The following is a 133,807-nucleotide window of genomic DNA, read 5'->3' as shown; positions in this document are numbered from 1 at the left end:
GAACTCGAACGACAGATTTGCTTATGTGAGAAACATCAGGAAAAGGTACAAGGAAAAATGGCTGTTTCAGTAGGAAAGGTACCAGTCTGTGTGGGCGTGAACGTGCTGCGAGGGGAAAACATGGTGCGAGTTCCTGTGCCGAGTGTGTGTGTGCACCGTGATGCACCGTATCGCCTACCCTGAGGAAGAGCCGGGCGCCGGCCTGGGCTTCCTGCTACCCTCGCAAAACCGGACGCAAAACCACTCCCGGCCGCGGCGCTGCCGGCGCCGCCCCACGGTTCAGCGCCAGCTGTACCACCCGCCCCAAGCCCGGGCCGGGCCGCGGACCCGCCGCCGCTGGGCGCGGCCCGGGGTGCTTTTACCTCCTGCCTGCGGCCCGGCGTGGGCTGCGAGCTGCCCTGGCCGCGGCCCGGCCCCGCTCGGCCCGGCCCCGCCCCAGCGGCTGCGCTGGCGCGGGGCGGGGGCGGCCTCGGCGCCGCCCGCTGCTGCGGCTCCATTAGGGACGTCGCACGCGTGAGGTGCGCGTCACTCGCTGCTGTTACTACACGTGGTAACTGCTACTAATACATACACACGTACTGGCCTTTCTGTGTAACGGGTGCTGCTCGGCTCGGAGTGCCGCCGGCGGGCAGCCGCGGCTGCTCATCGATAGGTGCCCCTCCGCCTCCTGGAAGCATTTGGTGAGTCCTCACCCCTCTGCTAGGGGCCGAGTACCATGGAAAATCCGAGGTGGAAATCAAGTGACTGGGCCCAAGGGCCCGGGAAATACACGGCCGAGCTACCCGTGTCCCCTTGCGGTGGGGGTGAGCGGAAAACCTCTGTGCAAACCCTGCACCGCCTGTATTCTTCACCCGCTGCCCTCTGTGCTTTCAGGGTCGGGGGGGACACGCACCCCTCGGCTGTCTGCCCCGGCTTCCCAGGGAGAAGGTGACACACGCGCTGCTGCCGGCACTGCGCACAGCCCTGCCTGGAAATGAGCAGCAACAGCTCCAGAGACCAAGGCGACAGCTGTCACTCACCGGCATCTGTTGAGTATAAAACATGAGGAGCCCAAATTCTGCTTGGCTGCACTCTCCTGGTTATACGGGAAGCAGCGTGATAGAGAACTGGGCAGGGACCCCAGAACCCCAAATTCGAGTTAAAAGTTTACTTCCCCTCTCGTAGGATGTCTTACTTTTATCCTTTCATCCTTTCTGGTAACAGAAATCATGAGACCTTCTGACAAAACACTCACTGTCTAAGGGCTGTTGGTATTAGTATATTGTTAGCAGGTTGAATTCACTCTTGTAAAAGACTAGGTGAAAACTAGGAAAGAAGCGGAGATGTGTGTAGCCCAAAGACTTTGAGTTTTACGTAGGTTGTTTTTTATAGCTCATAAAAATGGCCAAGCCAAAAGTATGTGTTTTCCTTCATTTTTCCTCCTATGCATAAGGTCTATTTATGGTAAGACAAGGGGAACTAAAGGAAAAATGCTAGTAGTTTATATACTGTACCTAGATAATACTATCTGACAGACTATTTAATATGATACATTAAAGAAAAAAATGTACACTGTTCCTGTGAACTTTTCTCCATTCAAAACTCGCTGAATATTAGAGTATTTCTAGGGGGTCTTTTTTTTAATTATTATTTTCCCTGTTCCTGCTTTCCTCCTCAGCATTCACCCTGCACTGGAAATTGTTTCTGCCTGGACATCACCTGGGCATTGGCTGGGTCCCTGCTGACATGCAACCTCCTCTGAGGTTTCCCTTTCTATCCTTTTTTCTCCTAGAGCACAAAGTATTTTTGTCTTCCCGGTATATATTGTTATCATAGATATTAATAATCTTAACAACGTTTGAAAAGGTCTACCTGAATATAAAAACAGCATTAAAAAGGGAGTGTATTTTGTGGAGGAAGGACTTCAGAGAACACATTAATGATGCATTAGATGGATAGACACCTATGTTAAAAAATTTCACAGGCATATAAGAGGAAAGATGGTTTATTTTACTACTGATAAATAACAGGCTTTTAAAACTGCAATGCTCTAGGTGTGCATTGTGATTTTAGAAAAATGAAAGCTGTAGTCTCAGCCTTGAGGAGTTTATGAATTTGAAGAGCATAAAAGCATTAAATATTACTCCACATAATATTGACAGCAGTGATCTCACTGTAAAAGTGACACTCCCCATCCACCCCCCTCATTTCTGAGTAAGATTGTAAAAGTTTACAGGGATTAGTTCCTGTGTTAATTTCTAATATAATCTAAAGTACCTTTCAAATATTGTCGGAATGATCTCTAATAATTTTACAAATTAAAAAAAAAAAATCCTTTAATGTTTGTCTTTGACCAAGGCCCACTATAAGGATTTCAGCAGCGATATTCATCAATTTCTTAGCAATTTTGTGAGCACCCATTAGTTTTTCAGAGCTCTTTAGACAGTTCTTTACGAAACTCAAATTTCATAGTTTTAGGAATCCATTTATTTTTGCTGTTTGAACAACTGTGTAGGACAGAGTGAAGTTTCTTCTGGTCTCCTTCTCCCTGTCCTGCTTCCCCTACCTCCTTTCAAGTTAATTAGCATTTAGGAAAGTGTTGCAGTAGCTCAAACACCCTCTGAGATTTTCATTTTGCACGTTGGGAATGTTTCTTATTATCTGCTTTGGTTTTCCCACCCGCCATTGCATTTGATATGCTTCTCACTAGTTCTCCTTTGCAATAAGAAAAGGTGGGGTTTTTTTCCCATTATTTTTTGTTCTGTCTAAGGATTCATTGCTAATTAGCAATGAAAAAAGTAGCTGTGGCTAAACCAGGAGAAAATGTTCCTGTTGCTGTCAGCCATTCATGAGCATTGACTGAGCAAGACATACTTCATACAAAATTTGGATATTTACAGTTTCTCTTGCTTTCGATTGACATGAACTGTTTATCTAACACAAGACAGAGAACATAAGAAAATAAACATTATGGTACTGATTCAGACCAAAGGTCCGTTCAACCCAGCACCCTGTCTCCAAGCCTGCTCACAAGTAGATGTCTAGGGAAGAGTGAGAGCAGGTAAGCATGCGTGATACTGACTCCGCTGCTCTCACCTCGCAGCTAACTCAGGCCTGGGCATGTTGTAGTTTGTTTGTATAGTAACCTTCAATTTACCTGTCTGTCAAGCACTTTTCCCAGTCTCCCTGTGAATCCATGCCAGTCCCTTAAATGTGCACTGTCCTTGGCAAGGACTTCTGCAGACTCAGTTCCTGCTGTGAGGATCAACCGCGTTTTGTTTTGTTTTGTTTTGCATCTGGTTCCTGTCAGCTTCATTTGATGCCCTATAGTTCTTGTACTGGGAACAACAGTGAAGAATCAGTCCCTGCTCATCCCCTCTGTCCATTGGTAATTTTGTGGACCTGCATCGTGTGCTTCCGGAATCACCTCTTTTCCAGATTGAAGAGCGTTCTTCAAGGAGTCTTTGTTTAGAAACTGCTCTGTATTTTCAGTTGTTCCTAGTGCTGTTCTCTGCCCTTTTCCAGTTCTGCTCTACCATTTCTTGAAGTGAGGGAACCAGATCTACATATAGTATTCCCAGTATGGATGCGCCTTGAATTTACCCAGTGGTATAATGATTTTCTGCTCTGTAGTCCTAATAATTCCTACTGTAAAATTTGCTTTTTTGACTGTTACTGAGTGTTAAGCTGATGTCTGTGTGGAATTATCCATCGTAATTAGAACATTTTACTCCTGTGTGGTGGTAGTCAGCTGAGAACCCTGTATTTTAAATGTGAATCCAGGTTGGTTTATTTGTTTCCCATAAGCATCTCTTAAGATTCAGAGAATGAAAATAACTTTTAATTGCCTGGCCTCCTGAGCAGCGTTCGAAACACTGTGCTAGTCTTAGTTCCCATATAGGTTAGCAACAGTCCTTGTGCTCTGTGAATGATTTGCCTATAGAAGGAAATTGGCACAAGTTGGTAGCTTAAATACTATTCTTTAGATATATTCTGGATACACTTCTCTACTGTTATCTAAAATGCTTTCACTTTTGATTTGCAGCCCAAAGGTCCGGTGAAGATAAATAACTATTTTTTTCTCTCTCAAAAACTAATCAAGGATCATGCTTTTCAGTTGATTTTGTTGGGGCAGGGGGTTGGACACATAGCTGAGGAGGGCAGAGATAACTTTTTATACAGTTGCAATGTTTGCTTATTGGACCACTTATTTAGGAAGTCCAAGAGCTGGATTTAATTCTGTCTTCAGCTTGAGGGAAACCAAACACCCATTCTTAAAGACTGACCCCCATATCAAACTGTGGCCTATTCTAGAGTGGGTACATCATCAGTTCCTGTTGAAGGCATTTCACTGCAGAAAAATAGCTTGGGTTCTGGTGAAGGGAAAGAGAATGCAGGCATGGTTTTGTCACTTGCTTAGGCACTGGGATGACCTTGGAACATGAAGGCTCTAGTCCTTGTGTCAAGCATTGCTGAAACCTTTAACATACAACAGCAGTTGGGTGCATACACAGCTCCCACTATGCTGTAAAAGAAAAGCCCGTGCTGTCTTTACCTAAGGTTAGGCATCAACTGGGTGAAAATTTTGAAGGTATCAGGAGTTCATTTTTGCCTAACTGTCATTTGTGTGATTTTAAGTCTTTCTTTTTCCCTTTTCCCTTTTCCCTTTTCCCTTTTCCCTTTTCCCTTTTCCCTTTTCCCTTTTCCCTTTTCCCTTTTCCCTCCCCTCTCTCCCCTCTCTCCCCTCTCTCCCCTCTCTCCCCTCTCTCCCCTCTCTCCCCTCTCTCCCCTCTCTCCCCTCTCTCCCCTCTCTCCCCTCTCTCCCCTCTCTCCCCTCTCTCCCCTCTCTCCCCTCTCTCCCCTCTCTCCCCTCTCTCCCCTCTCTCCCCTCTCTCCCCTCTCTCCCCTCTCTCCCCTCTCTCCCCTCTCTCCCCTCTCTCCCCTCTCTCCCCTCTCTCCCCTCTCTCCCCTCTCTCCCCTCTCTCCCCTTTCTCCCCTTTCACAGAATCACTAGGTTGGAAAGGACCTTTAAGATCATCAAGTCCAACCATTAATCCAGAACCACCATGTCCCCTAAACCATGTCCTGAAGCGCCACATCCACACGTTTTTTGAACACTTCCAGGGATGGCGACTCCACCACCTCCCTGGGCAGCCTGTTCCAATGCCTGACCACCCTCTCAGTGAAGAAATTTTTCCTAATATCCAATCTAAACCTCCCCTGGCGCAGCTTGAGGCCATTTCCTCTTGTCCTATCACTAGTTACTTGGGAGAAGAGACCAACACCCTCATCGCCACAACCCCCTTTCAGGTAGTTGTAGAGAGCGATAAGGTCTCCCCTCAGCCTCCTCTTCTCCAGACTAAACAACCCCAGTTCCCTCAGCCGCTCCTCATAAGACATGTGCTCCAGACCCCTCACCAGCTTCGTTGCCCTTCTCTGGACACGCTCCAGCACCTCAACATCCTTCTTGTAGTGAGGGGCCCAAAACTGAACACAGTATTCAAGGTGCGGCCTCACCAGTGCCGAGTACAGGGGCACAATCACTTCCCTACTCCTGCTGGCCACACTATTTCTGCTACAGGCCAGGACGCTGTTGGCCTTCTTGGCCACCTGGGCACACTGCCGGCTCATATTCAGCCGGCTGTCAACCAGCACCCCCAGGTCCCTTTCTCCCCTTTCTCCCCTTTTTCTCCCCTTTTTCTCCCCTTTTTCTCCCCTTTTTCTCCCCTTTTTCTCCCCTTTTTCTCCCCTTTTTCTCCCCTTTTTCTCCCCTTTTTCTCCCCTTTTTCTCCCCTTTTTCTCCCCTTTTTCTCCCCTTTTTCTCCCCTTTTTCTCCCCTTTTTCTCCCCTTTTTCTCCCCTTTTTCTCCCCTTTTTCTCCCCTTTTTCTCCCCTTTTTCTCCCCTTTTTCTCCCCTTTTTCTCCCCTTTCTCCCCTTTCTCCCATCTGGCCTAGAAAGAAAATTGATTTTTCTGTCACAGTTCCCTCTGAGGACTCATTCATTCCTACTACAAGGAAGCACAGTCAGCATTAACTGAAGGAAAAGAGAAAGTTCTTATAAGTAGGAAACTGTGGTTCATGTCAAGGTAAACATTTAAATATATATATTGGATGTCTTCCCTAGGCTTGGAGTTTGGTCAGATGAATAACCCTTACGTGACAAAGCAAAACTGAGATATGAAAAATAAGTGAAAACAAAGCACCCAAGAAAATGGAAAGTAGAAGGAAGGCAGCAAAGTAGCCCTAGTGGGATGATGAACAATTATAGAGAGATTTATAGCAAAATGGGAATCAAGAGTTTAATGTGGGCCGAGGTGGTTTTGTAAGGCAAAAACTTGCCAAGTACTGGTCAAGAAAATCTCTTCAGTAGTAACAAAGCATATTTGATGGCTTGCTTCTATCCCCTAGTGAAATTAAGTGTCTTGCAAAATTGGAAAGGACATGTAACTAAAAAGGGAGAGAATAATTCATATAAACCTGTCCTGGTTTCAGCCAGGATAGAGCTGGTTTTCTTCATAGATGCTAGTGTGAGGCTGTGTTTTGGATTTGGGATGAGAAACTGTTGATAATGTGCTGATGTTTTGAGCTGTTGCTAAGTAGTCAAGGACGGTCCAGCTTCTCGTGCTGGGCTGCCAGCGAGCAGGCTGGGGGTGCATGGGGAGCTGGGAGGGGACACAGCCAAGACAACTGACCCAGACTGGCCAAAGGGATATTCCCTACCGTACGACGTCATGCCCAGTACATAAACTGGAGTTGGCCGAGGGGCGGAAATCGCTGCTTGGGGACGGGCTATCGATCGCCAGGTGGTGAGCAATCGCTGTATTGGGCATCATTTGTTCTTGTACATTCCTTTGTCAGTAGTATTATTGTTGTTGTTATCATTGTTGTTTTCTTTCTCTCTTGCTGTCCTATTAAACTGTTTTTATTTCAACCCATGAGGTTTTTTTTTCCAATTCTCTCCCCCGTCCCACTGAGGGAGGGGGGAGTGAGCGAGCGGCTGCGTGGTGCTTAGTTGCCGGCTGGGGCTAAACCATGACAAAACCTTTTCATCAAAAGTTGGTTCCTGATTCTTTTTCCCAGGATGGAGGCAATTTTCACTGACTTCCTCCTTTCCTTTCCTATGCTGAGCTGTAGGGACATGATGTCTGCAAGCTCTTACCCTCCCCTTCCTTCACTAGTTGACAGGTAGGATGTCAGTTTGGATAGCCTTGGGCTGCCAAATGGTATTCTGGAAGCCAGACACATTTCTATCTGCAGTTTATTTTGTTACTAAGTATTTTATGCTCCTTTGAAACCAGCTGTCATCCTTAATGAGCCCATTAATACTTTCTTGAACTGTTACCTGTTAAGTCCCATGAGCAATCACTGATTTTAAGCCACTGAGTCATATTCTGCACACAAACAAAGCTCTATTTTGTTCAAAATACTTTTAAAATCCTCTCTGTTTTGCTAAAAAGTTTTTGTATTCTATTTTCAATAATAAATATCTACTCTTAATATTAAGTTATTGAGTTTAGTAATGAAAAATGTCCATGATCATAAGGTGTGTATAACTCAGCTAGGAACTGGAGAGAACCAGCTCAGTGACTTTAAATACTTGTCCAGTGGCTATGCTTTCAGACAAATAAACTTCCTGGTCGCATAACAGCCCTTTTGAACAGTGACAGGACATCAAACTATTGTCATTGCTTTAGAAAGCCCACTTTAAAGATGCTGCAGTGGTGCAAATGTTATGACACAGGGGATTACAGTCAAGAATAGAATAGACTAGACTATTTCATGGAAGTGACCTATAATGATCATCTAGTCCAACTGCTTGACCAATTCAGGGCTGGCCAAGTTAAAGCATGTTATCAAGGGCATTGTCCAAATGCCTCTTAAACACTGACAGGCTTGGTGCGTCAACCACCTCTCTAGGAGGACTGTTCCAGTGTTTGACCGCCCTCTTGGTGAAGAAATGCTTCCTAACATCTAGTCTAAACCTCCCTGGCGCAGCTTTGAACCGTTCCCATGCATCCTATCACTGGATATCAGGAAGAAGAGATCAGCACCTCCCTCTCCACTTCCCCTCCTTGGGAAGCTGTAGAGAGCAATGAGGTCACCCCTCAGCCTCCTTTTCTCCAAACTAGACAAGCCCAAAGTCCTTAGCCACTCCTCAGAGGACATTCCTTCCAGCCCTTTCACCAGCTTTGTCGCCCTCCTCTGGACTCGTTCAAGGACCTTAACGCCCTTCTTAAACTGTGGGGCCAGAACAGTTAACCTCTCTCTTCTTCCTCTACCCCAAACCCACGTAACTGCTCTCCACTTAGGTATGCAAGCAGGTGGGATTCTTCTCTTCTAATTTTAGCCATGTAAAAGTTAGGGCCTAGTCTAAACTCCCTCTAGAGCTGAGGGAGTTAGTCACTCTCAGGTGCAATCCTTTCACTTGCCTTTGATGCTAGTGGAAGGAGACCCACTACTTGGCTTACAGCAGGACACCTGGCAGTGTCTAGGTGGCTATGTGGAGATGAATGCTGTCCTCCCCTGTCAGAATACTTGGGCTCCCCACAGCCTTTTGAGACATAGCTATTGTCAGGCGTATGTAAAAGACCCAAGTTTTCCAAGTGTATAAACCCAGCTATATCATGTCCAAGGGTAAGGAAATAAGTGATATTTTCATATTTTACGGCTGTGTCTGGCACTGGGTGCTGTAGGAACAACATTATAAAATACCTGAGGTAGAATAGTTTAGCATGAGTCAGAAGCTATAAACCAGAAACCCCTCTGCTGGGAAGTATTTAGAGTGAGCCTAGTGCTTATTGCTGTGATGGTGCCAGCAGGATTTATACAGCAAACAAAGTACACTGGAAGCAGGGGGAAGACTAAAAAACTGCAGCTAACACAGTGGCTGCAGGGAGAAGGAAGTAGATAGAGCCACGAGCAGGCGTGGCACCAAAAGATTACACTTTGAAATGAAATGAGTTTTCCAGGTCCAAACTGTGATATACTGGCACAGTGACACAGGGACATCTGCAGTGCTACTTCATGCGTCATACTGCTTTGTGATCAGAGACCTCCATTCCCTGGACAGGTCTGAATAATACTTCCTACACTAGCATCCCGTAAGAAAAAAAAAGTTGTTTGTCAATTGGTGGTAAAAAAGAAAAGTAAAAAGGGTCAAAACAAGGGTATCTGAATAGCTGAAAATGACTAAGTGCTTTTATTTACATTCTCTTCTAATATCTCCCAAGCATTGAAATAAAAATTTTGAGTTGCTTATAGGAGAGATATAAGAAAATACATCTAAGAGAGAGGAAATAACTAACACATTTTATTGCCTCAAAGCTACATCCATTTATGGTCCAACTTTAATATCTGCATGCTAAGAATTTGTTATTGGATAAGACTCTCACAACTTCAAGAACTAAACCACTCTGAAATAATCAGGTTTGTTGCTTCAAGCTGACAATGAATTGAGTTATTAACACAATCAAAAGCATTATAGATGCCAAAGTAAAATACAAACACGTACAGCGCTTAAGTTGGTGGATTCCTTCAGCAACTGAACTAGATTAGCATTTTGTTTTCTTTTTCCCCCACTTTATCAGATGATACAGCACATATTTATGTGATCCTTAATATCTGTTGTATAAATTAATGTGGAAATGCTAATACCATATTTGCATGTGTGTGCATTTTTTACATTCAGATTACAAAACATGGGTTAGGGTGCAAAGGTATGGTCGTCTGTCTTAGAAAAGAAATTAATTAGAATATGACTGTGCAGGAACTATTTTAGCTTTCCTTATGCCTTTTCCTAGGTTTAATACAAAGTTTATTGTACTTATTTTTCGGTCCCTGGAGTAGTGGATTAAGGTTTTAAAATATCTTGGCTCCAAAGGATATCTGTTGTGCCCTCTAGTGCCCAGTGCAAGGGTTTGTCTTTATAGCAGACGTAATGCCTCCCCCAAGGACGAATTTTTAATCTTTAATGCAAGTTATGTCCTAGAATAAATGTTGTAAGAAGCTTTGTCACCAGTGATAATAAGCAGCAAGGAAAAATGATGCCAACAAATCATTAGTATAAGAGAAATCTTATTTGGTATTAGTTTTCTGCGACTATTGCAGAGAACACGGCCACTGGGAGAGCAGTTCTAACCAGTGAGTACTGCGGTTCTGCACTGAAAAAGGAAGACAAGACGAGAAACTGAGAAGTAATATCCTACAGAAAATATTTTTGCATCAGTTTGTGCCCCTACATGTGTCGCAACAACATTGTACTTATTACTAGGTTTCTTTTGTCAGGTAATAAAGGTACCAGTCACCCTCGTATCGATCTCTCTCCTTAGAGCAGAAGAGTTGACGGGCTTGTGCAACAGGAAGGAAGGAAGCAGGAGGACTGTGTGACTAACAGCCTCTCACTGTGACCTATTTTTCTTCTCAGGCTCTCTGTCTGGTAGTGAGTAACAGAAATTGAAAATGGTAACCTGTGGGGTTAACAAGTCTATAGTATTTCTGAATGAAAAGCAAACCGTCAACAGGGATAGTGTCCTGGGAGACAATTCTTATCAGTTGTTTAGCTTGTTTTTAAACCTTGTGATGTTAAATATTTAACACTACTAAAATAATAAATGAAATATGTATTTAAGGCTTTTATCTATTTGAAACTTAATTGCAGCTTCTGCTAGCAGATTTTTTCCAGGAAATAAAGGGAGTAGTTCCTTCAAGTACAAATTCTAGGATACATAAATTTGTTACTTGTAAATTAGTAATCTCGTCTGGACTTTTTGACTGGGAAGTCTGGCCTGAGATACTCTTTCGAACACAGGCTGGAATTTCAAATCTGATTATAGACTCAGTCTTCATGTGTAAAGCACAGCATATCTAGGATTTGCCTTTGCATCTGAATAATGAGAATCTCCACCAAGCCTGACTGTCTTTCTTCACCCCATTTGTGATAGCAAAGGGCAACAGGGTGTGTCTACACTCAACTTCTTGTGGAATTGTTCATGTAAATACAGAGTGGAATGAATATTAACTGGTAGCTAAAGAGGTAATAAATAGGTAGTTTGATTTCAGGGGAAGGCACTTTATGGAATAGTTGAACTGAGACTGGCAATGTGTTAGCTGTGATATCAAAAAACATTAATACATCTAAACATTAATACATCTGAGCATAGTTTGCTGAGGATGAACTTCAAAATCTGCAAATATTCTACAGCCCTACCTGTTTGATTTTGAACACTAGCTCCAAGCAGACTTTTAAAGATTTTTTTTTTCCAGGGGAGAGGCAGAAGAGGGAACAAGTAAATTTTGTATGCCAATTCATTCTTTAGATGAAACAAGAACTTGGGAGACCTGTTTTTATAGTCATTGCACTTCAGAGTTACTTTCTATCCCAGATGTAAGTTTTATATTTGTCTATTATGAAGAAAAGGTCATACATCAAGTTGACACTCTGTTTTCATATTCAAGTTGATGCTTCTTTAGATGTGAAAAGTGAGGCTGGAAAGAAGCTCAGCTGCTGGTTGAGGTCTGTTGTGGTGCGGGATGAACATAATCCCATAAAGTTGATAAACTCTAGTTAGGCGTCAGCAGGTACATAAGGTGCTGCCTCTGGTGAGTCCAGTGATGTGTGATATAATGTATTTCAGAAGCAACTAATTTTAGATGTTCTTTCCAGAGGGATTTTTGCAGGTTTCTCTTACATGACAGAGTACTTGTCTGAAACATCTGTTGGCAAGCCCCTCCATGCAGCTGCCAGCTACCCGGGGAGAAAGCCAGCAAAATGAGAGGGAGTCCCCACTTGCCCAGTGTGCCATGCGCAAACCCTGGCAAGGTTTTTTATGGGACATACCCATGACAGTAACTTGGTTATGGCTTCCTGGTTGCTGTCGAGCCTTTCATTGATTTGGAATCAAGCTATAATACAGGATCAAGTCCTGTACATGAACACATCATCCCGTGATCTGAATGTTAACCAGCAAGGTAAAAAAGTAATCAAAGTAAAATTGTTTTAACATGCAGTCTCCTACCCAGGCTCAAGATTAACCACCTGGCATTGGAAATGGTGAGCAAGTCAGTGATGACTGCCTTCAAAACAAATCCATCTACTCAGCTGATGTTCAAAAGAATAATTATGCAGAGGACATAATTCTGGGGAGAGGCTCCTCGGAATTTCTGCCACAGAAAGACTCTAAGGGCTTCAACAGGAGCAAAGCAACGTTTCATTGGCTTTAGCATCCTGACACTAAAGAATTCAGCTAGTGGTGAGCAGTAGAAGAGGGAGGATGGTGCTTGCCTGGCCGAAGCCCAGAGGAGGGTGCTGGAGAGCCGAGAACGGCGCTGTTAAATGCCTTCAGCTCCTTGAGACAGGCTGAGCAGTAGATCCACCACCGTATCAGTGTGCTTTCTGCTCTCTTGGTGAAGCTGCAAAGCAAATAGGGAATTCAGTCAAAGTATTCCTTGTGTTTGCCAGATACTTTATGTATGTGGATGCTCATCCTACACATGCCGTATTTCAGGTTTATTTCATGACTCCTTTTCCTCACTTCATTTCTGCGTGATTCTGCTGAGCAGCTATTTTGTTACCTCCACCATCCTTTCTTGGTCTATTTTATGTGTCAGACAAAGAACCTAGGTATGTTGAGTTTTACCTGTACATTTAACAGTTTACACATAGAACAGATATTGCTGTAATGTTTGATACAAATGAATGCTAATGAAGTTGATACAAATGAATACTATTTGATAGGTGGGCAAACTGGTGCTTAGAGACTTAAGGGAGAGACTCGGCAAAAGTCATAGCTACCTCCAGTCTTCCTATGTGTAATGTTTCAGCCCTTTAAACTGCTCTGCTGGCTAATCTGATATTCTTGAAATCCACCTGGAGCAAACTTTCTGACTTAGGATTTGCCCAGGAATGTTTTAGGTACCAACTGTGTAGTGTGAAACGCAGGGATGGTCCCTGGAGCCAGAGCTGGGATCCGAACGTCTCTCTGCACTAAGAGGGCCAGCCAGCAGGCTCCAGCCTTGCTGCGTGAGGGCTGCTGGTTCCTCGGCGCTGATCTGCAGGTTGAAGTCACTTCCCCCTGCCTCACCTCCTGCTCTTCTGCAATATCGTGGGGCTTGGTGGCTGAGGTGCACTGAGGTGTGAAGCCTGTGATAAAATCCTCTCTGGGGAGGCAGGGTTTGAATTCCAGTCTTAATCATTGGGCTATAACATAGATGGGGGGAAAATGAAAAAAACAGCACATGCACACTCAGGAAAAATATATGCTGACTTCTGGGTATGGGAGTGGGGGACTGTGGGTAGCTGTTCACTTGGGATGTGCCAAAATGGTTGGGGAAGCAGATGATTCAAGACGTATTCCTGATGTGAGTTGCTCCTGCGTGACTGTTGCCTGGCTGCAGGTAACCTGCCTCTCTGTGTCCCTGTGATTCCTGAGCCCTGCAGGACGCCTCTTTGCCTGGATGTCCGTGTTGGCTCTTCTCTGTTAGCTGCCCCAATGCAGGCTGCAGCCAGCCAAGGGGCAGTCCTGGGGGGCAGCTGGGGTTCTGTTAGCGACCCCCTGGAAAATGGCAGCTTGTACCCCAACCTCTCAGCCCCTGCCAGCTCAGGGCCCAAGCACTGCCTTGGACTACTCATGCCTGAAGCAGGCCTGGGCTGTGATGCTCGCTGTTTTGATGTGCTCGGGTAAATACAAGCTTTTATAATACTAAATATATAATTTAAGCCTTTGCAGGACTGGAGCGTTACCATATCTGATAGCTACTCCCCCCCACCTCAGGATTGCAGTTATCAGAGGTATGAAAGGGTAGCCTTAACAGAAATGTAACTGCTGCCCGTATAGTTCCTGCTGCCCATGCACAGAAAGGAGCAAGGCATTCCCACAGAAGGAGGTGATATTGCAGTACACATGCAGAACCGGCCTGGTAAGCTTGACTTGCAAGGTGGAGTATTACAGTCTTACAGACCAAGCAATAAGAATTTTTGGCAAATGGCAGAGGGGAGGTACCTCAGGGGGATGAAAAATTACATATTCATACAAATTGTTGTTAATTCAATGATTTGCATGTGCTTAGTGTTTATTCTTTGAGAGTTCTAGTTTGAGAAAGACGTAAGTTTGTTGCTATAATGTGAACTAAAATCACGTCAGTGTGCCCCATTACTTTAGATTGCTTCCACTCTTGATCTGTATGATGTAGTTGGTAAAGGCTTAGTGTATGGTTCAGAGAGATCTGTCCCATGCACTAAGTATCATTAATCATATTGCTATACGCATACTTTTATCTTTTTTTTACATTGCTGTGGGGTATTCCCGTTTGTGCCCAGACCTCCTACACAAAAGGCAGAAGCACAAACTTACTTCCCTGCAGCACCGTAACCAGTCGTGCAGATCCACCACTGCTGCAACAGGGCCGTCATATTTATTTTAGAATTACTTTCTTACTGTACATCTGCACTGCCAGCTCCTCCCCTCCCCCCTTTTCTCTTTGCTACCTGCAGCATTGCAAACCCCAAGAGCAATGAGCAGAGCTGAGAAATCCCCCAAACTCAGTTATCCGTGCAGCTACTCAGCGTAGCTCTCACAGCACTCAGCATGTGCGTTGCTTCCCCTTCTTGGTTTTTTTGACCTTTTCTGTGGCCTATTGTCATTTAGCATCCTGCATCACACCACCTCACAAGCCCAAAAATTTGTTCTGGGATTAATTGCTGTGGGTCAGGGGCTTAACCTGACGAGCAATATAGCAGCTGCTATACAGCAGTCAAAGCTGACAACAAAACCCTAAGTGGAAAATTAGAGAGATGAGGTCCTCTCCCTCCCTCTCCTCTCCCTTTCCACCTTCCTTCTCTCCCTATAAACTCAAACACTCCAACTCGGTACATTTTTGGATAAAGAGACATCATGGTCGTAGTCTTTTTTTCTTGTAATTACTCTGTCCCATAACAGAATCCCTCACTACTGCAGTTTTACCTTGTGGGAAGATAGCATAGCAAGATATGTTCTTTTTTTTTTTCCATTTCTACCTCTCTAACTACTGCTATGTGAGCAGCATTTTGCCCAGAAAATTGTGCATTGATGTTTGTGGTGGTGAATACAATTACAGAAAATTATTTTGGTTTAGAGGCAGAACAGTCAGGGAGATAACATGCAGGATTGGGAAGCAAGAACACTTCATCTCTGCCACTGACAATCTTTTTGGCCAGGGGAAAGTTGCACAGACTCTTATTTTGAGTGTTCATTCATTTAATATGGGTTTATTTATCTTGAATTTGTATGCCTATTTTGAAAAAGATAGGGGGGTGCCAAAGGCCACACAGCCCCTGTTCCAGTGGATTTATTAGAAACCCATTGGCAGTAGGCAGTTGGTGAGAGCAAGTTCAAGTTTTTGAAAAAAGGGCTTTAAAGCATTAGTGTTGTGAAAATGCTGACTGTCATGAATGCTTATTTAAAAAGGTAGGTTGGTGCCCAAGGTGAGTTGTTTAGGAGAGTGAGGGAAAGCAGGGCAGCCAAACATCCATGGCTGTTTCCCAGTCTCCTTTCACTCCTGCTTTCCCTCTACCCCAGCTGCCTGCACCTCCCCTGCTGCTGCTGTTGCTCTGGGGAATCACGGTCCACATGTGGTATGAAAGCTGACAGCATCATGCCCCGCTGCCTGAGAAGGGCCCAAGGGTGATGAAGCTTGGATACTCCCCACTCAAGGATAACTTTACTGTGACAGAGCAATTTTGTGTTGCTTCACAGGAAAGCTGTAAATTATGATGATTTTAAGTTGATCTTAGGAGGTCTTGCTGCCACATAATATAGTGATCTCTTGACCCAAGTTATTTTTTTAACTGTAAGAAAGGATTTTAAAAAATAAACATCAATGGAAAGATGAAAGAAATGGGAACAGGAGCATGCACTACATGTTCCTGGTCTGTGTAAATGCATCATAGAATTGAGCTTAAAAAAATTATAAGGTAACAGAAACCCCTGTGGATAACTAGCCATCTGCTTTACTAGTGATATGACAGGAGTCGAGCAGGAACATTTAGCCTGGAGCCAATTTCTTCCTTTTTTTGTTTGTCTACCAAAATCTTTGACGAAGATGCATCTAGGCTGCTTTACTTCAAACACCTACATTTCATGGCAAGACTTCTTACTTTATTTGTAGCAGTACAGGCAGACTTGCATAATATTCAGTACCTAATACGATGGGGTACGGATCACATTTGGTTTCCTCTGGAAGTTGCTCTAATAAAAATCATAGGACAAATACTGAACTGCTTGCATAACCTCCTAGGAGTCAGTGGTTACGCTGCAGAGACGTTTAGTCAAAGGATTCTCACCGGCAATACTTTCTGAAATACAGCATTGTTTTCAAGCCTGCTGGAAACACGCCAGGTTTTTGCTGAGCCTTACGTGTCCTGGGGCATGACTTGGGGTAAGGCCTGCAGTGTTCACTAATTGTAATGGTTTCATCCCTTGTCATGTAGTGACTCATTTCTTTCTGTGCATGCACATAGCAGGTAACACTCCTGAAGCTCTTCTTATGGTTTCTGATGTGGGTTGATACTTGACTTGCTAATGCCAGTGTCCTCTCTTCATGATATTGCTTTCGGAAAGTATTGTTCTTTAAGATGTATTTCAATTTCGGTTTGATTATCATATCCAACCTCCTTGCTTGACTTGCCACTCCGGAGCAGTATAAAACCTAAAATCATTATTACGCTATGTTGAAAGGTCTCTGAAGAAGAACTATGTCTTAATAGTTCTTGGTGTATCCCACAGCATTGATTATTTGCTTTCCCACTTCCACAATACAGTTGTATTTTAGAAAACTGCCCACTTACAATTATATGCTAGGTTTCATATAAAAGATTATGAAAATAACATTTCTATTGTTTCAAACAGATGTGGGAATGCATGCTTGCCTGTGCCTCCAAGATCTGTCTATGCAAGCACCTTGCTGACAATTTTTTTGTGTCCATATCATCATCGTCACTCAGCATCACCTACTGTTCGCCTTCCCCTAAACCCAGCTGAGAGGTCTTTTTGAGGTGGGGAATCTGTGCAATGAGAAGGAAATGGTAGTGGTCTAGTCAGATGTGAAACACGCATCACTTTTTCCTTGCCCACAGCAGAACTCACAGGCGATGGCTGTGTAGAAGAATAGTTTAGCTTGAAAGTGTATTACACAATATACCTAACCCCTCCGTGCTGGGGGACTACTAAGCGTGTTACGTAAAGGGGAAAATGGCTCAGAGCCAGCAGCATCTAGCAGAAATCATGACAGTTGTAGGCGGTGCTGCCATGTGTGAGAGACGCTACTCGGGAAGGTTTCGTCTGGCTTCCCCGAGGATTAGAGACATATGTAGAGCCAAGGGTTGAGCCACAGTGTGTGTGAGTTTGGGCTTTGGGCTTTGAAGACTAACTCAGTTTGTCCCCAGATCCCAAGATCATACAATATCATGTGCCAAATACTATTCATGATTTTGGTTCTTAAACTGTGAGTGTGTGGAGAGAAATGATTGTATGTAAGCATGAAAGAAGAAAGAAAGTGAGCCTTTATTTCCCTGTGTACATGATATTCCAAATAGGGCAACCTTTGCTGCCTTCAGAGATAGTGCAGGACTAACAGGAAAACAGATGTAGGCAAGAAAACCAAGAACAAGTCTCCAGTAAGACCCAGAATCAAAACCAAATAACTTGAATGAAACTAAGACTGTGAGTCTTAGGTGTAAACCTTCACTATTGATAATAAATGAAATAATTGTTTTGTCAACAGGAGAGCTAACCCTGACTTGGGCACAAAGCTTTACTTACCCTTAACATCGGCAGGGTACAACGTTTAAGCACTTGTCAGCTTTTACTGTTTAATAGCCTGTGTTTACTAAGCCAATGTACATAGTGCAGATACTGTTTCTGTCACAGACATAAAAAACTTCAATTTTACTGTCAGTTTATTCAATATCAGAAGTCATCATACAGCAGTAATTAAAATCGCTATGCAACAGTGTACATAATCACTGCAGACAGTCTAAGCACAGCTTCAATCTTAGGCACTTCCTCTATAAAAGAGAAGCCAGTTTTTAATGAAGTTATATTTCAGTGTCTGTATTCCAAAACTCTTCATTGGAAATATTCAGAAAAATCCTCAGATCTGTATCTCACCTTTCTAGTTTGGAAGGTGGAGGGATGAGCTGATCTTGTTGGGACTGACCGTAGGTCAGTAAATCTAACATGAACCTAAGTGACAGAACTTCAGCTAATATACCGTGCCAATATCTGGCGCTGCAGGATTTGATCCATGGGACATGCTAGTTTAATATTCCTAGTAAGCAATATTAAGACTCCTGGCAGTAGTCTGGATTACAAAACAAACAAACCCATGACGTTTTGCAACCTCTGTCAGTCATCGCTTTTATGGAGGAACTGTTGCAGAGGAGTTGAGCTCAGCTGTGTTGCATAGTGTCTCTTCCATGTAAATACTGGGGAAAAAAAACCACCTAGTGCAACAAGCTTTTTAAAGTACCAGACTTAATACCGAACCCCATGGGTTTGACAATCCTACCTAGTGAACTGATGGCACCAGACTTCAGTCTGATACTGTAGCTACTCACTTTACAGTGCTGGCCTGCAAAAGCCCTCACAGGAAGACCTTGTGAAAAAGGAGAAGTTGTTTAAAAGTCCTGTGCTTCCTTCCTTCCTCTGTTGGGCTGCTGTAGTAGTATCTAAGTCCTGGTGCATACTGTGGGGTTTCTTTGACTTTCTTTATATTTGCCTTGCTGAGGGTTATGCTGAAGGACTCAGAAGAGAAGAGACTTTGGGGTCACTTAGAAAGTGCAACAAAAATAGTGGAGGCTGCATGAAGGGGCTAGAAAGGGACAGATCCTGAGGAGTCTGGCAGCGATGTGGAGGCTGCTCCCAATGCAATAGCAGTGTGGTATCTTAGCATGTGTATTGTATAAGCCTTTGAAAAGGAAGTTGTGAGAGAAAGCAAAGGGACCACATACATAATGAAACTACATTATGAGTAATGAAAGTACCACCTAGCCTGTCGGCCTCCCTTTCTCCAAGAGTTGTTTGAGCCTTCATTTCTTTGTATCTGTATTCTGTGACTGGACATTGTTTCATTTCCGTACCTGTTCAGAAAACTCTTCCCTTTCTGGTGGCTCAGAACATCTCACCACGTTCACTGCGGTCACTTGCAGAGGCAGCACATTAGCCAGGAGCAGCCCAGTGCCTGTGCTTGCTCAAAGATGTCAAGGATGGGTAGAGGTAGATAAAGATGGAAGAACTGGGATGTGAGATATGGTGGAGCTTAGGAGAGACTTCAGATACTCTTGGTACAACAGAACAATGGTGGAAGCAATGGCTGCTCTTGCCCTGATGATTGCTGCCTCTCCGAGTACACCCATCCCTTCATCAGTAGCCAGCCTTGCTTTCCAGGGCTTTGACAAAGACAAAATTTGCTCATTTGAACATCCTTCCTATGTCTTCTGGACCTTATGCATACCGACTTTTCCTTTAATTCTTCAGAAATTGAGTGAAGCTGTACGGTTCTCCTTTTAATCCTCTTATATTTCCTATGGGTGCTTGCCAGGGTCAGCATGGTCCCAGCAATGGGATTCTGTGTCAGCTCTTCTAGCAGGTAGCCAATTGACCAGACTTGTATTGTGATTTTGTGGTTAATTTCTAAGAAAATACTGAGCGCCATAATTTTACCTCAGAAATGTGAACTGTTACATCATGCTGTCTGCACCAAATTCACCACCTTCTTCTTGTCCTTATTGCTTTAGAAGAGCTTTGCATGAAAACAAAGGTATTTCACGGTAAAGGAGCATGTCTTAAGTTTACCCATGAGTATAAAGTCTGGCCTTTTTGAAACGTGAGTGGCTCTTGGTTAGAATGGCTGAGTTCTGGGAAGAGAGGGGAAAAGCTAAAAAGCTCATCTGTTTAGAAATTAATTTGTGGTTTGGAGGAATTCTAGAAGTGTGTGTAGGGATAAAGCATGGGATGAAGCCTAAAATAAAATTCCAGTCATTTATTTTGAAACAAACAAAAAAAAATTGTACCAAAAAGCCTCCATGTCCATTTATTAAGGACTAGCCCTATCTTCTAGCAAATTTGCTAATTGTACTTTAAAAAAATTAAACCAGTATGATTTCCTCTCTTCTCGATCTTTCTTCAGTTCAGTTTACTTGCGACTGTTACTAAGACAAAGTCTGCTGGGGATGTTTTGCATGAAGTTATAACGTATCACTGATACTTTACAATCTATTCAAATTGGACTTCTGCCAATCACTTCTGTGCTAACCATAAGAAATTGAGTCTTGACGTCAAAGACACATCAGAAATTGAATAGCAGTGTATTGATGGGCTGCCATTTGTGTGGGTTTTTTTACATAGATGCAGTGTGCTAAGAAATCTTTTCTTTTCATTGAACTTTATGTAATTCATTCAACTTAATGACAAGGGTCTGATTCGTAGGGGCTACTCTAGTCCCTTTCAGACCTGGCTGGGAAGTTGCTATGACAGAGGAGCTAAGGATTTTCCCCATCAAGGGAAGTCCCCACTTGATGGTGAAGCAAAGCTAGACTCTTGAAGACACCTTTTGTTTAGAGGCATGTGAAAAAATGTCTCCTCTGGCATATCGGCTCCAGGAAAAGCATTATATGCTGTCGTTATCCCTCTCATTCCCCCCGTGTAATTAGGGGACTTGGGTACATTACAGATGTTACAGAAGGCACCTCTGCTTGCCTTGTTGCTTCAGTGGTGTGCCACACATAGCTTATTCAGATCCAAGTCTCCAATGAGCTAGCATGTGAGAGTAAAACCAGTACATCTCCAGTCACAAAAATTTGCCTTCATTTTCTGTGATCTTTTGCTTTTAGTCACTAAATATATGCACATATGCATGTACTTACATGAAAATCACATAAGTAATAAAAGTAAAGGACAGAATATAAGGAATATAAGGCCTGCACTAAAGCACAGAATCCTCATTTTTTGTTCCAAAGTAGAATTTGTTGCTAATTATGATGCATAACTAACTCAATGAAGATGAAGTAGCCATTTTCCTCTGGGTTTAAATAATATGTATTTCCTTTGTGAGAGGTCCAAATCCTTGATACATTGACTGTACTCGGCACTGGTGAGGCCGCACCTTGAATACTGTGTTCAGTTTTGGGCCCCTCACTACAAGAAGGATGTTGAGGTGCTGGAGCGTGTCCAGAGAAGGGCAACGAAGCTGGTGAGGGGTCTGGAGCACCAGTCTTACGAGGAGCGGCTGAGGGAACTGGGGTTGTTTAGTCTGGAGAAGAGGAGGCTGAGGGGAGACCTTATCGCTCTCTACAACTACCTGAAAGGGGGTTGTGGCGATGAGGGTGTTGGTCTCTTCTCCCAAGTAACTAGTGATAGGACAAGAGGAAATGGCCTCAAGCTGCGCCAGGGGAGGTTTAGATTGGATATTAGGAAAAATTTCTTCACTGAGAGGGTGGTCAGGCATTGGAACAGGCTGCCCAGGGAGGTGGTGGAGTCGCCATCCCTGGAAGTGTTCAAAAAACGTGTGGATGTGGCGCTTCAGGACATGGTTTAGGGGACATGGTGGTTCTGGATTAATGGTTGGACTTGATGATCTTAAAGGTCCTTTCCAACCAAAACTCCTTGAACTGAAATCAATGCATCTCTACTGGTTCTGTGACCTTGGATCTTTCCTGGCTACTTGGTGGAATCCCACATGCTTTTTACAGAGGGGTTTTTTCCTCCATCTAGAACTGTAGCTGTTCAGTTTTTATTTGTAGGGTGTATACCGTTCCCTTTCTAAACAATTCCTTTTCTTCCCTCCCATTATCAGAAAAGTTAATTTCATGGAGACCACTTGGGACACTCAATAACTCAGTTTCCACTGGTTTTGACATTATTATAAATATGCGGGAAGGTCAATTAGTTGGGTAAATTTAGGAGTTGCCTGGCAAATTTGAAAGTAAGCGTCTCACATTTATGTAGTTCCATTCATTACCATTGATCTAAAGGTTTGGCAAATATACAGGACGATGACAAATTATATTTACTGTGCTCAACAATAGTATCCAACCAGCTAGAGAATAAAGTTATGAATGACATCGAAATGCAATTTCAGTTTTAGTTCAAATTAATTTCAATTAGCTTTTGATCCAGTTATAATATGTACTACTGGGAATCCATAACTGATGGTTTGCATTTGACCACTACACTGACCTTTAGAGCCTACATTTGCCAAAACTGACAGAAGATCCCTGATGTGTTTTCTCTCCTTCACAGGGCAGTATATAAGTGTTTTCAGCTCATTGTCCCTCAGGGACGGTTGACTTAGAGGCAAGAGTGCTCCTGTGCAGGTCCCAACTTTGTGCTTGTGTTTTGGCTTGCTTGTGTTTTGGCTTGCTTGTGTTTTGGCTTGCTTGATATCTCCTATCCAGATATGAACAAGGTCCAAAGCTGTGGTATGGAATTATTCATGAACGGTTAGTTTCACTGTGAAATGTGCTCTCAAGCAAGAGGAACATATTCTACCAACATTTTCTGGTAGCCCACAGTACCCACATCCTCTGTAAGTGAGAGGCAATAGGTAACAAGGTTGATAAAGGCACCACATGCATTCTGTGAAACTCACAGGTCAAGATGAGGTTAGTAATTATAGAAAACTCCTAAATGTTACTGCTCAATCTCCAACCCAGGAGAATCCCTCTGCCCCCCACCCAGCCTTTCTTCATGAAGAGCATGTAAAAGGTTGTGAACAAAAACTTATGTTTGTTTTATGGTATCTGAATGATTCCACTAGCATTGTGTTTGATATAATTACCTTACTGTACTCTTGTAAAAAATAAATTGTTCTTGCATTAGACTGAGCACAGAGAGTATTCAAGTTGCCCAGCACTGTTCAGAGGGAGTCTGTGGCAAAAGAGAAACTGAATAGCTTTGGATATCTTCTAAGTGTGACAAATTTGGGATCATCTTCTTACCATTCTTTCCTCCAGGTTTCGAGTGGGAGGGAATGGGAAACTAGCAAAATGCAGTGTTGCAAAGAGAAGTTTCTCAGGGATCAGTCAAACGGCAACTATGATACTGACTAGGCAGCAAAGAAAATAGAAGTGGCCCTGCTGTGGAAGGTTTCCTTTTGCCTCTGTGCGCTATGAGGAATTAACTTGTGCTGGTTAGTGTGTGGAAATTGTGTGGTTTTCCTTTAAATAGCTGTCATTATCTGGTGCATTTCCCTGTCTGAAATGCTTTGAAAATCACTACAGCCCTGCTACAACAAGTAGACAGACTAATGCTTTATATCAATAGCAAATGTTCTGTGTGCACCCTAAAGTGCTAATAGAATTCCTTTAGAAAATATTTGGCATGAACAAGAAGGAAAGGCACATCATACAGATATCACACGTATTTTGGAAAATGGTAAGCTGCTCGGTTACCTTCATCTGTGTCTGGTACTTGGTCATTCCCTTCATATTTCAGGGGAACAAGAGAATGAATTTTCAAGGATACCTGAAGTAAGGCCAATTTTGATTGGAAAAGACTGTGACTCGTTTTTCCCACAGGCTTTTTTCCTGCTGGTAGTTTCTGGGACTTTCCCTTCCTGGAAGGTTGTTCTCTGTGGCCTGCAGCTTATGGCAAACTTTCTTTCCAGCGCCCATCTGGCACTTTCAGGAGCTAAGCCAGCTTTCTGCTTCACCTCACTACTCCCACTCAGAAAAGTTTTCAGAGCAGAGAAGAGTTGCAGATATAATTGCACGGGGGTCCCTTTTCTTAACCTAGCACAGCACTGTAGAGATTTTCCATGCTATGAGTGTGGGTACAAACACTTTGCACAGTCCAGTTGACAGGTCCAGTGTGGCCACTCAAGGAAGCAGAGAAGATGGCTGTTTCTTCTGTTGGCTCCATTTGCAGGGTGTCAGCCTTCCACATGGAGGTGCTTGTGTCCATTTTTGCACTTCTGTTCAAGCGGCAAAAGTACTGGCTGACTCTTTTCAGTTGCCACACAGCTCCTTCTTTCCCAGAGTAAGCAACACATTATGGCTGATCAAAGAAAGGTTCACCTGTCTGAAGTCTGAAAATAAATCCTTGTTTGTTGCTAACAACTGGCAGATGCCTTCTGGAGAAAATCATGAACGGGGAACGGAGGTCTCTGGGAATGTGCCCTTCGGACAGATTGAGTTGTAGAGGGGGAAGCAGAGCGGGGGATGGTGGAGAGGAAGAGTAATATCTGTCGAGGGGTTTTGGTGTAGCAACATTAGACTAGAAGCAGCTTCTCATTTCACCCATAAATGTGCTACACTGGGCAGAAGTTACTTGAAGTTATAATGTAAGCATATTTGATTAAAATCATGCAGCATTTACTCTTGCTATGGCCTTTGGTACCCAGACTTGCTGCCTAGCACTTTGAAATAAGTTATTACTAAAGATCAGCGTGGTGACAAAGCTGCAGGCTGTGTGTCACGCTAACCAAAAGGTGCATTCTGATGGCTGGCTCTCTTGAAGAGCTTGACTTGGGTCATTCACTGAGATCAAACAAAGTATGGCCATTTGGCAGTATTTCAACCTAGATCTGGGGTATTTTTCACTGAGATTTTGGATGCATTCAAATCCACAGCGGAGCAAGACTGTAGGACAGGGACTGCAAACAGATTACAGTTGAAAAGGCTTGGCATGAATACCTGTGCACTGATCTTGATGCACTACCTAGTGCAAATAAGAGTTGTGTTCCTTTGCCATGGATCTAAATATCTCATTATATTGTTTGTTCGCTGCTTATTTCATCAAATTGAAGAGGAGAGCATAATAATCTGTGAAAGATTAAATCTGGACCCACGTTTCTCCAGGCAACACTGGTGTGAGTAAAGTCATGTCCAGTCTCTAACTGAAATTAATTTTACTGCTTTATTGTCTTTTTTTAAAAAAAGGTTTCTTAGTGCAACATAACAAAATAACTCCATTTACTCTGAACAGCATTTTTTCCGTGTAGGATTTTTGGTTACAGGATTCATTAAAGTTCATTTTTCCTTTAGTAATGAAGCTACTATTAAACTATCTGTGCATGCAAAAAAAGAGAATATTAGAGTTGAGATTCATTATCTTCTTCATTTTTAGTTCTTCCATTTTCATATTCCTCACATAAAAGTCAGACCCTGATTTAGATTATGCCAAGATATATTGACAGACACCCACAGGGAACTATTAATACAGATTTTTTTCCCTATGGCTCTTTCTCATTCATGCCTTCTTAAAATAGGGAGAAAGTAATAACTTAGCATGAATTAGTATTGTGGCATAAGGATGTAGTAGAAGATTTTTATCTCAAGATGCAGTGTAGAGACAAGGAAGGAAGTGGGATGTGAAGTGAGAAGCTCCAGGATCTGATTCAGTTACAAGTCCAGATATGAATTTCAGTGTTTGTCTGAATCTTCATTTCATCACAAGAACAAGAGATGCACTAGATGCACTAGATGACTAGAACAAAAGGCAGAACTGGAATTGTGGGTGAAAGAAATCATACTGTGTAATGTGTATCCACTGAATTGCAGCTACAAAATTTACCTTTCAAAGCAATGATCCAAAGAAAAGCATATTGGTTGCACTACTTCAGTGTAAACAAAAGATGTCGCTATCAGACGCAAAAAGCATTGAGCTAATTAAAGATTGTTCTGAAACTGTTCAGATCATACCATTTGATATAATAATGATTATTTTTAGTTTCTTTCTTTCTACAAAGGGAAACCACTGAAGACACTCTGTGAAACTACTTCATCTGGAAAAAAAACCAAATTCTGATTTACAAAGCTCCTTTCTTGATAGGAATGTTTATAGAAATCCTTCCAAGTTCCTGTAAATGCCCCCATGTTTCACACATCATATCATGTGAAGCTGTTCTTGACCCTAAAGAAGATGTGGGTGAATCATTAGACCAAAATGAAAGAAGAAGAATGTGGAGAACAGAAAGTTTGTGAATTGTGATGACAGAACATAGTATAGAGTGGAATAAAAGGGGAAGTTTCAAAGCAGTAGATATTAGAGGAAAAAAATAACCCCAAAGTAAGAGGTCATCTCCTGCCCTCATCCGTGTTTTGGTAGGGTTAAACTAAATGCAGTAGAACAATGTCTGGTACAGTATGGATCTCAATTTTCATGATCCCATTGAGGTCAAACTCCTATTGCCTCTTCTGGAAGTAGGACTGGATTCATGTGTTGTAATCAGGCTAAGCAGTAGGGCAGCATTTTCATAAAAGGAGCATCTTTAACAACAAAGCTGTATCTGCAGACATAGCCAGACTCCTTCCAAGGTCAATTGGATTGGCGTATCCTGCCCTCTCATTCTGAGTTACCTCCTCCAGAGACATCCAGGGCTGGATCTGAAAATTGTTATTTGGGCCAACTTTCTCTCTTCCAACTTTTCTAAGAGCTTCAGCTCTTCTCTCTGCTTCTCAAGTGTGATAGAGCAGAATGTGGTCCTCAGGTTTTCCTCAATTTTCATTGACGTCAAGGTCCCAGAAGCCCAGGCTATTTTCTCAAAACCAGTATTTAGAAGAAATGTCCTATCTGCATGCATAATACTCTTTATTCTTGCTTCCAGTTCTGTTTAGGCATCCTCTGCTAGACTATGATTCTTGTGCATATTGTTCAGTGATTATTTTTTGGTTTTTTTTTTCTGAAGTGTGAGTACAAGATTCAGACAGGAGGTAGTTCAAGGGAAGAAATTCATCATCCCTCCTTTAGTCCCTTGGGGAATCTTTTCAATGTTCAGTACAGCTGGAGACTTGCATTCATTTCTCTGTGAGTCCTGTCTGCTTTGGGGAACTTCCCCATTTAGGGGGAAATCCACATTCAGCCACAGCTGGGGGAGTCCCAGGCAGCTGGACAAGAGGAGAGAGGGGTGTAAAGGACCTAGAAGTTCCTTCAGAGAAAAAAAGGCATCGTGTAGACAATCTTCAGTACATACCAGTAGACGTAACTGGACTTGGAAGACCTTAGCTTGAGAACTAAGCCTGCTAGCTGTTCCATGATGAAACAAACTGGCCACCTTGGTCCCACTCCCTGGAAATAGTGAGTCTGGAAAGTTGGTGAAAGCAAGTTGTGGAAAGTGATGGTAATTTTTGCCTGATAAACCACTCGGGAAAAGCTGAGTAAACATGTCAGGATTTCACCAGATGAAAGAAGAACATAGGAGGCCTCTGATGTTTGCAGAAATAAAAGATAAAGCTTAGGTTCACTAGTTGGGATGTAGAAATATTATCTACCATGTTGGGTCTCAAGCTGGTAAGACATTATGCTGGGAAGATATCTACATGTGAATACATGGGTAGGTACAGTACAACAGGAAGCAGGCTGTTTAGCTTAGCTGCTTGTGAATATATCTAGAAGTTGAACGTATTCTTTCAATATTTATTTTCAGGTCCAATTTTGATTACTGACATTATGCCATTGATCTAACATATCACTAGGTCAAGTTAACTGTGAACATCATCCTACACTGTGATTAGGATGAGAATTTATATATACATTTGCCTCCAGTTAAGTTGTTTGTTCTGTGAGAACAACTCAGAAAAAGAAGTCTTTTTGAACCTATCCCAACTAATGGAAGTTTTTGTATTTCTTTTGCAGGATCTTTAGACCAGACTATAATTTTCTAGCTGAATGATAATGCAAGTGTTAGTGGTTTGATCTTACTATAGATGAAAGACTAGAAAGAGTACAGTGGTGGGTTTTTTGCATCTTATGAAAACTATAAGATAGGTGACCCCAGAAGATGTATTAAGAAATATTCAAATGTTGATAAAAATGTTGATCAATTTTGGGTCCCATAAAAACTTGCTTGAAAGGTGAAAAGCACCAGTTTCTTTTATTTTCCTTACCTTGGCATCTCCTTAAACAAATCAGGTATGTCACTCAGCATAGTGTAGTGTTAGATTAATTATAGCATGCCATGCAGCATTTAATGAGAGCAAACTCATTCATTCAAATTCAGAAAATAATCCAAAAGTCAAATTACTTCTGCTTCTTAAGTAGTTTGTATAATATGTAGAATTTCTATTTCTTAAGCTATTTATATAATTGCCACCTTTTCCTAAAATTTTTACATGTGTCTCTGTATAGTAAGTGGTTACATGATATATTTATAGGTTGCCAATTCACGTTTTTATTTTCTAGCAATTTTAGGATGTTCCTCTGTAGCTGTTCTTTCCAATGATACTGTTGTAAAGTCTTATATATAGATAAAGAATCTGCGCTGGTTAAATAAATCTCTATATGCAGAAAGCCTTTTTCTTGGTCATGCAACAGCATAATCACCTCACCTGTTACTCATTTAGTATTCCAGGAGTGGCACATGATGTATCTCTGCAATGCACTGGATGCTGATTTATAAAAAAGTACTTTTTAAAAATCTGCTCAGATATAAGTGTTAGGGAGCTCATCAGAGCTTTTCATTTGTACTGTATTTATTTATTGCTTATTGATTTCCCAGGGTGTCCAGACTGAAAATATATGCTGCATGATGTTGTGCCTGGAAATTAAAGTAAAACTCACTTGCAGTAGCCTTTGTGCAACACTTTGCCATTGTAGTAGATTCTTTACAGTACGCTCCTTTTACTTGACTGTGGTAGAATAAGGGAGCTACTGATGCATCCACTCTAGTAAATAAGTATGATTAAACTGTATAATTTGGTACACAATCATTTGAATTATGCAAGCATTTACAAATCTCAGCCAGGATACTTTAGAAGCAAATTTTATTTGGAAAATGTGTAATTTACAGAAGTGTTAATATTGTTTAGGAATACTGAAGGGCAACATATTACTTATTTGTTTATTGATTTGCATATATTTCTATTAAAATTAGAATTTTTACTCTGGTACCGCAAAACCCATTGCTATCAAGCTGGCGCTCTCGGACTTTATAATCTAAGAACAACCCAAAAAGGTAACAGAGGAACACAATCTGGTAAGGAAGAGGGAACATGAATTGATCTCACTCTAGCATAATTTTTTAGGACTCACAACAAAGGAGCATTTTAGTGGGCAACATGAAGGTGCACATAAGTAGGGTAGAAGAAAATACAAAGGTGTAGATCTCAAAATTTGGCAGGTGTCGGTATCACAAGTCATTTGGAAGGACTCTCTCATACTCACTATTTCAATAGCGAACAATGCAGTAAGTAGATTAGGGCTAGGCTGTGACGAGTCCTACAAACAGAAGACTGGTAGAGTTATACTTAAAAAAGCAAGAATAAGAGATGTCTCAAGAAAGGAGATTAAATTGAAATATCAAGGTAGAAAGTTTGTCTATGCTGAAACATTTGCATGGCGCAAGACTGTGTTGCCAAAGCTAGGAAAAGAAATTACTGGGGGAGAAGGAATAACCATATTAAGCTTACATTGATGATTACACATCCACAGTGAGCTGTCAGAAACAGAGGCTGAGTTGTTAGCTTGGCTAAAATGATTCATGCCTAGAGTGGAAATGTGGATTTGTAAGTGATAAGCATGAAGTTAAGTGCACCGGGGGAATGATTATTCAGAGATAAGGGGCAGAAGAAGAGAAGGGAACCAAACCCACGGTTTGATAGAACGCCCTGTCCCCCTTGGAGTGCTGGAGTGGAATGAAGATGCCTCCAAAGAACTTTGTTAGCTGTTACAGAAGGCAGAGGAGAATTATTTTCTCAGTCAGATTTTCAGAAGTGACATTGTAGTTGTGTCAAGAACAACTGGCAGACCAAGCGCAGGAAGACTGCAGTGCTAGAATTGTAAGCTTTGGTTAACAAGAAGTCACTAGAGACTGGTGAAAACAGTTTAGTTGAATTTACTTGCAGGAATTGAACTGGAGGAGGCCTGAAATGTAATTAAAAAAACAACTCTAGACAGTGCGGTTATAGGTGCCATGTTCAGCATACTTGGAGTATCTGAAATCATTAGTTAAGTTTACTTGCTAAGTGAGACCACACTGCTAAATAATTGTAAAAGAGCAAGCTCTTTCATGTTCCAAGTATAAAACCTTCAGGAAACAGCTGTAGCTTGTTAAGGGAGAAGACTGGTAGTACAGGATGAACTAGTTGAAAGAAATTAAAATGCATGTCAAGAATAAAAACTGAGTAGCTGTAGTAAAAAAAAAAAACCCAACCCAAACCAAAAACCTCACCACTGCATTGCAAACTAGTCAAAACAAACCCAAACTAATAAAGGTATATGGTGAAAAGAAAGAAATGTAAAACAGATATTGGAAGTTAACAACTAGAAATAATTGATAGAGTTCAGAAAAATACATTGTAAAATCAAGAGGAAGAGCTATAGTAACATTGAACTGATTTTGAAGAGACAAATTTGCTGTTCATATTTGTATCAATTTCTTGTATGTAAATATTGGCCATAATTTTAGGTGTTTTGCCTTATTAATAAGACTAAATTATATTTAGTCTTACTCCAACAGGGATAAGAGAGGAAAAGTTGTAGAAGACTTAGGGATAGAATATAATCAAGGTTATTTGTGTTGGGAGGAGAAACAGACAAACAGGAAAAAATGTTAAGAAAGGAGTAGAAGTAGTGATGCAAGGAGGTGCAAAATAGACCAGGAGCTGGAATAGGGAAGGATCGTGATGGCAAGAGAAGATGTTAAATGAGGAGAGCAGTAAAAAACTTCTACTTGTTAGGTGAGAAGGAGGAGAAAGCTAAAGAAAAGGCATGATCAACTGAAAGCAAACTAAAGTGAGGAGGAAAATCACAGCATATTTAATCAGTTGTCACTTGAAAGAAATTGGTGGCTTCTGGTATGATTTAGCACGTATTCTGTAACATCCTTAAAGTTATCAACGAGAAAGAAGACCCATTCAGTTAGACACTAGATAGCTGTAAGGACTTATCTTAACACTTTTGCCCCACGGGGGTTTTTTTGAGTGAAATCAACCTTTTTCCACAACTATCTTCTTTCTGATCATAAATTCTAGCTGTAAGTTTACATTTTCCTTTTCTTTTTATGAAGATTAATTTTTTCACCTGAGAAATATGGTTAAAAGAGTTCACTTTGTTCTGGATTATTTGTTCACTCTCCAACTCTTGCTTTATGAACCCACCCTCTTGTATTAGAAAGTTCTTCTGCTGATCATTACTGGAATGAGTGAACTTTCTACACAGAAACATACTGAAGCTATCTTTCATTTTTTCTTTATAAAATGGTAAGCTGCTGTCAGTATGGCTTCAGTCTGCTTCAGTCCTGTAAATTTCCTCTCCATTACCTGTGGTAGAAGATAAATTTTTTCTTCCTTATTCAGACTAATAGTCTTTTGGAAATCACTGGAAGATTTGTTTGAATGTGGTCTGTATCTCAGATGCAGAGGTAACATTTTACAGCTAACTTCAAGATAGAAGACTAAAGGGATAGATCTGAATGATGCAACAAAACCTGGAAGTACTTGGAACACTGCAAGACAACAAACCAAAACCAAATTCTAATTGGAATGCACCCAAAACCAGCAAAATGTTTCAGTCAGGAGCAAAGGGTGAGAAAGGCTTTGGGAAGTTCCAGCAAAAGCTGAGATTTGATTAAGGCTAATCTTGAAGTTCCCCCACCCACATATGTCACCTGATATTCAAAAATATGCACAGAAAACAGAAACCGTATGGAAGATTTTAGTTTCAGCTGCATTTCCTAGCCTTACTTACAGGACCAAGAAGAAATGACAAAAGTTCATCTCATTGGTTCTCCTAGAAAGTAAGAATCTCTTTTGAAAGCCTGCAGCATAAGGAAAGATGCATTTCTTAAAAGGCTGCCCTTTAAAAGATGAAGCAGTGAAACCTGTTGATGTTTTTCTTAATTTCTGCTTAAATCCCCACATCCATTCAAAAGAGTGGATGTCCAGTTATGCTATGGAAACTATAACAAAATACATTCCTGGCTGCAAAGATGTTCAGATCAGCATAAGCAGATGAAGAAGAGTAAGAAGGAGGAGACAGTGTTATCCCCATTTTCCTGAGGTGCAGTTTTTAGCATAGCCTTTGGATATGTTTACCCTTTAGACTTCAACAGGTAACCAGATACCAAAGGTAGCTTTTAAAGCTAAGAATTCTACTTTCATAATGTAAATTAGACATTTCAAAGTCTTCGTGTATTCCAGCTGAACTGCTGTTGTCTCTGAACTAATTCATATAAAGCTCTGCAATGTAGACCTACTGAAATGCAGGAAATAACCCCAAGTTTTATGAATCTCAAATCCAGTATCTTCGCTACCACCCTTCCTGTCATCCAGTCATAAAGATGGGACACGAGAACTGGAAGGAGAACTAAGATAATGGAATTAATATTCATTTTTAGCTTGCAGAAATTATCTTTTTTAATTAACTGAGGAGATTAACTCTTTTAACAAAAGATAATGGAAAGCAAAAAAATCTGTGATACTGTGGAGTATCTTAAGTGAGTCATCAAAGACTGCAGACAAAAAAGCACACAAAATGATGTATGGAAGTAGATATAATACCAAATATAAAATTCAGATCTCTGGAGCCCTATCTTAGATCCCTGATGACTGAAAGGAGTGTAAGAGATCTGATATACAAAGAAACTGCAATGTTTAGCTAGAGCTTGAATATGTACATTTACAGGGCTGGTTAAGTAAAAGAAGGCATATAACAGTGAGGCTGAGCTGAAGATGTTTGTGTTGTCTTGATGACTGAGACTGTAGAGAAGGTTTTTGGGAGAAAGGCTTGAAGTTCTGTCTATGTTGTCTTTAAAGCTGATGACTAGACACCATGAGAAAATACCAAAACAGAGTATTCATTAGGATGGCAGAGGAAAGGTTCAGGGAAAAAAATATGTGTGAGAGACAAAGGCTAGCAGGGGAGAGCTACAATAGCTGCGTTTTTATGCGAGATCCCTTAGCGGTAAGTGACATAAGGAAAAAAGAAGCAGAATCATTGAGTCCGAGACTAACTGAGGTTGGAAGGGATCTCTGGAGGTCACTTAGTCCATGCTCCTGCTCAAAACAGGGAGCATGTCACAGTCAGATCAGGTTGCTCAGGCCTTGCCCAGCTGGGTTTTGGTTACACATAGTCTTTCTGGGCACCTGTTCGAGTGCTTAACCGCCCTCCCTGTGACCAGGGTGAAACTCTAGAGGACCGCGTTGGATGTTGGAGAATGGTACAATCATGTAATTTTAAAAGGATGATTTCAGCGTTAGGATAAAGTGCCAGAAGTTGTCAGTGAATGAGGTTTCAGGACCGGCAGTCCTGAAAAGCAGTTTTGTATAAGCCTTTGAAATATGGCACAGAAAGACTCAAGAGTTTTCTGAAGAACTCCTCTGAGCTCTGGGGATAAGAGAACTTAAGTTTTATTTATATTGGTAGATAGACAGTTAATTCTTATGTGATTTTGCAGATGATACCTCTTTCAGTGGCTGACCTGCCCGTATTTCTAACCCAGGTTTATGTCCCCATCTGTCTGGAATGTTCATGGTCAGATACCTTTCCTAATGTTTAAAGTATTCTGGGGAATGAGAGCCAGAATTAAAAAGACTGATTTAATTTAGCCTTATTAGGGCCTTCAACAGTGGGTCTTCTGTTTGGAGGCTCCTTTTGGCTTTCAAAATACAAGATGAAATGCCTCACAGTGTGCAACCATCACCCAAAACCAAAGCCAATAATATGATGTTGATTTTGGTGGAAGCAGAGTTAGGCTGACACTTTGCGGTTTTGAAAATTCTACCCATAAATGACAATTGAAACTACTCAGAATATTAACTGTGATGGAAAAAATGCATAAGTCATAATATTTGAGACTGGGAGTTACATCTCACAATCTAGTAATGCCGTGTACTTGTGTAGGTGCCGAACCAACTCAGTTTTCTCACCTCTGTGCCACACACACAGACTGACACCCTGCCCAAGGCAAGGCAGAACTACTTTATTATCAAAGAATGTCTCAGGGGGCCACAAAATAATGAAACGATAGCTTGAATGTCACAAGCACACAAGTATGCAAAGTATGTCGCAGCCTTTCAGCTAAACAGCAACCTGGATGTTTATTTGGCTAGTATGTAAAATTTATAGTAGAAGTAGTACATTTCCGGTCCTAGGAAGAGACTTGCACCTTGTGTAAGTTCTAGATTACCTGCTGGGGTGCACTTGTGTAGTTCCTCACGAGTTTGTGCATCTAGGCTTCACTGCCGAGGTGTCAGTGAAATAGGAGTAGTTGTGTTTTGAGGTCAAACTCTAGTCAAGGTGATGTTAGGATGCAGCTAAGGTAGGTGCCTGGTCTCAGGAACTGGATAGTTTTCTTCTGTTTCTTAATCTAGAAATAACTTCAAGGCCTGTCTTTCATTTCCAAGAAGTGTAGTGCTTCTGACTTTGCTGCTGCCCATATAAATGTCACTATTTCTCCAGCAGATTTTGCCGAAATAGCAACCTTCTCTCTGGTCAGCCACCAAACTAACATCACGAGGGGGTCACTGAAGGCTCACTAAGAGGAGATCTGTGTCTACAGCCAAGAAGAGCCAAAGGCCAGTTTAAATATGACTCTGTTCTGAAGTCACCATGGAAGAATTCCACCTTCTGTAGGAACGGCTGACATCATCACTTGCACTGGTGACCAGAGAAGGGGTTTTCCCCTGATTTTACATGTGCCAAGCTTTTAGTCGTGACCAACTAAAGGAGGTGATATTTGATTCAGTTCTGTGTTAAAAAATTCAGTCTTTTGTAGCAAGGATTTTGACTCAATGTATACAGGAGCACTTCCTTTGTTTCACATTGTGTTCCAGTCACTCTGAAAGCAGTGAATTTGCATAGAAAATATTAAGGGACATAATACGATCTTTTGGAGAAAAATTTCAAGAAGGAAAGAAGCCATCACAAGCTCTAGAGATCAGGCTGGATTTATGCTATCATGTTATACAAGAAAATAAGCACATTTATGATGGGAAATACTGAAGATGACAAACATGAAACCCCATTACTGGAAGCACTTTACAGTGTAGAACTGCCCTTGGGATGTTAAGCCTGGCTGAATTCATAAAGCTGAACAATACCTTTGGTGAGCTCAATGAGCAGTAGATACTGCTGTATATAAAAGATCCTTATTTTGAATCAAAATTGAAGAACAAAGGAACAGTTGTGCCTGGTCAGACTGGTCAGATGGAATGTCCTTTTAGCCCTTTTCCAGTGGTGGCTGAGAGCAGATGCCTAGGGGAGAATTAAAAGGTAAGGTAAGGATATAGTGAAACTTTTCCAGAATCGTCTTCTTCTGTCCTTCAGTAATGTGTAGCTCGTGAACTTCCATTGCCAAAGGCTTTCCTATTCAGTGATCCTTTGTGGACTTTTCCAGTTGCTTATGAAGCCCATACAGCACCTTTGTACACACACTCTTTTGCAGCAAGGATTTCCACAGTTTAGCTCAATGTACAAAGGACCACTTCCTTTGTTCCAGCCTGCTCTGTGCAAGCTTTATCTGATGCCCCTTGGCTCTTGTATTGGAGGAGAGAGCAGGGACAACCATTACCTATTCACTTTCCCTGTGGCACCTATTTTAATAGATCTCTAAAACACATTCTTCATCAGCCACCTCTTTTCCACGATGGAGTCTTCTGAGTCTGTGTCTTACATAGCAGCATGTTCCACACTCGTGTAGGTAATATATGTACCTGTGAAATATTCTCAAGCTCCAAAGCTTCCAGATGAACAGGTAGTTTGGAAGGAAGGCTTACCGAATTGAGATGTGTTTTCCCCATAGAAAATTTTCATTAATTTCAAATACTCTCTTATTTTAATGGAAAATTATTAATTTGGTGGTAAAGGCATTAAAGTTTTAACATACTCATTCTCATCTCTCTTCATCCCATTTCTTCTCATAAGCTGGTTTAGAAAGTAGATATTCTGGTTTACTGAAAGCCCAACTTTACTTTTATACTAGAAACCAGTTTAGCCAGAAAAATTCAGCCACTCCTCTGAAAAAAAGGTCCAAAATCAAACTCCTCTGCATGATTGCTTTCACTCTCAGTGGCTGAAGCCCAGATTCTTGGAGGGCAGAAATGAATTCCCTTCCATAAAAAGGGAAGCAAGCAGTCAGTTGTAACTAGTGTTTGACCCGTCTACTCTTTGTGTTTTCTTCTTCTGCACTTTGGTCTCTAGGTAATAAAAGATAGTAAGGCTTGGAGCTGTGATTTGGGAGCAAAAAGGGGACTGGAAAGAATGGTGAGGTGAGTGAGGGACAAAGATTAAGGGGAAGGATAAAAGGGGAGTTGGGTAAATATGTACTGCAGGAACAGAGTAGTCTTGCTTCCACGTATGCAGACAACCTGTGCTTTGGCTGTTGGATTGAGTAATGATTCATCACTGCAACAGAAAAAAGGAAACAAATTTTTATTTTATTCCTCATTCTGGCTTTGCCACATGGGCAGAGGAAAACAGCTTTTTGATTTTAAGATTTAGCATCAAAGTTTTGAGTAGAGAATCAAGTATTCATTGAAGGTGCCAGACTAATAGCACAGAGACCTAAATCCTCTGTGTAACCACAGAAACACTCACAGAGGCAAATAGACTTCCCAAACATTAACATACAGCAGTCTTACTCTGAGGGAATCACTTCTTCCTTCCTCCTACCCATCCATCCATCTACCCACAGTACTAGAAATGGTTGAGTGAGCTCTTCTATGTCACCAACTTGTCAGAAAACTTTCAGACTTAGGAGCAAGGGGCACAGCTCTATTGATTTCAGTGAATGTTGTACTTGATGGACCGGAGCTGGCTGACTGTCACCTTTCAGTTTCCAGTAGAACATAAACTACATTGGGAGTTTTTGAAGACAGAGACATACAGTAGTTTGATTTGACTCAGCAAAATCAACCCCTTTTATGAAAGGTCTATTCCAAATTTCTTTTAGGGGCAGAGAAGCACTGAATGTGCAGCATGACAGGATGTCATAGCTCCTGTTCCTCGAGAGTCGGTGCTTTGCCTTGTTCTGTTTCCTGACAAACTGCAGAAAACTTTACTTCCTGTCACTTGTGTTCTAAAATAATCCCCACTGTTGGAGTGAATAAACCAAGAGAGGCCTGCGTGTTTCAGGGAGATCCTGGTGCTACCTAGATTGTCCACCAAAACATCAACTGGAAATACTTTTCTTCTGTATGATCATTCCTGTGGGTATCAGTTATGTATAAGTGGAGGAGACTTCAGGAAGGAGAAGACAAAAAAGCCAGTGGAACAGCTGCTGTCTCTTTGTTTGCTGTGTGAACTTTTTTTCCCTTGAGCTTCTTGGAACTGCTATTTTAGCCAGCATAAGCTGTTGCCGCCTGGACTAGCACCAGCTCTGCTGCTCACCTGTGAGTTGTAGCAACACACATAGCAGAAATATGTCTTGGGAAAGCCACAGTAGCCTCTACCTACCCCAGGGGACATATATCCCAATACCTGCAATTTCCACTAGCCCTCCTCCTTCTTACATCCTTTCTACTGAAGACTCTTCTTTCAGAAAAGACAATACACAAAGCAAGGTGGAAATGTTAATTTGCTCATCTCTTTATGTTGTTTTTCTGTTTCCTGTATTGAAGAGGTCAACATATTTGATTAATATAGATGCTAGCCTTTTGCAAATACATCTGTCATAATCCTGCTGACCTGTGGAATGAAGGTGTTTAGATTCATGTACTGGGTTCATGAAGTTCTTCAGGTCTAGCAAATCTAGCCGTTGTTTTTTAGCTCTGACTTTTCAGGCATGTTTTCTGGGCACTGAATCTCTGGAACCACTTCCAGGAAAAGGGATCTTGTGGTCCAGCTGCCCCAGCTCATTTTTGAAAGCAGTTTTGTTCTAGTAGCTTTTGCCTTTGTTATTTCTTTCGTACTGTGATATTTTATGTTCAGCCCTGCAGTCAACCTGGTGCCATTCAGCCACAGCCATCCTATTGTTCTGTGGTGCTTCCAATTTGCATGGAAAATTATTCATGTTAATAACTCTCCATTGTTCATGTCTTATCTTCCTAAGTCATGTCAGAGAGCTACGCAATACAAGCCCTGCTGTCAAAAGGCTTCTGTACACTTCAAGGCATGAAGTGATTTGCCTTCAGTGAATTAAAATGAATTCAAAGGAATTTTAGGGACTTATGTAAAATCAGCCAGAATTCTTAAGATTTTCTTAATTTCCCCTCAGGTCATGTTGTCCACCTTTGCCTCTGATAGCAGTCTTTGACCCAAATACTTCTGCCTGTGCTACTGCTGAGCCTTGTTGTGGTGTTTCAGAGGGAGACTGCTTGTCATACTTGCACGGCGATGGAAGACGTTCAGCTCGCAGTGCAAGGGATGGGTACTTTCTCAGCTGAGGTCGAGTTAAGATATTGATTTACAAGTATCACTTGAATTCAGCAAACAATATTTAGCCTACCCTTGCGTTCACTGGAGAGGGGTTTGCCTGTTCCTACAAACGGACAGGATAATTGCTGGTCATGTGAAGATACTGAACCTTTTAGATTTTTCCCCATTTGCATACACAAGATAATGCTTTGGAAAAAAAACAATGTTTTTTAGCAGTTAGGTTCATGAACATGGTTTCCTAATCTCCAAAAACTGCTGACATGCTCATATGACAAGAAAAAAAGTTAATGCTTGATTACTGTAGTGTAACTACAGAGGCAACACTAATATAAGATGCAGTGTGCAATGTCTTGTATGTAACTGCAGAAAACTGTAACATGTTTTTAGAGTATAAGGGAGTGCTTTAAAAAACATCAAAGCATCTTTTCAGTTGCTGTTTAAAACCACTCTTGTTTCTCAGTTTTTAAGCACTATCACTCAGCACTGGTTTTGCTTCCTAATGTTGATTTGCTTTCAGCTGAGCTTTTGTTTCACAAACTTTGTGAAACACACCTGCTTAAACACTTTGGCAATATGGAGCAAATCTGAAAATGGCTCAGTATCTATTATTTCATAACTGAAACCCAGTCAGGTTTCTTTTGTATTTTAGTATAATACTGTAAGCCACACAGGAAACCTACCTTCATTTCTATAGTGACTTATTCTAGAATATTTGGTCAGATATTATCAACTATGTAATATATTAAAATTACTCAGCGTTGGCACCACTCCTAAATACAAGTCTATCCACATGCATTATAGCTCTATTTGGATATTAAAAGAGTATAAAATGAGTTTCATTTTCTGCCAGATGACAAATAAAGTAACCATTGAAGCAGGTGAAATAATAATCAAATGAAAAAAGACACTCTGAAATTTCCTGAAATGTGTTATTTCTTTATTTACAAAAAGATTGGGTCAAGTAAATCTTTTGTGACAAATGGTGTTCCTGCTCCTACTGAAATCAATGACAAAGCTTCACTGACTTCACTGGCAGCATAAACTGTTCCTGTTAGGCAGTAAAAATACAAACCCTGACTGTGCCTTCATGGACTTCAGTGTAAATTTGTATTAACCCTACCCAAGACTAACTAGAGTTTGATTATTGCATTCCCTCCAGGTGGGTTTGACTCTTTCTGAACGAAGTACAATTGTTCACAATGAAGAGACCCAAGTATTTTTGCTTACAGAACCAGGTTCAAAGACATGAGTTAATGAAACGAAACTTACCAGTCTACTGATAAGCAGAACATTCAGCCTGTGTCATCAGCATTGCCAGATGGATTTCAGTGGAAATATACTGCTTTTTCACAAGTAGTGCTCTGGCACTCTACACAATTTTCTCAGGTTAAGGGGAAGCTTAGACATAAGGAAGACTAAAAACTTTCTGGTCTCAGAGGCAAATACATCTCCTTGCTCCCCACCCTTCTCCCCATTCCAATTTCCCCCAGAATTTGTATAATGGTATTTTTCAGAAATCTTTTCCCAGGATTCCCCAAACCCCAAAAGTCTCATTAAACAGCCTTAGTTTGAAGGAAGGTCTGTTTGTGGATTAGTAACTGGTTAGAGGATGAAAAGCAAAGGTGGGAGCTACTGATCATTTTTCACAATTAAAGGAAGTTGCAAGCGGAAGGCAGGGGAAGGAGACCGTGCCAGGTCCTGCGTTGTCCCAACACATTCATAAATGGGCTGGAAGAGGTGGTGGATAGCCAAGGTGGCTGATGATACAAAGTTGTTTCCCATAGTCAAAGACAAAAAGCTACCTCAGAAAGTAGCACAGGGATCTCGCATTATCAACTGACTGGGCAGTAAAATGGCAGACCAAATGCAGTGCTGATAAATACAAAACAGTGCATATGGGGAAAATACAGACCCAATAAATGCAAACAGTTCTGAATGAGCAGTTGTCACTCAAGCAAGATAGCTTGGAGTAACTGTAAATGCTAACATAAAAACACCAGCTTAACATTCAGACCAGGGACTGGATGTGCCCTTGGCTCACTAACCTGACCTGCTGGTTGCCAGAAAATGGAAGATATAAAAGGGGAAGGAACCCTCTGTACTCACCCTGTTTCTCATAGGCGTCCACTACTTGCCACTGTTGAGAGAAGATGTGGAGCTATATGGATCTTTGCTAAGACCTAGAACAGCTGCTTTTATATCCTTACGTAAAATGAACTGTTTGAGAGAGTAGATCTAACCTGGAGTCACAAAGGAAAGTGAAACTATAGAGAATTATACAACCTGAGAACCAATGTCTCAAGTCCCACATGTAATCAAGTCCCAGATAAAGGACCAAAGGACCAGAACAAACAAACAAGCTCAGAAGAGACCACAAGGAGACACTGAATTAACCCTTGACAGGTTAGAAGCTTGCTGGGTGTTGCTGATGCTTTAGCACAGGGCATGACTGAGACTCCAAAATGCCACAATAGAACATCACAGAAACACTTGTAAAGCTCAGAGACAAATGTGAGCAATACGTCCTGCAGCTGCAAGGTGTCCAGTAGGTGCAGAAAGAGACAGACATCAGATTAGTGAACAGAGTGTATACAAGGAAGACAGTATCAGCAGTTTCAGTAGGTTTTTCCCTTGGAAAAAGACACTAGTTGAAAAGGTCAATGAGCTGTCAACTTGAGAGCAAATGGGACCCATCCCAGACTAGTAATTCTTATCTTCTGTGACATAACTACTGATGACTGTGCCTGTTGTGCTGGACAGGGCATATGGGATATTACAATGTCTGAAAATGTCTTTACACCATGTGCAGAGGAGAACAGGTTTACATATCAACATCAGCTGTTAATCTGTACTTAACTGGGCCACAACAGTGGAATAGTTGGTCAGTAGGTGAGACTTTGCTCAGTAGACAGAGTGCTCAGCAGGAGATGATGTTAGAAGAATGGAGTGATTTGCAGAAGTGTGGGGAGACAGACACCGAGGCAAACAGTACAATTTGAAGTCCTGACATTGTTACTGCTCCTGAGCTTGACATGATTCCCATCCCCAAAGTTACTAACAGTTGCTGAGAGTAATTGCAATCATACCGATCCAGGGTGTGTCAGGTGGCCATATACTTAGAGAGAAAACACATTTTTTATTATAACTTGCAGAAGACAGGCGGGTAAGGGGCACTGAGTCTGCTGCTTAACCTAAGAACATCTTAGTGGTCTACACCTATACACGCAGAGAGACATGTTTTTTTGTCTGTGAGCATGCTGTGTCATGCTGTGTCATGCTTCCCACTCATCTCCCATTCTCAGCTGCCCCACAGACCACTCACAGGCAGCCCACTGAAGTGTCCTGGACATGCAGAATCCCAGATGTGCTGAAGATGTACTGCCAGACTTACCAGGTAGCTTGGAGGCAACTTTGGAGGGACTCTGTTGCCATGGCCAGATAGGTAACTGCAATAGGCCAAAATAACCAAACCAAGTGAAAACTCTGCAAGGAAAATTGAGTAACTAACTCTGGATGGTAATAGCGTTGTATCAAGAGCAAGCCACCAGTACAAGCAACAATGCAAGGGCCTCAAGAGTAACGGAATGTTCTTGGAAAATGTAGTGAATATATTGAAAATTTAAGTATTTGGATTGTGTTTTTCGTAAGCGGTATTTAAGGGCTGCTACCTTAGATTTTGGCCAAGTGTCCTGGTTTCAGCCAGGATAGAGTTAATTTTCTTCATAGATGCTAGTGTGAGGCTGTGTTTTGGATTTGGGATGAGAAAATGTTGATAACGTGCTGATGTTTTGAGTTGTCGCTAAGCGCTCAAGGACAGTCCAGCTTCTCGTGCTGGCCTGCCAGAGAGCAGGCTGGGGGTGCCTGGGGAGCTGGGAGGGGACACAGCCAAGACAACTGACCCAGGCTGACCAAAGAGATATTCCATACCATATGACATCATGCACAGGGACAAAGAAAAAGGAAGGGGTAGAGGGACATTTGGAGTTATGGCGTCTATCTTCCCAAGAAACCATTACGCGTGATGCAGCCCTGCTTCCCTGGAGATGGCTGAACACCTGCCTGGCCATGGGCATTGGTGAACGAATTCCTTGCTTTGCTTTGCTTGCGTGTGTGGCTTTTGCTTTCCCTATTAAACTGTCTTTATCTCAAACCATGACTTTCCTCACTTCTACTCTTCTGATTCTCTCCCCCATCCCACCGTGGGGGAGTGAGCGAGTGGCTGTGTGGTGCTTAGTTGCCACCTGGGACTAAACCACGACACCAAGAAAACAAAATATGTAATAGAGAACTGTAGCTTTAACTGTTTTCAATTTTCCAAACACAGGAAATCTTAAGACATATCCCATTAAGCAGAAGCTATTGGGAAAACGTCATCAAAATAAAGATCTCTGCCCTGTGTTTTGGCTGGACGCAGGCCACGGTTACTGAATACCAGAGTCTACACAGAGTACCATGGGATGGTGGAGGGATGGGGAACTACCTCCTGGCACTGACCACAGCTGCTTCTGTAGCTCGTTCAAAGATTCCTGCTGACTTTGGTGGGTCACACCCTAACGGCTCTCAACTGATGGCTGAACATCTCAATGATGTTCACCAAATTTCAATGGGAACTTCAAAACTGACTTCTTTCTACTCTGAAGAGTTTTCATGGACTGTGTAAGAGACATCCAGTGGATATTATGGTGAATAGACCTGCAGAGAGGTGGTGTGAAGGCTGTATTCCCCTAGGATTACATGTATATGAACTGGAAGCAGAGGTTAGGTTATTATTTTTTTTCCATTTGAGGACACTTTGACGTGTGCCCAGGAAACAAATACATACCTAGCTTATCAAGGGTATGCATTTGGATATTTTCACTCACACTCAGCAATGGCCTATTCTTAGTAACTAATAATATACATGTGCCTTGCAGCATGCTTTTTGATAGCCTTGTTTCTATTCTTTAGGGATCTAGTATTTTACCATATTTCCAAAGAATCCTGGATTACAAGAAAACATCTTACTCTTTTTATAACATGGTAGTTTCTCTAACAGTAAAAAATAAATAGAGCTGCTGCATTGGAGGTAAAAGTTGACCAGGTTGACATGGTAAGTATGTGCAAGTCAAAGCAGTATAAATTAAGGGTTAGAACTGACTGCTACAAATGTTAAAGAAATAATGTTTTTTTTAACCACTTAGTGAAATCAGAATTTTCAAGGCCTATTGTTTTTTCTATCTCAATTTTCCAAATGTTTCAACCAAGCACCCCACAGCAATCTCAGCATCTGCACTTCATTTGCAGTCCATCATGAGTTTTAAAGTGGATTCATTCTTTTTTTAAAGCCTGAAGTACATACAAACAAAAGTAGCTGCTGGCAGGTTTAGAGACATGGAAGCGCAGTAATTTGGTACACGGTTGCCATGGCAGCTAACCTACATCGAAATTATCCTATGTACTTTTCTCAGCCATTCTCTAGCATTGTTCCTTCTGTCTGAATTGTCATTCCTTTTTTTTGAGACCTGCCTTCCACAAAGCCCTCCTTTGTGCCACTTTCGCTTCATCTGCTGGCTCAGCCCTTTCATCCTGGTGTACTCCATATTCTGTTGATATTATCTGTTAATGGAAGGGGAAGCGAAAGGAGTACGAGGCAGAAGGAGATGATGGTCTTCCAGCTACTCTGCCTGTTGAAAGCAGCTTCTTGAAAGTTGATTTTTGCTGAAGTAAACCACAGTGGTAACTCCCTTCACTTTCAGGGCTTAAAGCTTGCTGCAACACCACTGGTTTTGATGAAGTTGCTGCAGATGCAGAGTGACATAATAAAAGCCAAATTTGGCCTTAGACTGTGAATTTATCAAATGATGAATGAATTCTGCTCTGTGGATACATGCCAGTAAATCAGGGTGCTCTCTTTTCTATCCAGAAAACAGGCTTTGAAATGCTTTAGCAATGTTTATTACCAAGTAGAAATATTAAAGGAAAAGGCCATGAGTCCTCCAAGCTCTTTTCCTTCCATTGACCTGCCTCGCGGCACAGTTAGAAAACAAGCCCAGTGCTATTTATGAACTTTAAGGTTTCGTTACTCATTTCTGGTGAAACAGTTCCTTTCTGCCAAATCACTCTATTTCAGAGGAAAACCATTCCACTGGCTATTTCTGACCAATCATCCTTTTTATCTCGCTTCTTGCCACCTCTGAGAACTAAGTTGTGACGCCGCTTCAGGGGAACCCAGCTCAGGTCTTATCAGTTCCTGACAGATCATGGATAGCCGACATGCCTTCTGCCTATGGCTGAATGTGAGCTAAGTGTTTACAGAAAGTGAGATCAGAAGATAAGAAGTAGAGAGTATTTACTGACTTATTTTTAACATAGTAAACTCAATGTACTGTCAAAGCAGAAGTTTTGTCTAATTTTTTAAAGAAGGTTCAGTTTCGGTATCAATTTGGTTGGTTGTTAGTTTTTAGGCAATTGCCTAGAAGACAATGGCTGCTGCTGACGACGTGGTATTGCCAGCTACATTTGCGCAAAGTCAAGAAGTGGGGGTTATTCAGTTTATCATCCTCATATCACAAAGAAATAGAAAAATCCCCAGATTTGTAGGATTACAGGGCATGCTAAAGTGATCTCTCTTTTCAGGGGTACTGAAAACTATTAGAATTCAGCAAGAGGTTTTTGCTTATATTTTCTGTATTCATTTATTCAGTCCAGTCATCTCAGGATAGCTTGCTTTTCAAAATGGACTTTCAAAATATTAAAAATAGTGCAGATATTAAGCACAAGGAATAAGATCTTGAGAAGTGACAATGAATAAACACTTTATGATGATTTAGGCTTGCTGAAGACCTGCTCCCATAAATGCATTATGTGGCAGTTCACTAAACCACAGCTGAAGAACTAAAACAATCAGTTTTTTGAATAACTGTCAAGAGAGGCAGGTCTGGCAACAGTATCAGGATTCCCCCTCTAGACCTGTGGGGAAGAAAAGGAGATACTATACATCATAGTAAATGTTTAAGAGAGAAGTGAATTTCCTCCCACTGCTTTTTAATCTTGGTATGTTACACTTTCCCACTCTAATTTTTGCTCTGTCACTGTAAAAAGCTGCATGCATGCATGCAATAAAAGTCTAGTAAGGGAAAGCACTGCAGGCCGAAGTAGGCAGTGACTCCTGAAGAGAGTCACGAAACTTGAAAATAAAATAGAGAATAACACTTCCCATTCAGAAGAATGGGAATGCACGACAATTCCCATTCAAAAAAATGTCAGATGAGTAAGTTATATATATACTTGTATTCCATCTGTATTGTCTAATATAACATAACAATTTAACATGAATTTCCCATGCACAGTACTTTTCAGGGCTCTTTGCAAAGATCAGAAATGTTGTTATTTGCATTTTACAGATGGAGAAACCGAGTTGTGGGGAACTGAATTGACCAGCCCAGACTTGCATCATATTAGCTGCAAGGCCTTCCAGTTACCATGGACCTTTTAGCACAACACAGATCCCTGCAGTTATCAGGGATATTATTTATTGTTTATGCTTTTGTCTCACAAAAAGAAACTACTTGCCAGAGTTGCTGACAAGGAATTCTTTCATTTTGGGGGCAGAATATGTTTAGCAGTTATTATGGCAAGCTGTGATTCATACCTTTTGCACCTCAGACGTATTTTGCATGGCATGAGAATAATGTAAATTACATCCTGGAGAGCTTTGCCAATGCAATATTAAAGCCAGTATCTGTGATAAAGCTCACTGCTTTGCTTTTCAGCAGTATTGAGGGGGGGTGGGAAGTGCAGTACATTAAGTCAGATGGCTATCCTTCCTGGCCTTACAGAGAGACTGCTCTGATGTTTTTGTGGCCACCAATGACATGATAGACACCCCAAACTCTGTGGAGCCTCAGGGAGGAAGGAGGTTCAAAAGCAAAAGCAGGGTCTCCCTGGTGTTCCCCGGTTCTGCTGCAAGCTGAGGCAGGGCCAGGCATACTGCTAAGTCCAAGAGGCTGGTGGGGGGTGTCACGTGGTGAAGCCAAGGTCTTGATCCCAAACGAACAAGGTTGAAGCGTGTGTTGGCTTCCTACTGCCCTGCTGGCACGGTTCTATGGGGAAGACCCAAGTATGCAGTAAGCAGTGGGGGCTGGCTCACACCGAGCCCCCCCTAGCCTGGGTTGAGGAGTAGCTCAGCAGTGCTCCCAGGGCCACCCAACTCAGACAGAGCTGAAGTGGCCTAGCCTCAGCAGTCCGTGCTGCTTGCTTTCCTCTTACAACCCCAGGAAAAGATTACTCAGCAAACTTCTTGCTAGCACCCTGCCTCCTTGCTGGTCACACGACACACCACTGTGATGGAAGCCGGTGCTAACCTGCCTGCCAGCTGCAGACCGCTCAGGAGCCCATCCTGCCTCAGCTGCCCTGGGCTGTGCTCCTCCAGCAGTGCTGCTCTCGGGCGTCTTTCCTCCCCCTGAAATTTATGCATCTGTGGTGATGACATGGCTGTTTCACGGCAAGAGTCTTCCAGCTTTTTAGGCAGTTAAACCGATGGCTTAACTTCTGTTGGCTTTCAAGCCTGTCATTGGCTTCTGTGGGAACAGCACCGGTTTTTGAAGATGTGGCAATACAGTGACAAGCCACTGCAGAGGCAGGTGGTCTTGCTCCCTGTCTCCCTGTGCACTGGTCTGACCCCATGGGGAGCGGGCTTACCCTCCAGCTTTCTGCAGGGCTAGTTCTCTGAATGAGTTCAGTGTTGGGTCAGACGAGTGTCAGGGTTGCTTAAGGAAAGTGTCACAGCTGTACTGTTGAGGGTAGCATGGGGGACATGCAACTGCCTCTTTGGCAACAGCCGACATTTGATTGCAACTGAGGGTTGCAAAAATCATCCACTTAGAGCATGCTTGTACTGGCAACCACTGCCTCGACGTAACAGTCCCCTGTCACTCATCTATCCATCCTTGCAGAATTCATCCATCAATTACTTGATACTTGGCTTTGCTGCCTGTATACCTTAAGTCCTTGCCTACGCTCCCTGCTAATTAACTCTCTGGAGTAAATTTCCTTCACTAACCACCAAATCCCCAATCACCACACTTCCCAAAACACATCCCTGTGGCTAGCGGGATATGGCTGTATCATGTCACGTTTAACTGCGCATTAGGGAGCAAAAGCATGGGTTTGGAAAGACTTAGCATGACTGAAGCCACACCTGCCACGACTCTGCAATGAGCATCTTTCCCTGCCTGAGGAGGGGGGTTAGACCAGATGAGGTCCCTTCCCACCTCAGCCAGTCTGATGCTGTCGTGTTCACTTCAAACTATTTGCTTTCTCCTCTCTGTCTCATTAAGGGCATGAACGTCCTTCGTGTACTTGCCAGCCCACCGTGCCTGCAGCACGGCTGGGCTCCGAGGGCAAGGAGCCCCAAGGCAGCGCGGCAGGGCTCCGAGGGCAGCAGACCCAAGGCAGCAGGCCTCGGCCCGGCGCCTGGGGACCTGCATGCCGGAGAGGAACAGGCTGGCGAGCGGGAGGCTGCGGCGGCAGCTCCGGCGCCCAAGGCCTGCTGCCACCTGCCTGGCCGGCCACTGCGCCCGCCAGGGACCTTCTGACGTCAAGACAAAACCGGTTTCGGTACCGCAGGGGCAGGGAGGCGGCACCTGCCCGCTTCAGCACCGCGTGCCGTAGCCCTGCCCTCCCCGGGCGCACCGGCAGCGTGGCCCTGCAGGGCGCCGCCCGCGAAAGACAATCCCGATCCCGATGTCGCCGCCGCCGCCGCTTACTCATCCCCTCACCAGTGGGGCGAGGCCGGGCCGCGCCGAGCGCCCGCGGGGTGCCGCCGGCCGCTACAGGTGGGGCAGGTCGGCGGCGCGGGAGACGCTGGGAGGTGTAGTTCTGGCGGGCGGGCGGCGGCAGGGCGGCGCGACGGCGCAGACTACAAGCCCCAGGGCGTCCCGCGGCCGGCACGCCGGGGCTTTAACCGCACGTGGGGGCGGTGGCGGGAGGCAGTTCCTGGCGGCGCGGCCCCGCGGCTCGCCGCTCCCGGGAGCGGCCGAGCGGAAACCCGCCTCCAGCTGCCCGGCAGCCAGGAGAAAGCCCCGGGCAGGGCGGGGGGAGATGCGCCTCACCCTTCCCAGCAACGGCAAGCCGCGGCCATCCTTAATTAACAATTAGCTCGTCCCCAGTCACCCCCGGCAAGCACTGTCCCATGCACGCTGACCCGCCGCCGGCAGCTCGCTAGCCGGCAGCCGACGGCTCCTCCCGCGGTGCTGGCGTGCGGGTCGCTTAAGCCATGGGGAATGGGATGAACAAGGTAACGCCGCTCGTCGTTGTTCGTGTGCGCGGGCGAGGCGCAGCGGTGGCCGGGGCTGGCGGTCCCTCCCCGCGGGCTGCCGCGGCGCCCCCTCCTTTGTCTCGCCCCGGGGCGGCGGGCGCCCGCTTAAAAAACAAAGGACAGGGCAGGAGAGGTTTTTCCCGGCAACTTCGGGGGTCCCCGCCCGGGGCGAGAGGGGAGGGAAGGAGACCGTAGCTGCGCCGCTCCCTCGGGGCGCGCCTCCTTCCCGGCCGCAGCGCGGGCAGGGAGGGGGCGGGCGGGAGAGGGGCCTTGGTTTCGGTGATGCTCGCCCGGGCTTCCCCTCCCCGGGCGAAGCGGGGCTGGGGGCGGCCCCGCGCCCCCAACGGTCGCTAACGGCCGGCGTGGTCCCCCGCCTCCCGCCCCGGCGTTCGCCCCTCGGCCGCGTCCCCCGCGGGGGAGGCCTGGGGCCGAGCCAGCGCCCCGCGGCTTGCGGCAGGAGCTGAGCGCTGTGCGGTCAGCGCGGCGAAGCCGGCGAGCGCAGGATCGAAGCATTTAACTTCTCCATCGCTTGCTCCCCCCTCCCCTCCAGCCGGGCGGCGGGCACGAGCTCCGAGGGCGCAGGGCTGGCGGGCTGGCCCCGGTGCTGGTGGGGCAGGAAAGCGCCGGGCCCCAGTGGGGATGGCAGCGAGGAAGGAAGATGGATCTGTTTCGCTAAGGGTGTTGGCTTTTTGGCAGTGGGGGCTTATTGTAAGTGCCGATTCCCCTGGCATGTCGTGGTGATTATCAAGGGTCAACTGTGATTTTTCTCAGTATCTCCACCTCTGTTTTAAACCCAGGTTTGAAAGTGTGGTGGTAACTAGCCTCTTATATATAGCTTACTATGAGGAACAGAAGTTGAGTCATCTCTGTTAACATCCTGGTTTGAGTACTTTGGGAGTAGCTTTGCTGTGAGCCTGGCCTCTGACAAAGCGGAGGAGAAGAGCTAGAAATAGCTGCTCACAAGTTGTCCAAGTCTGACATCCTTGCCCCTGCAAGTCAGATTGGTGAACATCCAGAGTGCTTAGCATGCCACCCGGGAGGTGAAGCCTTTTCATCCTTTGGATAGAGACGTTGAACTAGAACCTTTAGGCAGAGGAAAGATCTAGCTGGTTAGTCCAACCGAGTTAGGGGGTAGGTCCTTCTCTTGGTCCTTCTCGCCATTTTTGGTTTCAAAGTCTGGGGATGATGTTGTGATATGTAGCCACTCCTTGGAGGTACCTTCTAGGAATAGCCAGTTAGGAAGAAACATAGCTGGAGAGACTTCTTTTAGGCTTCTGGTATGTTTGTAGTATTCTTTCTGGGAATGTTTGAAATTATCAAAACATTTAGAAGGACAGGATGTGGGATGCTGAAGTTGTAACTGGGCAGGGTGGGGGGGAAGGACAATTCTCAACCCTTTGAAGCTTAGCACTCTTTGTCTGCTATGGTACTGTGTGGGCAGGAATTGGCAATCTGTGACCCCGGGCAATTTCGTCATTTTTAATTCTGTTAAGTGTTGCCCTGACACATACCAGCCAGAGCTTTTGGGACAAGCATAGCACTACTTTGATTTTTCTCTTCCCTTCTTTATGGCTCTGTGCAAGAGGATGAAATGTCCAGCAGTTTGGGAGGAGCTGGCTCCTTTAAGGAGCCTACAACCATGTTGGGTACTGGCCATCAGGGTTTATTTTTGTAGGGGTCCCGCATGTAGGTCTGGTACTTGCCACCTTCAGAATGTGCCCCTGGATCATCTGTTCCTTTTGATCTCGTGAGTCAGCGAGCGCCCGGAGGGGCAAGGGAAGGCATGGAGTCATCAAACGCTGATGTTGGCGGGTATTTGCTTGAGTCAGTGTGGTCTATCGATACACATTGCCTTAGTTTCCAACTGAAGTGTGTTTTTTGTGGTAGAGCTATATGCGGACGGTAGGAGAAAATAAGCAGCTTATCCGATGGTGGATTATTTCATTTAGGGAATCTCTTTGTACTGACGCCAGGGGAAGAGGATTAGTGGTGACCTGTAATGCATATGGTAAGGAAAAGCTCCAGAGATTGCTACAGCTGCTCTGGCTGCTCTTGGATGCTGAGCCTTTCTCACTGGCATGGTCCCCTCCTATTTTGCTGTCACATGATATTGATGCATTTCATAGCAAATAGCAGTCGCACCTGACTTTATGCGGCCATTAGTGCTGATCAAGGGCTGGAGGCCTGGCATTCTTTTTAGGTGGGGTTTCTCTTTTGTTGCTAGTTTTCTTTGTAAAATTAGCTGTGCTTAGTTTTTTTTCCTTAAGCCAACCCGAGCCATCTGACTTTTCCCAAATTAAACTGAAAGCATTGGTTCATAAATACCCTGCTTATTCTGCTCAGGGAAGGAGAATTGGCTAGTGAGTGTGCATTGACTTAGCTACTACTAATTTTCAGTGCTTTACTTTTTTTTTTTTACTTCTTTTAAGTACAGGATGAGTAATGGGGTCTGACTTAAGAAATTGTCTGGGTGGCCTGATTTGTCTTCAGGCTTAATGTCTAACTTTGACTTGTATTCAAAGTTCAAGTTGAAGTCCATAGTTGAATATTACAAAGATGTTTTCCAGGAACTGAAGTCTAGTGGCTGAGATGCTGACAGGAGATTGTAGTACTTCGATTTGATTATCTGTGAACAGAATATGCTTAGTGAAGAGTTTTTCTTGGGTTTTAGTTCTTGTTCGTCCTATTACAGTTAACTGCCTGTTATTCATGCAGACTTTTCTGAAGGGGCAAATTGAGTGTTATCTCTACAAAAAGGGCAGATAAGCTGTGTTCGTTGTAGGAGTTGATTCATAAGAAATGTAAATCAGTGTCACAGCTGATGCAACCAGTTCTATGGAAGCCAGTGAAGCTGCACCAGTTTGTCAGTGGTGAATCCCTCCCCCTGACCTGTGCCACTCTTCTGTACCACTGGGCAAGGTGGGCTTGTCTGCTCCTTCTACAGTGCCTGGCTATCTCTGCAGAAAGCCGGATGAACTTCTCCAGAGCGCCCGTCAGTACCACCTAATCCAGAAGCAGTGTCAGGCAAGGAGTTAGATGTTTTATTATAAGCGTGTGCCTACATAGCAAAGAGCAGCAAGGCAGCCCTTTCAGCCGTTTTCCAGAGAGGCATATTTTCAGGGAGGACTGATGAGAAGCATTAGCTGTCCACTGCAGGGCCCTGCCCTTGTGCGAGGTGGAGAACATGAGCTGTTCTCATGTGAGATGGGAATGAAGACAGGTGTTCCTGACCTTGTCGCTTGGTTGTGCACTCCTCTACATGTGTTATTTAGTCCGTGGTCATTTTCTCAATGTTTCGGATGATATAAGGAGGCTACTGTTTTTATTCATAAAGCAGTGGTTGAAAAGTTCACAAAAACAACCACCTTATTTTTCTCCTCTTCTCACTCCCACCCCTTCTCTCTCACACGCCCCTAGCAGCCATCAGCCTTCATTTTGTGTGGCCTGGAGTTGCAGTTACTGAATGCAGTGTGAGATGACACAGCTGAAAGTTCCCAGCCGTAGTCTAGTGCTGAAGTATTAGTCAGCAAGGCATGAAGATTCACTTCTTTCCAGGTAGCTTTCACCCATAGTAATGTTTCTTGCTTCTAGAATGACTAGGACAACAGGGGTAACATCTGTCCTTGATTGCATGGTGTCCTAATTTCCTACCTAGCACACAATGTTGCTTCTTGATGCACAAATGCAAACTTCTGGACTTCACCTCCTTTGCCAACAACAGTCTAAGAAGCCTCATTTTTGCAATGTTTCTTAGTATCTTTAATTTATAATATCTAACCTTAATGACTGTGACTGGAATTTAAGCTTTTATCCTCTCTTGAGAGCACATATTTGATGCAGAAGTAATGTCTAAAATGCTATAATCTACAGTAGTGGTGGTGTGATTTGAGATTTGTGCTGCAGATAGGAAATACCAGACAGCTATTTACAAATATCAGAAAAGCTTTTTTGATTTTTTTTTTAAGCGTAAGTTGAGGGAGCTGTCTGGGGTGATCTGGTTGGTGAAATTTGTTCATAGCTTGACTCTCTTTTGCTTTAGAGAATGTTTTTTGTTTGCAGAATTTGGCCCTTAGCAATGGCCCTTGGGTACTCTGCTCTCTGGAGCAACTGCTGGCTTCTGATTCCTAGCCTGAGATGGTGGCCTTTGGGCTGCACTTCTAGCAGAGTCATCAAGTGTGCTTAAAATAATGAATCAATCCATGAAACCGTCAGTCTTGTGCATGCGGAAAGGGACAGCAGGACGTTGTAAGGGTTCTTTTTCCCTACTTGATACCCTGGCATTGGAAACTGCCCCGCTGTTTTTTTGCTGCCTTTGTATGAATGTTGAATTTGTACAAATGAAAAATGAAGAGGCAAGGAAAGGGAAGAAAGCTGTCTGAGCTTATCTGTGCAAAACTTACAGATGCCTTCTTGTACGAGACTAAAGAAACACTTTGTTGTCTAGCTGGTGGTGTCCCGCAGCCCTTAATTTGTAAGCAGTTCAGGGTACAGCAAGGGTCCCACAGAAACGGTCTTTCAATGCTGGTGGCAGAACTGAGCCCGGCGGTTAGAGCTGGTGTGACATCGCAGGGAGGGAGAGATCACCCAGCGAAGCTGAGGGGGGAATGTTTACACAAACCAAGGCTCCAGGGAGTGTGAGAAGTGCTGCAGCCTTTCTGTTTTCTGCAAGGCTAGATAAATAACAGTGAACGTGACGTTTTTAGCGGATGAAAGCCCTGGAGTTAAGGCAGATCAAAAGCTATTTTGCAGGCCCTTCTGCCGGCCTGCTAACCTTTGCGTGGTAAGCTGGGTCACCTTTCAGCAGGAAGGCTGCAGTGAAGCAAAGGCTGGGGCGATAATCCCTGATGAAAAGTCCTTCATGACTTTCGGAACTTCACGGCTGCTGGGCTGAGCAAAGTGGGTGGAGTTTTCCTTTTAAATAGCTGTGCCCGAGAGACACTTGCTGCTGTTGTGGTGACACTTGGGTGTTGCTAAGGCTTTAGGAAGTCAGCACTGACATATCTGTATTGGTGGCATACTCTGCATGCACCGAAGAAAAATGGATCGCACCACCACAGTTCTGGTCTCTTCAAAGGATGCAGGCGTGGGTCAGAGACTTCAGGTGGCAGAGAACAAAATTCTCGGCCAAAAAAGTGTGTTCAACGTGCCTGGGGGTTTTTCATGTCCTTACTGCTGTTCCCAAGTTAGGAGGATTATGAGAGGGTAGGAGCAGTAGCGCTGCAGTGTCACCTGCCTCTCTGTATCTGTGCTCGCCTGTGTCCTCAGACTGACCTTGAAACTCCCCAGTTAAAGAAAGTCCTGTAACTGAGACCTGTGCAGGCTTCTGGGCGTGTTGGGGTGAGGGGGTAGCTCTGGGAGAGAAATGTCCAACTAGCATTCAGTTCTCTTTCTGTGTGCATCCACAACTCGTCCTTTCCAATGATTTCCTCTGTCGGAGAGCCCCACAGTGCTGCAGCCCTGACTTCCATGGCTTTGCACTTCAGAAGACTTTGAAGACTGTTGCTTTGCAGTGCTTTTTCGAGCTTGCTTAGCAACTTTAGGCAAATCCCCTTTTCTGTATGAAGTTTCATCATTAGTTAAGTGAGGGTAACTCTCATCCTGCTGGGGGGGGCAGGGGGAAGGGTGTGTTGCAAGGCCGACTTTGTATTTGTAAACTGCTTTTGCTCTCCTTGGAGAGCCTTCATTATGTGAGAGTCTGCATGATTAACAACCCCTGGCTGTCAACGAATGCTCTCAAAGCGTGGCGTACCTAGAGCTGTGTAGTTTGAGAAGGTTGCAGAGAGGCATAAAATGTTGTCAGCACTTTTTAGATTGCATTTGACAATAGTCTGCTCAAGTAGTATGTTCCATCCTGTATGCAAATTGAACTTTGTCAAATTGTCTTACCACAAGATATCTGTATTTGATACTATATTTCTTTCTCACAGATTCTGCCTGGCTTGTTCATTGGCAACTTTAAAGGTAAGATTAGTTTTATCATTATCTCTAGGATTACTTAGCAGGGGTCTTAAGGTGGTGTTTCACAGGCCTACAGAATTCACTGACATCTCTGCAGCTTCTTTAACCCCATCTTGCTTCATTTCTGGATTCGGTTGCTAGCACTTAAAGAAGAACTCGTTTGCTCTCTCATCCCTGTGCTGTGCTGCAAGTACTTTAAGAAAAGAAAAATGAATGCCATCTCCTCGGAGCATGCTTCAGCTGGAATTCCTAAACATTGGCCTGCCTTAAACAATTCCTCTGCTTGGCAGGCAAGCCTGTGAGCCAGGCAGATTCTTTGTAAGGCTTATTTCAAGCCCTCCTTATAAGTAAAGGCTTAGTATGCCTCCCGCTCATTGCTTTCATTATTTTGGTTATTTATAACAACTGCTAAAGAGTTCTGTTATCACTGCTTGCAAGACTCATAGGTCTGTAGATTCCTGTCTGAACACTGATACTCGTGCTGTCCGTGTCACAGATGTAAGATTCTCTGGATTTTTTTTTTTTTTCCTTTTTGCATGAGGTTTATTTTTTTGTATACAGAAAGCTAGAACCACATTTAGAAAACACGGGAAACTTTATGTAGACATCCAAATAAATGACCTGTTCTCAAAGCACTCTGTTAGCAGCAGTTCCAGCTGAGTGTCCCTACTCAGAAATAAACTGGTTGTGCCTGTACAGTTGTTTTGATACATGTAGACCTTATATTTCCTATGCTTGGGTACAACAGCAAAGCAGGACTCATAGGGGCCTTCCTGTCTGTCCTGTCCTTCCTGATCTGTCTGATATCACAGCTGGTCTGTTAAGATTGGACAACGTCTGCATTGGATTTAGATGTGCTGCACCTCCTCTCTGCCTCCATGCCCCCCTCCTTCCCTGCCCCACCATCCCAAAACCTGTGAGCTCAGTAGGCTTTTTTTGCCCAATCTACCTGCCTCTGGACCTGCTGACCCGTGTTGCTGGTCCAGTGCTCGCTGCCCCTTGGGAAGCGGAGCTGACCACCTTGAGAGGCAGCCCAGAGGTACATGTGAAGTTAAAAGCTGCCTTTTGCCACACTGGGGTCCAAACAGAAATACAACAGCTAGTATGTGTGAGGGACTTAATCATGCCATGGTAAGGAAAATGAGAGGATGGAGGTGTGTTTATACTGGTGGAAGTAGGTAGTAAAAGGATAAAAAAGAAAGCAAGCAGGAAAGTAGGATAGTTTTTAAAACACTTTGGGCGGACCACTGTGTGGGCCGGTGACAAAACCAACTTCCTCTTTTTGTTTTTGGTTTTTTTTTTTTTTTCTTTTTCTTTCCTGTCAAGAAATTTAGGAGAGGGGCAGGATGGGAAGATGTTGGTAGCGGAGTCCTTTAGGTTTTGAGCTGCCTGGCAGGGTGGGCAGGATGGGCCCAGGGAACATGGCGCTCAGTCTGTCCCTCTCGCTGTGGCCGTCCTGCAAGTAGGCCCTTGACAATACGCCCAGGGGAGCGAAACTCAGCCAGAGCATCTGTTTCTTGATGCAGTTCTGTTTTCAGCTGATGAACAGTTTGACCAGCTGAGGGGAGTTGGCCAAGGTTGTGGAGTGAGTCAGCATCTCTGCCGACGCCAGGGCCTGCGACCCTCTCGCTCCTGCTGCTCTGGCTGCTCAGCCTTGCAAATGGTCCTTAAATGGCATGTCAGGTCACTTCTGTGCAGAGGCGTGCGGATGAAGGTGGTGCGAGTGGGCAGTGTTCCTGGGGGTCTAGCTGAAAAAAAGCAGAGGCTGAAATGCTTCAGCTACCTCCATAAAAGAGGGTAAGGATGGGTTGGCTTTAATCTTAGTGTCTGTGTTAATGGAGCCTAATTTTGTTTAAATTGATAAAAATCACAAACAAAATGTTTGTTTATTGCTATGACCTTTGCTCACATTGCATTTAATCATCATGTTCTACTATCTGTTGTTATAATCTCAAATTAGCTACCGTACCTGGAGAGGAAGAGAGAAGATTGGTGTTACAGTACCTCAGTAATACAAAAGCAAATGTTTATAATTCTATCTTATTCTGCATCCCCTGCTGTTAAACACCCCCCTGCCCTGCTACTTAAGAGCAATTGCATCAAGCTCTCTGTGCAGTGAAGTCATCCCATTTAGGAACAGGCTGTTGGTTGATCACCAGTGTATTTTTCTGGAGGAGCTTGATTACCATGTTCCTGGGGCATGTTCTGATTTGTGGCACTCTTTCAAAAAGTGACTAATGAATTTTGAGACTGCCATAAAGAGGATCGTTGACTGGAAAAATATTCAGCAGTGTGTACAGTTGGGATTGGTTAGAGTATCCTGATTTGGGCAGCTGAAATGTCTAGATACTTTTAAAGACATGGGTCTACAAAATTATTTCCTGTAATGCACTTTTGAGCAGTCTCCTATTTCTTCAGTTTGAGACTGATAGCTTGAATTGAATAAAGTTGCATCTTGTCGGTAAGAGGGGTAACACTGAATCCCCGGCGTTGTGCATCTCACCTGGGCAGAGGGCTCGAGGCATCGTGGCACCCACTGGGTCTCGGTGCAGGGGGTAGAGAGGAGGGAGCTTCTCCAGAAGGTCAGGGGAATCTCTCTGAATTGCTCTGACCTGCCCTCTGGAGGATAGCCTCCCCTCCTTTCTCCAGTGACTCTTCAGGGAGCCTGGGCAGGCAGGGTTTCCATAGCTAGGTCAAAATACTGTTCTACGCACACTCCTGTCTCCCTGCTGCATGGGAAACCTCTGGGGACATGGACAGACTGGGAAGAGACACAGTTGTTCCTGATGGGTGCCTTGCTACTGGGTGAAAGCAGGATGTTAAAGATGTTAAATACTGTAATCCTGGAGGGCCATTCTCTGGAGGAGGCATTCAGCAATTGTTCCGATTGGGGAATTATTATTAAATATTTAGCAATATTTCTACTTTATGTATAGGGTTTCTTACTGTCCTTTTAGGCCTAATCAACTTAAAAACAATCCATGACAGCTGAAGTGCAAAATCCTCTGCATTTGGCTGGGAGATAAACTGAGGCGCAAGAAAAACTTGTGAAATAAATCTGTGGCAGAAATGGAAGTTGAGCTTGCTGCTTCTGCTTCTGCAGCTGCTCTGCAAACCTTTAGGCATATAGAATGTGAGGGGCTTTTGTAACCACCTTAGGGTCTTTAGGGTAGAAAGTTATGTGTAGTCCTAATTACAGAAAGCACTGAACTACATGCTGAACCTCCCGCTGCTCTAAGTCCACAGGACTTGAGTATGTCTCTGGAAAACTTTCCTGAAAAAGCATACATCTCGGCATGTGCTTAAGTGCTTGTTATCTTATAAGTGTGATTCTGCTCATCAATAGCACATTAAAGTTGTGGTGTGTTCCTGAGAGAGTGTATTTGAGATTGCACAGCTAGAGGGCAGAAAAATTCAAGAAGAACCACAGATGTCCATACAAAATACTAAGACTGAGTTTGGTCTGAAAGCCCAGAAGGAAACAGAGCTCTTGGGCTTCTTCAGTGAAAGTTAAGGAGGAGTTACTTCTTTGCCAGTGGGAGGATGGGGGGCTAAGAGAAAAATGAGGGAAGAGAAAGAAGAAGTTAACTCTTCTTCCCGCCTCTAGTTTGGGGGAAATTTTGGTTTGTTCCAGTTGTACCTTACAGATGAAATTCAGTGCTCTCAAAAGACAAAGGATTTATTGTGGGATTGCATGCCTGCATGTCTTCTGCCCTGGAAACCTGATGTCCCTTGGAAGGCACCTGTGCTCACAATAAAAATAGGTGCTTTGTTGCTTAAGAGACTGGGCTTTTTAGCCTGTTTCTCAGCACAAATAGAAAAAATACCATTCCTTCTGATACGAGGTTCTAAATGAGTACTTGTTTGGTGCCAAACTGAAAGGTGTAGCAGTAGCGAGTACCAGAGACTCAAGAATGTTTCTACCTTGAATATTAAAGAGCTTGTGTCCTTCCTTGCTTGTAATCATATTTGGAAGATTCAGGTTTTTCCAATGGAATATTTGAGGGCTTTTTGATTTAGAGGGGAAAGCCACAATATGAGGTTTAATTCCCCCCAAAGAGTCCAGTGTTGCTGTGGATGAGCTGGAGAGTCTTGGGAAAGTTTCTGCCCTTCCTGTTACTAAGTGTATAAAAAGGCAGTGCCCACCAAGTGGTTCTGCTGTGTTTCTAGGTCCGGTTAATTCCTGTTATCAGCTGATTAATTTTTGGGGGGAAAAGTTACCTTTTTTAAGGCTTGCTTTCAGGTAATTAAAACTGGAGAGGGTGAAGATACCATTCCCTTTTTCAGGTTCATCTTTTGAAGGAAGACATTTTGTAGGTATTCTCACTAAACAGAGTACTGGACCCTTTTCCCCACCTTTCTCACTCCCCAAAAAGGTCCTCTGAGAGCCTGGGGCAAAATATGTATTAGAACATGGCGTGAAGTGGGGACAGGAGATGTGGAGTTTTTGTTCATGTGCTTAGTTTCTGTGTATGTCTCTCTAAGTGCAGATCACTGGACTCTGGAACAAAGCTCTGCTGATGAGAAACCATTCTCACTAATAGCTCGTAGCGCTCTGAACCACTGGAGAGGAGGTTCTCCTTTAGGTATCTATCTCTAGTTCTGTCCAAAGCAGAAAATAAAGTGTAGACAAAAAGTTGGTTTATTAAAAAAAAAAAAAAAAATCTGGTGATGATGAAACTGTAGTCTTTATACATCTGCAGGTTGAGACTTAATACTGTTGTACTTACTGGGCTGACTTGCCTTCTCTAAGCACTTACCTTGTTTTTGTATACATAACCTAAAATTTTATGCTGAAAACTTAATACTTACTAGCTTTTTGGACTAACAACAAAGTCAGAAATGTGGGCTTTGGAGAAGGAAGAAGAGAGGATGTCTTTAGTTTGGGATAGCTGGCTAATGGGAGGAAATGTGACAAAATGAAAATAAACTTAATCTCACTTATTTTGTGGAGGTGTTTAATCTTCAAAATTCACAGGTGAGTTGCAGTTAAATGTTGCAGATCCAGGCCCTTATCGCTGTAATGCCTGCCCCCCCCAATCCCATTCCTGACAGGATGCCTTTTTATTACGTTGTTAGCAGTAGAGGTGGAAAAGACTCCACAGCTGTTTCTTCCCATCTAACTTCACAAAGCAAGACATCTTGCCTGGCATGGTTTAGCCCCAGCCGGCAACTGAGCACCAGGCAGCTGCTCACTCACTCCCCCATGGTGGGACAGGGGAGAGAATGAGAAGAGTAAAAGTGAGGAAAGTCATGGTTTGAGATAAAGACAGTTTAATAAGTAAGTAAAGCAAAAGCTGCTCACGCAAGCAAAGCAAAACAAGGAATTCGTTCACCAGTCCCCATGGCCAGGCAGGTGTTCAGCCATCTCCAGGGAAGCAGGGCTCCATCACGTGTAATGGTTTCTTGGGAAGACAGACGCCATAACTCCAAACGTCCTTCCACCTCTTCCTTCTTTGTCCCAGCTTTATATACCGACCATGATGTCATATGATATGGAATATCCCTTTGGCCAGCCTGGGTCAGCTGTCCCGGCTGTGTCCCCTCCCAGCTCCCCATGCACCCCCAGCCTTCTCACTGGCAGGCCAGCACGAGAAGCTGGACAGTCCTTGACTACTTAGCAACGGCTCAAAACATCAGCACGTTATCAACATTTTCTCATCCCAAATCCAAAACACAGCCTCACACTAGCTTCTGTGAAGAAAATTAACTTCATCCTGGCTGGAACCAGGACAATTCCTCACCTTGCATCTCTGTGGAGGTTCTAGAATACTAAATTAGGAGAAGATGGTTGTACGTGTGTTTGAGGCTTCATCACCCTAGTATTGGAGTCCTTCAGTCATTGATGTGTCTTAATTGGAGTGGTTGGACCAGTATTGTTTCCCTTTTGCATGTGGGGGATGGAAGCACAGTATGCTAGGTGATTTGCTCCCCAGCCACACAGTAAGGCTTCCCAGAGCTGCAGGGAAAGAAATTCTGATGCCCCCCCAGTGCCGGTCCTGTTTTGATGACTTTGCCATTGCTTTTGCAGTTAAGTGTTTGCAGCTCTCTGCATATGAGTAGAGGTTAAGCTAGGAGTCAGAGGATGAAATTGAGGGAAGAGAAGCTAAATATGGGTGTGTGAGGGAAAGAGGAAGATTTCCCCAGTGTGAATCGTGCCTTTTGTGTGAGGAGAGAGATTCCTGAAGGCTTTACTCAAAAGTCCATGTCAGCCGAGAAGCGTTATGCTGTATGAAACAGAATATTGGGTAACTTACTGTGAAGAAGCAAGTACCCTACATTTGAGACACCCTTTAGGAATGCACAACATGGACTGTGATAGGCTTCTTTCATTTTTACATTTGGAAATAGGGTGTTTCATGCTGTGATTTCAAAATGTGAGCCTGAAAACACAACATGTTGTTGTACAGCACTGTGCTACAGTAAAGAAGTTAGAATTGCTGTGGTAATGGTTATTCTTCTGTCTTTTGGTGGTCCTTTACATAACCCCTGAATTTTTTTTGTAATTTATGGTATGACACTGTGACTGACAAAGTAGCTCATTTGTACTGCTGTTAAAATAGTTTTGTCAGTAGTATCTGTAGAGACTTGTGGCAGGTGCCAGGGAAACCAGGGGAATTTCCCCTTTGTAAACTGTTTAAAGTTTAGATCCAGATAATGCAGTCATTGGCTGGGAAGCTTTTTCTCCTCTGCTTTTGTACTTTGAATGGTTGTTTCCTAACTATATTGAAGACTTGCTGGTTACTCTGGGATATAGGTGTAGGATAGACATTTCCAGCTTGTTTCTAGGAATGTTTGAAATCTCACCATTTGACTGTATGCTTTTAATTTGTTGTAATTCCTTTAGCCTAAGTCCTTGTTTAACTGAAGAACTGTAACCTTTCAGTCCGTCTGAGTTGTACTGTGTCCATTAGGTCTTTCAGACTGGTTCAAAGCAGTCAACATTTAATTTGGATCATATCTCCTTTAAAGCTGTTTGCCTTGTGTGGCAAGCCATCTCTTAACCATGTGGGTCATACTGATAGTTAGAGGTTGGGGTCTCATTGTGCTAGGTTTGCATTAACACCGTGAGTTCCAGCCAGCAGGCTCTGAAATCTGCTCTTAGCCTTTGGAGATCACAAAGCAGTGATTTTTAGGGACACTTAAGCTGGCTTCTGGGCTTCCAAACTCTTGCCTGCTTAGGCTCTCTGAGGAATCAGAACTGTCCTATAAACTGTTAATAAATTTAAAGGTCAGGTGGATTAGAAGACCTCTCTTGGCAAACATTAGCTTTTCTTCTTTGAAATGCTAACTCAGAGATTTTTAGGAAATTTTAGTTGTTCTGTGAAGCTAGACCTTAAATCTGTTTCAGATGGAATTTGAGTTAATTCTCGCCTGAAGGATTAGGCATCTGTGTTGATGATGCAGGCTTGACCAGTAGCAAGTGAAATCAATGCAGTTTTGAGTCTTCTCTCCATTTTATTTTCCTTAGAGAAGCTTTCATAATTGGATTAGGTTTAAATTTTATTGCGTGTTATTGTGCTCATGTGAATCTTCTCTATAGGGCAATATAATTAAATGTCTAATTCCTCTTTGTGATGTAGAAAAGGCATTGAAACTTTATAGTAGAGTGGAATAAGATGAAGCAAGAGATGCTAATTGAACTCTTGCACGTACATAAAGAATCTACAGGTGATGCTATTGTTATTTTTGTACCTAGAGAGAGCCGGTTTGAAACCTTTGTGGTCAGTGCTTTTTTTTGTGTGCAACCAGGCTAATGTGAACAAATTGTATGGGCAGATTTGGAAGGCAGGTGTTCACATCACAAAACCACTGCTGTATTTGCCATGGTGTGCTGTGCCATTCTCAAACGAAAAGGTCAAAAGTAAATGGACGCAAACTAACTTTTACCTGTGTTAGTGGTTCTTTGAGGTAATTTTCTGGCACGCGAATAGTTTAGTGTGGGACAAGTTGCTTGCTGATGACAGATAATCTATTTTACCTTCTTTTTCATAGAAACAAACCTATGCTTTTGCATATCTAGCATCAAATTTTCAGTTGCCCCAGCTTGCTTTCCAGTTTTGAATGTTTGAAAACCCTTGGTTACAGGTCTAGGAACCACCTTTTCACAACTGCATTTCCTTGCTGTAATGTTTTGCTTTCTCATACGTTTGTTATCTTTATCATCTCTCTCTTCAGACTTAAAATTATGGTATATATTGGCAAAATGCACATTTTTTCCCTACAAGTCCACGGGACTAGTTCTCATTTTGGTTTGCCTGTTAATACCTCAATTCAAGTGATACGGTTGGCTTCATTTCTCAGACCTGGATATCACAAGGTCTATCTCCCAAGTGAAAAATATACCTTCTCAAGGGGGATTTGTGGGTAGAGAGGAGGTAAGCTATTTCTTGTACAGCTCTGACTGCTTGTTCAGATGGCCATCACCTGCACACAGGCATACACAGACTTATATTTCAGATGCAAAATACATGAAACTTCTGACTTAAGAACACATTCCTGAGTCACTTAAGCTTGTTCTTTATATAGTATATAATTTGTTTTGGACTTAGAAGTGTGTCTTCCCGTTACCCACTCTGATGATGGTGTTCTAGAACACCTGCATTTGGAGTTTTGTCTTTACTTTATGAAGCTTCAAAAAGAAATCTACCAATGATAAGTGATTTTCAACATGCACCATGGAAAGGGGAGTGGGCTATTTCAAGAGATTAAAGAAATTCTCTTCCTTTTTTCCCTTGACCACAGATGCCCGAGATGTAGAGCAATTGAGTAAGAATAACATTACGCACATTCTTTCAATCCACGACAGTGCCCGCCCTATGCTCGAGGTAAGAGGTGTGGGGGACTCCATGGTAAATCCTTACTTTGCAGGTGACTCTTAGAGTCATCTTGGGGTTAATTTCTTGTTCTGTACAATTGTTGTTTTGAGACTGATTTACTTGTGAAAACATTTGACAGCTGTAGTTTTGGGATCAAGTCACAGATTTTGTTGTTGCTGCTGTTATACAAGAAATCTAAATGACAAAGGAAGAGACAATTACAGTTTCAATCAATATAACACAATAATGGGATTGTGTTATTTATTTAATAGTAAAGGTAAGTTTCCTTCTGTGTGGAGTTCAAGCATCACATAAACAACATTCCTTCTCCCCACTCCCCACTACTAATCCTCCTTTGTACTTGGGCCCTTTCTTGAACCTTACAGGAGCAGATGGTTGTGCAAGAGGTTTGCAGTCCTTTTCTGTGTAAAATAGCCTTACTTAGCCTTGGGGTGTGGGAGGAACCAGTGCTCCCTCATATAATACATCTAATATAGCAGAGCATCTGTAGGTCTCCAACACTTTAACATGATGTCTTATTCCCCATTTTACTGAAGGGAACTTGATCTGAAGAGTCGAAATTACTTGACTTGCTCTGTCATCTTCAGCAGTGAAAGAGCTGGGACCAGGCTGCACATCTCCTGTGTTGTGCTTTCTTCTTTATGTCAGCTTACCTTGGAAGGAGGGGAGGTTGGCTGGGCTTTGCTGCACCTTAATTCTGCTGTTTGATGTATGTTGGGAACTGTTGTCCTCTTAAAGTTGTTCCTTCCCTGCATTCCACTTTTCACGAAATTCGGCCAAATAGTCGGTAAGGCAGTTGCTGGTGTTGCCCCTCAGAGGCTGCTGGGAATCTCTGCTTTTCATTCTCTTCATGTAAAAAGCCTCTACTGAATTCAGTCCTTATATTACAGAATTTCCACCTCTCCCAGGCAAGTCAATAGGTTAGCTGAACAAAAGGTGTCCCTAGTATGTCATGATGAAAACCAAGATCAAGTTAATGGTGAATTTGGCGTTGGCCTTGAACTGAGAAGTGTGCTGAAGCAGAGCTTTAGCTCTTGACTTTATTGTACTGTCCATTTGACTTCTTTGTGCCTGATGCTTGTTAAGTCTGAAACATACTGAGTTTCAAGAGTGCTCTTAGTGGAAGAGAGAAACAGTTGTACTGAGTAAGGGAGATGTAATATTTCCGCTAGGTTGCTGTTCTCTAAAATTGATAGAAGCTTGCTTTGTTTTATTATCATGATTAGAAAAATAGGAAGACTAATTGTGGCACGGATCAGCTGTGGCGTCAGGCCAGGGTTTCTGGTGGTGGTGGTAGTTTTGGCAGCCCACAGGCCACCTCCTTGCTTGTGGTGGTGCATCTGTTTGTGGGGCTGCATGGTAAATAGATCTGGGAGCTTTTTTGCGGGTTAAATGTAACCACGTCACCATTTCTTCCTCTAGCTACCCCCACAAAAGACATGAAGGGTTATATTTAGCCAGATCGGTTCCCGATCTGGTTTGCAATAGTGTCTCAAAAGTTACAGTGGCATGGGAACATGGCTGATGGAGGATGGACTTGCTTTATTCACCCCTGCATCTAAAAGAATGCTGTTTTCCCAACTGTGCCTTCTATTTTCTCAGCGTGCAATATACTCCTTATGTGCTGGTGATCTGGAAAACAACTGTTAAAACTTTTCTGCAGTTCCTAAAGTAGTGGAAGGATTGCAAGGTCCATTTGTTTGGGCACTGACCTGATTAGTAATTACTTTATCATTCATGGTCTTACTGCATTGCTTGCTTGCAAATAAATGCCTCTGTTTAGGAACAAGGTCTAGAAAACATGCATTAAGTTGTGTTACTTCATTTGTTATTTACATCTTTGCCACCTTACAGGTAGGTTTGTTTTCAGCTTGTGTATCCACACTGTGCTTGGGACTTGTTCTCAAGTCCACTGAAATGAAATGGGAATGCTTTCCTTATGTGTCCCCCTCTTCTCCTTTCCCCCTGGTTTTCACTCTGGGAAAGTGAGTGCTTGCATTTGTGTTCAGAAATCGGTCTGATGTTATTCAGACCTTTAAACATGGAATTGCAGTGGTGTGAGAATCTTTTTTTGCCTGAGGTTCCCTGTTTTGTGTGTGTATTTATGTGAATGTGGATCAACTGTAAAAAGCTGCATTCTCTTGAACTGCAGTAGTTGCATTTGTCTTTTACTAACAATATTTTATCTCAAGTATTTCCTAGTCAACCTATAGGAAATGCTGCAGATATTTCACTAAACAAAGCTTTCTTTGCAAGCTATGGAAGGTAAGTGTTTTTAGATACTGAAAACCCAACAGCGTTGTAGTAACATGTTGTCAAAGAGAATTTGGCCTTTTTTTTTCTGTCTGGAACAAATATGGATGCATACCTTAGCTCTCAAAGAGGTATTTACGAATTACCCACATCTTGCTTGTCAGATTTTGAAGTTTCAGTAATGACTGTTTTGATGCAGCAATACTTCTGATACAGTACTTAAAGCTGGTAGTAGTGGGTAGACAATGAAAATGACTAACTTGGCTTCATTGTCTATACTCAATGATGCAATACTCAAGAAATAAAAGCAAACGTCAGTGTATGTGGTGAACACCAACTTGCTACAGATTGTAAAATTATTTTCCACTTCAGTAACTTACAACATTGCCCCATTGTTACACACCATTTTTACTTGATTGTGTTTAAAATATTCACAGTGCCTTTTAAAGTGTGCTTTCCTCTGTGCTTTATATACTGCAGTATTTGGATGTGTGTTGCTTTAGTTTCTCATAGCTTACCAATTTAATAGAAAATGATTGAAGAGTTTCACAAAAAAATATTTGTTATATTGGTTTAGGTTTCATAGTGTGTGCCTGTTGAGAATTAAAAAAAAAAAGAATGTTTTCATACTGAAATTTGGTTTCAGACACTATCTCAATGATCCTTTACAAATCACCATGTCTGATTTATGGGGGGCTCATAATTGGCCTTAGGAAGTTATTGCATACTTTCATGCTGGAATAACTGGAAAAAATAGGTTTAAAAATCAGTTGGATTCTAAGACTTTTTATACCTTTAGACATTGGCAGACTGCATTAAATACAAGACATAGAATTGTTTTGTAAGACTTCAAGCAATTTAGACTGGAAGGAATTTGCCAAAATCTGTCCTGAACTATATTGCAATATTGCCCCTTAGTTCTTTTTGTATAAACTGTTTCAAGGAAATTTGTCCTCTAATGAAACCAAGCCTGCAATTAATCTGTAGTTAAAGAGGCATCCTAAGGCTCATTCCAATGAAATACACCATTCTTACACAGGATCTTAACCACTTAGGTAAGCACTTTGTAATTTAAAGATGCACATTTATAACTCCCATCAGAAAAAACTGTAGGTAACTGGTGGCATGTCCAAGAGAAAGTACTGCATGCCGTGTGGAACAAGGTTTGTTATTTCAGATGCACAGAATTCACCCCTTGAGTAAGAGTGGTGTCCAACAGCATCATGTGTGTTCCTGCAGAGGCCGAGGGGCAATAGCCCTGGTAAATCAAGTTGGCTCCTTCAGACCACTCTGGATGTCTGCCCGTGGAACACTCACAGATGTTTTATAAATCCACACAAAAGCCATATACAGAGGAGAATAATTAGGTTTCTTGCCACCTGCTTTCTAATCTATTTCTCAGTTAGTTCAGATTTTAATATCTCTGTTCAGAATGTGAGAGACACTAAAAGGTGGATGAGGAACCAGCTATCTCAGAGTGTGCTTTAAATAATAGTATATCTGTCAGTGACTTTGGACCTCTTAGTAGAACTCCCTTTTTAAAGCTAGGAAATATAGCCATTGGGGTTTGAGACCAAAAGGTCTGGCTGTTGTGATATCCATATATCTTAACCAAGCTGGTGCGGTCAGTCAGAACCCACAGAGGATGTGGAAGCATGTTTAACTAATCCTGAGGAATTCTTCCCCCTGTTGCTTCAAAGGACACCAGCAAGGTCTTACTCTGCTGCCTTAGATCTGGAATCTAATAAATTTTGCACCAGTTGATATAAGTGAAGGAGGTGAAGCCAAATCTTGTTAATCTTGCCTACAAGAATCTGGTTGCAGGTCGATTGAAGCAAAGAGTGTTTCTCTGTGGGTTTTCCAGGTGTTTGACCCTGTTCTGGGGGATGTTACGTAGAGGTGAATGTGAGCCCAGACCAAATAGGATGTTGGTATGGATTGTGCAGCTGCTTGAAAACAGCTGCATCCCATTCTGGAAAGTGTGTGCTGTGGTGGACAGCTATGTCCAAGCACCTGAACTTCCAGCATCCTTAATCCGCACTCTTACCCTTCCCTCCCCGACTCCCAACCACACACATACATACACGTGCTTAAATACTGGCAAAAGCAAGAATGCTTCCTCCAGTGCATTGGGCAGCAGTTGCTATGTGTACTGCAGGAAGGAGTACAGCAGGACTAGCGGCGGAGGAAGGGGTGCTAGAAGGTCTTCTGGTCAGACAGCCATTCAAGCCCTGTCCCAGAGAGGTATTGTCCACAAAGAGAGGCAGGGATGGTCTGATGACAGTCTGTGGGTCCCCATGCAGAGAGCCCACCTTAGAGAACAGCGTGATATGTGTGGCTGACAAACAATGTCACACAGATTAAGACTGGAAGTAAGCAAGGCTTTAACTGTGAGGGTAAGTAATTGCTGAAATACATTGCCAGAGGCAACAGTGGATTTTCTCACGTGCTCCATTTTTGTGGGGAAGTTGATTCAAGTAAGTCTGGGTTACAGAGGTGTCTGAGCTTTGCACTTTACAGTTCAGAGCATCTCACGGTCCTTGGTCTGTCTGAGATCCTTCGGGGTGCCAGTTGTGGTGACTTGTGTGCGTTGTAGACACCTGTCCATCAATCAGGAAATGGACTGAAACTACCAGCTTCTTTCATAAGGTCCGCCACACATTTGTCAGTTGCTAGTAATGTTGCTGTTGCTCTTGACCTGCACCAGAATTTTGATCTAGTAAATGTATGAATCCTGCTACCAGTCGCCTGTGGTTGTGAAGTCCTTTGGTATTAATTTATTTATAGCGTTACTATTGTCAGACTGACCACTCCTGCATCGCAGGAAGCTCTGTATGCTGCGCTCATCTTGGAAGCATCATAACGATCACTGTAATGTAGATCTTAAATCAACAAGAGTTTACGTTGGGCATTCCTGCACTGTCCTCTGCCCCAAAAGCTTTCTGTTATTAATTTTGTTTATGACAAATTGCATCACAAGTAGGCTTTTGCATGTGTGCTGCTGCTATATGCATGCCAGTTTTCTTTCTTTGTTTTCTGTTGCTACAGAATATTTGTTTTGTTTTTATTTTTAGTGTGTCTTTTTTTTCAGATGAGGAAGGAGTATATCAGCATATGTGATAGTTTCAGTTAAAGTCATTTGGGTGAAGCATAAGTAAATGAAATCCCAACAAAACGTGCACAATTTTTTGGCTTGGGGGCCGTTTTCATCTCTTTCTGCTCAGTACCAAAGCTGTCATAAAGTTTTAGGCATCTCCATTTCATATGACTAGCTGATCTGTGTCCATGTGATACTCATGCATCTGGTGGTTCTGTTTCAAGTCTTACTGTTTGTGGGATTTCTTCTCCAAACAAAAAGAGCGATCTTAAAGCACTGTATGGAATTCTTTGAATGTTGCCATAATGTCTTCTGGTTACTGAGAAAATACTCTGTGATGCCTGTGAAACATTCCTTCTTTTTCTCTAACTTTATAGGTTATGGATTTTCCCCCTTATTCTGCAGTTAACCAGAGCACCTGCAGAGGACAGTTTTTATTCTTTTTTTCTTTGTATTCAGATGCCATTAATAATATTATCTTAATCTGGTATATGCTATCTCCAGAGCAGTGGTTTCCCTCCCTTTTTCCTGAATTGATGACTACCTAAATAAGTGTTAATATGGTAGGTGGGTGTGAGGGAGGTAGAGAAGAGCTAATTGTTGACTGAACTAAGCATCTTTTTTGTTCAGTCTGTTAGCTTGTGCAGGCAGCACAATTTAAATGAATAATATCTTTGAAAATAAAAAACTTCACAGGCCAGGTCATCTTATAAAGAATTTTAGATATTTTTTTTCCTTGCAAATTTTAAAATTTTAATCGGAGTAGAAATAGGGTTTCAAATACTCTATCTAAGAAGCTGAACTGGAAGCCATGTCTCGGCACATGGATGAAAGAAAGTTATCAGGAGTAGTTAGCATAGATTCACCAAGGGGAGATCGTGCTTGACCAATCTGATAACCTTCTATGATGGAGTGACTAGCTGGGTAGATGAAGGGAGAGCAGTAGATGTGGTTTACCTTGACTTCAGTAAGGCTTTTGACACTGTCTCCCATAACATCCTCATAGTGAAGCTCGGGAAGTATGGATTGGATGAGTGGACTGTGAGATGGGTCGAGAACTGGCTAAGCAACAGAGCTCAAAGGGTTGTGGTCAGCGGCGCAGAGTCCAGTTGGAGGCCTGTAGCTAGTGGTGTTCCCCAGGGATCAGTACTGGGTCCAGTTTTGTTCAACATCTTCATCAATGACCTAGATGAAGGGTTGGAATGTACCCTCAGCAAGTTTGCTGATGATACAAAGCTGGAAGGAGTGGCTGATACACCAGAAGGCTGTACTGCCATTCAGTGGGATCTGGACAGACTGGAGAGTTGGGCGGAGGGGACCCTCATGAAATTTAACAAGGACAAGTGTAGAGTTCTGCACTGGGGGAGGAACAACCCCATGCACCAGTACAGGTTGGGGGTTGACCTGCTGGAAAGCAGCTCCATGGAGAAGGACCTTGGAATCCTGGTAGACAATGTTATCCATGGGACAGCAATGTGCCCTGGTGGCCAAGAGGGCCAGTGGTATCTTGGGGTGCATTAAGATGAGTGTGACCAGCAGGTCGAGAGAGGTTATCTTTCCCCTCTACTCTGTGTTGTTGAGGCCTCATCTGGAGTATTGTGTCCAGTTCTGGGCTCCCCAGTTCAAGAGAGACACGGAACTTTTGGAGAGGGTACAACAGAGGACTACGAGGATGATTAAAGGACTGGAACAGCTCTCGTATGATGAAAGACTGAGAGACCTAGAGCTGTTTAGTCTGGAGAAGAGAAGGCTGAGAGAGGACCTTATCAATGTCTATAAATATCTGAAGGGTGGACGTCAGGAGGATGGAGCCACTCTTTTCAGCAGTGCCCAGTGATAGGACGAGGGGCAATGGGCATAAGCTGCAGCATAGGAAGTTCCACCTCAACATGAGGAAAAACTTCTTTACTGTGAGGGTGACGGAGCGCCGGAACAGGCTGCCCAGAGAGGTTGTGGAGCCTCCTTCTCTGGAGACCTTCAAAACCTGACTGGACGCATTCCTGTGCAGCCTGCCCTAGATGATCCTGCCTTGGCAGAGGAGTTAGACCAGACGATCTTCAGAGATCCCTTCCAACCCCTACCATTCTGTGATTCTGTGAACCGAAATGGAAGAGCACAGTTCTAAAAGATCAGCACAGATTTTTTTAACAATCTTTCATACTCCCTGAGTAAACAGTCAAATGCATTAATAGAATACAGGCAACAAAAATATACTGTAACTGGAACAGAACCAGTAAGTGTGAGGAATAGAAGTTGTAGAAAAATAAGGATGCTACGGAAAAGCTTCTCTGCACCCATTTTGTCTCTGCTGGATGCTGTGATATACCTGTTTTATAAGGTGTTAAGGATGAGAAGGTTGCAGCTGGGGAAATCCCAAGAGGAAGTGCTGGATCAAGTTTATGAATTAAAAAAAAAAAGTGTATGACTGACTGGCAAATCCAGACCTCTGGAGGAAAGCGAATAGCTAAGTGACTGAATACCTATGAAAAACTGAGATATGTTTCTAATATCAAATGGTTATAGCCTGGAGACCTAGTATAGGTAATGCATTCCTGTCAGCTTGCATTAAGGTCTGGAATCTTCTTTAAGCCTGGGTGAATGTTGTAAATCTTAATGAAGTTCTAGCTGGGCATGAGAGTCTTGCATTTTTACAGATGATCTTTCGACTATACATGTGCAGTTTTTTAGAAAAGCAAACTAAGCTATAGAGGAACTGAACTGGCAGCTCTGGCACAATGCAAGTAATCTGCTTAGCATAGTTTGTGGAGAGTGTTTTTGCAGCTATTTTTTTGCTGTTTTTTGCTGTAGAAACCTATCATATCTGCGGTTAGCACTTAATGTGATGGGGTTTGCTATGGGGGAGCTTTTTGGAAGCTTTGAAGGGGAATAGCTTCATGTCCTGTTAGTTTTCTAATTCTTTCTTTCCATCACCAGTTTGTACCAACTTTCTTTCTCTCATGGTTGCACATTCTGGACTGACTTCATTTTTTGTGTGTCTGTATAACAGAGATTACCCTGTGCTAAAACAAAAGAAAAAAATTCCTCTGTCGTGCCCCCAGCTCCCCCAGCTGATAACTCTGGAAGTGCTGAAAGCTGCCTTAGTGCTTTCTTTGTTTCTGTAATCCGCAGGAATATCCTCACACAGACATCAGTCAAGAAAACATTTGTCTGGACTCAAAAGCATATCACTAGTCAACACGAAATAACTAAGTAGGGAAATACTGGGAAACCAATCATCCCTATTTATTTTTTTTTTAAAAAAAGCATGTGCTAAGTCTGGACAGATGCCGCTCAGCAACTGCGAACCACCAGTCTATTAAAACTGTGTTACGATGCTGGATAGCATACAGAAGTCTCGAGCTGTAGGAGGCCATTCGTATATGAAAATTGCATCTTGATGACATGATGAGAGAAGTCCCTGCTGGGTATGGCTGGGCAACCTGTTCTCTGCACAGGCTCTACTGTCTTTGGTATCCAGCCCAAAGACTTACTCACGGGAACTGTTAAAGACAGAGATGGCAAGACAGCCTTCAAAATCAGAGATGCTAATATATCACAAGGTCATTGCTGCAGTATAAAGATCATCTCTGCAAATTAATAATTTAGTCAAGTCAGACTGTTGGATTTCCATCTATAGCACTAAGCGCTTATATCACCAGTGTTGGAAGCTAACAATTTTCAGCCTTCACACTACCATCAAAAGGAAGTGTACAAGTGCTTCTTCTAATAAAAAACTTAACTTTCTTCTATGATGTTTCACTGCCTTTTCATGGTAAGGGCTTCCCCTCATGAGATGTTTCAGAAGATCACGCTGAGCAAAATAGCTACCATTTTTCTTTCAGGTGTAGTGGCACCAGAAGAGTCTCTCTAATTTGAAGTAGTGCCCTGTCTGGCATTGGCTCTGCTTGTGAAGTTGGGACCTCTGACTAATTTTTCAAAAATTACTTTGGTAGCCCACTAAGAAGCCTCCAAGGGACTTCCACAAAGTGGCTTTTAAAGTGTGTCAGGCCAGGCCTTCATCATGAAGTAGCTTTGGCAGAGGCTGCTGTGGCAACGCGCTGACTTAGTTCATTGTTTGAATTGCTCAGCACGCACTAGCTGTGACGGGGAGGCATCTTCCTGTAGTGGCAGATGGTAGGGAGGAGAGAATGAGGACCGTTTGAAGCTTTCAATGGCGAGCTGTTCGCACAAGAGATGTTTAGACCAGTAAATGCCTGGTGTTTCTCAGCGCTTGGATACAGTGTTGACCAGAATAGAGCCAATGCTCTGACCTATTCTGTGCAGAGAAGATGATGTGGAGAGTGCGTGAATCCGTGTTTGTGATGTGAGCATATTCCAGAGGTATAGCAATCGTGTGCGGGCATTCCCTGAAAGAGAGAGGCAGGTGGGATATAGTGTTTTATTGCAGTACTCAGAGATCCCCTTGAGGGTTCAGGGACCAAGTGTGATAGGTAGTGCTCAGATGTTAGATATGCCCTGACGTGCCTGGAGGCTTGAATACATCATCTAGTCAAGGCAGACTAACAAGGTCCTTTCTCTCAGCTGAAGTGTGTAGTCCTGTAAATATTCTTGGTGTGTCCTGAAGGAGATAAACCACAATTTAGTATAAACTGATTAATGTTTTCTCCCACTCTGCATTCCTTCAGATGAGCCAGGTTAGAATTGGAATTCAGGGTTAGAATTAGAGACGATATGTGCAGCTCATTGTGCAAGTAAAGTAAAATCCTTAACTCTTCAACATTTCCCTCTTATAATTTTAGAAAGGATGATAGAGGGGAGAGATGGGAAAGGGGACTTTAACAGGACACTTTATATTTGTGATTGCCACATTCCAGCCTTAATGATAGGGACTTTTCAAAAGTGTCGCTGAGACTACTTCCTAAGAAAACCGTGAACAAATGTTGCAAAAAACCCCATGACTTGTGAAAACTATTGTGTTATTCAAGATAACATAAACCAAATGTATAAGTTCTATTGCAGGAGCATCCTGCTTTCAGTTGTTCATATTCTTAATGTAATTTCAATTTCATTTATAATATTTTTCAAAACCAAACCTGAATGTGTTGTTCACTAAAGTCAATTAGTGGTTGTTTTTTGCTGAAACACAAATGTATTTTCTATGAGTCATTAATAAAATCGGCACCAATGGTGATTGCTACAGAACGTAACTGAAAGGACAAACAAACGGTTGAACAGTTTTCAGTTTAGCAGGTTCAGTTTGGTGCATTACTGGACAAAACCCATGATAAACTCTTGTTGGTTTGGCTTGAGGAAGCTTTGTGTCGGCTGTTTCCCACTTTAGCTTTTTTGCTAAAATGCCCCTAAACAAAAATAAGTCATCCTGCCCTCATCTGTTGATGTGACGACTCAAATGAACACATGGTTTTTGACTAACCTGAAAGAACTTGCCAGGTGCTGGAGGTTTTCTATTTGCATCTGGGTTCACAAATTTAAGTTTAGGGGCTTAGGTTTAAAAAAAATTTCTTGGAAGTCATTGATAGTATCTTTACATAAATTTAAATAGAGAGGTTTAATGCCAAAAATACAATCCTGCTCTTTTTAAACTCTTTTTTTTTTTTTTTTTTAACAACTCCTTCCCCCCGCCCTACCCTTGGAGAACAGAAGTTTTGCAATTTGAGGTTCCTTTCCTCTCTCCTCACCTTTTAACATCTGAAATTCTAGATTCGGGTTTCCAGTGCTAACTAGAACCTCACAAATGTATATGCAGTAGTGGTGGGGATGATGTTCTGAAGAACGTCAGTAAAAAACATTACTTGGAAAACCCACTAAACATGAAATAATGAGTAGCATTTTTAGTCCTTCCTCTTATTCTCATGCATGCTGTTTTGTTAGAGTACCCGGTTTGTATAAAAATCACTGCACAATTTTCTTTCATGGATAAACTGGATGTTAGTATGACTTAGGGTTTAATCAAACTGAGCATCGTTCTTAATCACTTCAGAACATCTTTGATCATTACAAAGGAGCAAACATCCGCATAGGTGCTGCATTTGTCTTACAATACTGTTCTTTATATTGTTCTTTATATTCTTTATACTGTTATTATCCTGTTTGGAGTTGAAATTATTCTCGGTATTGTGTGATTAAATTTGTGCATGCTCTTTAGAGATCCTGTTCTCAGTCATTGACCCATTATCTGATAAGTAGCACTTGTAGATGTGTCATTTTGCTACTGCCAAATTCTACACATTCTACTAAGAAAGCACAAATGCCAGCTTTTAAAAGTTTAGTTAAAAAGAAGCTGGAGTTTTTTAAATAGATACAGGTAAGTAGAATAGAAACAGTGTTACTTAAGAAACTTACTGTTGCATTTTCTGAGCCCTTCATGAAATACTGGATTTAATAACAAAGATTCAATAATCTTTTTTAAAAGCTAACGATATTAGGAAGATGTTGTTCTATAGTCTTAGTGACTTTTCCCAATGTGAAATAACTTCAGTTTCCAATCTTAGTAGATTGACCTCTAAAATAATTAGAAATTTGAAAATGACTGCAATTCCTTGAATACCTTTTTAACTACAGTGTAAAACCTCTGCATATATGTGTGTGCGCTTAAATCTTTTTGCTTTCAATACCTCGATATTCACTGTAGCAGAACTGACTTAGTTCTAGAATCTGTGATGAAATTGTGCAAGTGTTGTTGTTTCTCAAATAGTAGTGAATTTTAGAAATTTTACTTAACTCTCGCTTGTTTCAACTTTGACGATCTTGAAATCGGAATACTTGCTCTAGTTTTGTTAGCTCTCACTGTATCGGTTTAACTGTAGCATTTAGTTTCAGGGCCTAGGAGAGACAGAAATCTAGTTTTGGTGGTTACTCTGCTGAAACAGAAAACAGAAAAGTAAATTATATTTTAATTTACTGATTTTTTTTGAGGTAATCTTGACAGGTTAAATACACCAGAAGAAACGGGAGTGCTGCTTTTATTTAACAAGGACATCAGTTAGGATCATCATATGAATAATAAGGAAAAAGTTGAGAGAAGTGTGTGTGGTGGAGGGTAGGGGTGTTTGGTGGTAAAGGTGATTGATGGAGAAAGGAAAGTGAGTAATGATTTTAAAAGTAACAAGTGGAAGGTAGTACTGAATTGAGATGAACAGTAGAAAGCTGTATTCAGCATCTTATTGACCTAGGAGTTTGGGTTTGAACACATTTTGTATGTGGTTGACACGCCAGAGGGACGGGATGCCATCTAGAGGGACCTGGACAAGCTTGAGGAACGGGCCCGTGTGAACCTCATGAGGTTCAACAAGCCAAGTGCAGGGTCCTGCACCTGGGTCGGGGCAACCCCCGGTATCAGTACAGGCTGGGTGATGAAGGGATTGAGAGCAGCCCTGCTGAGAAGGTCTTGGAGGTACTGGTGGATGAAAAGCTGGACATGAGCTGGCAATGTGCGCTCACAGCCCAGAAGGCCAACCCTATCCTGGGCTGCATCCAAAGAAGCTTGGCCAGCAGATCGAGGGAGGAGATCCTGCTCTCCGCTCTGGTGAGACCCCACCTGGAGCCCTGCGTCCAGCTCTGGAGCCCTGAGCACAGGAAAGGCATGGACCTGTTGGAGAGGGCCCAGAGGAAAAACAAAAACGATCAGAGGGATGGAACACCTCTCCTATGAGGACAGACTGAGAGAGTTGGGGTTGTTCAGCCTGGAGAAGAGAAGGTTCTGGGGAGACCTTATAGCAGCCTTCCAGTACTTAAAGGAGGCCTATAAGAAAGATGGGGACAGACTCTTTAGCTGGGCCTGCTGCAATGTGAGAAGGGCTAACGGTTTGAAACTGAGAGGGCAGATTTAGACTAGATCTAGAAGAAATTTTTCACAATGAGGGTGGTGAAACACTGGCACAGGTTGCCCAGAGAGGTGGTAGATGCCCCATTGCTGGAATCATTCAAGGTCAGGTCAGATGGGGCTCTGAGCAACCTGATCTGGTTGAAGATGTCGTTGCTTACTGCAGGGGAGTTGGACTAGATGACCTTTGAAGGTCTGTTCCAACCCAAACTATTCTATGATTCTATGTATGGAATGTTGTATTACCTGAGAATGTACATAGCTTCTGTTTAGTTAAAAAGGTTGGATTGATTTTTTTTTTTTTTTAATAGGTTATCTGGGAAAAAGCTTATCTGGAGAGATAAGACACAACTGAAAACAGCTGTCAGCTGAATAAATGTTTGAATAACAACGTTATTAGCAGCAGTATTCAATAAATAAAGTTGATGTATTTCATGCAGGATTTAAAATGATATTTCTCTTTTAATCAGTTTTTATAGTTGCAAGCTTTACTCTTTGCTTTCAACAAATACGATCTTTTGAGAAGAGTTAGCTATTCTGTGGAACCTAAATTAGTGTGTGTAGAAGTGGTACAATATCTGTTTTCAGTTGTTCTGTCGTTCCTCCACTGAATACTTTTTAGAGAATTGTCATTCCTAGGGAACAAAACAGAGTTAATTTTAAAATAAACTAATAAATAAAATACACTTCCATATCATTGATATCAAATGTGTATTTTGTCTTCCCATCCTTATTAATATGCAATTTTGGTTCAGCTTTAGATACTGCATTTGCAACCAGATTCAAGTTTATTTAATGAAACTGAAGATTAGGTACTGATTTGGAGCTTGTTGAAATTTTCACTAGGAGCTGGTCTGCTTGACTCTTCAACAACAGTCTTTTGATTTAGCTTACTCTGTTTTACTCGCTGTTTCAGTGATTGTTGTTTTCTTACATCTTATGCTTTGCAGTTTCAGAATGGCAAACAAACTGCTTGATAACAAATAGTGATGTCTCTATCTTTCTTGCATGCTGGTACCCTATCTAAAATGTTGCCGGTATTTGCTTGTTCAGTTGGCATAAACTGTTGCGCTTTAAAAGGTTCCTTTGGGACAGTTCTTAAATCTGCAGAGTACGTGTGCAGGAAGGATAGCAGTGTCTTGGGGCACAAGTGTACAAATAATATTATGATCCTGGGTAGTTTCTTTTCTTAAAAAAACAGTCACAGGCAGCAGGGTTCAGTAATTAAGTGTCTTCCTATATGTTTAAAAAAGAAAGTCTATCCAGCATATGTGAAGAAAAGCTAATTCCAGCAATCAATGTATGAATATGTACACAGAAAATTCCTTGAAGTCTCATTTATGAATGCCTGCCCCATACAGTCTTGTGTCATTGTTGCATTTCAGGTATCCAATTACAATGAATGATATTTGATCCTGTTACTATTGTTGTATTTCAACCGAGAGAAACAAAACTTGATGGTAGAGTGGGATCCTCAGGAGTTACCAACTCTGCCCAAACTGTGTTTGGGTCAAAGTCACTGAGAGTTTCACTGTTGATTTTTGTGGGAGTCAGGTGAAGTCACTGCACAGTACTTTTGAAATCCCACCTCTAACTATTTCTGAGGTGAGTGTGTGATTATTTCCTCACAGGGAGGAGTCCATCACCACAGCCTTCCAAAAACATCGTACAAGTGACGTGCACTGGTCAAAATACCAAATTCCAGTAACTTTAACCATCTACTGTCTGAGAAGCTACATTAATAAGGCAAATAGGCTGATGCTGAGCATTTGCAAGCACAGTAGTGAAAAGAGTGCTGTGGGCTTCACTGGAAGTTGTAAGTGCTGAAGACCTCCAGGATCAGGCTCTGGATGAGCTGTTCAGTACCATGTGTGGTCTCTCATAGGCAAGTTTCATGCTTGCTTGCGGTAGTGGGAACTAGCCAGCCATGACAAAAAAAGAACATTGTGGGTCTTAAACTTGTGCTGGTGCTACTTCTGCTTTTAAAGTGAACATGATCTGAAAGCCCCTCTGCACTCAGCCTGTGAAAAGCACTCAGCATGTGCCATAGCTTCTGAAACCTGTGGAACAACTTGCATCAGTGCGTGACGGAAGAGCGAACCTTCTGGCATAGTGCGCTCCGGAGTTAAGCCATCTCCTACCTTCAGTTTTCTTCCTGTTTTTTGCCTTGGTGGTGCAGAATTAGTGGCATGGAGCTGTCTAGAGAAGTAGGGGAAAGAATAGCGTGTAAATTTACTTTCAGGTCACAGGCCCTCATGCTACTGGAGTGACTCACTTGAAGTGATACTAGTGTCCGAGATAAACCTCTCAGATGCGTCATACAATATGCCTATTATCGTAATTAAACTGTCACAATATAATTATCATCCTTGGCTCAGCAGCCTATCGTATCACTGCTGCATTGTCTCTCTAAATGAATGTATCTGCACAAGCCATTGTGGATCAGCTTATGGCCGTGGAGCCATCCTGGTCTCCCACTGCAGGCGTCCCTTCTCCTGATACAAGGCAGGAGGGACTGTTACTTGTTGATGCCGTTGCCTCCAGCAGAAAGCTGCTTTGGTTTGCAAACTGACTTCATTCTCATTCTCTCCCCCCTCAGCTGCATTTTGCCATGCAGCTCTTGCACAAAGTGCCACATGCTGTCACTGGCTTGGTGTTGTCCTGATGGTGCCTTCTCCGTCGTCAGGCACCGCCACGTCTCCATCTCCACGCTTAGGACTGTCTTCAGATCCTTCCCCACTCAGACTCTGCCTTCCTCAAACCACAAGGCCATAGACAGTAGCAGCTCTCCTTCAGTTGTGGCACGCTGGGGATAGCCTGTCAGAGTGAGGAAGTCTGGTAACGCGTGGAGGAGGCAGGGCAGGCTCTCGGATCCGTGAAGCCGTGATGACACTGGCTTGAATGGGTTCTGGTGGGTTGAGAAAATGGCTGGTGCCATGTGTAAGTGGTGGAGAAGTGATGGGGGTGAGATATCACCACATAGTTTCTGACATAGTGGTGAAGTTCATGCATCTTGCAGAGGATTAGCATGACAGTGTGTCATGATACCAGGGAGAAGGACCTCTTATAAAAGGGATTACTCTTTGGTGTAAGATGGCAAGTGAAGTAATGAAGTGTGTGCAAGGGAAATTCAGGAGGGATTTCTGAGTGAGCAAAGCAAAGGTGGTGTTGGAGAAGATGCTGCCTCAGGTAACCATCATAGCTGAGCAATGAGAATTCCCCAAAATTCCTCCCATCCCCCCACCCCAGCTGGCAAATGAAATGCCTGGTAGATGCATGTTGTGTTCCACCTTGTTGCCAAAGGATCTCTTGTAGATAAATGTGTGACTTTCTGCGTGTGTTGTTGAACATGCAGGATTATTACAGGGGTTTGCATTGCTCCAGAAAGATCAGCTAAGGTGCATTTTATGGTGGACCTTTTGCTGTGAGTCCTTGTCTTTACAGGTACACCTGAAAAATTCATAACTCTGCATCTGAGATAAGTCAAAAGACTTCCAGTGAATGATTTAGTTTTTGTGTGTCTGAGCTGCAGCCTATATTCTTGGAAGTCCTATTTGAGAAGTTAGCTAAACATGCTTTCAGAAGTGTTTTTTTTCCTGACAGTCATAGGAGCAAAACAAGCTTTGAAAATAAAATGACAGTTAAAATGAGCGTTGACAATGCAAAGCAGTAGTATATGATTATAGTGTTGTTTTAAATATACCCAGTAACATTTTTAATGCATCAGAAATGGTAATCTAACTTCCCTAACTGATCTTGTAACTTATTATGATAGCTGACTAAGAAAGTGAGGCTAACTCTGTGGAAGAAACGTATGAGTTTTACAGTTGTCCTTCTTGAAGTTTCAAAAAAAAAAAAAAAAACCCACCAAACCCCATGTCACAAGCATGTTTCTTCTCCTAAATGCATTTTGTTTGGTTTATTAACTAGGTAAAGAAAAATTATTGCATGGGATCAAAAGAAATTGCTTATTACAATTTTAGGTTGTAGCATCTGTTCAGAGAAAGGGAAGAGTAGGAGAAGATGCAACTTAGTTTTACTAGAAATGTAAGAAGAATGAGATTTTGAAAAAGAGATTTACATCTTTTTAGTAAATATGCTTCTATTTTAAAAAACTTGCTATTGGGCCTTGGGATAAGCATGACTAAGCTATATGCTGGTGTCTTAGCAACAAAGCAGATGTGAAAACGGTGTTTTAAAATCTGTCTGCATAGAGATGATCTGTGCTTGTCTGAATAATGGTGTGCCTTCCTCAAAGTCAATAGAATGGCACCAGTCTAGAGCAGGACTTGTGTGGTGGTAGATAAATGTATTTAACTTGGATATTTTCTTCTCATTCCATTTTGCTTCTTTACACAGGGAGTGAAGTATCTGTGCATTCCTGCTGCTGACTCGCCCTCGCAGAACTTGTAAGTTTTCTTTAAAAATAAATCACAAAACCCCAGAAATCCCTCAATACCGTGATGCCTGTTTTACAATGAGCTGAGAGATCTGATTTTGATCTCTCACAAATATTACACAAATGTGGTTTGTAATCTGCTAGGAAAACACAGTAACGCTTTATTCCAGCCACTTTGGTTCAGACCCTGCTTTTTGTGTGTAAGGGTTTGTAGGAGAGTCAGTACGTAAATACTCTTCTTCATTTGTGGCCTTAAGTTTTGGGAATTCCTTAGTGAGTCTGCTCCTAATTTAGTCCCAGTTCATTCTAGCCATTATTTTTGTAAATAATTTTCTTGGTTGTTCTTTTTTTTTGTTAGCACTATCTCCTGCCATTAACAAGAAGAAAATATTTGAAAGAGGTATGAAGCCTGGTGCTTCAAGGGTTGAAATAAATTCCCCACGGTGAGCCTTCAGGATAAAGTCCCAGTGTGCAAACTACCCCTCCAACTACCTGCCCTGGACCTCTTGAACCTGACTTAAAAGGCCTTGCTGTTCTTGGTAGTAGACTGGCACGGTGGGGAGTTTCTACCCTGCAGTGACTCTTGCCTTGAGGATATATGTACTGAAACTAGGGTGTCCCAGCCTCGCTCTTTCTCATCTCTGACAGCGTTCATGAAACACTAATTGACTTGCCCTTGGTTTTAATGTTTTGAACCTTTGAGCATAGCAAGTCTTGATTCCAAAGAGAAATCAAAACAGGTTTTGTAAGAGAACTTGGATGGTGACCAAGTCTTTCTTCTAGAGCTCACTGTTTATGTTGGGGAGAGGCGAGGGGGGTTTCAGCCACATCCTGCTACCAAGTTTTGTAGAGAAACAAGTAGTTGAAAGAGGCCTGGTAAGTACGGAAGGAAATGCAGCACTGCTTTTCTCTCACATCACAGCAATATTCCGGCTCATGCTTTCGGGGGATATTTTTAGAATATGTGTTTCTCGTGCCCTAGAAAGATTCCATCGTGGCATTTGATGTGTGGTGACTTGCCTTTTCATTCTACATTTCTGTTGTGATTTTAGGGGAAGGGAAAAAAAACACCAAAACCCCACCATGCCACACTCCCCCCAACCCCACAACAAAAAACACCCAAAACCACTAAATTTCAAGACAAATCTGTAATGTGAAGACAGGCAGGTAACCCACCTTTGTCATGGACAACTTCTGTGGCCTTGATACTTAAAAAAAAAAAATTTTTTTTTTTTTTAAATCCTTTTGGGGAGGAAAAAAATACAAGATTAGAGGGAAACATTCACATGTTGTCATATTAATTGTTTGTTGCTGTGCTGCGATCTGCATAGCATTTCTGAAAATGTTTTGCAAATCTGCTTCCTTTGTTAATAGAGATTTGGATCAGTTGGGAATGGAAATAGAAAGGACGGCATTTGTGGTGAACGTTAATCAATGTACAATTCAGACCCTCCCTCACTGTTATATATCAAGAAGTTATATTGAAAAACCACCTCCAGCGCTTAAACTGTCTGGCGCAGTACCAAAGCTCTTAGAGCTTCAGTAAGAAGATACAATATTTGCATGAGTATTGTTTCTGTTATGCTGCAGACATCTGAAATACTTGCTTTGGTATCAGGTGGTTGCAAGCAAACGTCATTACTTCTAATACTGATACATTTTATCACTTAAAATAAAACTTGATGAGTAACCGATTTTTCTTTTTTGCTTTATACGGTCCAGATCTTCACGTAAAATCAAATCATGATACTCGCAAATAGCGATGTTGCTTGCTTTGCACATCTTTGCAATCTTCTGAAAGCAAGAGGAAGCTATCTTTGTTCAGCCTGTGAGATTTGACACAGTCTTCTCTAGGAGCGGTTAACTGTACTGCCAGTGTCCTCTGCAGAGGGAGGGGTAGCTGGGGAACAGGAAAGGGAATTGGTCCCTCTGCAACACCTTTGTGTATCTACCCTCTTCTTTCAAAAGAGGGATTCTGGTGGTGTCAGGAAAAAACAAAAGCAACATCCTGTATTGTAGGTCCTTGTGTTTCGGCAGATTGATAAGGTCCAACTGAAAGCCTTTACCTGCTGAATTTTGGGACTGTGAGCTGATGAATCACTTCAGCTCAGTTTTGTGAGGGAAACTTATGATTACTTATGTGTGTAATGCAAATTTACTCCTAGTATGCTTGCTTAGTGGGGCTCCCTTCCTCAAAGGAATGAATTGCCAGGGAAATACAGCAGGGATTCCCCTATTAACATGTAGGTGTTCACTAAAGTGGCTCGAAAGCTTGCTTCTACTTCTGTGTTCTGCCACTACAAAGCATAGGTATCAAGCAGTTGCTTTTGAGACTTGAGGTGCTTCCTAGGTGTTAAATGAATGTTTTCCCTGGACTGTGAGAATTTTACCTTGGGCTACTGAATTCTCCAGAAACAACTTCTCCTATAGAACCTGTTACTAAAAAGTTAATTCTATAGAAATCAAATCTTCCCTTCCTGTCCTTTTCCGGCTAATTGTCTTAGGCTATGTGTTTCTATAAGGAACTAACCTCGAATGGTCTGGCTGTTAGTGATGATAATATAGAAGCCAGATAACCTATTAAGAAAAGAGATTTAAGTAGGTCTTTGTTGCATTTACGTTGCCAGATGAAAGAAAGATCAAGATGCTTCTTCCTACTGATTTGGATGCTTGCTTTTTAACCTTTATAATATTCATAGAAGTCTGACTAGCAACAAATTAATATGTAGATCTGGTATCAGAACTCTGCCTTCAGCCTCGTTTTGGATTATCCAGTTTGGTAATGCATAAGTTTAGATAACTTTTACAACATGCTCGTAGGGGTGCTGTACTGGTTCTTCCTGTGGTGTTTTCCTACTGTGAAGATGATGCAGTTCAGGACCCAGCTTTAAGCTGGGAGATGTAAAAGCCAGATATTTTGTAATAAATTGTCTTGAAGTAACTGTTCAGTCCAACAAATAGGCTGCAAATCAACGCATTTGTCAAGTGCTTTCCTGTTACAGATGATAATCAACTGTTTTGTGGTTAATGTAAGACTTGCCATTCTTTTTTGTATCTGTGGCACTTGCCACACAGCTAGCTGGTCCTCAGTATTAATTTTCATGTAAATATGGTTTGTACCATAACTTTGAAAATTAGTTTAGACAACTGTATCTGCTGGAGCCAGCAGAGACCCTGATACCATAGTGTTGTGGAGGAATACATTTCTCCTTTTCTCTGACTCAAGGTGAGGTGGGCCCATGGTTCTATAGAGCAGCACTAATTCTAAGCTTGGCTATTCCTCTTCTCGTTTTCATGAATGTCTGTAAATACTTAACACTTGACAGTGTTTCAGCAGACCGAGTGTCAGCAATAAGGAAGGATGAATACAACTGAGTGAATGGAGTTCACTGCTAGCTATATTTAGTACTTTTTAAAGGTGTTACGCTCATTTGCAGATATTTTTCAAACCAAAGCATTGAAGTGTTTAACCAAAATTTGTGCTAGACCATTGAAGTGAATTCAGTGGTGCTTAGAACTGTGCTGTTGGCCAGATTTTCTAGAGAGAAAGAGAAAAGATGAGTGTATGAGAAGATTGGGATGTTGTCAATCCAGCCCTAACCAAATTTCATCTGACTGAATCCATTCAATGTTGGATAAGTGCTCCTTCTTGTGCAATAGCAATGCCTCTTGCACACGCAGCCCAATATCTGATTTATCCTCTGAGTTAATTTGTGTGAAGCTGCTCGTGCCCCCTAGGCAGACCTGGCCATGACCACCATAATTTGTTAGAACTCAGCCAGTGAAAATGTTTTGGAGTGGCAGACTGAGTAGGAATTCGTAAGGCTTTGTCCCTCTTCTTCACTCATCCCACATACTTGATCGGTTTCTTGACAAACATAAAATCCTGGGTTGACATGCTGTCCTAAAGCTTGGGATTGCATTGTGCCTTGAGATTTTCCAAATAAGTTGCTCAAGTCTTCTCCAGCTATGTTCTCTATGTTGTATCCAGTGATGCAAGAACTGCCTTGGAGAGGGAGTCCTGGTCTTTGGGATCCCTCTTTTTGGATATTTCAGCTTAGACATCAGCCTTTGCAAGTTCCACAGGCGCTGTCACTTTATTGCATCACTGTTCTCCTCCTCCAGGTCTTGAGTGTTTATAGTATCAGCAGCTGCACTGTTGGGCAGGAAGGGAAGCTTCCTTTTATGTGGGTATTCCTGATTTTTGTGCGGCTGCTGGTGCTGGGCTGAGGTTTTTTTTCTTTTACCCTTGTGGTATAATATGCACCCTGAGAGGGGAAACATCTTGCATACAGGACATTGTGTTTCATGAGTGTTGAGTGCAGTGTGCTTTCAGGTTCATCTTTGCCAATAAGCCTGGTACTGACTGCCCCTTAAGAAGCTCTTTCCTCTGTGTTGCACACATGGCTACTGCTTGCGAGCGTAAACTGCAAGAGCACTCAAAGGCCACAGTGAATTCCAGCTCTATTGAACTAATAGGTGCTACTTACACCTGTGATGAATTGTAGGCAGCCCCAAAGGGTTTGCAGTCTGAAAGGCAGAGACAGGTTGAGCAACTTGGGACTGAGATGCAAAGATGTGATGGTGCAGATTTACTGAGATGATGGTAGCTGCCCTGTTACTTTCCTTCAGACTTGCCCCACTTAAAATGAAGAGGCATGTGTAAAGGACAATGAGAGTACAAACCTTAAGGTTTGTAAACTGAGTCTTTATCTTCTCCACGTTTTCTCCTACACTGTTTGAAAAGGTAGGCTGTAGGCAGGGGTTGGCTGACACCCTGAATAAGGGCAGCCAGAAGGGCTACTGCAATCTGCGGGGAGGAAGCTGGAAGGAGCTGAAGAAGCCAGGTCTTGAATTGCGAATTTTTTCATAGCCGGGACAAAAGGGTGAGATTTCATGTTGCAAAGAAGAAAGTCATAACATCTAGATGTGTCCTAGTACCTGGTTTGAAGGAGGTGCAGTCAAAGTTACGCGCAAGTTTGGGTAGTGGCTAGTGGATGCCTCTTTGTGAGAGACAATATGCCTTGAGAACTGTTCATGTAGCTGTGCTGAGTTTCATTTGACGTCTGAGCATATGCAAGGACATGTGAGGTCAAGTTACTAGCTTAAAGAGGAATAAAACACAAACTGAAATAGACTTGCCAGTCATCAAATTAAAGTGTTTGTCAATGTTTATCATGCTGTAGTGCCTAAGATACCAGTTTCTCCTTCAGGTAGAGTGGAGGATAACTATGCCAAAGAGTTTTGTGTTTCATTGTCAGACACAAACTTTTACCTTTTAAGACCTGTATTCAGTTCTAAATTCTAGAAACAATGCTAAGTGAGCTTTCAGATACCTTTCTTTCTTTCTAAGTAGTGATTTTACTAAATAGAGCACTTTCTTTATTTGCCCTCTGCTTCTGTTTTCAGGGCAAGGCATTTCAGAGAGAGCATCAAATTTATCCATGAGTGCCGGCTTACAGGTGAAGGCTGCCTAGTTCATTGGTATGTATACCACTTGCTAAAAAAAACTTCTTAAGGGTTTCTCTACCTTGATTTGGATGTTTGTCATTTTAATGATAAGTCAGCGTTCATCTCCATTTTATAGCAAAATCCTCTTGGACTGAAGAGCCCCAGAAGATTTGCAAACGCTATTAAAGCCTCGTGCTAGGACTTGTGAGTCACTGGGGTGGGCAGCTGCCTGTAGATAAAAGGAGCCCAAGAAAATCTTCTTGACCTTCTCTTCTTATCAAACCTTTTTGTAGGGTTGATTTGACTAGAGGTGTATTGACCAGGGATGTATTATTTATTTTCCATTATTTTAATAACTGTATTTCTAAAGATGATTTCCATAATCCTAATAATTTGATTAGTTTCTATAACAGCTATTTTGGTGACTTCAGAGTTGTTAAAAAAAATTTCTTCTGAACAGAAACTGATTTTTTTTTTTCCTTTTTTTCTTTAAACTGCTGAAGCATTCAAACATTGCATTTGTTAATAGCAAATCTCTGATTGGAGAGATGCTCCAGGGACTGTAGAGAATAGAAAAGGAAATCCCACCCTGGGTTTTTTCTTGCTTTATGCTATTGGTTGTAGTCTTTGTGCTGTATGTCCAAGTGACATATCTGAGTCTATATCTGGAATCAGAGTCATGTCATGATTTGAACACTGGACTTGTATACAGGCCCTGAGCATAAATCTTTAGTTTGCTACTGACTCATGAGAGGACTTTGCATGAGTCATTTGGTCAGTCTCCATGTATGTAAAACAGGGATAATTTGTCTGAATTCTGATGGAGTTTCAAAAAACACATTTAAATTTGTGAAGCATTTCAAAAGCATGAAACGTTCTTGAAATGCCAAGTGAGAGTCAGGTACAAATGTAACTCAAGCACATTCTGTATACTCACAATAGTAATAGTTGGGAGTTTTTTTGTCCAGTATTGTAAAACCAATAATAGTGAATGATTTTTACTTTATCCCACAGTTTCACGTGGGAAAATTGGAGTCTTGAGAGTTGAAGTTGCACAGCACACAGATAGCAGAAAGAGTAAAAGGGCTTAAGCAACCAGACATACGTACTTTAACAGTTCAGTTCATTTTGGCCCCATGAAATTGAAGCCTTCATTCATGGTAGAGAGAGAACGGTCTTATTTCACTGCTCTGATCTACGTCGGCAGAAGAAAGTCGGTGACTTATTTCTAGGTTATTAAAAGCCAAATTAACTTAGAAGGTGGGCACTGTCCCCTGCTTTTGTGATGACTTAATACTTCTTTCTTCCTTTCCAGTCTCATATGAATTACCATTCAGAACTCACTTTCTCAATCTTGTCATAGATTTCTTCTGATACATTTGAAAAAGCAGCAACAAAACCCTTTAACTCAAGTATTGTAATATGTCTTCGTGGTGGCAAGCAACACAGCAGTCTGCTGCGATGTTGGGAAGTGATGCCTTTAACTGTGGTAGATGAAGTATAGCACTACTTCGGTTTATTGCACCTCCTTTTTCATGCAGCCTTGCAGGTGTCTCCAGAAGTGTAACATTGGTGGTTGCCTACATCATGACCATCACAGACTTTGGTTGGGAAGATGCACTGTCTGTTGTCCGTGCAGCAAGATCCTGTGCCAATCCTAATATGGGCTTCCAGAGGCAGCTACAGGACTTTGAAAAACATGATGTTGATCAGGTAAATGAACTACAAACAAATGAGCTGTGAAACACAACCCCAAGTCAGATCATGGGATACTTCTCCTTATTTTGAGGCCTGGGTGGTTAATCTGATTCCCTGTTTTTGCTTTGAGGGAGTGGCTTCTTGGCCAAGCCTGCTCCACTGGGGAGGTATGGATGGAACTGAAGGTATCAGGGAATGCTGGATGGGAGGAGGGATGAAGCACAACATCTAAACACACCTCCTGCCTAGCTGTGCTCTCAATCCAGCGATTGCTTCATGTGTACTCAGACACAATAGAAGATTGACATCTTTAGAGGGGTAAAAACTAAAGAGCAAGTTGCTCAGAATGCAGCAGAAAGACCAACCTATAAGTACCAGTTGCATAAAAGTAGTGGGTTTTGCCCAACATGTTCATTTGGAATAGTAAGCAGGAACGAAATCATTATTGGAAACCTTTGCTATCCAGGAGTTAAACTATGTTCTCATTATGACTTAGGTGTCATGTTCCCCCCCCCACCTTCCGTGGCTGAGACTTAATAAATTTTCTGTGTAGAACAGTCTCAAATCTGACCCTTTTTTGTTTCTTAGCCTTTGAAGGCTTTGTAGGACCAGGAGAATTGAGAGAACAGTAAGACTGCAAAGCGGTTTTCATAAAACAACAATTAGTCTCTTACCCTAAAAAGAACCATCCCACGCAATAAGACCTGCTCCCCGTGGGTGATACTTCCACTTATGTTAACAACCTACTCTGGCCGTCCCCTCTGTTTTCCATTGCTCAGCATGTTGCTGTTCTTTGGGCTTTTGTGCCTATTGTGCTTATTAAAAAATCAACAATAACAACAGAGGCAAACCAAAATCGGAAAGCAAAATATATGAGGCAAAGGGTGTTGGTTTGTGTTTTGGGGTTTTTTTTTATTCCATCCCTGCCATTCTGCTGCAGAAAGCTCAGAGTTTAGAAATTACCATTTGTTTTGCATGATGCAGTTTGCAACTGTAAATATTTGCTGGTTTTTAATACTTAACTGAATGTTTCCTGGATCGTTTGGAACTGGTGTAAATGGTAGAGTAACTGATTTTTAAGAGACAAAAGTCAGAGGGGGACTTTCCAGACTTGTCTCCTTCCTCCCTTACAGTCATTTCTACTCTAATTGGTCTGGGCTAACAGCAATGACAATTAAGGCTGTATGCAAATAGCCTAATAAAGACAGTAACGTCTCTCTTTTTTCATCCACTATGGACTGCACATTGTGCCTTTTTTCACTGAGGGGGAGGCAGTAGGTTGCGAAAAGAAATATCCACCTGTAGTCACTGGCTGGGCTGTAGTTTCCTACTGTCTCTTAACAGCAACCACATCCTTAGCAGGTGTCTGTTTACACACCTGATTTCAGTGGAATAATGCCATCTGCCAAGGGCGTGAACTTTTTTCTGACTTCAGCACATGGGTGTTTTGCTGTGCCAGTATAGGGTGGTATCCTGTGGAGTTTCTGGAATGGTGTCCCTTAGATCTTGGTCTTACAGGAAGGGGTTTAGACACAAAGGTCATAATATGGTTTGCACCAATTCCAGCATTCCACGTAGTAGCCTGAAGCTTCAGATTTGGCTTTTTTCAGAATGGGAGGGAGTAACGATGTTGAGTCTTGTCTCACAGTGTCCTAGTAAATGGTCTTATGGATAAAGCTGTCTATGACCCCAAAACAGAAAAAAGTTATGCAAGTTAAGGCTTTAAAAATTGTCACAGGAATATTATCCCCACCGTGTTGGAACAGTTGGGGTCTGTGCCTACCTGCTGCTTCTGCAGAGAAAAGCAACAAGATTGTCAGGAATGACTAAGTGGACTCAAATTCTTCAGCTGGCAAAGAAAGGACAGAGAAGGTTATGGTAAAGGTCTATAAAGCTGAGTGGGAGAGAGAAAGTGAAGAGGTGTGATTTCCACTCTTCCCTGTAATGTGAGAAGGAGCTATTAATTGGCAGGTCCCAATCAAGGAAATGGAGGGGGGTTTATACACAATATGTACTTATGGAGCTTCTTGGCATCCAGATATCTTGTGGTAAAAATTTGTGGATTCAGAAAGTGATCTTATGGCAGAAAAATTCATTTGTTGCTATCAAACACAAAGATACTGCCTCAGCCTCCAAAAGTACCTGAGCTGAAGATTGCTGGAAGCTGAGGAAATGACCAGGTAAAGGTCCCAGCATTATTGCCCTGCCACTGCATGATTCTTTCCTTGGAATTTACATCTGGCTACTCTCATACCAGCATACAGAGCTGGACTGAGCTCTAACTGGGCCTGGTGCATCTGTTACCGTGTACCGTATTCAGTCATTCATGTCAGTGACATACAGGATCCTATTCTATAGCTTTTAAAGCTCCTGGGCTTTTTCTTCCTAGAAGATACCTTTCCTGATATCTGCAGTACTTTTTCTACTACTGGTGTTTGTGAGCTCAGGATAAAAAAAAAAAAATGAGTGGTTCACTTTCTGATCTTCAGCCTTCTTGCAGCCTGTTGTGACTTGGGCAAGTTGGCTTCCATGCTAATTCATCTTATTGTTTGTATATGCAACAGGAGGAGGGTGCTTTTAAGTCCATGACGTCCTTGCCCAGTGGGTGTTCCTTACTCTGTATTACTCCAGCCAGCCAAGCTGTTATGCAAGTGTTTAATTTTAGGGGATGTAAGGGATCTCGAGGATTTCAAATGTGTGTTCCTGTGCCTATGTATTCTGTGCTGCTATTTGAAGGACATGCAATATTTGGAGTGCTTTTCTTTACACTCTCTTGTGTTCTTAAAGGTTCTCAAAATTCTGTAGGGCAGGAGGGAGTATTACTTCTGCATTAGTCTCATGTTATTGTTGCATCATGTTCTATCTCTATGTTCAACTCTGCAGTTCAGGCAGTGGCTGAAAGAAGAATACGGGGAAAACTCTTCTCAGGATCTGCAAGAAGCCAAAAATCTTCTAAGCAAATATAAAGAGCAGGCAGAATTGCAGCAGAGTACTGGAGGAAGACAGTGGAATAACAACTTTTCATCTGTGCCATCTCTCTCATACAGCAACTACACAACAGAGACCTAATCGTAGGAGGTTGATTTTTTTCTTTCTACCTTTGAAAAATATCTTGCCATAATTTCCATCCCATCTTCAAGACTCTCAGCAGTAATCATGCAAACAGTTGATTTGTAGAAAGCTTCTTGATGAAAATACTACATTATGTGTGTGTTTGTGTGTGTGTGAGTGCGTGTGAGTGTGTGTGACAGTTTTATTATTTGGGCAGGATCAAGCTCTCTGTATGCCCACAGACATGATCCAGTTACTGTGGCTGAGCCAGTTCATCAGCCAGCCCCAGCTATTATCCCCTCATGTCCACATCGCCTGGCATTTGCTGTGAGGTTAGCTCAACTCCTTTTCTTTGTAGGCTAGCAAAGGGCACTCAGAGATGAAGTCTGATGATTCAAGCTATGGCAGTTTGACATCTCTGCACTATCAATGTGGTAAAGATGTTACTGCACCAAAGAAGGGAACTCAAGTCTGTGTCTCTGCTGCTCCTGTTCACAGTCCATTGGCAAGTAATACCATGGAGGTGGCTTGAACTTGAATGCTAGACTGCAAACCTGAGCAGGTGAGATATGGGTACATGTACCTTTCTGGCAACAGTAGCATCTAGGAGAGAAGTGAGACAGACAGCTCTGAGTAATAACATCCTCAACTGCCACAGCTGTACTTGGTTCAGTGCACGTGAGACAGAGCTGTCAGTAGAACTGCCACAGCCCAAGAGCACTGAGACTGTTCCCACAGCTCAGCTGATGTGCAGTGATTTAAGCCGTGGTCCCTTGATTGTGCATCTGGTCTCCCGACATAAGCTTCTCTGGAGAGCAGTTTATCAGGTCTCCAGTGCCGCTGAACTTCATTCCCCGTGGAACACCTGCCTCTTCAACGCACGCCCCTGCGCACATGATAACATGTCTCCAAAGAGTGGGCTCGGTGTGAGTGCGAGCACCTGTTTCTTTGCTTGTGCTGTGGTTTGCTCTTTGACTTCAGCTACCTCAAAAATGCTGTTCTTGTCATTGTGGTTGTAAATGCAACCTTGAAGATTGCCTTGTGTGATCTTGACCTGCCACTGAGTGAAATAAGTGTGTGTGCGTGCGTGAGTGTGCGTGTGTATTTCACAAATGTCTGTATTTGAGAAGTTTATAGTTTTGCCCATATTCCTCACTGGTTTAAAAATTGAGTTGTTTGAATTCAAGTTTCTACCATTTTAAAACCACTATATATTTTGCTGTGATCAGATTTGTAGGAATGCATTTGTAAAATATATTTTAATCTAGTTTAAAACTAGGGGCTGTACTCCGCTCTTAGTAACATTGTGTGTTTCTGGAATGGAGCCATTGCCTGACTCAAGTGTATTCTAAGAGTGTAACTTCAAATATGTCACCAGGGATGCTGGGCAGTGTACTGATTTCTAATGGTGTAATGGGGGGGTGGCACTGATGCAAAGATCATGATTTCTTGTCTTTGACTCAGAAGATGGAAGGTCTATTTTTCTTGAAGGTTCCAGAAAATAAAAAATACCTCCTAAATAGCCAGGACAGAAAAACAAAAACAAAGGCCTCATTTGTTTATATGTGGCATATATCATGCTAAAAGCTGAGCGCTGAGAAAGAAGCAGTCAGCATATTAAATAGACTGTTGTGTCTCTCCATTTCTTCGGTACTCTGGCCTCCCATCCCTTCACAAGATTCCTCTTCGTGTAATTTCCTGCTTGCTTTGGGTAGCAGTGAATTCTTTGGATGGGAGTAAGGCTTCTAGGGTCAAGTAAGGTCTGGCTGTTAAATATCTGTTGTTAAGTATCTTCAAAAAATATATGTTATGGCTTGTGAAATATGGATCTTGCATATCCATCATTGCCAAAAAGGGGATGGGGTGGAACTAGCCTGACAGTTTTGTCTGAGTCCAAGCCTGCATCAGGGTTCTCAGTGCACTAAGTGCTTTAAGCATACTGAACACAGTGAGAGCAGGATAATCATGTCTGTCTTGCAGTAAGGGATGCTGTTGGATTTGGGAAAGGTGCTTGGAATTGACTTTGTTTCCAAGCTTGTAGCTAAATGAACCACTACCTATTTGGTATATCCAGCAGCTGCTCTGTGTTTGCCTGGTAAGAGAAATATTTAGCTTTTCTTGAAGATATTGATCTGCAAATAATTGGCTGTTTAGGAATTCCAGCACAGCAGTGCCCATGTTGGCAGTCCCTTCTGTGCTCTGAGGGTGGATGTGGTAACTGGAAAACGCTTTCCTCGGTAACAGGGTCTGACACACATTCAGGATGCTGGTCCATTTGTTCAACCCTATACTCATAATAGGGTTTGTCGTGCAACTTCAGCCTGTCCCCAAAGGGCAGCTTTGTCAGAAACATTCTGCCTGTGCTCTTGCAGGTATCCAGTCAGTCCATCCTGTAGCTGACTGTCAACACTATGTATCCCATAACACTTTCGGCACTCTCATCCTTGCAGCAGTAGTAGCCCTGTGAGTGCCAGTAAGTTGGCAATTCTTTTTTCTGTTCTGACAAATACAAGGCAGAATGGGAGACATTTATTAATGTTCGTGTGTCCAAGATTATTCTGTACTGGATTTTTTAAATAGTTTGGTTATCCCCAAAGAGTCAGTCCCACAAACAGGATTTTTCTAGAACTCAATTTGGCTTTAGCGCCATATAGCCACATCAATGTGCATTATGCTGCAGCTCGAAAGCAGATACAGGGTAAAGCAGGAAGGCAGAGGGAGTGCCGTATTGTCAGCAAATGGAAGTGCTTCTCTCTTTTTAAAAGACAGAAGAGGTATCTTCTGTAGTCTCTTGCTTCTACATCTTGTTTAGCAGTCTTGTATGTACTGCATACTGCATTTAAGAGTGGTAAAAAAGAGCAACAGCAGTCTAAGAAAACTTGAATAGGGTTTGTCCATGTAGGGAGCAGAATGATAGTTTACTCCTTTATTACCACAAGGTGCAGAAGAGAGAGTAGCTACAGTTCTCACCTTTGGCCTTTTGGAAAGGGAGAGGAGCTAACACAGACTGAGAATGTGACATGATTTGTCTTCCAACCAGCCTTTCAAGTGGCAGTTTGTAGGACTTTCCAGCTGTCTGGAACATGACTGGACCCCAGTCCACCTCTTCGTAGTTGGCCTTTGTAGTGTAGACAATGCGTTCAGTTATTTTGTTTCTGTACTTCAAAACATTGTCCTCATTTTGATGTTCACTGGAAAATGTATAAAGTTTATAACACCTTGGATATGCAGATTTGAAATGTATAATCGATTTTTTGGGGCTCGACTTGATATCCATGTGTGATTATAAGCAAATGTTTAGTGTTATACAATTTAGTGTTACCCATGGGTAAATGCATTAGTATTTATTACCCTGATTTTTAACCTGGAAAGAGCTGCTTCCTTACATTTTATGGTTGAGTGGGAAGATATGGCAAATCGTATCTCTGTTTTTTTAAAAAGGACAGTAATAACATTGGTTGCTATAATGGCCACTGCCTATAAAGAAGTCAGTGAAAAATTACAGTAATTACTTCAGCTAGTTTAAAAACTCTAAACTTGGTAAGCTTCTTGATTCTCTGTCTTCCTCTTCGTGGGCAACTTAGCGAAGCCTTGATTGCTTTTTCCAAATGTTTGTATTTAATATGTTCTACAATTTTTTTATAAATAAAAGTAAATGTTAACACCTGATCTGCTTGTGTATTTCTTGAAATCAATAATAGTGTCTTTCTACTCACTGTTTGTATCAATGCAGGTACAGTAAGAGTACAAGATGAACTCATTTTGGTATGTAGATTACTTTTTTCTCCTGCACACAGGCTTCTTGAGACTTCCCCTCTCTTCACCTAGTTCTCTCAGGTGAGTTTAAGAGTCTGCAGCACAAGTATCTCTTGATAGTAGTCCCACAAGATAATGTTGCTCTTTTACTTATTGTTGCTGGCCTGTCATTGCGACAGGGTTATGGAGTGAATCCAAATTTTTTATTCTTCTGAAACATCTTCTTTTCCATAGCACACCGGCTTAGGGCTTAATTAGCTGTAAAACTTCTAGAATCACAGAATCATTAAGGTTGGAAAAGACCTCGAAGATCAAGTCCAACCGTCAACCCAACACCACCATGCCCACTAAACCATGTCCTAAAGTGCCACGTCTACAAGTTTTTTTTTGAACACTTTTGAACATAGTGATGGTGATTCCACCACCTTCCTGGGCAGCGTGTTCCAATGCTTGACCATTCTCTCGGTGAAGAAATTTTTCCTAATACCTAGTCTAAACCTCCCCTGGCACAACTTGAGGCCATTTCCTCTCATTCTATCACAAGTTACTTGGGAGAAGAGACCAACACCCATGTCGCCACAACCCCCTTTCAGGTAGTTGTAGAGGGCAATAAGGTCTCCCCTCAGCCTCCTCCAGGCTAAAGAACCCCAGTTCCCTCAGCTGCCCCTCGTAACACTTGTGCTCCAGACCCCTCACGAGCTTCATTGCCCTTTTCTCGACATGCTCAAGCATCTCAACGTCCTTCTTGTAGTGAGGGGCCCAAAACTGAACACAGGATTCAAGGTGTGGCCTCACCAGTGCTGAGTACAGGGGCATGATCACCTCCCTACTCCTGCTGGCCACACTATTTCTGATACAGGCCAGGACACTGTTGGCCTTCTTGGCCACCTGGGCACACTGCTGGCTCATGTTCAGCCGGCTGTCAACCAGCACCCCCAGGTCCCTTTCTGCTGGGCAGCTCTCCAGCCACTCCTCCCCAAGCCTGTAGCGTTGCATGGGGTTGTTGTGACCCAAGTGCAGGACCTGGCACTTGGCCTTGTTAAACCTCATACAGTTGACCTCTGCCCATCGATCCAGCCTGTCCAGATCCCTCTGCAGAGCCCTCCTGCCCTCCAGCAGGTCAACACTCCCATGCAACGTGGTGTCATCTGCAAACTTACTGAGGGAGCACTTGATCCCCTCATCCAGATCATCGATAAAGAAATTAAACTTAAGATTGGCCCCAGAACTGAGCCCTGGGGAACACCGCTTGTGACCGGCTGCCAACTGGATTTAACTCTGTTCACCACAACTCTCTGGGCTCGGCCATCCAGCCCATTTTATACCTTAGCTGGTTTACAGACTCCCAAGAGCCAAGTCTCTCAGTAGTGGTTTATCAGAGGAAGCTGATGTAAGTGGCAGATGATGGTTCTCAGGGGGGATGGGAAATTAAAAACTTAGTATAAGGGGGGAGAAAAGCCCCATTTAAATTCCTACTGATAACACGCTGAATTTTTAGTTTGACAGTATCTCTGCTAAGAGGGTAATTCTGGCATTTGAACAATGAAAAAACCAACAAACAAGCAAAACCAAAAAACCCACCAACCTGAAAGTGTAATTGGTCATGCCTAAGTAGCCTGATCTCATGGCAGCTTTAGTCATCGCTGAAGGCTGACCTGTTCTTGCAGTGGGACTCCCTTATCATGAAGGCAAAGTTAGATGCTCAAGCACACTGGATTTTGGGTCTTTCCTTTTTGCCCTCTTATTCCTCTCCCAGCGCTTTGTTAGTTTATAGACTGCTGGGAATGCATGAATGTTTCCTAAGGGATCTCAGGGATTCAACTAATTAATAATATTCTCCACTAGAATAAAGTTAATGGGTCTGTAGATACACCTTGTTCACAATATATTTCAGTTCATCTTCAGTCTAAATAGGACGGCTGTGATTTTATTAATGTGTGTTTCAGTCCTCTTCCTGTCGTCTTCTACGGAAGGACTTTAAATTAAATGCAGCCTACTATGTGAAGCTTGAATTAGTAGTGTAATTACCTCCTTTCTCCTATCTGTTACCCATAGCTATGTCTTAGATATATGTGCTGTAGCACTGATGAGACAGAAAACATGTTTATAATATAATCCCTTGTGAAGTAGGAAAATCTGTTAAATTTTAGAGGAGACTTCCCCCTAGCCCCAAAGGAAAACAGCAGTTTCCAAATGAAAAATGCACTGCTGCTTTGCCTTCCCTTTGACCACTTAGCACCTCTCAAGAGCAATTTTAATCCAAATCACATGTAAAAAATGTGCTGCGACCAGCGTGCCATACTGCTGTTGCCAACTTTATATCTCGTTTCATTCTATGTTCTATGCAACTGTCGTGAGTTCTGGCAAACGGCAGTTGCGGTTCGATTCATGTAGTCCTCTCCCACCACGCAGTAAACTGAGGGAACGAGGGGGAAAGCCCCCAGCTCCTTGGATGTGCCCATAACCCTGATGAGGAGTTTGGGCTTTGCCAGCAAATTACAACAGTCCTTCCACCTCCTCAGGAGGGAAAACGATGATGGTCTCTAGAAAATATTAGCATGAGGAAGGTGGTTTTGCACTGTACAGTGTTTCTGTAGAAACCCCTGGAGATGCAAAGCATGCAACAGAAACAGCTATTTTCACACTTTGTTCTCAGCAGAGCTTTAAACGTGGCTCTCATTTTCCACGTGCCCCAGGCTCCTGCGTGTTTTAACTATTTCATTGCTACATTTAGCTGCTGTCCAGTATTACTCTTTCTGCCCTCACCCAGGGAACAAATTCTTCTTTATACTTGTTTGAATGTGTGCTTTGCTGTAGTGAATTATGCAAACTGCAGTTTACCAAAAGTGAGTCGCTTGCGAGTAGCAAGATGAGTTCCTGTAGTTTCCATGAAGTTTCTAGTATAATTATTAGGAGTAGGCATCTAATGAAGTGTGAGCAGGAGGTGCCTTTTTGCCATTTAGCTACCGCATAGCTCAGCCCTTGCAGGAGACTCGATTCTGTTCATGGGAGCTGAAGTCATCTGCAGTGAACTGGGAGTAAAACTCATTTGCAAGCAGCCTCAAAAAATGGGATTTTCAGCCAGACCTGCACCTGGTTTCCATTTTAGTTGAGGCAACTATGAATGTGCAGGTTTGTATCCTTCATTACTCATTGAACTATGAACAGAGAGATCAGAACCAAGGCCTCCAAGCTACTTGAAGTGCAAGGTGTTTTTAAGTTGTTTGCTCGCTTGGTCGTCTATTCACACGGGCGTTAGCAAAGCACAGCTTTAGATCTGGGCAGATGCATTTATAAATGGACCCTTTGAAAGTGAGTTCTGACTCCCCTTCTTTCTCTGAAAGCAAGTGAGTTTTTATTTAATTTGTCAGATACAGGGGATGGGATTTTTTGTTACAATTTCTTGAGGCTCTTCCTTTCCTTCCCCTCCATTTCCCTTTTTTGTGTGTGTGATGATTATTTTTTTTTTTAAATAACTGGTATTTATCCCAGAATTCTTGAGTCGGGAGGAGTGCCAATGTGTGGCTTGCAAACAATTTATTTCCTCTAAATGTGTATTAATAAAAAAAGCTTATGTTGTAAGGTTGCTGATTTAATTGATTGCATTAATGAATACAGTTCTGCTGTTTGTCCTGTTGTGGGGGTGGCACGTGTTTGCCAAGCCTGCCGTGACTTCTGTGGACGTTGTCATTTTCTGTGGCAGTCTGGCTCCCGTACAGCACTGGATGTTTTGGAAAAGTAACACGGATCCATGACAGTGTTGAACGTGACATTTGAAAAATTAAAAAGGGATATTTAACTTTTATTTGTATGCCAAAAAGCAACGTGCTTTGCTGGACCAGCATCACATGCACGTTACAGATTGCAAACAACATAATTGTGTATTCCTCGGTTTTTAAGGCAAGGTGGGACTTTGTTGAAAGCTTGTAAATAAGGGAAAACACTGCCCTGACTTTAGACAAAATATGTGTTTGAGATGTCAGAATTACAGCTGTGTTTATGCACGCTCACTGCGTATTTTCACAAGGATTGCATTTTGGACGCCTTTGCAAGTATGTCTGCAGCATGTAATTTCCCAGCAAAACAGTTTACGTAATCCCTGAACGTCTCAAAAGAAGAAGAAAAGAAAACCCAAAACCCCCCAACAAAACCTGAGTGCTGTGGAAGCTTTGGTCAAATCCTCAGATTTTAGACATGAGATTCGTCTGTTCTTAGGTAGTTTATTTACTTGATAATGTCTGGTTTGCAGTGAGGTTCTTATCAGAGCCGGTAAAGATCTCCATTCCCCTGGAAGAAAGGGTATGCCATGCAACAGTTTGTGTCCTCTGAGTAAGGACTCATTTTTGCAGAAGCCTGGGACCATTTGCAAGGTGCAGAAGATGCCTCTGTTGCACACAAGTGAACTGGTTGGGCTTTTACTGGCTAATGCCACCAGTTACCCCGGGGGAAAAAATGACTTTTCCCTTTGAGAATACTGAAAACCATTTGCATTTCTGCAAATCTGGGAGGCTGTGCAAGTGTATCTCTGTCGTTTCTCAGCTGGGTAAGGCTGTATGACTCTGAAGTTAACCATCAGTAATAAGTTTGGGGAAGGAATGGGAAAAGGTTTATCACGATACAAAACCCATCAGGGCATATTATAGTAACGTACTAACTCACTGCAAGTGTACTCTGGACTTTGCTGTTGCTGGAAGGATCTTAAATACTCCTCTTCCTTAACTATATTTTATTTTCAAGGGACTGAGGTGGGGCTTCTGGCATGTTTAGAGCTGACCTTCATTTCCCCGAGGTGGTCACCTTACATCAAGTTGATTGCACTGGAGGAAATGTTTGTCTTGTGAGAACTCACGTATTTCTAGCCAGGGTTTTCTCCCTTAAAATTATACATCCCTGAAAAGCACATAAATTTCCAAAATGGCATAGAAAGGGTAACAAGAGCACCTGCGATGCAGTAAGACAGGCTGGGAAGTTTGAGAGTCCTTTTTGACTCAGAAATCTTGTGGTTTTGGCTTATCAAGAGGGCATGTTGAGTCAGCTGCCTTTGCCCAATCCGTAAAACGCTGGACTGTGAAGCATTTGGGATTCTGTTCCCAAACGTACAATTTGCTGTGTGACTGGGCAAGTTGCTTTGGTTCTGGTTTGCTTAATTTTCCCAATAAAATGGGGAAAAAAGAATTGTTACAACTTTCCCTGGTATGGCTCTACAAAGCCCCTGGAGGAAAGCACTGTGTCAGTATTGGTGTGTACTGTTAAAGCGGGTATCTGCTCCTCGTCTGAGAGGTGTTAAAATACCTTTGTAACAGAGAGATTCTGAACCAGGGCAAGGAGCTGTGGTGGCTTCTTGCTTATTCTTAACACCTCAGTCCCACCTGCGTAGGAAGTGCTTGTGCTGCACAGGCTGGTGGTTGGATGTTGATGGGAACTGGGAAAAATCAAGGTCCAATTCCCCAGGGTACCCACTGCTGTATTTCAACGTGAATTACGTAAAATGCAGATGTCATTGTTTCTACATGGAAAAAGATGGAGTGAAGTGGAAGACATCCAGAGCAATTCTGGTTATGGCTGCCCTAGACAAAATTCATCCCACAGGTACATCTGTTGAACATAAAATCTCAGGTAAAAATTAAATGGTAGGAATATGTAACATGTTTGTGATGTCAAGAATGACGGGGGTGCAAGTGGAGGAGGAATAACATACGGAAAAAAATGAAAGCATTGGAATACCTAAAAGTAATGCAGTAAAAGCTAATGATACATGTGCTGAGATACGTCCCATGCACTCCAGGAAAAAGTCTGCAGGCACAAAAAAAAAAAAAAAAAAAAAAAGAAGGGGACTCTCTGCTGTTTCCTATACTTTGGGTATGTGGTTACGATGCTAAAAAAAAGTGATGTCCTGATTTTCCCCTAGGCTTGTTCTGGAAAGAAAGTGCATATGGGGAATACATCTAATAAAATCTGTTCTGGCAGATGAGAACTGGAAGAGGAACAAAATTGGTGCCTCCTTGGCCAAGCTGCTGCTGCTACTTTTGGACTGTTGCATGGAGGACATGAATTTGATTCTTTTCCAAAAACTGCTTGGAAACTCCAGGCAGCAGAGGAAGGGACTCCCCCTTGACTTAGCTGTTTTTCTCTGAATGCACTGCAGTTGTGCGAAATACAGTCAGAGCTGCTTCTCAGGTCATTTCTGGGGGAAGGTCCGTGCATGGGGACTGACCCTCTGTTCCTCTGAGTGAATTGGGAGCCTCGGTGCCTTGAAACACATTGAACTTCAAGCAGGGTTGGGGGGCTTGCAGCACCTGCTGTGGGCACCTCAGTTAAAAAGGAAAACTCCCTTTAACTTCGAACCAGAGTAGGTCCAAACTGCGTGTCAGAGAAGCCTCTGTCTTTCTACTGATGGCCAAGGTGGTCTGGGTCTCTCTCTGGTTGCCTCCAGCACTAAGCTGGGTGATTAGAACTGTTTTAGTCCCTCCAGGCCTCCCTCCCTCCAAGACTGAATGAAGACGGTTGCTGTTGCCCATTCATTCAACAAAGTCAAACAGTTTTTATGCACTTTTAATTTGAAGGACGTATATTAGGGTGGTTAGAAACTAAGAGATGATTTACCAGCTGAAAATAACCCATGTGTGCTGCAGAAATAGCCAAGGTAAGAGCAGGGAGACCATGGTTTGGTGAGTGCTCTGAGAGTAATTTGCCAGCTCTGATGGGAAACAATAATGGGGAGGAAGAGACAGTAATCAGTGAATCAGTCCCCACAGCTTGTTTAAAAATACCTCCTTTTTTGTGGCTTTGGTTACAAGAATGCTTGTGGGCTTGCAGAAGAAAGGCACTAGTAGTTGTTTTAAGCCATATTCTAATGTCACGTTTCATGAAGTCCTGTGAACCTCTGCGCAAGAGAATTTCTGCCCATGTGCATGTCGGGTGGAGAGGGAGGGCAAGTGGGCAGTGGATATTTTAAGCAAGCGGTTGCAATTAAAGCGAGCAAGAGCTTCTGTAAGCAGCGCTAGGTTGCAGTTAAGGAATGTCTGTGTTTGAGTGGAGACACTTCAATGTCTCCATTCACTTCTCCATTTCAGTAGAAGATACCAAGACGGTGCCTGAAGGAAATATTTGACAATAAAGTTGCACGTAACGGCCATCTTCTCCTGGGAAAATGGTAATAAATATGGTCGTGTCTCGACCACCTAGAGCGAAACCAGCAGAGCGAGGAGGATTGCCTGCCCGCGCACCCCAGCCGGCTCTGCGCTTCGACGCGCGGCGTGCCCTGGCTTCCCAGAGGGCTTGAGCGCGGGTGCAGCCGGGTCCGAATGCCAGAGCCAGGTCAGGGCTAAGCTGATGACCCTGCCCAGCTCAGGCTGAGCTGGGCACAGACCTATGCCGTGGTTTCCTGACAAACTGGGTAAGCCGTACCCCAGGCAACTGGGAGCTGATCGTGCATCGGTAATATTGAACATGTTCTGTTTGGGAGAGGATTAGCCTGAAGACCTGGAGGGGAAGCTTTAAACATGGAATGCAATCCTAAGATAAGCCTTTAATGCACATTTTCAGAAGTCAACAACGCTTTGGGCAGTTTTGCTTTTTAGCCACCCTTCAAAGGGGGGTGATCAATATTCTTGGTCTGTCGGATGTTGTTGCAGCTTTAGGAAATGGGAACTTCACGTTTCAGGGATGATTCTTATCAGGCCCTGCAGATGCAAAGTCATTCCTGGAGGGAAGTCGTAGCAGTCAGAGACAGGAAGACCTCTGTTATGATATACCTTCCCTTCCACCTGTCAATAACAGTGAGGTGTGGGAAGATTTTATGAAGTGTACGTTCTGGAGAGGGGTAGTTTATTTAAACAAGACTACTGATGGAGTATAGCCTAATCTTAAGGTTTCAAAAGGAATTCCAGCAAGGTGGTGTGTTTAAAATCCTGCTGTCACCTGAATGGCTTGAACAATAAACAAGGCAGTAGTTTGACTTGTGCAGGTGTCTGCTGTGATTGTCTTAGAAAGTAACACACAAAACGTAATTGAAAATAAAAGCTTGCAGTCATTGTACGACTTTGGGTTGCCATCAAATTTCTCTTATTCCTATAGTCTTCTAGAGCTTTGCACCGATGATTCTCAGTTTCTGTCACTGTTGGTGTGTTGGACAGTCACAGTGGACGCTTGTTAAGACCCTGAAGGTGAACAGTCATAACAGATAACCTGATCTTAATGGGGTTTGTAGTGGCCTGGCTCCATGAAGGTAAGAGAAAAGCATAATGATGTTTTCCGAGGAAAGCCAAGCAGGGCTTTGATTTTGGTCCGTTGGTTTCCTGCTGCTTCCTCACAAGGGGAAAGCTCTACAAGCAAATAGCGGCACCTGTGGGAGCTGGAAGGAAAATTTGGAGGAACTTTCAGGAACTGCATCAGTTTCTTGAGAAAGATGCAGTGAAGTAGAGTTAAGTTTTTGTTACGGATTTTCTGAGAGGGCAGAAAAGATGGCCAATATTGTGTGTAAACAGAACGGCAAAAAGAAAAGGACTCTTCTTTGAGAATTACCTTGATTATTGTATCTCAATGTGCCAAAGAAAAACAACGACTAAGCAAACTGATTGTTGTAGTCCCGAGCACATAGACAAAGCGGCTGCTGCTAGCGAACGGTACTTGGCAGTGCAATGGTTACAGCAGGGAGAAGGAATGCCATCGGTGCATCAGTAGAGAAGATTTAGGACTCGCAGACTTAGATGACGTGAGTCCATGCTGACATTTGATGTTCTCCTGAGCAGCGGGAAGCTAGGCCCAGCTTTCCACTCTTTGTGCTGATGTTCCATGCTTTAAAACCCTGCCTGCACAGAGGGGTGAAAGGAGGCCAAAAATGCAGCTGGAAGATGATGTTGCAGGTGGACAACCTCTGCTCCCTTAAGCTCTGAGGAGCCTGATTAAAGTGTGCACTAAGTTGAATCATTTTTCTGAGCTCTGCAGGTATAAGATGGTTCCTACTTTGGTGCTGTTTAGTGGCGCCAACAGTTATCCTCATCCCCAGGCACCGGAGGCACCTACGCTTGTGGTCGATCCTGCGCGCCATAGCTGCTTCGTGCATTCATACACTGAAGAGGGAGGTGATTCTGCTTCTTCTGTGCCACTCTGTATCACTTCTCCATGCTGGAACAACCCTGCTCTGCCTTGTGGACCTTCTCTGAATGGCCTCTGTGCTCTGGAAATGTGAGTTAATATTTTAAAGTGTCAATTTATATGCTGGGAGCTCCCAAAAGGATCCTTTCAACTGCTGGTGAGCGTCAAAATCATGGGAACTTAGTTTAAGGGGACCTTTGAGGGAAAAGGAAAGAATTGGTCCCAAGCAGAGCTGGAGCAGCCCTTGCAATATGGGTTTTCAAATGAGCCTTGGGCAGCAATAATGATGTTGTGAGTTCCCTGTTCCTTTCAGACATTTCTCTTTTTTCCCAATGAGGACGGCTTGTACCGCCGCTTCTCCAGCCATGTGGTATGATCCTCATTTGCCTTACAAAAATTCAGCACCGGTTCTTGAAGCTTTCCCAGTCCTTAGTAGGGCAGACTTTACCCGACTGTGGAAATGCGCACCTATCCCAAAGAGGGTTACTGGAGTCCCTACGCGTTGGTCCCTCTAACGTGTTGAGATGCATTACACATTAAATGGGTATCGGTCTAGGTCTCCGGCTGGGGTTTAGGTGGATAGGGAACAATGTCACTGAAACTGTGCCTTGGGACTGCTGTTACTAATATGGTGCCTCCAGGGCTGTGGAGGCTTGGAAGTAACTGTGCCAGTGACGTCCTCGCCCGAGACATGCCCCAGAAGCGCCGGCACGTGTGCCGTCTCAGGCGGAGCAGTTGCCATTACTCAAGCAGCACCACGCCAGCAGGGAATTTTGTCCACGTGCCTTTAAATGCTGCTGTCTGTCCTTTTCAAGAAGCCTCTTAAAAAGCCATTGCCTTGCAGCTGGGGAGGGAAACCTCATAATTCACAGCTGCTCGGGCAGTATGGCAGCAGGCAGCCCGTTGCGCTGGCGTGACCGGGAATGTCTCGCAGGCAGCTCCTTGGTCCGGATACTTGGCCCCCAGTGAAGCCAGTGGGGAAACTCCTCCTGAGCCCAGGGACAGCAGGGTCTGGTGTTCGGTGCTTTGAGTAGCAGTTTAAGGCCACCAAATGGTCATTGGCAGCGATTCATACGCTTCTCGAGCAGTAAGAGCCAGGGAGCGCAACAAGAGGATTTTGGAGGCCTTTGTAAGTCTGGTAGGTCTGAATATCCGGAGGTGATGATAAGGAGGGATGAACTGTCCCATGATGGACCTGAGGTGCTGCAGGAAAACCAGGGACAAGTCACCCATGCCACCTTGCTCTGACCAGTAGCCCATGGTGCCTTCACGTGCAGTCACGGCCAGAGTCGCGTTTGCTATAAACAAGCGTACCAGACAGGTTTTTTAACAAGGCACCGTATTTCTCGGCCCAACCCACACCAGAAGAAAAAAAAATAAATGAATTATGTAACCAAATGAGTAATGGTAAGTGGGTGAGGGAATTTCTTGGTGTTTTCTAGCATGCAGCACCTTCAGTAGAAGTGTGCAGGGCTAAGCTTGTATCACCGGCAACGTGAAAAACTTTATTTTGCTTCAAAAGGGAAGCATTCGCCCATGGCTAGTAAGTCACCCTTCAGAGTATCCTTCCTGTTCGTGCTAACCAAAGGTAGCCATGCATGCAGAGACCTCTTTCTTTTGTTTTTTTTTTTTCTTTTCACCATTAGAAAGGAGCGACCTGGTACCAAAGTTAATGAAGGAGGCCAGCCAGGCTGCACCAGGTGCCAACAGTCGCTGCAGCCGTTAACTCCTCAAAAGGTACCGTGGGCCAGCATCATCTGCCAGGCAAAATTCAGGGAGCATCCAGGATTTTCCTCAGATAAAGTGGAACAAAGTGAGGCGGTCGCTGCTTTTTAGATGGGGAGTTTTTTCCCATGTCACCAAAAGGACAGCAGCACCCCATTGCCACTGAAAATTTCCTGCCCTACCTTTGCGAATCTCCCCTTGGCGGTCAGCGTGCTTTGCTTCAGTCACTGCGAAGCAAGTAGCATAAAACCAAACGCCGCCCGTCGGGAACCCTCTGGATGTGCATGCACGCTCCCGCTTGTGCAGGGCTTTTCCAGTCCTCCCCGGCAGCACCTGTGCTGCTTGGCAGCTGGTGTAAGATTTTTCTTCTACCTAAACTTCAGGGGGTCCCAAATGCTGTTCTCCTGACAAGGTCATCGCGGCTGCAGTTCTGCAGTTGCCACGGCCCCTCCTTACGGGGGAGGCTGAGGGGAGACCTCATCGCTCTCTACAGCTACCTGAAAGGGGGTTGTCGTGAGTTGGGTGTTGGTCTCTTCTCCCAAGTAACCAGTGATAAGACGAGAGGAAATGGCCTCAAGTTGCGCCAGGGGAGGTTCAGATTGGATATGAGGAAAAATTTCTTCACCAAGAGAGTGGTCAAGCATTGGAACAGGCTGCCCAGGGAGGTGGTGGAGTCACCATCACTGGAAGTGTTCAAAAAACATGTGGATGTGGCACTTCAGGACACAGTTTAGTGGGCATGGTGGTGTTGGATTGATGGTTGGACTTGCTGATCTTAAAGGTCTTTTCCAACCTTAATGGTTCTGTGATTCTGTAATACCAAAAGCTGCTGCGATCCGGCATGGACAAAATTGGGAGGAGATGTAATAACATATTGTTACTATAATTTCACATATTCACTGTTCAGGGAGACATTTCCAAAAGCAGCCAAGTCTCTTTTTCCAAAGTGGCCACAACGTTGTGAAGTTTCCTCCTGACTTCTGACAACATCTTGACTCTTGTGTACTTTTTGTCACACTTAGTGGTTTTATCCTCCATCACCCGGGTGTTTGCCCGCTCTTTGCAGACTGTGCAATGCTCTCAGTACCTTTGGAAATGAGGCTTTATGAGCACAGTGTCGCCAGGCTCCCCAAGGAAGGAAAAGCATCCCTGAGCCTCGCTCCATCAGGCTTTACCGGCCGTGGGGCAAAGCGTGCCTCACACCCAGCTGAGGAGCAATGCAGCCATCGCTCTGCCCCCGGCAGCAGCCTGCTCTTTGGAGACCACCCGCACCTCCAGCTCTCACCTCTTCCCTGGCAGGTTTACACGTGGCCGGTTCCTGCACGGTGCACAACCCAAGCCCTGGGGAGCCCCGCTCCAACCTCCTTGTTCCACCTGGCCCCGTACCTGAGGGATCAAGCATCAGGGAGGAGGAGAAGCCTGGTCGCATGGCCCCTTCCGCCCTGCTCCGTAGTATGGGAAACCCACGCCGAAGCTCCTCTAGGCAGAAAGACGCTGACATCCCAGGAGGGACAGACCACTTGGAGCAATTTACTAGAACTTTGTAGTGTCGGGCGCTCTCCACGCTCCCATCCTCTCTCATTTATAAAGGCACCTGGCGAGGAGGACTGTAAGACGGATGTCCCAATTGTCACAGGGCTGTAGAAGGAGGGTTTCCCTCCTGGAGGAGCTTGCAGCAAAGCCCCCGCCGCGGGCAGCTGGCTTGTTGGGCGGTTTGTGCTGCCTCATGGTCCGAGCGCTGGAGCTGAGGCAGCTGAGGATCCAGTGGTGCAGCCGGCACCGTGCGGTCAAGCGGTGTTTGATCGCGTTTGGCGTTGCAGCTAATAAAGGTGTTTCATGCTTTTGAAAGCTTTCAGAAAGCATTCACTGATTTATGTATGTGCTAGACTGATCATTGATAGCAGGAGAAATTCTGACTGGACGTACTCACTATCCCCCATTCTCACCCTCCACCGAAATCCTTGTTTACAAAGACTTGTTTCCTTTTAAATCATTCTTCTTCACATCTAATAGGGCTGACCCGCTTCTTTTCAAAGTGAAATACCACCGTACATTCATTTAGGGCTCACATTCAGTCCCTCTAGCATACACCCAGACTTGCCTTGTGTTGCTGTGAAAGACAACTCAGGTAGCTCCTCAACAAAAAAACACAGGCACGTTATTTGTGTTGCTGCCTAACGAAGAGCAATTAACAAGTGGATTTTTTTTTCTTTAAATAATTTAGACATTAGCCCTCCTTGCTCACTAAATATTTTTCCTTTGGGGCTGTGAGTTCCTCTTTTGTCTGACAAAAAGAAGAAGGTAACACAAACTGCTAGACCATCACCACCTTCTTCTCACAACAATCTGCACCTCATCACCATCTGCTCAGTGAGTCCAGGCTGAGGATTTACCCCTCACTAATCAAGATAGGATGAAACCAAATCGTGTTTGAAATTGTACACGTTATGCTATACCTATGGTCTCTAAAACATCTCCTTCCAAAGGGATATATGTGCCGCAAGTGATTTCCACCCTACAATAGCCACAGAGAAGAGGAGAGCCTCCCAGTTTCTTAAAAGCAGGGAAATTTCAGTGGCAGCCGCATTAAGGTTTTTGTGAAATTTCCCAAAGCTCCAACCCTTCTGAGTCCTTTTCTCTATCATTTAAATTCCTGTTTTGCATTGCTTTTCATAAAGATGCTCCAATTCAAAAGGACAGAAAACCCAGGTGGTTTTATATTTAATGGAGAATTGTAGTAGGTAGTGGGAGTAGAGTGTGCAATACACACGCAGTGTAGATCTTGTGGATTTTTTTCATGTTCAATGTTTAGTCTCCAGTACTTTTTCTTCTTGTATCACCCTAATTCCTTCCCTCTCCAAGTAATTTTCTGATTTAAATGGGCTCCTTGCAGCTCAGTTTCTTTGAAGTGGAACCTCAACCCCAAAAGATATAAAACCAAGTTATCTTTTGAACCCAGGCAATGATGTGGGTTTGAACTTAAGATACAAATGAACCCAAGCACAATAATTATCTTATGCTGGTATGAAAGCCAGCAAAGATTGGTTAAAGCAAAAATATTTAAAGTGGTCACATCGGCAACCTCCCTTCCCCCGGGCATGGGGCTCTCACAACGTCCCAGGATGTCCAACACTTGGGGTGTCATCCAGCCACAGACCCTTGAGAAGCCTAAAACGTGCCAGGAATCAGCCAACGTGCCAGCCACTGCTCAGTGCTCCCCAAATCCCTGGGAATTTGCTTCTTCCTTGCTGGAGGAAAGGACTCAAGAGAGCTATCTCGGGGGGTCCCACCCCAGCCCATCACCGGCTGCATCCTTGTCCCACTCCCATGACAGCCGGCCCAGCCCTCTCTCTGCGTGTCCTGCGGTCTGGGAATGTGCTCCAAAAAAGGCAGTTTTTCGGAGGTTATGAATTCATCCTTTTTCCTTGTTCTTCATTGTAATAAATCCTCTGGAGTGGTCCTGCTTCTCCACTCCGGTGAGGTATCATCCCCAGCTTGGATTAACTTCTTCTGTGATCAAGATGCAGTAAAGGGTTTTGTCAGTGACAGTCATGTCCAGGATGTCTTTGGTCGAGTACAAGTGTCTTAATTACATTGACGAGCCACGTTCGAGGACACAGCATAGCTGAAGAACTCTGGCCAGGAGGGCTGATGGTCTGAAATCTAGCTGCCTGACCGTCCCATCTTTTTACTCCAAACAAAGAAGGTTGGATATGAAAAAAAAAAAAAAAAAAAAAAAAAAAGTATTGCTACCCTTTGGATTTAGAAAATAACTTCCCCCCTCTGCTGAATAAAGAGTAGCGTGAATTCCCAGGCGGGAGCGGGACGGGCGCGTTATTCCAGGCGACGCGCTGTGCCCCACATGGCTGGCAAAGGACCAGTTTCCTCACCTCGATACCAGCAAACCTCAGTAGCCACCAGGCAGAGGTGCGAGCCTCAAATTACTTGAGTTAAGGGAGAGGTTGTTCTCAGCACCTCCTGGCCAGCACCAGAACATGAGGCAGAGCTGGCTGATTTGTTTACTGGAGGTCATTAGAAAATAAGATTTTTGCACTTAAAAGCAAAGAGAAAGCACCAAAATAGCAGATAATAAAATATTTTGTCAATAGTAAGCAAAGAAAACCAAATAAATTTTTAAAGCCTTGAAAAGAGAATTCTAACACATATTTCATTTTTTTCTGTTTTGTCAAACATCAAACACATTAAGTTTTGAGTTTTCCTATGAAAACTGAACAATTTTTAAAAATTGTTTTTTCTAAAAACAGTTCTCTCTTCTTTTTTAAAAGCAGTCAGGGAAAAGATTTGGCTTTTTTCTTGATCTGCTCTCCACGACAGAGAATTTTCGTCGCTGTAAATTTTAAATTCTTGCAGCAATACATTATATTCATCTTTATGTTTTTATTTTTAGGGCCAGAACCTTCCTCAGATTTCACCAGGACACGTTATCCCTCCAAATCTTGTGTGCTGGGGGTGATCCTTTAAAAAACAGGGATTGGTACCAGTACTTACTGTAACAGTACAGTACACAACAAATTTTAAAAAATAGAAGGTGACTGGTAAAAAGTTGAATTTTTTAAAAAAAGTTGAGCGTTTCCCCTTTTCACAAAGCTGGAAGCTTTTGGTTTCTTCAGGCAAATGCCAAGAAGCAAAGAAACAAAGAGCGAATGCAGGAGGGAGCAGAGATTTTCGTTCGGCAGCAGGTGAGTGACGGCGATCCTTGCGATGCCCGTCTCCCTGAGGAGCCGGCTCCCTCCCTCGCCTGGACGCATCGGGGAGGGCTGGAAGAGAGGCGAAGGGTCACCCGCACGTCAGCTGCTCGGATGGTGACAGAAAATAACGAACATGCAACGACTGCCTGTGAATTAAATGCGTTATTTCCAGACGAAGCGAGCATATTCTTAGCAAATACGGCTATATTTCTGCTCAGAAACATTCAGAAATTCACTTCGTTAAGTGATGGCAACCACGCTTTCCTTATTTTATAATTTTGAAAACTACTTACGGGGTTTTTCTGGGTTTTTTCCCCTCAATTTTTCAATTTTTTTTTTTTTTTTAGATGCATAACTGCTGCTTGCTGATGAGAGTGGCTAGACTATCATAAGTTGAACTGCTCTGGGGAGATGGGGAGGGAGGACAACCCTGTGTGCTGAAACAGAGCTAATGCAGAAAAAGAAAATGGGAAAAGGATGCTGCTCCGGTGTAAGCCACCGCAGTTCAAATCCAGCCTTGGCATACCAGAAGCGCAATTGCTTGCTCATTCGGCCACAAACACTCAATATTGGTTCTATTCATAATATTGATGATTTGATTCGCAACACTACTCACTCACGCGTTCTCATTTCCCCAGCTCGGTGGAACCATCAGACTCGTGTATCCAGCACAAACGTGACTGCAGGGGTTTTTCCCGGAGTTTCGGGAAGCTCCACCATGTCTTGCTTGGACCGATGACGAGCAGGCAGTGATCCAGAGCTGCCTTGTGGCTTTTCAAGGAGCGCAGAGCGAGCTGTAAAAAACACTTTTTAGCAAAATCGGCATTGTTACCAGCATCCTGCAAAACGCAGGCACGTGAGTGTGGGTGCAGGCACGCAAAATCCAAGACTTTTCTCCCTTACAAAATTAATAAAACCTCGACCACCTGACGAGTAAAGCCCGCTCCTCCCATTAGTTTTAGGCTAGAAATGTTCACGCTTTGCGGTTCCAGACGGCTACAACAGGCGGTTTGGATGCTGGAGCAGTACCCAGCTCCTGTCCTTCAAACTCCTCTTTGCTCCTCCGGTTTCCCAAAGGAAAATTCCTTCTTCACCATTCCGTTTCCCTGCACTCTCTCAGGGCACCGGGCGTTTTCCTCAGGCAGCTGTGGTATTCATTAATTACCTCTCGCACCTGCAATAGGAACGAACACACCTTAGCAACCCTCCGGCAGCTTTTTCCTGTTTGTTTTTAGCTATCCAGCAACCCAGGATACACAATCTAAAAATGGTCGTTTCCAGCTCAGGCGGCTTGTCACACACGTCTGCGTGTGGGAGAAAAGGGCCCGTAAATCTGAACCTGAGCTATTCCTCGTTTCAGAAACCTGCTCGCAAGACACGCTCTGCTTCTGCCTCCTTTCCCAGCCAGCGTGGGGAGCGCCGGGGAGCATCAGAAGCAGGTCACGCGGAAGGGCTGCTGCGTTGTACACCTCCGGATGCTGGCTCAGCAATTCAGCCTGGCATTTAGCAACGTTATTGGGGTACTGGTGGGAAGGGGGTTAATAACGAGCCAGGAGTAACCAGAGAAAAAGGAAAAGTTAAATAAGAGGAGGAGGGGGGGAAAAGAGAGCATGGAGATACATCTTATTTCCGGAAAAAGTAAATTAATGCTTAGAAGTGCCATTAGATGCAAATACATTGATTATATTATCATCAAAACAGCCTCCAGCATGCAGCAAATGGCGCTGCTCTCGGTGGAGCTCTCTCTTCAGGCAGTGTAACGGTGGTGGTGGCCTTCCCCTTCAGCTGCCTGATGGGACCCGAGCCCTTGGGGCACGGCTGGCAGGCGCAGACGGGGCGGCGATGCTTCACCCTGCTGAAACCGTTCATCCCCCGGTTCCAGCAACGCAGCCAGCACCTGTTTTATAAAGAAAACAGCCCAACACTAGCTGCCCAAGCAGCCGGCTGCTCAACCAGGAGGCCCCGAGGAGCGGGAAGTCCATAAAACTTCTGCTGTTGGTTTGCAGGGGTGAAGGCGTCAACCCCAGGGTGTTTAGCTCCTGGACTGGAGACCCACCACCAGGGAAGGGCACCTGGCGGCTCGTGTGCCGCCTCGGCTGGACGCGCACGCCAACCTTCTCTCTTCAAAGGAGAGCTGCAGGGTTCTCTCGGGGGTTAGGACATGCGGTGAAAGGGTATTTTAGTCCCAGGCACAGGCTGATGTACGGAGGCACGAAGGCAGCCTTACGAAAGGCCGTTTGAAATATTCTTGGCTACAAAGCGGAGGGGAAGTACGTGAAAAGAAAAGAAAATGTACACCAAACGCACCCAAAATAATTGCAACTCGACCGTGAGACTTTTCTGCGTAGAAGTGTGAAGATACGGCCACGCTCGCCTGTTTGCTTTGTTTCTAATGGTTTAAAATGACTGTGTAATTAGTAATATGGAAGATAGCTGATTGATAGACTAATACTGTTTCAGGAGTCACTATTTTAAATGGAGGAACTGCAAATACCCTCCCAAAATGAGAAGGGGGAGCACTTACGACACCTGAAGTTACCACAACAGAGGATGCTTAAAATCACCTGTCGCGACTCACGTTAGACTGCTTGTAGAGCAGGTGCTTTGCTGGAATAAACCAAAGCAATTGGGAATCTGGCCCAAATTTCCACAGGGTCTTTGAATTCCATCAGTTCCATGGAGGTCTTTCTGCTGCGTAGAGCGGCTTGTGAACGCAACCCCGTGCCTCAGAGCTGTTGACTGAAGCGTGGGGGTGTGAGGCTTTCCCAGTGCCGCTCCTTGGGGTCTGAACCGCGCTGCTGCTTTGGGCAGCGGAGGGCATCACAGGGGCTTCCAACCAGGCATTTGTGAGGACTTCTGAGGGAAGAAGACACCCGGTGGAAACAGGTGCCAACAGCAAGGCGCTGAGCTCTTCAAACACCTCCATCTCAGGAAAGGGGTTTTGGAGCAGCTAAAGATGTAGACAGGCAGCTGTGGGCTTTCCAAAGGCACTTTTAGGGGCTTAACCCACTTCTGAAAATGCACTTGTCAATGTCATTTGTCAAGGGCTTCAGTACAAGCTTTGCTGGGTTCTCGAAGAGCCCCGGTCAGGGTCTTCACCCAAGACTAGAGCTGGACTGCTGGGGAAGGAGCGAGCTCGCTGCCGCGCTCCTGCGCACGGGTGGCTCCGTGCTGGCTGCGAGCTCAGCAAGCAAGCGCTCTTCGCCCTGTGCTTGGGCTGCAGCGAGTGCGCGGGGGCCCGACCTTTACCGCCCAGCGGGACCTGCCGTCACGAGGACATTCCCAGCAGAGCCGCAGGCAGTTGGGTGGCCAGGGCAACCAGCGCAGCCCTCCCAGCCCAGGTGGGAGCAAGGCGAGGGAGCGGGCACCCCCTGCTCTTCATCGGCAGGTTCCTCTTCTGCACAGAGGAACTCCCCCTTGCGCCGGTGCCCGAGGGGATTTCATGGTCTCCAGCACCGGGAGAGCCCCTGAAGGAGCGGGCAATCCTCAGAGAACCTCTGCTGCCAGACCTGTTGCCTCCGGCAAATTTCCAGCAGGTCCCTCTGGCTTAGAGACTGGGTTCACCCGGTGGTTTTTTAGGGAGACAGGAGAGCCTTTGCACCCAGGAGAGCAAGGGCAATTTCTCTGAAGGAAAGGAGGAGTGAACTCCTGAGCGCAAGAGCATTTACTATGTGTGCCCTTTGGCTCAGCACCTTTCCACAGGGACCCGTTTCAGAGAGTGCCCGGCAGCTGGTCTGGGCTGGCGTCTCTCTGCTTTTCTGCCTTGGGCGCAATTCCCAGGTGAGTCAGCTGGGACTTCAGAGGGGTTTGGTGGAAGCAGAAGCCAGCTTGCTATGTGCTGAGGTCTTGCGAGCGACTGTTGAGCAGAAACAGTCACTTTTCCTGGCATACCTTTTGTCAGTGTGACCTTAAGAGTGCGAAAAAGAGGGGGCCCGGCGGTGGCTGCCGTGGTTAAACAGCAGAAAGAGCATTTTCACAAGAGGACTTCAATTCTGTCACCGACACAGAAAACTTCCATGCGAGCAGCAGGGCTTTTGGGTAAGATTTGAAGGGTCAGGCACTCGCGATGGTGCAGAAATCACTAGAAGAAGATGAATAGGCTTGAGGTGCTGTAAGTGTTCAGACCACCAGCAAGGTTGGTGAAGGAGGAATTGTGTCTTCACATATGCAAAAAGCGCCCAACGAAAGTTTACTGGCAGCAGCCGGTAATGCTGCAGCATTTAATGCAGGCACCACAGTTGTGTTATTGATCAGAGTTTTCTACTTTACAGACCAAAATGGTGGTCCTAATTTTTTTTTTTTTTGCCATCTTAAATGGAAATGGCTGACATCCAGAAAGTAACAGAGTCAGCAAAGCTAGTGATATGAGCATGTCTTACTCATGAGAAGGCTTGTTTGCAAAGGCCAAGTGTGCATGTAGGGGTCTGGCTTTAAGCATCCCCTCTAATATTTAGGCAATGGGAGATAGTTTTCTAATTGAGTTCTTGCTGCATGAAGACAGCAACCTATTCAGCCAGGTAATTTCCCACATATGTACTGTCTGGGTTTTTATGATTGACTTTGTCTTCTCTTAAAGATTTCTGAATGTGTAACTCATCTCTCTATCTATACATGGATTTCTTTGGACAAGAACATTTTTTTTTTTTAAAATATTCTCCAGCATTTGAGAAAGATTTTTTTTTTTCCCACAGAAGAGTTTGACCTAATGCAGATCAAATCTGCATGTTTCACACTGGCGCAGAATTTGCAGTCTTAAAAGCTGGAAAAGAGAGAAGGCATTAGAAGTGTTCATTTTATAGCGATATATTTCAAGATGGTTTTATACCTCATGAAATTACAGTTGGCATCCCGAGAACCACACCATCTTGCCCCTAGGAATCAAAATTAGATTTTTAGAAAGCCTTTCATATACTTTTTGGTAAAGCTGTGGTTGCTCGTCTTGATTTATGGTGGCAGTCACCTCCAATCTCAAAGACATATTTTAATGTTTCGAAGGTGCCTTAACTCATGACTGAAAAGATTTCGGATGGGCACTGCCAATCCTTTTTTTAGAGGATAGATGGTGTGTTAGAAACCCGATATCTAAAAATGCCTGCACTTCTCACTTCTCCCTCAAAACGTGGCGATAATTACATTTAAATTTCAGAAGATGGCGTTGAAGATTTGCAATTAATATCCTAAACTCCGTGCATACCCTCCACACCGGCGGCCTGCCAGCACAGCGCGCGATGACTGGTTTTTTGATCTGATACGTTACAGCAGAAAGGATGTGGATGTGTGATGGAGACGTTAAAACAGAACAACAAGAAAGTGTCGTGGCATGAAACACGTGTTTGAAACCCGAAAGGCGGTAAGCCAGACTTTCATGCAAGCCCGGACCGCGCTCCTTCATCCCTCCCCGGCTCCCACCGCCTTAGGGCAGGGGACTTGGCAGGCGGGCGGGCGAGGGGGGTGACCCACCACCCGGCCCCGGCTCTGGTGCCGGTACTCTGGTGCCGGGGCAGCCTCCCCGGAGCCCGGCGGGGCGGGAGCCGCTCCCGGCCGGGGCTGCTCCCCGGCTCTGGCTGCTGCCGCCCCATCGGGTCTCGCTGCCTGCGGGGCCGGGCGCCGCTGCTGCCGCCCGTTTCACACCTTACGAGCTGCGAAGGATGAGGCAGGCTCGGCGGGGAGGGGAGGAGAGCCCCAAACCCGCCGGCTCACCCTCGCCCCGGGGCAGGGGGGATTCCTCATCCCTCTCCGCGACCCCGGCTCGGTGGCACGGGCAAAGCCGGGTTGGGTCGCAGGGGGTGCGGGCCCGAGGTACCGGCCTCGGGCGCGGCGTGGGTGCGTGGGTGAGTGGGCGAGTGGGCGGATGCCCCCGCCGTCTCCCCGAGCCGCCCGGGGGCCCGGCCGGCGCCGTCTAGCAGGTTTCTGGTGGGTGTAGCTAGCTGGGTCTTTTACAGTAAAAGCCGCCCGGCTATCATAGGTAGGAGTTTCCCTATGCTATTTATGTATATGTGTCTGTCTCTACAGATTTAAAAAAAACAAAACAAAAAAAACAGCGCGGACGCGGAGAGGGAGCCGGGCTGCGCCCCCCCGCCCCGTGGCCCGTGTTTACCAGCACCGGGCATATGTCACTGCATCAGATGTTTTCCAGCTCGCAAAGTCCCCGCTCCCCTCCGCCGGCTCCACCTCCGGGCGGGGGCCCGCCTCCCCCCCGCCCGGGCACGGCGCCCTCCATCATATAAAGAAACTTCCCGGTGCCGCCGGCCCAGTCGCGGTGCGCCCCGTCTCAGCAGCCGCCCCGGCAGCCGGCGGCCCCGGCCCGCTCCCAAGAGCCGCGGCAGAGGTAAGCGGCGGCGGCGGAGCCTCTGGTCCCGGTGTCCGTCCCACCGCCCCGCCGGGCACAGCGGCCCCGCCGCGGGACCCGACGGGCCGGGCAGGGAGACGAGGGTGGGCGGTGCGGGCACCTCGGCTTTCGCCCGTCTGGGCTTCTCCTGGGGCTGTCAGCACCCCAGCGAGCCGTTTGGGCTTTTTTTTTTTTCTTTTTTTCTTTCTCCTAATTTAAAGCATAATACCCGCCCCGTTATGTGCTCCCGAGGTGAAGGCGCGCACCGGTCCCGGCGCTGCCCGTTCCCCTGCCCTGGGGAGGGTCGCAGGAACGGGCGGGGATCCGCTCCATGCAGTGTCTAAGGCGGGTGGGAAGGACATCTGGGGGGTCTGTGCACGGGCTCCGGCGGGCCATGCGCGGAGAGCCGCGGCCCCGGCCGCCCTCCAGGTACATCGTGCCCAGGGGAGAAGGTGGCGACCGGGTTTGGTGTCCGGGGGGGGGATGCTGCCGCCTGACGAGGGGTCTAAGGGGTGCGGAGCTGCCCGTCTGCCCACAGTAGTGTTCACCTCTCTGACAAGGGTCTCTGAAGGTCTCCCGGTGTATAGAGGCAAAGACTGTGGGTGAGGACTCACTTTTTTATTAGATGTAAGGGTGGTGGTTGGGGGAAAACCCACCAAACTGAGCTTTTGGGCATTCAAGCACTTTTTCGGATTGGGGACACAAACCTGACTCCGGGTGCCTATCACTGGTGTCAGTGTCCTCAGGTTAGGGCCTTTCTGGCGGGTGCCTGACACTGCAGAGCCGCACCACTCCCGCTCTCTGCGTGTAGCTTGGGCTCTGCAAGCTCCCACATCCCTGGGGACAGCGCCTTTGTGCTGGGCTCTGTGGGTTGCTGCCTTTCCACGTTTAGGTATTTGTAATGTATAGATTTGAATGTTACTATATATACGTGTTGGGAGCAGTTGGAAGGGTAGATATGTATAGGACATCATGTGTTCAAATGTGTCTTGCTTAAATGAGCTTGTGAAAACTACTTTGGTGTTGTAGTTAGACGCTGTATAAATCATAACTGCATGTGCAGCGCTCCAAATTGTGTGCATGTGTCCAACATTACATACGTGCAGTGTCATATGCAAATACATTTTTATGCAGTTTTTTCTTTCTTGGTTAAAAAGTAAAAAACCTGGTTGAACTCTGAGCAGGACAAGGGGTTTGTGCCTTAAGTTACTTGCAATGAAAATTTCAACAGCCTGTGTTCATGCAAAACAGTGTCGGGACAGGGGGGAAGTCTGTCAAAGTCTGCAGCATGAGCAGTGCCTGGGGAGGGCTGGGGGGGGCTGTGCCCGGTTTCCTGAGGCTCTGTACCATGTTTCCCGGCGCGCACGGGCCCCCCTGCACGCTGTAGCTGCTGTTTGGTACGATACGTGTGGCACTGGGGACTGGGGACCGCTGGCGGGGCTCTTCGCAGGGACTTCAGCCAGCACCTGACCTGTGGGTTTTCCTCTCCCCACATCCTGCCCCTCTCCCCCTCCTCTGCAGCCCCCAGAGAGCCGGTGCTTGGGTGTGTGTGGAGAGGTGGGCTCGGTGAGGCACCCCAAAACTCCCCACCCGACTCCTGACACGAGTGGCATGAACTTGGAGCCGGGTGAGTGCGGGATGAACTCCGTGAGCTGTGGCAATGGGAAACTCCGCCAGTGGCTGATCGACCAGATAGACAGCGGCAAGTACCCGGGGCTGGTGTGGGAGAACGATGAGAAGAGCATCTTCCGCATCCCCTGGAAGCATGCTGGCAAGCAGGACTACAACCGCGAGGAGGATGCTGCCCTCTTCAAGGTAGGGCTCAGCCCCGGGTCAGGGTCGTGGGAAAGAGCCGGGGCAGGAGGGATGCCCAGAGGCTCTGTGGTGGTCCCTCGCCATCCCCTCCTCGCCGCTCGCCGCTGCAGGCTGGCTCTGCTGGGTGCCTGCTGCTGCCGGCTGCCTGCCTGGTGGCCCTGGCTGTGCCCGGTGGCCACTGTGTCTGTGGGATGAGACAGCCCACCCTTTCCCCCTGCTCCGTGTGGAGCTAAATGCTTGTGGGACTGCAGCCCATCTATTTCCACGCTGGATCATTTTCTCCTGTTTCCTTGTGCCTGCCAGAATGTTTGTCCTACCTTACCGTGCTGCTTTTTTTCTTAGCCTAAACCTGTAGGGAGTAAATTCATGCACATATGAGCACACACATGTATGCTGTTTCAAGCATTGTGGACTTGTACCTTGTAGTTAATTCTTTTTCTTTCTCCTTTTTTTTTTTTTTTTTTTTCCCCTCTTCCTTTTTCTTGCTCTTTTGATTATCTGAAATGTTTCCAGGCTTGGGCTCTTTTTAAAGGAAAGTTCAGAGAGGGCATTGATAAACCAGATCCCCCTACCTGGAAGACAAGATTAAGGTGTGCTTTGAACAAGAGCAATGACTTTGAAGAACTGGTAGAGAGAAGCCAGCTGGACATCTCAGATCCCTATAAAGTGTACAGAATAGTGCCAGAAGGAGCTAAAAAAGGTAAAGCATCTCAAATTCCCTGTGTAACGGAGTGTGAATATGTCTCATTGTAAGCATATGAGGACTGAAGCGTGCTTTTCTGGAATGGCCCTGCAGTCTTTTTAAAGTCTTTTAAGGAGCCAAAATGCAGGGCTCAAGTGCCGCCTGTGCTGATGACTGAAGAGGCCGCGGTTGCTGGCGTTTGAGTCGCAGCGTGGAAAGGGAGCCCTTGGAAGGTGCAGACAGGCGCCCTGCGCGTCGCTGGAGGAATTGCTCTTTTAGCTGGAGCCTCCCTGCCAGTTCTGTGTAGCGAGAGCCAAGCAAGTGGCTCAAGGGACAGGCAAAAAAAAAAAAAAAAAAGGCATTCTGGAACTAGCTTTTGAATACAGGGAAGAGCAGAAGTGCTTTGAGCCGGCCAGTAGGTAACTTGCTGCCGGGGGAAGAGCTGGGACCGAGGGATGCCCAGCCCGCGGCTGGGGCAGTGCCTGCTCCCCAAGAAGCCCCAGGTGCCAGGCAGGGCTTGCAGGAGGCAAAGGCTCAGCAGGGCCCGGGGAGGGCATCGTGGCACACTGGGTGCGGCTGGGCAGCTCTTTCCTGTGGGGTGCCAGGGAGCCCGGCCGGACAGACTGCCTCCAGGAGCTGCCTGCAAGGGAGGGCTGGGGATCCTGTCCCAAACGGGCGCTGGAGGGCATTTCAGTCCTCTGCTTGTTCAGAGGCAGGTTGTGTGGATTTGTCTTTGATGTGCCAATTTCAGATTTCCTTAAGATGTGGTTGACATCATTTATTTTCATCCCTCTGGTGAACTTAGGTGCAAAACAGATCAGCATGGAGGATCAACCGTTAATGATGAACCATCCCTTTCCAATAGCGTCTCCTTACACTTCACTACCATCTCAGGTATGACATTAGTTACGCATTTCGCTTGGTGCTCGTACATTGAGCAGCATTGTTTCTGTGCTACGTGCTACATCTGTCTTTGCTGGCATGACTCTCTAGTTCTCTCTGGGAAGAAACTTCATTATGAAAACTGAGAAATCGAGAAGCAACTTTTCTAATGTCATTTGAGGCCACAGGGCAGTTGATTTCCCTTGATGTTGTTTATCCCTGAGTAATAGCTCTTTTCTGTTGGGCGATAGATATTCGTGCGCTGCCATTCTGTTGCTGCCAGAATGTAAGCACCCAATGAAGCCTCGCTCTTCCAAGCAGACATTTACCAGCAATGCTTTGACTGCCTTTTGTTATTCCACCCTGCTTATTATTTACACCAGTCGTGAGAAGTTCATTTGAAAGCCTCATTGGTGGTGGTGGCGAAGTGCCATCCGTGTAGCCTGGGCAATGCTTAGACCTCCACGGGCTTTGGCAGAGAAAACCAAGGAGCTGAGATGTGAAAGCTGATGCAATGCATAGCATTAGTTTTGACAGCTGCCGAGTAAAAGAGCATCTCGTTAAATTGAATAGGTACCGAACTACATGGTGCCCCACGAGCGGAACTGGAGGGAGTTCGCCCCGGAGCAGCCGCATCCCGACATCCCCTACCAGTGCGCCAGTGTCCCCTTCGCAGCTCGCAGCCATCACTGGCAAGGGCCTGGCTGTGAAAATGGTAAGATGCTCCCATTTCGGGTTGCTTGCTGAGGCTGGTCACCTAGAAGGACCATAGATTTTGGGTTGCTTATTCGTAGCTTTCATTGGAATTAACAGAACTGGCCAGAGAGGAATGCTGGGCTCCCTTCAGAGAGTGCCGCGGGGCCCGTGGCAAGAGCCTTTGTTCTGGCTCTTGCTTTCACTGCCACCGTATGTGTGGTGTGTGGACTGTGCAGTCATCTGAACTGATAGGAGTCAGCTCCCAAAAAGTCCTCAGCTGTCTCAAAAGCCCTGAGCAATAAGAAGGAAACCAACCCTCCCAAAAACCCCAAATGGGAACATGTGTTCTTTAGCTTTGCTTTCTGATTCTGGACCTTTTGAGGCACACGTCAGTGAGGTTTTCCCTCCAGCCTTGTGGATTAGAATGGCATTATTCAGAGGAAAGCTGAAATTACTACTTTATTTTAGTGCTGTGGCAATGGGACAACTTGTCATGGACTGAGTCTCTCTTGGGGCTGGTACAGCAGAAACAGAATAAAGGGATGTTCCCTTCCCCGAAGATCTCACAGTACCAAGAGCCTAACATAATCATGGCTTTCCAAGCTCTGCATCCTTAGGAAAAAGCCTGAATTGTGAAAACTGGCGACACTGAAGCCTGCAGGGGATAAAACACAAGAGAAAGGGAACTGTGTGCCGTAGACCCTTGCAGGATAACTCACCTGAGGACGCGGGCTTTTGCTTCATCAGGAGAAGCAGCTGGTTCAGAAGGGCAGGAAAAGATGGGGAGCGAGGAGGGACTTCTTAGAGCAGATGCTACATTTTCAGAGGACAGCTCTCCAGAGGTTTTGGTGCAGAGAAAGCTTTGGGTCTGCTAAAAAGTAAATGCTCAGTGCACTGCAACTTTTTCTGGCAGTATATTGGAATTATTAGGTAGAATTGTTTGCTTGTAGTTGAGCTATTCGCTAATAAAAAAATTGAGGTAGCAAGCTGAGTGAACTGTGCTCTGAAACACATCCTCTGCAGCAGTTCAACACACGTCCGGACGCTTTGCTGAATTTGGAGGCAGTTGTTAGTGGGGTTTCTCATTGGGCTCTAAAATGTGTCAAGAGATGTGGGTGTTTTGTATCCGCATCGCTCCGGCTCCCGAGCGTGGTGGGTTCTGCCTTTGGGACAGGTAGCATGCGCTTGTCTGCAAGTGACTTGCATCATCCTCCAAAGACTTTTATTGACATTAAGAAACAGGGGAGAACGTCAATTGCCCGTATTATAATCTACTTACAGCAGAGGCATCTGTTGGAACAGTCTAATAGTAGTCCTGGTAATAAAAACCTAATAATCTCCTGCTGCACAATTTTCTTTACCTACTTTTTAAGCAGTGATAATGCCAGCTTTATTGTTCTTTAGTGAAATTCCTTATACAAAATGGGTTGTTTTATGCAGGCAACTTTTAAGAGTACTATAGTCCAATAGTGCTAACTATTAGTTAACTAATAATTAACTAATATTTTAAAATGTAAGGAAAAAGGACTAGGGGGAATACTGCAATGCTAAGGGAGTATTTCATGCAGACCCAAATAAAAGTACTGTCCAAATAACGTCTGGAGAGATTGGTAGAGTTGGCATACCTGGACACATTGGGAAGTAAGACCTTTTTAACAAGAAGGGGGGAAGAGAGGGAGTTCCTGGTGGGGCCCAGAAAACTCACTTTTGCGTCACTGTGATCTCTGCCCGAGCTTTTCTTTTGGGGTTTAGGCAGCTGTCACTGACTTTTGTTTATGAAAACAGGTTGTCAGGTGACAGGAACCTTTTATGCTTGTGCCCCTCCTGAGTCCCAGACTCCTGGCATCCCGATTGAGCCAAGCATAAGGTCTGGTGAAGCCCTCGCCCTGTCAGGTAAGGTCTGTAACCCCCCGGGCTTTCTGGGGAGCTTGACAAGAGACTCCCACTTCTGACTTGCTCTGGCACCATCTCTCCTTTCTGATGAAAAGAAAAAAGAAGGAAAAAAAAAAAAAAGCCTCTTTAATGAATGAATTCAGTGCATGGGCTTAAGCCTCTGTTTGCTAGGATAGTTAAGCGCTTGTAGCCCCAGCTCCAAGGGATTGAGAGACTGTGGTTAAAGATAATGGAAGTGCTTTGCTGGCTCCCTGCACTGGGAGCTTCAGTGAGCCACCAAATCAGGCCTTCCCAGGGGAGTTTGGAAATTTTGGGGTTGTCGGTGACTTCTAGCTCAGTTTTTCATTTGGGAGGAGCCCTCCCAAAAGCTGGTGTTATCTGGGTACCTTGCTGTGCTCCTGCTGGTGCCATCTGGCTTTGCTCTGCTTCATTATTCCTGGTGAAAAAAAGGCATTCGGGAAAGAAAAGGAAAGATTTTTCAGCCAGGTTTGCAGATGTCTGGATGCTGGGTGCCATTCTAAATAACTCTGGGAAAAGGTGTGGGAATGTGCTTTTCTCAGAACTAATGGATAAACCTGTAAGGTGCCGCTTGGCAGATTTGTTGAGCGGGATTCTCCTGAACCCAGGGCCTGTATGTATGTGTGTGCCTGTGTTTGTGTATATGTGTCTATATATATAAACGTATGTTACACACACACACATACTTCTTTATACCTGTGTAGATATATAGATGTACAGATACCAAGCCGCTGTGTGAGTTCTTAGGGGTCAGCCAAGTTGACCAAATGGCCATTTGAAATTAAGGCTGGGGATCTCAGGGACAGCCCTGTTGGAGCTCAGGCAGCTGAGCGCAAGTTTGCCGGTCCCCTGTGCAGAAGCCTCTTTTATGCAAAATCTGGGGAGAAACCTGCTACTTCCTGATTGAATCTGAGGAAGTGTATTGAGCCGGTGGGTTTAATTTTGATGTGGACTTGGAAAATGTGACGAACAACAACTTCTCGTGTGCAGACTTTTCCTTTTAAACGGAAATGTGAAGTTTGCGGGACATTAGTTCCTACCAAATTACCGCATCTGTAGCTCTTTACCATAAAATGAGAGACCATTAATGCTACTGTGCCTCAGAAGTTTTAGTTTTTATATTCTTTAGATGATTTTTGCTAATGCGAGCCTGTCTTCTGGGTGGTGGGGCCACCAGGCTCAGAAGTCTCATGCGAGCTTGTCTCTTGGCCTTAGTACAGATCTGAAACATAAAACATTCACACTAATATATCACATCACAGTGATTCTTGTTTTTTTTTTTTCTCCCTGTAGATTGTCGGCTCCACATCTGCCTATACTACCGTGAAATACTGGTAAAGGAGGTGACAACTTCTAGTCCTGAAGGTTGCAGGATATCCCATGGCCAAAGTTATGAGGTCAGCAGCCTGGAGCAAGTTATCTTCCCTTATCCAGAGGATAACAGCCAAAGGAAGAACATAGAAAAACTACTGAACCACCTGGAACGAGGAGTAATACTGTGGATGGCGCCTGATGGCCTCTACGCTAAGAGACTTTGCCAAAGCAGGATCTACTGGGATGGGCCTCTGGCGCTCTGCAGTGACCGACCCAACAAGCTGGAGCGTGACCAAACATGCAAGCTCTTTGATACTCAGCAGTTTTTAGCAGGTAATTCCCACTATGGCTTTGATATTGTTTCCAGAGATGTCACCTGGTCGCTCTCCGCATCAGCTTTACAGGAGTGCTCTTTCCACGTTACCTTACGAGTTACAGTAAGCATTACCCCTCACTTCTTCTTCTGGGCAAGCACAGTCAAGGAGTAGTTGACTCCTGAGTAATCCTGTCAAATGCTGCTCTCCATGCACGCTCAGTGACCCTGCACAAACCAGCAGGAGTGAACCGATGCTTGGCTGGTGGCACCCCAAACCTCACACCTCTTTAAGACGCGTCGGGAGGAACGTAGCAAAATAGTTTTTCCATGTATTGGGTGATAGAGGAAAGTGGATCCCGATCTTGGATCTGCTAGTGTAAGTCCTGGGTAGGTCTGTGGTCTGCACGCGTGCTGCTCTCAACCTGACCCAGAGGCGAGCCTGAGATCTTGCTCAGAGTATACAAGTCACAGCACGGATTTCAGTGGAAAGCTTTCTTTTCAGCCTGTGCCAGTGTTTAAAAGATACCTGGGGGGCGAAAAGGGTTTCACAGGCTCTGGAGTTTCCGAGTTGCTCTAAGCAGGGAGGTGTGTTACCTCTCCGGAGCAATGGGGGAAGGTCTCGTTTTGCTCAGGGCAGTTGGGAGCGTCAGTACAGAGAGGGAAGGGACACGCTTCAGGACGGTGCCCTCTCCTTCCAGCCCATGGAGGGGAGGGGCAGAGCCTCAGCCCTGCTTCCCAGCACTGCTCAGCAGTTAGGGGCAGGAAAGCTGTCCACCCAGAGAAACTGGTGGGAGCCAGTCATTGTTGCAGAGGACAACTTGGGCAGCAGGAATATGTTGCCCCTTTTTTGAGATGTGTGGCATCGCTACAGGTGAACTGAGTGCCAGTGGTTTGGCGTGTTTTCCCGTTAGAACAGGGCATCAGCACAGGCGTGAGTCTCTTAGGAGAATAATGCCTTGCAAAATTTAAAAAAACCCACCAAACCCAAACCCACAGCTTTAGCCTACTTTATATTCCAAGGCTGAGGCACCATCCTAGCAAAACGGTCAAGCAAGAAATGCATTTAAAGAGAGAAATCTCATATGGATGTGAAAATTGACAGTTAGAAAGGGGAATTTGAGGTCAGGGTATTGGCTTGGGCCTCAATCATATGCTAATTTAAAGATATATAATTCTGCCTCTGATGATGGTTTTGGAAATCCCTTTCCCTTTTCTCAGGTGGTTTTTTAGATGCACCCTGGGTTCTTCCAAACGGTTGACAGGACATCTCTTTTTAGATGCCTAACCCCAAAGATAAGCTCAAGCAATAGTTATTTCCCACCCCCCCTTCTAAATTACTTATGCACCAGTGCCTGTGCAAACCCAAGCACGTGGTTGAAGTCATAGTCTGCGGTGTGTGCAAAGTGGGTTTTTGCATGTGTCGGTGCTCAGGTTTGTAAGTGACTTGCCATGGGCGTATCACATCTGCACGTTAATTGAATGTACTGAGGTCCCAGACTGCAGGCAAGCTTGGGGATTCCCCACTTAGGAAACCTGGGCTTCCTTGGGAAGCGATGCAGGAGACCTCTGCCAGGAGGGGAAATACTGAACAGCAGAAAAAGGGGCAGATCTACTGTGGACCACAGCTGTTAGGACCCCGCTGAGGAGCTGGACCCTGCAATGCAAACTTTGCCGGAGCATCGAGGCCCATGTTAAGCAGCCTGTAGTGCTGAGAAGGCTAAAACGGCAATAAATCAGAAACCAGGTGGATGGTCTCCGGGGAGTTCTGTGTAATAAATGCAGCAAATTGGGCTGGGTGGAGAGGAGGAGGATAGAGAAAGAGAATTTGGGAGCAGGAGGGCGGCAGTCAGAGGAGGGTTGGCTTGGCAGAAGCGGGGTGGCTGGAGCTGGAGTAGCAGGAGATGGGGAAGGTTTGGGGAGGTGTGTGGGGAGCCCTGCGGCGCAGGAGAAGGTCCTTGGCCCTGGAAAGGGAGATGGAGCGAGCGGAGGGTTTTGGAGAAGCGCAAGGCTGACCTCAAGCTCTGATTATCCTGCTGGTGGGAAAGAAAGGACTTTCTTCTCCAGGTCCATGCCATGGGCTGCTGTGTGTCAGTCCCATGGGTATTCAGGATTTGGAGAATTGCTGAGGCCAAGTAAAACTGCAGGAAAGAGGGAGGTGGCAGAAGTTCCCCACTATCAGTATGGCATTGGACTGGCCTTGCATCAATCGTCTTTCCCGGTCCTGTGGAAGCACAGAGGGAAGCAGGATCCTATGGAATATCTCTCTCCTGGAATATCTCCAAAAAGTTCACAGCACTTTTAGGGGTTTGGGGGGAACTCTGGGGAGAACTATGCTTTAGTCTGTGTTTTAAGCGAGATGCCCATTGTTTTGCTCTTATAACTGACGCTCCCAGTAAGACCAGTAGTGCCAAGCCAGGGTAGGGACACTATTGTGGTGGTAGCTGCTGAATTCACGCCTTGGTCTGAAAAGCTTGCAGTTAGAGTAGAAATGGCAGGGGTATGTTTCTGGAAAAGGTGCATTTGTCATGTCGAGTTTGAAGACTCTCCTTTCCCTGTACAGCAGGCGTTGATTTTAATATTAATTTTAACTTTTTCAAGTAAGCATGAAAAGGATTATAAATTAAAATGAAATGTTCACCCATCAGCTATGCAGAAATACTGCACCTAATGCAGACTTTAGCGAGGGTATTGTGTTAGATGGAATTTTCTCTTTTCTGGAAGGAAATGCAGTGTCTAGAACACAACATAGTGATTTTGGTCTGAGTGGAAGTCTCTTATAAAGGCCTCCCTGGCTACCTTTCATAGGGGACACTTTGGCTATTGGAATAATTGTGTAATTTGACTTTTTCCCTTTGTGCAAGGGTGTGGGTTAGTGAAGGGGGTGCAGGAGCGCAGAAGACACAGGCTTTTTAGCTGGCTTGGTGCATGGCTTAAACAAGGTCCTTCACCTTCCCGTACCTCCCCGTCTCCCACTAGGCACAGTGATGACAGTGGCTCTGTGACGGTGTCTAGCTGAGGCTGAATTTCGTGCCTGGCAGTACTTGGACTCTCAGGCTCTACAGAGCCATTGGTTTCAGTGCTGCTGTTGAGCGTCCGCTTGAGTGGGTCCTGGCTACCGCCGGCCTCTGCTCCAGGAGGTTCTGCTGTTGAGGCCCAATGGAAATACTAATTGGAAGACATCCTGGTTTGTGCATATGAAATGACTTGTGAGGCAAGGCAAATAGAAACACTGCAGTGTTATAACTAGCTCCCCCTGGTCTGTGGGAAAGCCTCCAAACTCAGTGTCTTCTCCTTACCTCTTTTCTTTTTGCTGACCTCTCTCATCCTCTCCTGGAGTTATTTCATCTTCTCCCCCTCTGTGCTCCAGGGTCCTCCATTTGGAGCTCAGCATCCACAAAGTCTTTCTTACCAGCCTGTACTGGTTTGGGCTGGGACAGAGTTAATTATCTTCATAGCAGCCCATGTGGTGCTATGGTTTGGATTTGTGGTCAAAACAGTGCTGGTAACACAGGGATGTTTTAGTTAGTGCTGAACAGTGCTTGCACAGCGTCAAGGCTTTCTCCATTTCTCACTCTGCCCTCACAGCAAGTAGGCTGGGGTGGACAAGAGGTTGGGAGGGGACACAGCCGGGACAGCTGACCCAAGTTGCCCAAAACGGATACTCCATACCATATGACCTCGTGGCCAGCAGTAAAACTGGGGGGGTGAGCGTTTGCCAGAGGTTGCTGTTGCTTGGGGACTGGCTGAGCATCGGTCGGCTGGTGGTGAGTGATTGCTTTTGCAACCTTTGTTTTTCTTTGTTTTGTTTCATCTTTTTTTTTTTCCTTTCTTTTTACCTATTAAACTGTCTTTATCTCAGTCCGTAAGTTTTCTCACTTTTGCCCTTCCGATTTTGTCCCCCATCCCGGCGGCGGGAGTGAGCGAGCGGCTGCGTGGTGCCTGCCTGCCTGCTGGGGTTAACCCAGAACACGGTCCTTTCTCTCTTCCCAGAGCTGCAAGCCTTTGCTCACCATGGACGCCCGCTGCCGAGATACCAGGTCGCTCTGTGCTTTGGGGAAGAATTTCCAGATCCGCAGAGGCAGAGGAAACTAATTACAGCCCATGTAAGTAGGACTTCTGCCTTACCTAAAAGAAACACATTCCTTGGAGGATATGAATCTGCCAGTCAGATTTTTCTACTTTGTGTAGGTTGTGAGGGAGGTAATAAACTGCTGAAAGTGCAGCACCACCCAGACTGGGGTTGTATCCCCAGATCTGCCAAGGACTGGCTGGTAGCTGTCTGTAGGACAGAGCACCTGCTTTCCCTATCTGTAGAGCATCAGTGGTCTCTTTTGCAAATCCCTTAAAAACCTAAAGCTGAAAGGTACCCTGGAAGAGCTGGGCTGTGGTGTTATTGCCAGCCTGGTTCCGCAGCTCCTTGGGCTGCCTGGACACGGTGCAAGACACGGTGCTTTCACAACCGCTGCACCCGAAGGTGCTCCAGAACCCCAGCCTGCGACCTGGGGACCTTGGCCATTAATGGGATGCAGGGGCTGCCTGTGCAGCTCCGGGGCTAAGGGAGCTGGCAAGCTCATGGTCTGACTGACCACAGTTTGCACACACTCAAAGCTAGTGTTTCAGGATGCTGCCTGAGAGAGGGTGATGACGGAGACTGAGACCAGGTACTTTCTAAATTGGCTGTATTGGCCCATAAAACCACAAGAGAGGTGATAACGCACACGTTAGCAGCAGGGCCAAGCTTATTGCGTCCTTGGGAAGAAAACTGGTGTCTCTTAAATTTTCGAAAGCCCCTTCAGTAGTAGCACGGGGCCCAAGTCGGATTTTTGTCATAAGCCGTGGCCTCCCCTTAGCTGTGTAGCTTTCGTACTGCCGCACTGCTGCTTACCGCGTCTCTGGGGTGGAAGGTGGGAAGCTCACAAATCCATCCCAAGTTATCCATCCCTCCTTCCTAGAATCCCTTCTCCCGCCCCCTTCTCCATCTCCTGCCCTGGCAGCTTTTCTGTGAGCCTGTACCTCCTGCTCTTTCCAGAGCTTTGCTTCCCCCTTACCCGTTGCTCCTCAACTTCTCGGGCTGTCCCAGCTTGTGGGCTGATGGGGCTCCACCATCCCACCAAACAGCTATGCCCTGGCAGCTGTCTGGCTCATCTGCCCCGCTGCCTTCCCGTATCCCCCATGGTGGGATGGGAGGTGCTCAGCTGCCTCCGAATGCCAATGAGAGGTAGGGAAGGGGCATTGATGGGGCTGCTCCAAGGCAGCGATCCCTTCTGGCTCTCTCCCTTCCCAGAGGTGGGACCCACAGACAGTGTATTTTTCCTCCAAAATGGTGCCTGTGTCTTAACATGGGGGGGCTGGCTGACCAGCAGGAGAGGGTTGTGGAGAAGAGTTGTCCAACCTGTCCATGCCCCGTAAGGAGACCTTCAGGTTTTTGTTGCAACTTAAATATTTGCAGCCAGAGCCCAAAGCCCTGAGGGGGAACGTTGGTTTCTGAAGAGACAGAACTGAAGGCAACATTAAATCATACAAACACCTCTTGGTGGTTGAACAGATTCCTCATAAGAGCTTGAATGAACAGAAACAAGAGTAACCTTGGTGTTAGATTGAAATCTAATTTCAATATGTTTGGTGACAGTCTACCTGAGGGCTCCAGCATTTCAAGTTAAGTCCTCAAAGTACTTTACAACACAGATGAGACTTTCAGCACTTTGCGTATGCATTTGAACACGTCAAGTGGCCATGGACATGTCTGGCCTGTAGGCATCACTCACACCCTGGGGCTGGCTATAGGGCTGCAACTGCTAGTACACCATTTGTGTCACTGGTACGTGCCCTTCTAAACGAAGGTTGTGCAGGTAAGGGGTGTGTGCAGTTAGCAAGGCACTTGGCAGCAGAACAGGCAAGCCCTAGCTTAAAACGGAGTTTAGTAAGATCACGGAAATTGTTTTCCCATTCTGGTAAGCAGAACTGTTTTGTCCTGCCTCGTTTTTAACTTAAAGCCACTGTAAATAACTAAGATGAGGAGCATGAAATTTTGTCACGTGTCTGATTAACATTTTGTCTGTTCTTAAGGTTGAACCAATGTTTGCCAGGCAGCTGTATTACTTTGCTCAACAAAACAGTGGACATCTTCTGAGAGGCTATGATTTACCAGAACTTGTGACTAGTCCAGAGGATTATCACAGATCTATTCGCCATTCTTCTATTCAAGAATAAGATCCTCAGAAAGAGTGTTTTTAAAGGCACTGTAAAGATTATGCAGAGTGGAGGAGCAGATCTGGGTCGCAATTTGGAGATCCACATCACAGCTGGATGTGTTTCAGGGGTTCAGTGATAGGAAAGTGAACTTAGACAACCATATTGTATGATACAAATGACGGGTCTTCAACATTTGGATGCTACATCTCACATAGGTTCCACTGTTGCTGAGAATAACTCAAAACTGACGAAATGATTGCTATGTTTACGTTTGCTTAATGTTCTCCTTGGGTTTTAAGGACTGATTCTTACCGAATTCTTAAATCCAGAGTTTACACTGTTACATTTGCAGGTCTATTTATTTTGGATTACTGATCTCAGGGAAGGTACATAAATTTATGGTGTTCCCAATTTGAAACGGTAGCTACTGTAGGTGGGTAGCAAACGTACACGGTTTATTGAGAATAGCTAATACATGTAAGTGGTTATAAATTTAGATTCATAAGTGTGATGCCCATATTCTTGTATAGAATATTTCAGTGTATTTTTTAAAAACAATGCAATTCTTTAGAGACATATTTTTTTAATGCTTGACTGACATTTGTCCTGACAATGAATTTTGTTGCTGCCACTGTTATTATTGGATTAGCCCCCATAATAGCAGTTTCTAAGGTGATGCATTTATGGTACTGTGTTAAGAAAAGTGATCATTCAGCTTATATTATCTGTGGATTTAGTGGATTAACCACTAAAATTCTGGAGTCCCAAAGAGCAGGTTTAAAAATATATTATGTATTTCTTATAATTGAAAGCTACTATGCATTTTATATATATATATGTATGCATTAGAATTGAATTGGCAGACCTTGAAAATAGCACAGGCATGGACCTGCTAGCCCTTTTTTGATGTCGCACATGTGAGCCAGGTTAAAATAACCACCACTTCTGACTTGTACAGAGCCAGCTCTGCTCTTCATGTGCACTTGCAGCTTCCTTCCAGTGGTACTGAAATGAATGTGAAGGGAGAGTTGAAGGAGAGCAGCATTTGGCCTCCCATATTAAGACAGTCAAGGAAATATTTGTTTTAACATTTGTTTTAAAATCTTTTTGCAGAATTATAATTTGATGCAATTTCAGCTGTTAATGGTAGGGTGCCATTATAAAGATGAAGAGAAGAGGTCTGTTGGGTATGCATGTCAGTGAGATTTCCTTGCTGGCGAGCAGACTGTGTGATCTTGCTAGCTTTAACTCCAGAACATGATCTCCCTATGCTTAACAGACATATTTCACTTGAATTTCTAAATGAGGAAGAAAGACCGGTACTTGGTCTGGCAGCAGACTTGTGTTCTAGGGACTCTGAATTTATACATCTTAGAGATGCATACTCTTTTGGGATATATTATCCTCCTCCTCCACGGTGCCAAGCAGAATTAACAGATCATTTTTACTTTTCTGTTCTTTGTTACTTGAAGTCTTTTCCTGGCTTAAAGATTTTCATAGGAGAGACCTCTTTCTTAGACATTAAAAGCACTGCTCTAGGTGACTTTCAGAGCTCCTGCATATGCTTTTGGCCTGTGCATACATTTTACTGAAAGGGACTTCTATGTTCAAACTGAACTGGTACAATACAAATGTTTGATGTGTTTTTCACTTTTTTTCTAGCGGTTGTTGCTTCACATGCTCATTGCTTCAGCCCACATCTTAGAATAAAGGCCTTATTCCCTACCGACTCGATTCGTATGTGTTGTTTTCAGTAGCGGGGAAAATCTAACGTGCGCGGTTCCGCGCTGTGAACCTGGGCAGCGCTGCTGGCTAAGTCTATGGGGAACTGTGTTCTAAGCCAAAAGTGCAGGGAAAAGGTCAAAAGGTAAGGATTTTTTTTAACGGTAGTGTCTGCGATATTAGTTAGTTTAAAAAGGGAAAATAGGGAGGCTGCCCTTTGGCTGTTGGTTTCCCAGACCATGGACGACACAGCAGAGCCCTGCAGCTGGGGATCTGGTGCTGCCACGCACCTGAGGGCTCTGCCCCTGCCCCTCCGTGGCCCCTGGGGCTGGGGACCAGGCTGGTGCCCCCCCGCCCAGCCCAGCTCTCGGGGACTCTGACCCGCCACTTCCCGGCTGGTGGCTGGAGCTGGAGGAGGCGGTTACTGGTTGCTGTACTTTCCAGAGTGCTTTCAAGTGAGAAAAACTGGGAAAGGGTGAAAAAGAGGATGTCAAGTGAACTAAAATAGTGAAGTTAAGAACAGGAGTGAATTTCACCAGGCAGCCCCTGTTTACTGGAAATCAGGGTCCCAAGAAGGGTCCTTGGGTGCAGTAGCTTACGGACAGAGCGAGGTGTGAAAAGTAATTACAAGATTTGTGTCTGAAGATGGTGTGTGCATTTTCTCTTCATGTGGAGGCTCCTCTTGACTACTGAGGTGCATTATCATCTTTGGCTTTGGAATGAGCTTTTAATTATTTTCCTTGAAAGGGCATGGTTTAAAGTCTGCGGCTATGAAGAGGGAGAGAGAAGAGCACCGTCTACGTTCTGGCCAAACACAACTTGCTTAGTTTGAATGCAGAGGGATGCAGGTGAAAGACTTATTTCAACCAAGCAAAGAGGTTGAGATATTTCTCTTGGAAGGATGGGGCAGGGGGAAGTGTGGAAGGAAAACCAAGCTGCTGATTTGTACCATGAATTATTTTGCACTTGAGGACTTTACAGCTGCGTTTGACTTTTGTGATCATCTCTTACTGTTCAAAATAACTAATGGATATGTAAAGTGGGGAAAAAAAAAGGCAAACAAGAAAAAACCCTGAAAACATTTTCTCCTTTTAGTATCTTTTTTACAGTTACTCTGTGAAAGAATTTGAAGTGCTTCCTACTTCTGTTAAGTTCTGTTTATAGTTTCTGAGGTCTACTTCCTTCCTGTTATGATTTCGGTGGCGTTATAAATGACATGTTTTACTCCCGTCAACACTGAAGGATTAGCTGGTGTTTTTTCAAACTCTTTCAGCATGCAATTTGTGTCAGTATTGGTTTCTCTGATTTTAATATGGCCACACTTACTTACAATTGTTTCTTGAAAGGGTTTTGTGCCAGAGCTCTGCTACATTCAAAATTTGATTCTGCTGAGTGGTTTTGCCTACTGCTGTAAACTGTATTAGCCTTAAAGGGATGGTAGGTTAACCAGAAATGAGGAGATGATACATTTTAAGCTGAAATACAGTGTAAGAGGGTTTGTGGAAAAAACACAGGATTCACGTGAAAACCCCCGTGGCCTTTTAGACGGGCATAT

At 44.2% G+C, this 133,807-nt stretch overlaps 2 protein-coding genes across 2 annotated transcripts; both read left to right on the top strand.

Annotated features, from left to right (window-relative positions):
• Positions 1-48,515: 48,515 nt before the first annotated feature.
• Positions 48,516-91,126, top strand: DUSP22 (dual specificity phosphatase 22; the record flags this gene model as incomplete). Its single annotated transcript, XM_082015566.1, has 7 exons — positions 48,516-48,536; positions 54,485-54,518; positions 63,261-63,343; positions 80,869-80,918; positions 86,318-86,392; positions 87,901-88,072; positions 90,941-91,126. The coding sequence occupies 7 exons, from the start codon at positions 48,516-48,518 to the stop codon at positions 91,124-91,126; spliced, it is 621 nt and encodes a 206-aa protein (XP_081871692.1).
• A 24,557-nt stretch (positions 91,127-115,683) lies between these two features.
• IRF4 (interferon regulatory factor 4) lies at positions 115,684-130,548 on the top strand (the record flags this gene model as incomplete). Its single annotated transcript, XM_082015565.1, is given in 11 exon segments — positions 115,684-116,589; positions 116,592-116,722; positions 118,251-118,286; positions 118,289-118,537; positions 119,051-119,237; positions 120,025-120,113; positions 120,675-120,816; positions 122,583-122,690; positions 124,002-124,355; positions 128,329-128,441; positions 130,405-130,548. Coding segments are annotated over 11 exon segments (1,638 nt in total). The 5' UTR covers positions 115,684-116,504.
• Positions 130,549-133,807: the final 3,259 nt, after the last annotated feature.

Source organism: Phaethon aethereus (genome assembly GCF_964289735.1).
Source record: "Phaethon aethereus genome assembly, chromosome: 2".
NCBI lineage: Eukaryota > Metazoa > Chordata > Aves > Phaethontiformes > Phaethontidae > Phaethon > Phaethon aethereus.
This window is presented reverse-complemented; position numbering and strand designations above follow the sequence as displayed.